Below are 142290 nucleotides of genomic sequence, written 5' to 3' on the forward strand. Positions count from 1 at the left end.
AGGGTAATGACTTTTTATGCTTGTAATATATGGGGGGTGTTTGATGTGGGACGATCTGTTTGCTCGCCGTGGCCCACTTTCATTGCCGCTGTCAGGGGAGTCGTGCTGTGCAGCGTCGCCCCCACACCCCCGCCCTCGTCCTCCAATTGATCTCATTCCTATTGGCAGTACCCTTTTGCCTTGGTGCCCCGGCGTGGGGGGGGTGGGGGGGGGGTGAAACACGAGACAGTAATGAGGTTTCGCAGACGTTGCACCATGTAGAATTTCTGATGATCATGTTCCATCCAGTCGATAACTAACAGAAGGTATTAAATCAGGGCCTCTCAGCGCCGCACTGGGTCGAGTGGCGTGATCACGTGACCCACTTCTTCAAAGTGGAGGTGTTTCTCCTCAAATCCACCGATGGGATTAGATTGTAATAATGTCATCTGTGAAGACCAAGACACCAGGATTTTAAAGTGCGCCCGGTTTTGTGTTTTGGTTTTCAAATTCACGTCGATGTTTCTGACAGAGACCGTTGCCATGGTTACCAACTGTGCATTTCATTTTATTATATACTCTTTTAGTTTTTTATTTTAAAATGATATCCCGAAAATACAGTATACATTTGATCTTTGTTCTATTTTTTATTAGCAAACTGTCATCTTTTAGTCATTTGTCTTCAAATAAAAGAGTTAATGTCGTTTTCTAAAGGCCCCAAAAAAATATTGATCAAAGCGGCGCATTTTGTTTGAAATGAAATTAGGAAAAAGTTGTTTCTTTTTCTTATATTCTGACTTGTCGACGATACAAGGCTCTGGAGTTGTTGTAATTATTTGGATCAGAGTCATGAACATTTCTACAAAGACATCATTAGTGCATCCGGATCTTCAGAAATGACGGTTTGTGCAACAATAGAAAGACGCGCCGCATCATGATGTTTTTTATCTTCCAGGTTTCCAGGATTCGACGTCTCTTCCATGAACCTTCTGGTTCTCCCTCTCGGGGCCCGGTGGCCATCCGAGCCACGCGGCCCACGACTGGTGGCCTTTTTCACAGGCAATGGTTCTGGAGAGCGTTGAGTGGAGTGTTCACTCATCCCCACTCTGCACGGAGTGGACTCACAGCCACTGCAGAGGGAGCGTTGCAGGATGACATCACCAGGCGGTCTGGTTCCGTGTGGGTCCCTCCGGTCTCACGTGGCGCTTTTCTTTTTGTGTGTGTCCTCTGCGTGTAACTAGCGTGTCTAACATGGTGAGGCCTGTGGGGGGGGGGGGTTTATAGAGCCCGGGCTCTCCAGGCGTGTAAATCCAGACTGCATGACATCATGACGGATGAGTTAATCATATCAAAGTTTCATTGGTTGCGTCACGTGGGCGTTAAAAACCTGGCGTGAGGGCGGCGCCGTGGGTCGGATCCGCTCGCGATGATAGTAAAGCGGCCCGGCTCAATTAGAAGCAGCCTGAAGATGAGGCGTTAAAGTGTAAAACACCGAGGTGAGCACAGTGAGACTATATTTAATACTACATTTAATAGTCCTCAAAGCCGGGCGGCCATTTCATCATCTGCACGCTGCTGCAGTTTGATAATAATAATAATAGTACTCTGCTGGAAATGTACGTTTGAAAGTTTTTGTTAACATGGTTAAATTGCTGTGAATATGATGATCTGTGTTTTTATGGGGTTAAAATGACTTGTGTTTTATTAACATTGGTCCAAACCCCCAGAAAAAAGGAACCAGGTGACTTCTTCTCTGCTGACACAAACTGCCATGAGACCAATTCACTCATTATTGGAAAGTCGATGTATTGCACTGCATTACATCACATAACAACAGAGGGGGGGGGGCGGGGGGGGGGGTGAGGTAATGAATGTTCTACTTCACACCCAGAATCCACATCATGTCCACCAGAATCCACATTCACACATCTGTCCATCGCTTTTATCTGTTATGGTTTGTCACAAAGTCAGAGACAGAAGAAGAAAAGACACATTTCACACCTCTTTGTTTCCTGCTGGTGACCCGATCCACTGAGGCCTCTATCCTTTATCTTCATGTGATCCACACTGAGGCCTCTATCCTTTATCTTCATGTGATCCACACTGAGGCCTCTATCCTTTATCTTCATGTGATCCACACTGAGGCCTCTATCCTTTATCTTCATGTGATCCACACTGAGGCCTCTATCCTTTATCTTCATGTCTGTCCGCAGGACACTTGGTTTCAATGTGTTTCCATTAAATATCAAATATTATATAGATATTACATTTCGGAGCAGAGCGTATTTATCTTACAGGGTTACTTTGACATGTTTCAGCGCTGCCTTCAAAACCAGATCAATAAAATTGATTTTAAACTGAATTATACGAAGTGTCGTGGAGGTTTAGTTTGTTCATAGCGCTTATGAACGTATGAATATGACGTTAACAAGGAAGGCCTCATTGTTCTTTTATTATTCACAACTCGTACCAGACACCACGTCCACTGGAGTCACCTGATGGACCTGCCCCCCCCCCCCCCCCTCAACTCGTCATCAACCGACCCTTCACAGCTCAGCGACGCGTCACTAACTCCGTGAGTCTGCTTCCTCTCACTCTGGCATCCCCCCCCCGTCCCGCCCCAGAACTGCTGAGCTCATCCCACGACGCTCTTGTTTCCAGTAAGTCCAGTAAGTGTGTTTCACTTTCTGTGTGTGTGTGTGTGTGTGTTGCCTGGGAGGTTGTTGAAGGAAAGACGAGCTTCAAACACAAGTTCTGCTGCCGTTTGCTGTTGTTTTTGAGGCCCCCCCCCCACTCCGTGTGCTCCTCTGTCCCCTTATTGATTGGCTCGTTGAAGGTCCGCAGCGAGGCCCTGGGCTCCACGCGGAGGATCCGGTCCCACAGATGAGGCCCGGGTGCACATGCCCATTTTTAGACTGCGTGCTGTGGAGCCACGACGACCCAACTAGGAGATGTTTACAGAAGCTCTCTGGTGCTGATTCAACGCAGACGTACGTCTGCCCCCCCCCCCCACCCCCCCACCGCACGACAACGGCACCAAACAACCGCGTTTGAAGACTGGAAAGATTTGTAAAGCACCGAGATGCTGAAAAGGGCTGAAATCGGACGTATTGGACTCAGACGTCGATGCTGAAGCTGAAATTCTATCACAGCGATTTTAAGGCCTCTACTTATTATGCAGAGACTTGTTTGACAGAGTTTTGGAGACTCGAGGTACTTCGTGGCTGAAGAGAACTCCAACCACAACACACACTCTGTCCATTAGAGGCCCATCACACGGGCCCATAAACAGTGACCGAGCCGAGTGTCGGATCCATTACACGACAGCAGAACCAGGCCAGAGTTTAAATCATCAATGTCACTCTCTGCCTCCAGCTGAGACGACGCATTCCTTTCTCTACATAGTTCCCTAATAGATTCATATGTTGTTGTCATGTTCAGGGTTTTGATTTCAAAGAAAACAGTTGATAAATCACCTTGAGACGGATTCTGATGATGAAAAGAAATAGAACTATAGAGGAAATGCAAGCAGGGCCCCAACAGTTGAGCCGGTTTCTGTGGGTCCTGGTGCCGGCTCACCAGCGGCGTGGAGCCAGTCCGGGTCACCGAGTCCCTGTCCGCGTGCACGACGGAATCCTCCCCCCCCCCCCCCCCCTCATCCCTCGGCCCCCGCTCTGCAGGAAACAAGTCCCCGAAGCCTCGTGCTCCTCCCCGGGCCTCAGACATGTGTAATTGGGTATAAAATACAGCTGTGTCGAAGGGCGCGGGGGGGGGTGGGGGGATGGAACCCCGGGGGGAGCCCGGGAGCTCGGGGGGGGGGGGGCCGTGGAGCCTTGAGCTGCCACTGCACGGAGACAATTAGGTCCAAATGAAAAATTGATTTCCACTCATACTGAATGGATGCTAAAAGAAAGCAGGTAATAAATAGCATCCAGCGAGCAGACGGGGGCCCCTCGTCAGGAGGCCCCTCGTCAGGAGGCCCCTCGTCAGGAGGCCCCTCGTTAGCTCGGCCCGCGCCGGCGTTATCGATCGCTCGCCGTGACGGAAGGCGGCTCTGAGCTGGACGTAGAATTCAAACAAACATGTCAGGAGGCCTCGGGTCGTTGCTCACACGCAACGTTGGAAAGGCTCCTGCTGGGGGGGGGGGAGCGGCACGTCGATGGAGGGAACTCGAGGCCGGCGTGGGCCGCCCGAAGCCACGCCTCCACTTGGCGAGACTCTGGACGCGTCGAGGGAAGCCACCGCGGGTCGAAGGTACAACAAGAAGCTGGATGTGTCCTTCAAAGGTTTCTCTTACTTCTGTCATATTTCCCATTAACGTTCTTTGGTGATTGAAGCCCTTTCACAATAAAAAGCTAGTGGAAAGATTTCTGGCATTTTCTTGGACCACCTTGGTGATGCCGGTTGGACACATTTGCAAACAGGAAGCTTCTCATCATGTAGACAGCGGTCCATCGGAGGGCTTCTCTGTGGGTTCCTTCTGAGGAATCCATCCTGGAGGACGAAGCGACGCAGAGGAGCCCCACAGCGTCTCTATTCTCGGAGGGCTTTGTGCACTTCCTACACCTCCGTGAATCAAGACGCGGCACAGAGGAGCTCCCAAATGCAGAGAGGGAGACAGAAAGGGACTAAAATGGACACGGTGGAGATAAAAGTGGAAAAAAAAACGAAAGGGAAAATTACAGAGGGAGAGACGATGAAACACCAAATTGGTGAATGTGTATTATAAGCAGCCTTTGAAAAAATACTGGCACAGCGAGTTTGTGGCAAAGCATCCAAAAAACCTGCTGAGGACCAGAGAGGCCTTCAGTAGACGGAAAAAGCTCCTCAACAAACTTATTTTAGGTCATTTCTACACGAGTGAAATCACGGAGACGAACAATAAGAGGAGCAGATGAACAAAGGAGAAAAGACAACAAAACAATGAAGAGATGAAAGATGAGACAAAAATCCCCAAAGTCTCACCTCGTAAAGACAACAAAGTACGTCTTGGTGTCTAATGAAATGCTTTTGTTTCTTTAATCTGCTCCGCAGTGCAACTCTTAATCCCTTTAAAAAGAGCCTTTCATCAGAAGCCTTTGAAGGTTTGTCCGTTTTGGAGTTTGTTTTTTTTCACGCGTTAATATTAGTGAAGCAAACTATTTTAAATATGTATCTGAGACAGGAAATAAAACCACGCCATCCCTTTTCTGTGTTTTTTTTTTTATCCGACACGCAGCATTAAAAATAAACAAAGAGCCGTTTGAGCCGAGCCAAGTGGGGACTTTGGGGGGGGGGGGGGGGGGGGGGGTCAGGAGGTCGCGTGGAGACGGCTCCGTCTCTCCAGCGTCGTCCTGTGGCTGCAGGAGGAGGACGGGGGGGGCGCGTTGATGCAGCTCAACATGGGGGGGGGGGGCATTGTGTGAATTAGAGGCACCTGACGGGGCGTTCAGGCCGTGTTTACAGCGCGGTAAATCACAGCGGCCATCTGCCTCCCAACATATTGCTTCACGGGTATTTAATGAAATACACATTTTATTAATCCACGGAGAAGGAATGTGGGTGTAGTCGGCTGCAGCTTTGACATCAACTTAACCCCCCCTCCCCCCCTCCGCCCCTCCGCACCCCCTCCCATCATTATTCACACTTTATGTGGCAAACACAACTGTTCCCGCCCCAAAGGGCCGAGCGTCCTCACACGCGGCCTCCGGATCGCCACATGCTGTTATTTGATTTCACGTGACGTGAAGGAGACTCGCCTGGAGCCTGGAGCCTGGAGCCTGAAAGGTGGAGCCTGGAGCCTGGAAGGTGGAGCCTGGAGCCTAGTGCCTGGAGCCTGGAACCTGGAAGGTGGAGCCTGGAGCCTAGAGCCTGGAGCCTGGAAGGTGGAGCCTGGAGCCTTGAAGGTGGAGCCTGGAGCCTGGATCCTGGAGCCTGGAACCTGGAAGGTGGAGCCTGGAGCCTGGAGCCTAGAGCCTGGAGCCTGGAGCCTGGAACCTGGAAGGTGGAGCCTGGAGCCTAGAGCCTGGAGCCTGGAGCCTGGAGCCTGGAGCCTGGAAGGTGGAGCCGGTTTAATTCAGCTTTACGACACCTGGGTGTGGGATCACAGGCACCGTGTAATATGCCTCTTTTCTGTCGGGGGGGGCGCCAGCAAATCAAAGCCTCCCCCACCCCCCCTGAAGCCTGTGGTGATCAATACGAGTCCACACGGAGCTCTGAGCTGCGAGGCACCAAGAAACAATATTTTTTTATGAGCAGATTTCACCTAAAATGAACATATTCTTGAGGAAATGCTCCCGATTTGGCGTCTTACAGTCGGCTTTGTTCCTACTTTTGACTCATGGATTGGATTGGATGGATCATCATTTGTTGTTATTGTGCGTCTAACATGTTAAATCCTATGTTGTGCCGTTAGTCATGTTTCTGTCATGCAGAGAGGCTTGTGACTGGTGTCCTGCTCTCTCTGGTGAACTCTGACCCACTTGGATCTCAAGGAAAGCTTCTGCTTTAGTTCTTCATCGTTCTGCTGATCAAAGAGAAACCCAAGAGCTGCTCATTCTGCTGGTGCTGGTCGCGCTTTGTGCTACTGAGGAGCATCATCTTATCTTATGGGTCATCTCACAGGAAGACGACTCCTGCAGGAACCTGCATGACAGATCACTGTGGATGGGGGGGAGGGTGTGCCCTGGGGCGGGGGGGGGGGGGGGCAGTTCCCAGCATTGACGTAGGAAGCCAGAAATGCCCCCCGGGGCTTTTTGACAGTGATACTGAGGATAGGATGACATGACTGACAGACTGAACCAAGGTGCATGGGGGGGGGCGGGGGCGGGGGGGGGGTTACATGCGCGTACAGCAGGACGTGTGAAGCCTTTCATTAGCTGCTTATCAGCGTGAGAAGATAAATACGCTGTTGGTCTGCGTGTTTGAGCGGGACGGCGTCCAGGCGGCGAGGATCCGGGAAAACGACGGAAACGCGCTGATTACAGCGGGCTGCCAAAGGCATCATGGGAAAAAATGCCACACGGGACAGTTGCGTCCCATTGTGTCGTGAAAGGGCAGCGTTAGACCTCCACCTTCATCGTCAGGCTCAGTAAGTTCAAGAGGTTGTGAACTTGAGTCAGATAAGCTGCATCCTGTGTGTGTGTGTGTGTGAGTGTGTGTGTGTGTGTGTGTGTGTGTGTGTGTGTGTGTGTGTGTGTGTGTGTGTGTGTGTCACAGGGAAGCCACGCCCCCCAGGCATGATTGAAATTCTCTAGTCAAATGGGATTAAGCTTTTTCTTCCAGGAGGCCTCCACAGACGTTGAGGACAATCTGATATTTTAGTAATCCATCGGGGAGACACGGAGGTGTGTCCCGCTTATGGGTGACATCATCGCACCGCCCTGCATGAACTGCATTTCAGTTCGACTCAGTATTTATTATCTTTTCCACGGCGGCTACACATGAAACCCAAACATCATGACGCAGGGGGGGGGGGGGGCTCGTAGTCAGGGGGTCTTCTCCTGAATGTTCATGCCTAACAGCATAACCAGAGGACGTGAGGTGAGAAAGATTGTTTCTGCAGGCAACTGAAGCGTCGTCATGATCCCCATCAGTTTGTACCTGTGAGGAACTGATTGGATGTTGGGGGGGTTGAGGGGGGGGGGGTCTAACCCTCTTGTCTTTGGTCTGATGTTTTATTTGGACTGCCTTGGTTTGGAGGGAACGTTGATGCGTGAAGCACGTCTGGAACGGAGGCTGCAGACACGCGGGCCTTCGCCCTGAGTCACGTGACTTGGTGGATTTTCGAGCTGAGACTCGCCCGGTGGGCGCTGTCCGCCTGCACCAATCAGCAGAGAGCTCAACGCTGCAGGGCGGGGCTTCTCAGAAGTTTCCGTCGGGATTCGGTATCGGTTGAAGACTAAACATGAGAACAGGAGAGAGGACTTCATGTGCCATTCAGTGTTCTTCAAAGCAAGCGGGTTTATCATTTGTTGAGGTGACTTAAACTTTGAAAACATTTTTCTATATTAATACTTTTTTCTTTTTTTGAGAAAGTTTGAACAATAAAACACAACCCCACAACTTTCCCAATTTTTGACCAGCAAGGGTCTTTATTCTCTCTTCTGTTGCTGTATAATACTCTTTTTTTACATTGGCTCTTCTCAAATACGAGTACATCATCTTTTGGGGATAAGGTGTAGATGTTCTGACCCAGTTTGTGAATCTGGGCCACTACATCTTTCAGTCGGAAACTGAACCACGACGTTGAACCTATGACCCACTTTCGTTTTAATGCATTTCTTTCTAGGTCTTGTGTTGATAAATTGTGGGTAGACGTGGAAAGCTGTTGGAAAGCTGCAGTAAAGCAAAGTTTCACTTTTACTAAATAGATAAAAATTCTTATTGTCATTCAGGTGCAAAATCTGTATTAGATCATTTAGACCCTCAAAAGACACGACATTTCAATAACACCCCGACTGCGTCAGTGATGACGCCCCCATGAGTGAAACACCTACAAACCCCAGGATGAGGTCAACATCTCATATTGGAAGAAAAGAATGAACGGCCCTTGTTGGCGTGACACAGTTTACAATCCACACGCTGCTGCAGGAGGCCGTACACGCATGCACATACATCAACCCCCATGCAAGCAGGACTACGTGCATCCATGGAGGGGGGGGGGGTGGAGGATGGCCGGGGGACGATGAGAAAGGCTGACAGCACCAGTGGAGCCGCCTGCAGCGCTCTGTACATGAATTAGCTCGACTCGCATGTCTGCACAGGAGAACCGGGTCGCACTATCAGAGGTGACAGGTTGATTTGTTTCATACAATCGAAATGTCCTAGTTTCTCTTAACCCCCGCCCCCCCCTCTCCCCTCTTACTCCCCCACACTACTATTGACTTGTCAATCACACATCAGTGCAATATGGATTCAATATCTCACAGTCATCACAGGAGCAGATCGATGAACACCTGCAGAGAGGAAATGTGTATGAAGCGCCGTAGGATGTGACCCCCCCCCATGCAGCCAATGCAAACACCATCCGCCCCACTCAACAGCATTTATCGCAAGCAAGTGGGACAAAGTGGGACAGGATTATTCAGACGCACATAAGTGAGTCTGCCCCGCGGCCCACAGCGATGCGCCGCTGCAGCTCTGCATGTCGCATCCTGCACCGTCTATTCGCTTCTTCTACTCGTCCTGTTTTTCTCACAACAACACCTCATTTAGAGTTGTCTCAGGGACAAGCAGGCACAGGCACACGGGGCCCACATCACTCCGCGGCTAATAACAGAAGCTGGAGTCAAGCCATGGGAAAAATGAATCTGTAACACTGAATTCCAGCCAGCCATGAAGTAGTCACTCCAATTCTCGCAAATGGCCTTTCTGGTCTGACGTGGTTTGCTCTGTTCTCTCACGTGCTGCAGCACAATGGGGATCTTACTTTGCAGAACAGTGGGATGTGATTGTGATCAGAGGGATTCGTTTAGAAAAACGTCCCGAGGAAAAGAGAATCATGAGAAAATCGATAAAGATTTGAAAATCTTGCTCCTTTCGACAAAAGGGTTTTTTTCTCTGAACAATGTGCAAATATAGCAAAGTTCAAATGTATTTTGGGATAATTGTTCCAAAGATCCTGATGATTAGAAGCTAAAACATGTGGACACAGGCAGCTTCCCAAAGTCCCACTGAACATGTGCTCAGGTGAACGCTTCCATTCACACTGGATTACTGAGCTTCAAGCTCTACATGAACACAAATCTGCAGATTTCTCATCACAGCATCGCTCCACTATTCACCGTCGGGTTGATTTCACATCATTTACCATCTTCACAAAATGTTCTTTCTGCCTTTTTTTTAAATTTGCAGTAAATTGCACAACACAATCTAAAAAGTTCAAAGACAACATCACAGACAAACTCTCACAACAGCATGGTAACAAGCTGTCAATCAAAGTAAGCCCCGCCCTTTATGGTCGGTTTGACTCTTATTGTTGGACCATCATTTACGAAACAAACATCATTCTATATTGACTTGAAACAAGAGACTGAGACCATGAATAAATCAAAGTGGACTCCTTTTCCCATAGACTCCTATGGGACTAGATGAGTCGCCCCCTGCTGGTCACCATAGAGAGTGCAGCTTCAAGTCATGAAGTTAAGTTTCTACGTCTACTGAAAAGTCTGTGAGCGTACTTTGACATCCTGGCATGAGATTAAGTACGTGAAGGTGGGTGTTAGCTGCAGGAGTGAGTCACCGCCGCGCTGAGCTCCATACTTGGTCTTAACGTAGTGATCCCTTGTGTGTTTGCCCTGGGGACACACACCTGTCACACTTCAGTTCCCAGGTGTCTGGATGTCATTGATTCTCTCTCTACGATGATGACATTGTTGTGCGTCTGCTGGATTCTCAGAATTACGATTTTGGCTTGACTACAGATTCTCAGAAGCCGACACGGTCTTTCTCAGAAGTAGACTTCCCTACTTGGGACACCAAGTAGCCAAATGTTTTCAACTGAAAGTGAAGTGAGATGGAAAATACTCAACTAATTCCACAGGAAGTGAAACACTTGCCGTTACGTTGGTTCTTTGCTTTGATGGACCATGTGGATCTTTTTTATTCAATAAAGAGAATAACTGGGACCATTGGACATTACTACTGAAGTGGTCTCTCATGAGATGTCATTCATTGAATCATACACACAGTTGGTCATGTACCTTTAGCGATGCAGACGAAGGGTGAAGATGGATCACGACGAGCTTCAGAGATCTGGTGAGATTCTCGTGACACAAAAACCTCAAGTGGATCTCACCTGGGTTTTTTGGGCTCTGTCATACCTTCACAGTATTATTATCAAACACAATAGTGTTCATTTTTTTTATTTTATTAACCCCGATTAATTTTATTGATGAAATAGTGCTGATGAGGTGATTAGTAAGTAAGTCCCAAAACTTACCCAACTAAAAGAAAGATTACATTTATTTTTCCACAAATAACATAAGGGACACATTTTGTTCTCTTGTTGTTAATGAGTGAACATTTGTAATAATTTGTGTGTGTGTGTGTGTGTGTGTGTGTGTGTAATTGGTCCATGCTGGCAGAGGCACCTGTAAGAGATCCATCTCCTCCACAGCCGGACGGGCCAAGCGCCTCAGCATCTCCCACACAGATGGACCTCACAGCAAGCGGGCTGTCCGTGCAAACCCCCCCCAAACCACCGCCCCCCCCCCCCCCCCCGCCTCTCACCAGCGGATGGTGCCTCACAGTCGTTCCACATTAATCCTAATAAAGGCCGGGCCTCACCCGGCGACGACGTTGAGCTGCTTGTCGTCGGGCGGAAGGCAGAGAGTTTTCTCTGGTGTTTGGTTTTGGGGACGAAGGAATCCGCCTCGCGTGCCAACAACGGCCTCCTCTTCTTTTTATAGAGCGCAGGGCTGCGACTTGTGATGGAGGTTTTGTGTCCGCCTGGAGAGGAAAATGACAGTTTATCTACACAAAGACCGTATTCAAAGCAATGTTGTATTTCTGAGATCAACCTGGCAGCTTTTTTTTATCATCCTAAATCTGTTACTTGAAGAAATCTACAGCTGCAGATCCCTCTCATTCAATCCAGACTTTTTCCATGGAGCCAATGGCATCGTACCAAGTGAGGTACTGATCCAAAGGGGCTGAGAGAACACACTGACTGAAACCATGCTAAGAGGACATAAGGTTGGAGGGAACAAGGAGGCGAGGGGGCATAAGGTTGGAGGGAACAAGGGGGCGAGGGGGCATAAGGTTGGAGGGAACAAGGTTGGCGAGAGGACATAAGGTTGGAGGGAACAAGGAGGCAAGGGGGCATAAGGTTGGAGGGAACAAGGGGGCGAGGGGGCATAAGGTTGGAGGGAACAAGGGGGCGAGGGGGCATAAGGTTGGAGGGAACAAGGGGGGAGAGGACATAAGGTTGGAGGCAACAAGGGGGCGAGGGGGCATAAGGTTGGAGGGAACAAGGTTGGCGAGAGGACATAAGGTTGGAGGGAACAAGGTTGGCGAGAGGACATAAGGTTGGAGGGAACAAGGAGGCGAGGGGGCATAAGGTTGGAGGGAACAAGGGGCGAGAGGACATAAGGTTGGAGGGAACAAGGGGGGAGAGGACATAAGGTTGGAGGGAACAAGGAGGCGAGGGGGCATAAGGTTGGAGGGAACAAGGTTGGCGAGAGGACATAAGGTTGGAGGGAACAAGGAGGCGAGGGGGCATAAGGTTGGAGGGAACAAGGGGCGAGAGGACATAAGGTTGGAGGGAACAAGGGGGGAGAGGACATAAGGTTGGAGGGAACCACTGAGAGAAAAAGCTGCTTGTCCTAAATGTGGTTCTTGTTTTTTTCCTCAGGTACGTAAACATCTTAATAAAACATAAGTGTTGGGCGAAGGCGGAGATGGAAACGTAATTAATGACCACATTCTTTAACACAACAACGACTTGACGCGTTTCAACAGCCCAGAACACGGAAGAGAGACGGAGCCTCTCACTGTGCAACATGCCATGAGTCAGCGTGCAGAGCTCCGCCCTCAGAGCGAGGTAAACTATGGGAACAGGACACCGAGACCAAGGGCACCCAATTAAAGACACATGCTGTACCAGTGAGGGAATGAATGAACGAGCAGCCTCCTGTTATGTAAGGCCAGCGCTGTGTCCTGCAAAACACCCAGTACGGGCCAGTGTAAGACCCCATAGGAGTGTGTGTGTGTGTGTGTGTGTGTGTGTGTGTCTCAGAGGTTCAGCATGATCGAATTAGCCAAAAGAACAGCAGCAAATCAAAGTAAGATGGGAAAGAGAAGCCTGTGGAACAAACAGAGCAAAAGAAGAGAGTGTGTCTCACGAGGGAGAGACGACAGAACGGAAAACAGACCAAAGGGAGCAGAGAGAGAGAGTGATGCAACCTGCTCCTCAAGAAGCTGGGCCCAAACTGGGCTCGGCCCGGGCCCGTCGGTGCTTATAGGTGCTGAACTGCCGCGTTGGAGCGGCGCCCGCTGGTGCCCGAGCTCGTGTTCGCTCTTAGTCAGATTTCTGAGAACAACAAACGTCTCGCTCTGTGATTCCAGGAAGACGCACGGCGTCTTCTGGGGATTCTGGTTTTGAGACGAACAACTCATTTAAACACCCTGCTCTCAGGAAGCTGCAAACTCTTTTCCATTTGAGCGAAATACTTCCCCCTTTTAAGGTTTTTGCATAGTTTAGCTTTGGCTGAAGGAGTACTTTGGTTGGAGAGAACAGTCAGAGCTGCACTGCATCGCTGTGCATGCGCGAGACAACTTGATTAAACGGACTTCCTGTAAGGGGAAGTCTGTAGTGCACTGCTTTTTACAAACTCAATCATCTTGTGAGGCAAACAAGATCAAACTGTGTTGGTGAGGAAGACTTCCCCCCAAAAAAGGGAACATTCACCATTTAGAAAGAAATCTCACATTTGATTTGTTATTCATACAAAGAGAGACTCCATGATGTACTCATTGAAATTGGATTGTGCAACTAAAATTACCACCTTGTGGTTGTATGTCTAAAAATCAGTGACCTTAAACCTTGACCTGCACATTTTAGTCACTTTGCATACCGAGTGGATGTTTTTCTTTATTAAAAACCAATAAAAAGGACGTCACTGATTGATGTGCGTGACTGGAGGGCTGGGATGTGGTTTTATGCACCGACATGGAGGGAAAAGACCTTCCATCAAACACCAGATTGAACCCAAATCAGCTCTCATGAGGAATCTCAGCGTCGTTACGGCACGTTTAGGGTCCGGATGTCGCCTCGAAGCTTCGGCCACTTCGTGCATTCCGATCACGTGTGTGTGTGTGTGTGTGTGAGTGTGTGTGTGTGTGTGTTGTGAGACGGCCCCCCTCCTCCATGTGAAGGTGGGTAGATCTGCGGCAGGTGTGAGAACAGCTTGAGGCGCGTGTCATTAGCCCGCCCCCGGTGTCACTCCGTCCTGTGCCGACCCAACCTGGCACCATCCATCCACCACATGCCACACACACACAAGTGTGTGTGTCTGCTGCAAAATTGTTTCTAATGCAGCCGAGCGCTGGCCTCCGCTTGTGACTGTTGAAGTGATTAAGGAGGAACCCCGGGCGGACTCCGTCTTGGCTCCACTTTGTTCTTATCTGACATTTAGCCGAGCTGCCCGCGATGACATCACGCACCGCGAGTCCTTTCAAAGCGTCGCTCCTGCTCGCTGACCTGCGGATTGTCTGCGAGGCCTCTGCTTTTCCACCGTCGCATGGCCGCATGGCCGCATGGCCGCATGGCCGCAGGTTTACGCTGAACAAACACGAATTATGCTTCCTCCTGCAGATTTGAGAGATTGTGAAAAGTGCAAGAAGCGCAGGAGGTGTTGAAGTGTGTCGTCTCCAAGCGTTTGACACTGTTGAACACGGGAGAGTCGACGTGAGCGCGGGGGGGGGGGGGGGGGCTTCGGCGTGGACAAAGTGACAGACTGCCCCGGTAAGCCTTTGGCGCTGTGATCACACTGCATTGTGGGTAACGCTGCGTGATACGACCACAGGAGGCAGAAAAAAAAAGGAATTTCCCACCGTGGGCTCAAGCCTTTTGGGGTGATTTAACAAGGTAAATGTTAAACTCAATACTAATTAACACGTATTGATGCTGATTAATGTGCATTAAAGGGGCCATAAATGTTTAATTATCGTTGCTGGCAGCAAATGGAAACCCCTCGGTGGTTTTACCTTGAACTCATTCATGTGCATTCATTAGCGAAGTAAAAAGTCGTGGGTGGGCCTGATAGCTCATCTTCAATTTATCTGCATGCGTTTTAGTGAAAAAGGAGATTCGTGTTTTAACTTTGAACACCTCAAACTCCCTGCTCTCCGCCACTCAAAGACCAGCCAGTTACAGCTGGTTTTATCAGACTTCTTATATTCTGGGACGCTCTGCTCGTCATCGCCCCGTTATCTTTGAGCGCTTATCGTGTTCAGGGCTGTGGAATCGGTCCAAGGAAAGGTCGCCAGGCCGCGTGTCTTTGCAGTTTGGGGGCAAAGCCGGGGGGGGGGAACATGCAAGCTGTGCTGGTCACCACATCCACCATCACCTTCAATCAGTTTCAATATGTTTCATGTTTAAAGGTCTATGGAAAACAAAAAGATTCAGTGACACATGTCAGTCACAACTAAGTTGTACATGTTAACACTTTGCATTCTCTATCACATGAAAAAAGACGCTCATCTGGTTGCTGATCCGAGTCGAGCCACACACACACACACACACACACACACACACACACAGACAGACACACACACACACACACAGACAGACACACACACACACACACAGGCCTGTGATCCCAGTTTTTTAAAGTCAGTTTGAGGAGTCACAAACAAACACAAGATGGTAACTCTTCTTGCAAAGAGACCAAACACGTGGACGGTGCACGATGACTATGCTACAACGTTAGAATTGACAAACCGGCCCACACACACACACACACACACAAGCCCAATATAGAGTCCATTACTTTGGAATGCCACACTGCTTTGCCTCCAAACACGAGATGCACTCGGACCCGGCCGGCGTGAGTCACGCACCGACCGCCATGATTGCCTAGTTACCCGTGTGGCTGCAGCGGCTGCACGTTGAAGGACACGGTGACTCACAGACGCACAAGATTACCCCCACATTAAAACCCACAGCTTGTGTAAATACGGCCCTATTATTCCCGCTGAGCTCTCTCATTCCCTGTTTGCTGTGGCGTGATTCATGCACATGTGACCAGTTGGAGAAGCCTGCGCCTGGGCGAAGGGGCGGTTTGGGGGGGGGGGGGTTTCCCCGCTGAAATGGACGGTCACATGCTCGAGGTCTCCTTTGATTTCTGTTAACAGTATCAGTGTGTTTGAGTGTGACGAGCCGGGGGCCGAATGATGCAACACGCAAATCCATTTCATCAGGACGGAGGCGTCTCCGAGACGTCTCCTCGAAGCGGCCTGACCGCTGCAGAGCATCGCCACTGCGCCGGGAAAGGGCGGCTCTTCGCTCTCGGAGCACAGCGCAGCCGTTGCTGCCGGTTGGCCTTTTCACGCTGCCATTTGCCAGGTTGGCAGGTGCCGCTGGCGTGACATGTGACGGCTCGTGCCGCGCGTGAAGCCGCTGCAATGCAACGGGGAGGAGGCCTTATCGCAGGCAAGAGCCCCAGAGTACCAGGCCTCTATCTGGACGGTGGGGTCAAAATCATTAAACTAAATAAAAACTACACATTGAAGCGCTCATCTAAAACTCCCCCCGAGGTCAGCGAGAAGAAAAATGTGTTTAATTTTTGGCCTCTATTTTCCACAGGAGTTGGTTTTATTCACAAAGCGTTCCTCGGGGGGGATCCGTCTTCCTCCAAAACCTCAGCAGTTTGCTCCAGCTTCTGCCTCCTCATATGCGTCTTCATGCCATTTTAGAGAAAAGAATAACAGTGGGGGGGGGGGGGGGGGTTTGTGTCGTAAATGGATTGGCCAAATGGTCTTAGAGGGCTTCCACTGCAAATAGCCATTATGAGATTGTAATGCGATTTGCACATGAATTTGAATATGCACGACCATGACGGACGCAAAGAGGATTTATTTGATTTCCTCTCCCCCCACTGGCCAGTGTTCTGCTCTCTGCACTTTGTTATGGAAATCCAGAGCACTCTGGTTTGGGCCGCGTCGCTGAGCGAGCTTCTCGTGACTCTGCCCCCCCCCCCCTTTGCTCTGGAGATACTTCCTCGTGGGCCGACTCAGGACCCTGAAGGCTCAAATGTTTCATCAACGTTGGTCGCTGGTTCTACGTCCTGCAGAACCGCCACATCGGCCCCTTCGCACCGTTTAGTCGGGTTTTTCCCACAAGCCTCTTTTCCTCTTGGCATCAGACCTCAGACGGACAGGATGTGGAATGCCGATGATGGGCTGGAGGACTCCTCTCGGAGTGGGGGAGGAAGGGGGGGGGGCGGACTGGATTCCAAGTCTGGGTTGCAGTGGGAAGGAGGGGGATCACGTTCCAGTTTGTTCGCATTAGGGCATGGCAGCCGCGCTTGGGATCTGAACTGGGGGGCGGGGGGAGGGGGGGGGCTGAGTCCTCTGGGGTCATTCACTCCCATCGTCACATTCCCAGTTGCTGGGTCCGGGCTGAGTGGGAGGAGGACGGGGGCGGGGAGTGAAATGAATAAATGAATGACTCACGGTGAGGAGGATCCATGTGGAGCATCAATGGATGAGATGAACTTAAACCTCCGAGGTCTGAATTCTGTGTTTCTGCAGACTGAAGGTGGGTTTTTTCATGCGCTGCTTTTCACTTCAGAAGTGCTTCCATCCCCGTCCATTTTACACAGTTCATTTATCTGATCAGCATTTAAACGCGCTGAAAGTATTGATTTTCTAGTTACGTGACAACCTTAACTCTTAACAGGTCAACAACAACAATCACCAACGTGCCCAAACGTTCAGATGAATGCAAAGTGACACATGTCACTGCGACCCGTCTTCCTCCCACCGCGTCCCCACGTCCCCTCGGCTCTGATGTGTGTTTCCACCACCCGCTTCTCCCATCAGCTGCATCTCTGTCTGCAGAGACGTACGTACGTACGGCCAGGAGTTTGTAACTTCCCCATCATTTGTTTCCATTCCAGCGGCCCCTGAGAGAAGGGGCCATCGGAGTCTCTGGCGGTGGCGTGATGGCGGCGTAGGGATCTAAGCGCACCTTCGTGTTTTCAGACACCTGATTCCCGTGAAGCGGTGAAGCAGCCGAACGCGGAGCCATTACGCACGTCGGGTTTCTTGTACATTACCGGGACCAATAGGCCGTGAACATATCTCATTGCGTCAAAAACTCCCCAGGTGAAGTTTAGTCATTTCAAACAGCTTTTCTTTTTTTTTTTTTTTTGGGATCTGCTTTGTGAGGCTGAGATTCTGATGATTCGACTCATTAACTCGAGGCGCGCTCTTGGAGGCCCGATGATGGAGTCGCCCGAACCAACCGGGAGCCCGTCCCGGAGGAGGAGAGGGGCACCGCCGCGCTGTTGCGGGTCAGAGGACAGGAGAATGCAGAAAAATGTCCACCACCAACAATGAGGAGAAAATGTGTGTTCACCTCCCCAGCCGTGACCTCAAATAACCCCCCCCCCCCCCTCCGTGATGATCACTGATAAGTCGCTGTTCTCATTTTGTACCATCAATCACATTCTGAGGCGTAAACGCATCGACTGATATCGCATATATCTCACTTTCTTATTCTAGCAAGGATCAGCGTTCAATATGTCTCTCTCTCTCTCTCTCTCTCTCTCTCTCTCTCCCTCTCCCTCCCTCTCTCTCTCTCTCTCTCTCTCTCTCCCGGATTCAACCGAGGTGATAAATCTCCACAGCGAAAGCGGAGCTTTGAAAAACTCACCTCAGCGCTCACTGATGATATCAGCTGTGCTCTCCTAAACTGAAATCAATACTTTATCTTTTACATTTTCTTTTTTTCACAGCTCCCACGTTTAGCGGATTCGATGGTGCTGAATCGATGCTTCTCCGTCGTGTTCCAAGATTTTTTTTTAGGAGGTTGTATTGATCAATTAATTAAAAACCTTCACAAGGGCGACACGCCTGCTAATGCCATCTTAGATATACCACGTCTTAAGGTTTCTACTTGTTGAAAGAACCTTCCAAAACATGCATTTGGGTGTGTTATACTCTGCGTATTTGCTTCTGTAGATTTCGCCCAAATTCCTCTAAAGTTACCATTAGATAATGTCTCCTTTGACCTTTTTGATGTTTTATACAGTAGCACATAGTAAAACTTTCTACATTCATTTCTTTCTGTATTCTGAAGGTTTTTATTGAAGGGTTTGTAGAACATCATATCACTAGAAGTGGGGAACGGTATTTTCAAGAAGCTTGGGTCACATGCAATAAAAATAAATGGAGTAATCAACCGTTTCACGGGGATATCTGATACCTGAGGTGTCATTAAATAACAAGAGGATCATCACAGATTTCACCGAACCTTTAGAACTCTGCGCTCGTCGGCTGGGGGGCATCGAACATGTGACCCGCCGCCTCCTCCCTGTTCTCTGTTTCCCTTTGGTCTCCCTGACGCATCGCCAACAGGAGCTCAGCATTCAGCATGTTTCTGCCCCGTGGACCTCAGCAGATCGACTCCCTTCACGGTTTAAAGGTCGAGGGAAAGTAGAGTAGAGGCCTCTGTTTTCCAGCCGTCGGCGCGTCATGAGACCAGAAGGATGCAGTAAATGCAGTAAATGTGATTACAGGTCGAGGAGATGGAATGCGTAGCTCTACATTGTTTTCTTTGCTCAGGTGAGCGGGGGCCACTTGCACCAAGCAGCTGGATCACAGATCTTCTGGATGGATTCGGTTCTAAAGCTTCTAAACACTCTAAAGTCAGACAAAACACTGGCAGGGGTCCATTGACCTCTGACCTCAACGCCACTGTTAGCTCTGCATGTACAGGTTTGTATTTTTTATATTTTACAATGTCATGGTATACACCCCCCCTCCCCCCCTTCTCCCTTCACCACCACTAAGGATCTTGATTGGATTACCATGTGAAGGTCAGGTCATTATGTTATGTTATGTTTTATGGCTTTATGTTAAATTATTCAGGTAAGAGATTGAACTGCTGTTACTCTCTGTGTTCATTATTTTTATGTTGATTTAAGCGCCAGATTCATCATCATAAAATGTCAAATATCGCCACAGAGTGTCACTGACACCTGTTTGAGTCCACGCCGCGTCGGTTCAACTCCGATGGCGACCCATCACAAGCATCTCTGGGCCAGCGATTGATTGCGGCTGCTCGAGGGCCCTCGTGGTTCGGCCTTTTTGTTTAAAGCATCCACAGGCTGCCCAAAAAGACGTCAGAGGCCTCCAGATGACGTCACGCGGTAATTAGCACATCAACGCATTTGCTGCGCCGCGTCGGTTTTTCCCGCAGCCGGGTGTGAAGCGCTGCCTGCGACGGGGGGGGGGGGGTCATTCGGATCGGCTGCTCATCCAGTCTCCCGCGCGGCGCTTTTGAAGAACCGATGGCACATTTAACCGAAACGCGTGGCGTTACGTCACCTTGAGGCCTCGAGGTACGCAGGCTCCTGCTCCGTTGGGTCGCTGCTTCACTTTTCCCCAGGGACGCAAGTGGTTAACACCCCCCCCCCCTCCCCCTAGTCCGAGAGGAACAGATGACGTGTTGCTCAGATGGGACGAGCAATGACTCATCTAATGTACGGTTGATGGATGTGGGAAAAATGACCTTCCTCTGTGGGCATGTCTGGAGGGAAGCTTTCTCGGTAACTCCAAGGGTTCATAGATGTTTTTGTGGTTGGACCAGCTGATCCTCCTATACCCGGGTTCATGGTCGGCCATCATTGTGTGCAGAGCATCAGTGATCTCATGGGGACTGTGTTCATAACAGAACATTCTGTGTCGTGTTTTAAGGGATTGGACGCAGTCGTTGCAAAGTCCCCCGTTGTCCATTTCAGTGACAGTTACATGAAATGTGGACAGAGGCCTCAGATATCTTTTTAACGCGTAGTTAACGTGGTGATTTCAAAGCTACTGAGTTGTTTCTGCACGCTCTGAGCATTGCATAAAAAAGGTGCAAGATGTGCGATTTGGAGCATTTAAATTCCCTCTCGAGGGCTCTGAGGGCGTCCTGAGAGCTCGTAACACATCCAGGGAACTCAAGCGGTCTGACAGGCCAATCACAGCAGGCTGGGCGCATGCCAACACGCCGTCAACGCTGGAGCTTACAGCCACTGCATCTGTGTGTCCTTCACAGCGCTTCAGTCTTTATTGGTTATGTGTTGAGTGTTGCTTTAGTCGTGGACACCACAAGGCTCTTGTTGTCATGCAACCATGTAAACACCCCGTGCAGTTGTTACTCATCGAGGGAAGGTAGCGAGAGTCTGCTCCCTCGTGTTCAGCTGCGAGCTCCTCTTGTTTAAAAAGAGGGCGGGTCTCGTTCAAAGCAGCATTCCTGTCGCATGTTGGTTCCCATTAACGCCGCACCAATCCATTGGCTTTGGCGGTTCTGATTCATCCGCAGTGCATCCGAACCCGAGGGCCGGAGGACGCGTGACGTGACGAAAACGATTGCATTAACGCCGCTTGTTTTCCCCTCCGCGGGCCGGTGGTCGTCGGGCCGCTCCACGCTGTCACATACTGTGCTTTCCTTCGCTCTGAATATCTTTGCATGTTGATTAGAGGCAAGTGACAGGCAGTTGGGGAGCCACACACTGAATATGTTACAAAAATCCACCCTGTCACGCATCCAAATGGCACAAAACAGGATTCGACGGTGAGATTAGTGCAAAGCAGCGACGCGACCACATGCTCAAAGCCCATTGTTATCTGGTTTCTATGTTTTCTGAACTATGAGGACTGAACTTGTTAGCCTACTATTGTTTGCAAATTAAGAACTGGCCGTTATCTGCTGTGCAAAGAATTTTAGGACAGCTAATTAAATGAGACTGACATTTTTTTTGGCATGTCTTCTAAATGCTGAATTTCAGTGAGTGAGTGTGTGTGTGTGTGTGTGTGTGTGTGTTTTGGAGGGTAAACTAATGGTTGTGTTTTCTCGGCTTGATCGCTGTGTTTTTCTGTGGTGACAATTTTACAAAAGGCGTCTGAGTGAAGGTTTTCTTGTATTTCAATCTAAAAAGAAGATGCACAAAAACATGAATAATTGGGAGAACTTGCACGGAACAATAAAAACATATTTTTGCAATATAAAATGACTTACACGGTGATGTGTTCTGAACTCTGCACAAATATATTCTACATACTCAGGTTCCTATTAATGAAAGAAACCCACCCTCAGGTGGACAAAGCTTGGCCCGTACGAACGTGAACCCACCAGCACACGGCTTCACCATTCATGCTCGTTGTTGTGTTGCCATGGAACCAGAGCAGCTTCCCACGTGCATCATCACCTGCTGCAGCGATTCCATACAGCCCCTTGGACTCCTTATCTGTACATCGGACCCAGAGCGACGTACTTCGGCGCCGACCACAAGTGAACCGCGGTTTGACTCCCAGGCACAAAGGTTTGGTTTCGGTGGTGACAGAACAAAAGGGTTTGAGCGGTTTGCAGGTGATTCGCGCAGCATTCTTGAGGTGACATTTCAAAGCACAAGCTCCCGGCTGTAAATAATGAATGTGAGTCAAGAGTAAACGTGAGCAACGTGCAACAACAGGAGAGCTTTCCCTCTGTGCTCCGTTGGTCCCGGGGGGGGGGGGGAAGGGAAGCTCCAAAATCAACGCAGAAAAAGTTCCCCCCCCCCCCCCTACGGTAGCTTCAAGAGTTTTGACTTTAGACCTTTTCTCAGACGGCATGTTGCGTGAGTAAAAGTGTGCGCATTGGTATAAAAACTCTATTCTCCTCCACGCTGCTCGTCAGGTCAGCGATGAATCATCGGCGCTTTTGGGAAGCACCACTCCTCCCGTCATTTACCGACCGCCCGGGTCACAAAAGAGACCCCCGTCCATGCGCTCACGGTCCCTGGACCCCTCACACTCCCTGACAGAATGCGTGATGCTGCTGAGTGCTGCAAAATGTGCCCACAGCCGAGACCTCAACAAAAGAGGCTCCGCTGTGGAGGCGCCCGACCGGCCCGATGGGTCCAACAATGGCGCTCTGTTCCAAACTCGTTGTTTGTCACATCGCCGGCCTTCGGCCCGTCAATGCCGCTGTTGTTCCGCTCGATTTCAACTTTATCCCACATGTTGTGCAACTGGATCTGCAGTTGGACTAGCGTGGTCTGCATGTCAGGTGTTGGCAACGCGTAATAGCGGCTCGGCATTTAGTCACAGCGTCTGCGACGAGGATCCAAAGGAGATGCCGTCCCACTAATTCAAGTGTTAGTCATATTAGCTGAAGGAGACTTAACTGCTCACTTAACAGAACAAAAGATGGATTACCCGTGGTTTAAAAACCCTGGAATAATAAACGATTGAGGTTTTATGAAATGAAGCTTTTCTGGTCCCAGCGCCATTGAGCCCGAAGCGGGGCACACGTTGAGGACATGAATCTCTTCACATCTCAACACGTAGGCCTATTACCCCTCATTAATATTCACGCTTCTTTGATCCGCAGGGTGATGGGACGTCGGGGACGCACCGATCACGGCAGCACACACAAAGGAGTGTTTATAACACTGGAGCTGGTGAAGGTGCATTGAGCTGTTGTATTAGAAAGTGTCCCCGTGCACCATGGGGGGGCCCCTCTTCATCTCGCCTTCATCTACAGGAAACAAGTAATCCGCCAGCGCGCTTTCGTGATCCTAATCGAGAACAGAGAACACGCTTTTGGTGCAAGAGAAGTAAGCTCTCTGTAGTAGGACGAGTGAGCTACAGGTGACTGAGATTAAAACGCACACACACACACACACACGCACACACGCACACACACACACATGCATATCATCTCATGCGGAAGCTAACATGTCCCCTGTGATACGCCTCGAGCTGCCGCCCCACAATAACCTGCACAGCTTTTTGAGAATAATCATCTTTATGGCAACTCTCTTATGACTAAATGGCTTATTAAGTGTCTCCACTGTCTTCGGGGGACGACCGTCCTCGTGGATCTGTGGACGGCCATGAAAGGAGGCTGATTCGTTTCATGGACTGCACAAATTGATCAGATCTTTAACGAACCCCCTGAGGACACCTTTTGATTTTACCCCCCTCCCCCCCCGAACCTCCATCCTCCCTCCCCACGCAGGGGCCACTCTGAGCTGCTTCTGGTCACCAAGAGAAGTGGGGTCCCTCAGTGTGTGCGCGTGTGTGTGTGTGCGCGTGCACGCGCGGCGAAGTGCCCCCGGAGGGGGGGGTCCTCGCAGTTGCAGGGGACCGAGGCGCTTCTCGTGCACTCACGCTCGAATCGGTCGACTTCCTCGTTTTGCTGCGCGAGGACTCCGCTTTATATACCGCCCTAAAAATAGCGCACGCGTGGCCCAATGGGAGCCGTGGACGCTCCTGAACGCGCACCAACCACAGCTGACAGGATGAGTCGGCCGCGGCTCGCCATTGGCCGGGGGGGGTGGTCTTTGTAGGCGGGCTGCGCGCTTCCGCGAGCCCATTGGCGGACATGCCGAAACGTAACGCAATCACAAGGAAAGGGGGGGGGGGGGGGAGGTCTGTTATTTTGAATCGGGGGAGGAGGAGGAGGAGAGGAGGGGGGGGGGGAGTTTTACAGTGCGGTGACGGAGTTCAGTGTTGTGCGCTCCTCGGTGCGTCACACGCTCCAAACCTTCGCTGGAAGCGCACGACTCCGCAGCGGCATCCATGCGAGCACCGAGCAGACTGCAGCCTCCCTCCGACGCACCGCGAGCTCCCGCGTCCCGTTTCTCCTCCTCCTCCTCCTCCTCTCTGCAGGCTGCATCTCAGGAGTGAAATGGATGTCATCCCCATGTGCAGCATCTTTCAGGAGCTCCAGATTGTGCACGACACCGGATACTTTTCCGCTTTACCGTCCCTGGAAGAGTACTGGCAGCAGGTAACGGGGCGCAGACGCACGCCAAAGAAAACGAAAGCTCGGCACGTCGTCCCGGTGCGACTGTTTTTACGCAGTAAAGCGCGAGGAATGTGCGGGATTTTGGAGAAAGTGTCCGGTGACAGCGGCGCGTGCGGACGTGCCAGACGTTGAAGTTGTTTTCGGAACTCCGTCAACAGTTCATTTTGTGCTAAAAGTCTTTTTAAGGGGAAGTGATTCAAGTTCCCTTAAATAACCAGTGAAATGCGCTCTTAATGTGACGCGACGCGACTTTTAGGTACCGATTAAGTCCCGGTTTGATTATTCCAACATTACTGTAATACTCCTACGGTGCATTTGAAGTGACTTTGAGGGTTTTTTAACCTCCTTGGGGATGTTTGTGTTTTGTCTCCGCGCATATTTCCACGTCGTGGAGGCGCGTAAAAATAAAAACACGCCGTGTTGCAGATCTGGCGACCGGATAGCGAGCCGTGCGTCGTTGCGCGTATCTCCCTCTCTCCCTCTCTCCCTCTCTCTCTCTCTCTCTATCCACCACTCCGTCTCGCGCATGAGAGTGACAGCCTTGACAGAAAAGACTGATTCGGCTGCAGGATGAGTTTCATCCCGGAAAAGAGGCCGGGGCCGCGGGTCTTTATTCGGTGGAAATGAAATGAGTTGAATTGGTTGCACGCGTTGAGGCTCTATCTCCCCGTGCATCAGATCTCTTCGGGCTCGGGGCCAGGTCCCCCCCCCCCCCGCCCCCCTCCAGGCATTTAAAGCTCGCCTGGGATTCATCCAGCTCTGCTGACGAGAGACATTTGCCTTGAATGTCTCTCGTCTCATTACCAAAATACTACCACAACATTCCAGGTTTGTTTGTGATGTGGAATATGACGCCACGCTTTTATGGATTATCACATTGCTGTTTGAACATTAGTGCTGATGCCTGTCCTGTCATTTCTATAAAATGTACCAGGGTCAGTAATTGTTAACTTAATTAGACTTTGGAACCATCCTCTACATTCATGGTGTTAATACGGCTCTCTGGCTTCCTTTAAAGAAAAAAAAATGAACCCACAATCCACGTGGGCTCTTGCAGTATTTAACCCTAACCCTAACCCGTGTGCGATGTTATTTCCAGCGATGCCTCCGAATGCATTATTTAATCCACATTACGTTGAATAATTGATACATTTAAAAGATCTACAAGCACTTCCCTAACCCAATGGAGGATGAGGGGGGGGGGGGGGGTACTGTAGCATATGTCAATTTCATGACCAAACCTCTAGCACACTTACCTACACAGCCATGCTTCGGGGGGGTATGTCCTCAGCAGGCTCCCGTAGAGCGTCCTCCATCCTCTGCACAGGACATGGGACGTGGCTTCCTGCAGGAAGGAAGCGGGGTCATCGCTGTTACCGCGTCACAGCGTTTCCCCCCCCCCCTGCTGCTGCTAAGAATAAACACAGTGTAGCAAACCAAATCTTTTTTGGGGGGGGTTATGATTTAGGGTCTTTCCTGTTTTGAAGAAAAGCGTTTTTTCTTAAGGGCCTCAGTGTTGTGGACCCGTGACCTCACTGCTATCTCATCTCCCCCCCCCCCCGCAGACATGCCTGGAGCTGGAGCGGTACCTCCAGAGCGAGCCCTACGTCTCGGCCACGGACATCAAGTTTGAGACCCAGGAGGACCTGTGGAGCAAGCTGATGCTGGCCTGCGGGGACAAGTCCAACGAGTCGGACCCAAAGATCCCGCGCATCAAGGAGGAGGAGGACAATCAGGACGGCCGGCACGTCGACGCCGGGGGCTTCAACTCCGACGCCAGCAGCGAGGCCTCGGACAGCTCCGAGGAGCTCTCCCCGGCCCTGGACTTCTCCTCCGGCTCGCTGACGGACATTCTGGAGGACGGCGGCGAAGACCTGGGCTCGGCCATCATCATCAGCACGCCGCCGTCCTCGCCCGAGCTCGGCAAGGAGGGCTCCGCGTGGAGCGCTATACAGACTGTCCTGCACTCGCCCGGCAAAATTAGGACTGGGGGCACAGAGCGGGCCGCGGAGAGGTCGGGGGGGCCCCCCGGCGGGGAGGCGTCGCCGGACGGCAGGAGGCGGGTGCACAGGTGTCAGTTCAACGGGTGCAGGAAGGTGTACACCAAGAGCTCGCACCTGAAAGCACACCAGCGCACGCACACAGGTAAAGACCAGCGCAAAGTCACCCTCGGGAGGGGGGGGGAGGGGGGGGCAGGGTACTGCTCCGACAGGTTTTTTCCTTTTTGTTTTGCAAAGTAAAACTTAATCAACTCGTCTTTAGAGTGAAAACTTGTGAAAGAGTTCTGACTCTCGGTGGGTGAAAGAAACCTTCTCACATACTTTGAATAGTTAGTCAGGAGGAATGCCCTCAACTGTGACCTAATTCTCACAGAGGAACGTGACTTCATGCATGGTGCGGGAGGGAGGGGGGGGGGGGGGGTTGTTGGCGGATGTCCTTTTTTGGCTAAGCAGGACTCAGAGGATGTGGATCCTGAAAACAAATCAACAGTTCTCAGATTTCACCATGGGAAACGGGCCCAGAAACAGAATGATGGGAATCTGACATTTGCGGCGTTTGCACGGGGTTCAAATGTGAGCCGTTCCCCCCCCCCCCTCCCCCCTCCCCGGGTCACCTTTGACCTCTGCCAGCCTGCTCACAGCTGAGCCGCCCATTAGCAGAGGAAGTCTCGTTCCCAGCGTCCCCAGCTGACCGCGTTGGCCACACAGTTAATGGCCTTCAGGGCCTTTAGGAACCAGCTCTGCGGCTTGGGCCCATTACGCGAGCCAAGGACCACGAGGAGGTCCGGTAGTCCGCTTCATCTGCTCAGCGCCCGTTCTCACTATCTCACTTTATGACTGAAACTAGCTGCTACAAGAAGGTTACTAGACAAAACCTGTAGAGCTGTCACTTCTCCGGTTTTAGCAGGTTTCTTTGTTGGGGGAACTGTGCAGAAATCTCAAAAAAAAAAAAAATGGCTTCCCTCTTGACAAACAATGCGCTTCCTCCTAAATGTTCCTCTCGGTGTCCCGCAGGTGAGAAGCCCTACAGGTGTTCATGGGAGGGCTGCGTGTGGCGCTTCGCACGCAGCGACGAGCTCACCAGACACTTCAGGAAGCACACCGGAGCCAAGCCATTCAAATGCAGCCACTGCGACAGGTGAGCGTTCACTGAGAGACGCTCGCCGTCTGGGGTGTTTTAAGATGGATTTGTGGAGATTACGAGCAGCTCGATAGCTTCACGGGTTTTTTTTGGGGGGGGGGGGTTTGATGTCATGTCTCCATTGATGGACTTTCAGAATATTTACTTCCAAACATCACACAATCTAACAAAGGAGCACCAGTCGTACAAATGAGTTCATCCGAGCGACGTGTTTGCTGTGTGTGGAGGGGAGAGGAGGGGGGGGGGGGGGGGTCAATGCAGGTCAATGCTAGCTGGTTAGATTTTTTTTTACAAGCTCGAAGTGGAACCTGTGCCAGCAAAAGCTCCAGAGATGTTGTGAGGAGAAAAAAGACCCTGAATCCATAGATTTTTGGTTCCTGAAGGGGGACCGTGACGGGTGGAAGATGATCTTCAGGCAGAGAACCCCTGATCCAGGAAGAGACTCCATGTAGAACGTTCTCCACAGTGACCTTTGAACTGTGATGAAACGATGCGGCTCTCACTCTGCTCTCCGTCTCTCCTTCTCAGGTGTTTCTCCCGTTCTGACCACCTGGCGCTGCACATGAAGAGGCACATCTGAGGTGGCCTCGGCGTGGAGGGACGATTCGGGTTGATTTGTCCCGGCCCGTGAGGAGGGGGTGGAGGAGGGGATGGGGGGGAGGAGGGGGGGGGGGGGGAGCGTAAACGGGGGCACCGCCGGCGCTCCGGTCGATGGAGAAAAGATGGAGCAGACGCAGGCTGTTATTTGCACCATGCTTAGTGCCTCCAACACCTCGCTGTGGAGATGGCTCTTGAAAGGCTTTTACGGATGATTGGGTGGGAGGGAGCGGGGGGGGGGGGTATATATATAAATAAATTTAAAAAACGGGGTAGAAATCCGGGCTGGAGTAGACGGAAAGAGACTCTTCTGTGTGGTGAACGCTTTTTTTACCTGGAGGATTATGGGACGCTCCTCCACTGACGATGTGTGTTTGCCTGTACGCATGGGGGAGGGGGGGGGGGGCGTGGAGTGGCGAGTGAATGACACGGATGGAGGGGGGGGGGGGGGGTGGAGTGGCGAGGGGTGAGATACCCGTGGTCTCACTGAGAATGAATGCAAACAACAACAGAGAAGGTTCCTGTCCGCGGCGTTGAGTCGATTCGACGTGGAGGGACATTTGGTGAGAGAGTGAGAGAGTGAGAGAGAGAGAGAGAGTGAGAGAGAGTGAGTGAGAGAGAGAGCGCCCCCTTTCTGCCCGGAGGCAAAACTGCAGCTTCCTCCTTCTCTTTTTTTTTTTTTTTCTTTCCGAAAACACGGGAGGTCGTTTAGTTTTAGTGCAGCTATTAAAAGTGCAATGTATTACGTAGCCTGTCTTAAAAGCATACACGCTATTAAGCTCATTTTGTTGTCCATTGTGTAAACTCTGTATCCTAAAAAAACAAAAATTACAAAAAAACAAAACAAAAAAAAACGGTTGTACACCAATCGGTTTTGTCATTATAACAGAAGTTGCATGGGATCTGGGGATGTGGTGCTCACCTGTTTGCTTATGGGACGGGAATAATTCCATTTGAGAGCAGCTACATTCATAATACTCAATATCATAGTTTATTTACATAAAACATAAGGCAGTCATTTTCTTTTTGTTATGCTCTTGATAAGTTGGGGAAACCACTGTTGCTTGGCGACTTTTCTTGATTGTGGGATTTTGTTTCTTCACTTTTGCTCTTCTCTTTTGTTCTATCTGTAAATGCACTGTTGACCTTACTGATGCCTTATGTAAGTGGCCTTGTCCTGTAAGATAGATCTCTCACACACACCTGGGGGGTGTTGAATTGCTTTATAAAGGCTCTGTTCCATAGCGGTCGCACCTTTGCTCTTCTGTCTGTGCAACCGATTCCTCCTGAATAACAACACAGAAAACGGCTAAAAATCAGATTCACCCCATTTTTAACATTTCCGCACATTCTCTGTTGAACTTATCATCAACATATATAGTATTATCAAGACTAAATCATTCTCCCGAAAAGACAACAAAAAAAAGGACCCAGGTCCGAGACAGAATCTTGGAGCACTCGGAAAAGCAACTCAAGTTTTGTAAAGTTACTACTGTGTAGTGCGTGTTTGGCGAGGATACTCGCTGTCAAAGGTACAGAGTCTTTGGAAAAATGTTCTCATGAAAACAAGTTGTGACAAACTACGATTTTAACTGCAAAGGAAATGTTTCCACGTTGCCATTTATGTGTCGAAAAGGAACGACGACTTTCTCTGTTTTGATGTGGTGTGTTTTTGGAGTCTCGCCCTCGGGGGGGGGGGGGGGGGGGAACAACCCGTGAACCGGCCCGACTGGTTCAGCTGAGCTGCAGGTCCGGAGGGTTTCTGTCCCCTTGAGGCGGGTGCAGACGTCCACCTTCACCATCTCCACCTTTTAACTTGAGTCCTTCGGACTTTGGAGAGTTTTTTAAAACCCACAACTTGGATGAACTCCGTTCTGCCCGTTTTTAGCCAGAGGAGCTTTCAAAGGATAACGTTTTATTTGAAATAGTAAAAGTTGACGTGGATCCTGTCGGCTTTGAAAGGTGGTCGTCAAACTCGTTGCCTTCTCAATAAGTGGTTGACCTGTACAGGTGGTCGGCATTAAAGGAAGTCCATACACTGAGAATATCAAGAACGCAAAGACGTGTACATTGTAAACTAAGAGAATTTTGTAAGGGAGCTTCTATTTTGAAAGGGTATGGGACCAAAAACGAGTGCAGTGTGTTGTTCTCGAAAAGGTGAAGCAGTGAAGACGAGAGGCTGAAGAACTATTGTAAAATGTCCACACTCCATTCTCCCTCATTGGCTTCTGTAACATCTTTTTTTAATTGGACAGTAAAGAAAGTGTACGTTTAAAAAGAAGAAGAAGAAGAAGAAGAAGAGGGCATCGTTTGCGTTAAACACCTGTGGCCTATCATCTTTCAAGAAAAAACAAGACAAAAAAAAAAAAAACTTTTCAGATGTGAATTGTTCTGAACACTTGAATTGTTATTATTTTGCATTCTGTTGCTCGCTAAGTGTTACATTATTATTATTTTTTTTTGCCATGTGATTTCTTTCTCAACTTTGTAAAGACCTGCGAAGACGCCCTATCGTTAGCCAGAGAATCTTTATCGGATAAACACGCAGATGAGAATACGAGGCTCTATTTTTGTTTGTTTTATGGCATAACAAGATTTTTTCATTTGAAATTGTTTTGTAAAATAGTTTCTGTATGAATGTATTTTTTATTGGAAAATCGATAAAAAGAATTTATTGTACTATCTACACGTGTTTTCCCTTCTGTCGCTGCAGCACCACGACACAATCAGCCAGGAAGGACCTTCAGTAGCCTCCTAAAGGAGGTCTGCTAGAGGTCAAAGGTCAGCCTCAGCTACAGATCTGACCTTCACTGACAGGAAGTCAACAGCTGAAAGAAACCTACCGCAAATTACACCGAAGTGACGCGTCGGTCCGTCTATTGGCGTCTGAGTCATTTCCCGAAGCAGCGGGACGCTCCGGATGGAACTATTTTCAGCGGTGGAACAATCCGGCGCTCGTGGATGGAGCAGAAATAGACCACGTACCGTGTGGTGAAGGAACGTGTGGCGTTAACGGCAGAGAGGAGAAAGATTCATCAGACTTTGGTTCACACACACAACTATTTGTTAGCTTTAGAAGAACATGAGATTAAATCATGACCTTGTACTGAAGTAATGTCTCATCGGGTCGAAATGGCCGTTTTGGCAACATTGCCTTATGGAAAAGTAGATGAAAGACTCGTAGATTTAATTGAAAAACAGTTATTTGCATATCAGGAAACAAAATGCACGTCAGACCGTAGAACTGAAAGCCAAAGCTATGAAGATAAATCCCAGCTTCCTTAAATAAAGTGATCCAAACCGCTCTGCTGAAGCATCTGGGATACTTACGATATGTAAAAATCCTGCAAATATCACAATATTCGGCTCATTCTTCTGGATATTTTATTCTTATCCCAGACTCGACAAAGGAGCCGTTTGCTGGGACGTGCATTGCGGGGACAATCTGTTCCTCCTGCTCCAGCCAAGAGAGGCAACTTCTCATCTTACTCTCCAGGAAATTTATGCAAATTAAGTTGTGCCGCAAACAAATCCCTGATAAGCGCTGCGCACACTACACAGACAAATGGCCTCTTCATCTGCGATTGCAGGCACAAAGTGCCTCGGCTTTGACGCCACGCTCCGTGCCCCAAAGCCCCGGAATAACTTAAGCACTCTGGATGTACTCATTGGTGTTTTAATTCAAATTGCCAGAACTAAAAACTGTGCTGTGCAATAAAAAAAAAGAAAGGAAATAAAGGAAGTGAATAAGAATGTGTGTTTGGGGGGGGGGGGGGGTTGATCACCAAGGATCTCACAGGCAGGGAGTTTTGAAGTATTGTGGAATTGGGGACAATCTGGAATTGTGCTGCGGCATTGTCAATTTAGCGTGGACACAATAAGGACATTTATATCAATTAAATATGCATGACCGTGACAGGCTCAAACCGGCCTTATTCCCCCCCCCCCCCTATAGCTATTAGACTCCCCACTGTGTTCCCAATTAGAATCAGGCAGCATGGTGCTCTGGCTTTACGCAACCAAGTGTAGAAGTGGATCATCTCCCATACGGAGAACTGGAATCTGGGGGCATTTTGGGATGTAAAACAAGTACAGACCCCTCCCTTTGTGATTTTACAGCAGCTACGTCTTCATAAGTCTTTACTCAAATGAGTTATTTAAACGCTGACAGCAACATGGACAACATTCTTTAAAGGTGCTCAATGCAGAATTCAAGGCAACATGCGATCACTTGAAAAGCTCCAGGAAGGTGTTTAGAAACCTTTGTTATTTGCGTGTGTTGCTGGTCGAATGTTTCCCTCTGGTGATTTTAACTCACTTTCCTTGAAACAACACACAGCTGAAGGGCTCTCCAGTACTTCTGTGAATCCACACCGACGCGGTGAGGAGTAGACATTACTAACTCGAGGACCATTTCATTTCTGAGAGTCACTTCATGCATCGCAGGCTGGGAATCACCAATTTGTGCGTTTACGAGTTCCGCTCCCCAGAACCTGTGATGTAAATACACACAATGAGCCTCCACTGGGATCCGTTTGAGTGACTTCAGCAGAGAGCACTCGGAGAAATGAATGAGGACATTCAAGGTTGACCAGGAGAACGAGATCTTCCCCCCAGCAAGGTTTCACCACATGCTCTACACCCCCCCCCCCCACGCAGCTCACATGTGCTCCTCTGCAGCCCCGGAGGGTGTTGCTTGTTAAACCAGAACGAGAGTGGAGGTCAGCGACCCCGCATGCGGAGGGTAGTCTGTCTGCGCCCGGTTCTGCAGGTGAATCCTGTCAATTTCACAGATTGCACCAGTAGAACCGCGGGCCTTTTGTTGGTCACCAGTGGTTCATAAGGGCCATTAGCTGATGTTCTCTAAACAAATGCAACAATCTTGAGATTATAATCAGCGTAAGTAAATATATAAAAACGCTCGTTAATCAAAAGGACACTTGATTAAAATCCGGCCTGAAGAACATTGTTGAAGGAAGAGAAGAAGAAGAAGAAGAAGGTTCAACAGGTTCAAACTGATATTTCGACTTGGTGAGCAATTCCTGATTCAGTCACTGAGAGGCACAAACGGAGTCTTCACCACTGAAGCTGCTCTTTGCTTCGCTTCATTGCTTCTCTTGGGGACTTCCCACCGAACGGAGCCTGAACCGAGAGACCACGGTTCTGAGCACCTACGAGCAGAGCTGCCAGATGGGCCGCTGCCCCAGACTTCTGCCCGGCAACAACGTCCAGCTCCTGTGAAAGAGAGAAGGAAACAGGCTGCTGTGGTGATGGCCTCTTGTTGCATAGTATAATGTAGTATAATGTAGTATTCTGTAGTATTCTGTAGTCCAAATACATAGATATACATACATAGGCAAACTCATGCAGGTGTGTGGTGGTCCGTCTCAGTTTACAGTGGGTTTTATGGTTATTTGATCCATTTTTATGTTTCACTTTGAAACAAATTAAAATTTGCATCTGAATGTGAAGTCACAGGAAAGTGATGTCGGTTAGAGAAACAAACCAGAATGTCTGATGGTTGAAATCCTCCATCCATTGGTTTCCTTTAACTTCTGCTTTTATCACTTAATAAAGAATCCAACACGTTGCACCGTGGAGCCCAATCCTCCATTTGGGATTCACTTTCCCTTCTGCCTCATAGACAGTGATGAAGGGGTCTGGGGGGGGGGGGGGGGGTGTCTGGGGGCTCCAGCCACGCCTGATGGATGGGCATTCCTCAGCCCTCCTCCCCCCCCCCCTCTGAACCCCCACTCACCCTCCCCTTCTAGGTGATGAACAAGCTCATTACTACGGCACACTCACAAAAGGAGGCCATTATCCCTTCACAGCGCACTTTGAACTCTGACAAAGGAATCCGACCCCCCCCCCTCCCCGTCTGGGGGCTGGTGGTTACGTAATGCGCTCATGGTCGCGGTAGAATACGCGGCTCACTGCCAAGTGCATCCCACGCTGGGATCCACTCCAAGATGCTGCCATGGATTCCAGCTCGCCGCTGACCCGAGGGCCGCCTCGGCTTCTCTCCGGCCTCCGCCAGCCTGGCGTCGAGGAGGCGTTTGGACATCGCCCGGGGGGGGGGGGGGGGGCTTCTGGGTATCATACCAACACTCCCAGCTGCCTCCCGACTGGTCAAATACCGAAGCTTCTGGTTTCCGCTTGTGGCGCTCAGGGCTTTTTCAGAAACACGTTTCCACTTCCCTTACGTGAGAAACCACTTGGTTTTGTTGAGGCGAAACACAGCTCCACTCACGGACCCAAGAGGAGGGGGGGGGGAGGAGACGTGGGCCGCGTTGTCCTGGGTGAGAGGCCTTGTGTTGACATGCAGTGACGTGAGTTTGCGTTGCTGTTACCGGGCAGGTTTCATCCGAAGGGCCGCGGTGGGAACTCGGATTTCATTGCCCTTCATATTTGTTTTGGGATATTTCAGTAAAAAGTCAAAAGTGTCAATTTGCCGGTGGCGCCCGAAGGAAAGGTCAGAGGGTCACGGGCCGGTTAGCATTCCTTCGGCACTGTTGACGAATAGTGTTTAGCACAACATTTAAAGATGTAAATGTGAAGATACTATCGGGCTGAAACAACAAGGCGGAAACAAACGTGTTTTTCTGGATTTTCCTCAACTCAAGAGTTGAGTGAGCTACTCGAACTGAAGGGGGACACGTCCTCCTCTCCGTAGGGACTAACTCCTCCACTTCCACCTTTGAATGTGAAGAAAATTGAAAACACAAACACCTTGTGAATCTGTATCAAGGTCACGGCAACTTTTCGCTCCTCTTTGACACAAAAAACCCCCCAAACAAATCCGCAAACCCCCCCTCAAACACCCCCCCTCCACAGCGCTACACGTGCACGAAGGGAAGAAGAAACTCACTCGCACTTCTTCCCCCTGAAGGTTTGCGGAGCCCTGTTTGAATTCACCTATCACCATGACAACCAGTCTCTCTTTACCGGCTGTACCCGTGGGAGGTTTTCGCCCAGCCTTTTCTAATTTCACACTGTGTGGATATCTCCATTCAGTAATTACAATCCCATCCATTCTCATTTTCCCTGTCCAGACAATGTGCCCTGAACACACACACACACACACAAAAACATATACCTCTTCACACACACAGTAACATCACACGTACACAAAGATGGAGCCCCTGTGTTCATGGACACACACAAGGCGCCGTGGGAGTGTGTGGTGGGGGGGGGGGTGAGAGAGAGAGAGAGAGATAGAGGGGGGAGAGACAGATGCGAACTGTCACGACTCTAAATTCACCGACGCACACAATCACACACGAGCACATCGCTCTCAAAATCCAATTACAAGACAACTTGCAGCCGGTAGAGTTGGGCTCATTGTTGAAAAGTTTAAATAATTGCAAAGTAAGAGGAACTCAAATCAACAAGATTCGTCCCGCAAATAAAGCCGCAGAGACCGGTGCCCCCCCCCGAACGACTCGTCTGCACCAACGACCCCGTCCAGCCCCACATCAGCACGCGGTGAGCGTTCCTCGTGGTAGCTTCAAGCTACGTAGCTTAGCGTCCGCTGCCATCCGGCGCTCCTCCACTGCAGGGGGACAGCAAACGTGAGGAGGACGTCCCCATCCAATCAGCTGACCAGTCGTCTGTTGACCCTGAGGGGGGGGGGGGCGGGCCGAGCTGCAGAATTAGCCTCTTAGCTGCACGTGAACTGCACGTGCTGTAATGCATGTTGATGGGTCCTTTTGTTGCCCAAAACCTGTTGGACTCACACATTGACAACAATTCAAACAAGTAGGGACAGAAACGTTTTACATGAAACAGAAAATAGCGAGAAAAGTTTTTTTAAAGTCTGATTTAAAGTTCATGTTTGCATCACTTGCAAACATTTGGAGGCCGAGGGACCTTCGGTGGGATCAGAACATTGAAATGTCATTATTTTCCATCAGTGGGTGCTGCAGGCCTTCGCTGTATGTGCTCATATCAGAATAGCTCCTCACCGCCCCATGACCTCCGCTGGTCACAGGTTCTCAGGACCACGGGGGCCCTGTGATGGGACAAAGCGCCGCATGTAAACACCGGCCCGGCTTAACCGCTGTTTACCACACAGCGCTGTCAGGTCGGCCGATATCAACACAGACAGCATGCAGGCTGACAGCTGGTAGCAATGGGGGAGGAAGGTCGGGTGGGGCGGGGCTCATCACGGGGGGGGTTAAAGCCGTGGGAGTTGGAAAGTGGTGGAATCTAGATGCTTGGTCCATAACACAAAATAAGAGCGGTAGATAGTGGATTTAAAATGTCCTGATGTAGTGATAATAACTACATCTCTGAAGACGAGTCAAAAGACGAACAAAAGGAAACTCAACCAAAAAAAAGACAACAAGTTACCACAGTGTTTAAAATAAAACTGCTGAGAAAATCTGATGGACAGACATGTGCTCCACTAAAACATGGCGTCCTTGAACCACTGTTCACATGCAGCTTTGCCTTAATGCAGTTACAACCTCCCGTCCCTTCTAATTCTTCCCGATCACACTCACTCACTCCTCATTATTAACACATACGCCCGACTGACAAAACACATACGGAGGAAACACGGATTGTTCGTGAATCTCATGCCGTTTGATCACAGAGCTATTCTGAGAGAACCTCCCGAGGTTTCCTACTCGGGGGGCGAGGTGCTCCGCAGTGGTGAGCTCCTCTCTCTCTCTCTCTCTCTCTCTCTCTCTCTCTCTCTCCCTCTCTCTCTCACTCCCTTTCACTTTTAAGGATTGAGATTTTGAAAAAGAATAATAAAACAACTGTCAGCTAATTGGCAGCGTTCCTACGGAGGAATAAAAAAATCTAGTGTGTAAGCACACACACACACACTCGCACTCACACACACACACACACACTCACACACACACACACACACACTCACACACACTCACACACACACACACTCACACACACTCACACACACACACACACTCACACACACACACACACTCGGGCTTTAAGGGCATTCTCCTGTAGTGGAACAATCCCTCGTCGTCTACTTTTATGCTTTCATTGTTCAGTTTTTCCCTCTTCTCTTCTTCCGTTGCACTAGAGATACTTGATTCCCAGTGAGGCTCCGTCTGAAGAAGTTCACTTGAAGCGACCTCCTCCTCCTCCTCCTCCTCCCAGACTGGAGGCCTTTGTTTTAAAAGTCATAGAGACCTGAGAGGTGAGGGCTGCTCACACGCAGGATATAAATCACGTAATTTTACACTTTTTAAACTGAATCATCACCACAGAAGACCCTGAAATGAGGCACAAAGCAGAAGAAACTTTTAATTTCAAAGCCTGAACAATGGTCAGAGATGACCTCTGAGCAGCAGAAACACAGCGTCTGGGACCTCAAAGCTCGGCATTCACGTGATGCTCTGAAATCAAATCAAGCCGAGCGAACAACAGGCAGCTGCAGCTCGGCGGGTCTGACGGTCGCTCGGTGTCACTGGAGGCCGCCTCTCCACCAACAACCTTCCATTCAGTGCCTCGACTCCACGTCAGGAAGCATGAAACAATGAGTTTGACACTTAAACGTCGGCTTCGTCTTCTCTATTTGTGGACTAATCGATTGTGAGGGAAAACATGTGTGACAACTAAAGCTACACGTCATTTCCATGAAAGAAGTGTTGGTTTGTATGTGATTGTCGTTATTACACCTGCAGTCACAGTCCTACACACACACACACACACGCCTGCTCATTCGTGCACAAATTGTACAAACAAACAAATCACTCACACACCGACGGCGGAGGAAAAAGAGGAAGCCCGTCGCCATTGTTGGAATGACGGGAGCCGGCGCGTGGCGGAGGACGCTGCTAATAACGCGCTCTCATCGGGCCTCATCAGGCTGTCAGCTGCTCCCTGGATGACGTGCAGACACTCAAAGCCATTTGGCACGTAGGGCTGAGATCCCACAGCACCGGCTTAATTGGATTTTGCAATGTGGTGTGTGTGTGTGTGTGCGTGCGTGTGTGTGTGTGTGTGTGTATGTGTGTGTGTGCGTGTGTGTGTGCGTGTGTGTGTGTGCGTGTGTGTGTGTGTGTGTGTGTGTGTGTGCGTGTGTGCGTTCCCATGCATTGGTAGTGTTCACATGTATGCATGTGCTCCTCGCCTCAAATGAAACATTTTGCCGTCAGGTGGGAACCTCTTGAATCTTTCCAGGAGAGGAGGAAAAAAAAAGCCTTGATGGAAACCAGCTGGTGAGTTGAGTGGAACCTTTTGGTTTCGAAGGAGGTTCTTCAGCTCAGGTCCTGGGGGGAACCTTTTTCTTCTCGGACCGCTGGGTGAAGCGCTCACTGCTCAGTATTTAGTGTGTGTCTACTGGACTCATTAGACCTCTCGTGGTGTCCCTGATTTACACTTTGACACTGAGGGAACATTATTATCAGTAATAAGAGTTATGGAACAAGAGCAGAAATGGGTTGGACAATATGTGCAGGCCTGCAGAAGAAGAACTGGTTAATAATTGCTCAAAGTGTTAAACATCCATTATAGTTTACCCATGAGAGCTCTCCTCAAACACACGACAGTAATGCGTGGTTCTTCAGTATTTCATAGCACCACTTGACAATCATCTTCTGGAGATAATGCCTTAGTGATGGTAAAACATTACTATTAATACAATTGCCTAACTCTTAGCGTATGGGGGTAATCCTTAGGTGTGAGGACACGTGATCTCGTCTTCTTCCCGTTTGCTGCTGTGATGCAATCCAGCACATTCTTTGCCAAAGTGCACTGATGAGAATAAAGTTGTTGTTGATTTAATCTGCAGAGAAAGCACTAGCAGGCAGGAAGAGGCAGGGATATGGATATAGATGGATGGAGGGATAAGGTAAAAAAGGGAGGGAGAGCGACTTTTCCTGACTTTCCCAGAAGCCATCTGTCTTTGTTTGAAGGCTCTGACTGCTGTCAGGCTGCTGTGATGGAGACACAAACAAACAGGAGGATCACAGCTCCTTATCTCAGCCCATTCCTCCTCCCTAACAAGGCAAACACCAGCAATCCTGTCCTATTGACTGTGTGTGTGTGTGTGTGTGCATGCATTGGGTGCAGGGGGGTGTTCTTTTTGCTGTGTGCAGTGATATTTGACCGGAAAGAGGTGCATATTTTACAAAAGTATGATGCAAATCCAGAGAAATGCAACCAGAGGCTCAGCAGGAGCCGATGTTGAAGTGGTCCAGCTCCTCAAAGACGGCTTGGATGCAGCAGAGACCAAAAAAAGGTCCACCATGAAACGAGAAGGGATCCATAGCAGGAGGTGGCACAAAAAAACAAATCAAAGGAATATTCAGATTCTAATAAACCAGTAGATGTTGTTACGTGATCACCGTGCAGACCAGTTAGGTGTCAGCCTGCTGCGAAATTAATCCTGTGTACACAACATGTCATATCGCATGTGATACAACATGTCATATCGCATGTGATACAACATGTCATATTACATGTGATGCAACATGTCATATCGCATGTGATGCAACATGTCATATCGCATGTGATACAACATGTCATATCATATGTGATACAACATGTCAAATCGCATGTGATACAACATGTCATATCATATGTGATGCAACATGTCATATCGCATGTGATACAACATGTCATATCATATGTGATACAACATGTCATATCGCATGTGATACAACATGTCATATCATATGTGATACAACATGTCATATCGCATGTGATACAACATGTCATATCATATGTGATACAACATGTCATATCGCATGTGATACAACATGTCATATCATATGTGATACAACATGTCATATCGCATGTGATACAACATGTCATATTACATGTGATGCAACATGTCCTATCGCATGTGATGCAACATGTCATATCGCATGTGATACAATATGACATATCGCATGTGATACAACATGTCATATCGCATGTGATACAACATGTCATATCATATGTGATACAACATGTCATATCGCATGTGATACAACATGTCATATTACATGTGATGCAACATGTCCTATCGCATGTGATGCAACATGTCATATCGCATGTGATACAATATGACATATCGCATGTGATACAACATGTCATATCGCATGTGATACAACATGTCATATCGCATGTGATACAATATGACATATCGCATGTGATACAACATGTCATATCGCATGTGATACAATATGACATATCGCATGTGATACAACATGTCATATCGCATGTGATACAACATGTCATATCGCATGTGATACAACATGTCATATCGCATGTGATACAATATGACATATCGCATGTGATACAACATGTCATATCGCATGTGATACAACATGTCATATCGCATGTGATACAACATGTCATATCGCATGTGATACAACATGTCATATCGCATGTGATACAACATGTCATATCGCATGTGATACAACATGTCATATCGCATGTGATACAACATGTCATATTGCATGTGATACAACATGTCATATCGCATGTCAAGAACGTTGGTTTGAGTTAAGTTGAGTTCATTGTCGGCCCTCGGTGTTACCATAGCAACCGCAAGCCCGGCTGAGGTTTGTCGAGGGCGATATCAAGTTGCACGCCCCCCCCAAAAACAGTTCGCCGCCACGTTCTCACGGCGCCGTTTACTCAGCAAAGAACAAAAACTGCTCCCATGTCAACGTGGCACGAGGCTCTCGGGTCCTCTGAGGTGGAAGCGAAGTGGCGGCCTTCACACCAACGGTGGCCATTGTGCGCCGCGGGCTTTGTTACGTGTGAGTGCGGCTCACCAGCGCCTGGGTTTGTGTGCAAAGTCAAATATAATGAGACCTCGCCGCTGCGACGGCATCATCTGCAATTCAAATGAGGCGCTCACTGATTAACGCAGCTCAGAGGTCTGCATGTAGTCGAGTAACGACTGAAACGCAATCAATGTTTTTATTTAGACCGAGTGGTACGCAGTCGCAGTGTCAGACAGATGGAACGCAGCAAACACACACACACACACACGTCGCTCCCGATGTGAGATAATTGGCGAGTTATGTGGAGGAAATGTCTTTTAGCTGCTGCACCTAATTAGGGAGCGAACAAGAACGTGGCCGCCAAACAGCAGCAGGCAAACCAAAGGTTCCCCGTGAAGCATCGTAGCTTCATTATAACGCGACGGCGAGGCGCTCAGACCCGCAACGTCCCGACAGCCAAAGGGCAGCGACGCAAACGCTCCGGTTCCCCCCCCACGGGGGGAAAGAACGCGTGAGGAAGCAACACGGGAAGGACGAGGAGATCAATGTGCTGGAGCCCGCTTCCAGTTATAATGAAGCACCGCGGGTCAAAGGTCACAGTGGGCATTGATCGCTAACAGCTGAAGATCATCAGAGAGCCTGTACTGCAGGATCAATGATACCCCCTCCCCCCCCCCACACACACACCCCTCCACATGTGTGTGGAATAGCTGCAGCTCCGAGATTGGATTTTACATGTTTATTGTCTGTCTTTTCTTTTAAAAGAGGATAAATATCTCAAAACGTTCTTTTTAATTATTATTTTGCTGAACTGAAAAACTTACATAAAAAATATGCTAACGCAAACGTTAGCACGTTGACACTGACACGGCGCACCTTGAATTCGGTCCTATTGTCTCTTCATTTAAAGAGAAGGAGGTACGTTTACCAACCTTTTTACTGTAAATACACCTGCCCTTAGTTATCAGGGGGGGGCGTGACAGTTTATTCCACTGATTAAAACAGGGAACAACGTTTACACTTTAAACCAAAAGTGATCATCAATCACAACGCGGCCCCCGTGTTCTGTGGAGAACGACCTCGAGGAATCCAACACATTGACACCAAAGTGCTTCCATCAATATTTTGTAGCAACAATGGAGCCAATTACTATAAGCATCCGACTCCTTCCCTCCGTGGGGATTTATCCATCCATCTGTCAGAAGGAGAAGTAGATTTCAGTCAGTTCTTCACACTGCCGCCTCGTCTCCAGTCAGAAGATTTAAACTCAAAAAGTGAGATTCCTTCATTTATACCATTTTAATGACAGATTTCTTAAGGAATGACTGCTTTCCTCTGAATGAAATCTGCCACATGCACCGTGTTTGGGCACAGATCAGGCCCCAGATGTGGATGGCATGTGACGGCTTTAATCAATTACAGCAGGCAGATGTCAAAACTGTGACCCCCCCCCCCCCCTACATCTAACGTGTATTTAACGGGATGAGGCCCATCGAGACGAGCACCGCGGAGCCTGCGCTCTGACAAACAGGGCCACAGATGCAGTGCATGGAGCCCACAAGCGTCGGTACGTGAACAGAGAGAGACGATCCAAAAAGCAGAGCCGGGGGGGGTAGACATGCAGAGCACAGCAACACACGTCAGTCACTGTTCCACGAGGGGGGGCCCAGGAGAGCAGCACGCGGCGCCGGCTGCGGGTGCGGCGGCGAGTTGCGTGAGTGTGTGACGGTGAGCTATGATGGAAGTGCATCAGTGAGACGGATCCGTCCTGGAAATGAAGATCAATTAGACAGAGAGATGCTGCTGGAGATGAACACGCTGTTGATGAAGAAGCTTGTGGGAGGTTTTTTTTTTTTTTCCTCCCCTCTCGGCCAGCTTAAAATTCCACGTCAAATGGCGCTGATATTGGCCTGTAATTACAACATCCGTCATTATTGATCATTGTCCCTTTAATAAACAGCTCTCAACATATTGAGGAATTTCCCGCGGATAAAACGGCAACAAAAGCCGACCGGTGTGATGAATGGATGAACTCTGGGATCTGAGAGCTCTGCAATCCACATTCAAATGGTTCTTTTTTTATTTCTTTTTTATCTAGGAAGAAGCGAGAGAGCAACGTCGGCTCAGCCTCCAGATTCCGCTTCAAGGATGCACTGCTTTTGTTTGCATTGTAACGCTGATGTGTGTGTGTGTGTGTATGTGTGTGTGTGGGTGTGTGTGTGTGTGTGTGTGTGTGTGTGTGTGTGTGTGTGTGTGTGTGTGTGTGAAACAGCTGCGGGGAAATGTCAATGTCATTCCATCAGGTATCAAGGCAAAACACAAAAGGATATGAATTCCTGCCTGAAAAACGAAAGTGTGTGTGTGTGTGTGTGTGTGTGTGTGTGTGTGTGTGTGTGCATGTGTGTGTGTGTCTGCACTCTTGTTTGGGAATACACAGAAAGGAATGTGTCTCTGGACACAGACTTGTCTTTGCCTTTGTTTCTGCTCTGTCAGTTATTATTGCGAGTCAAACAGATAAAGATCCCAATAACAGGAGCATGTGGTGCTTTCCAAACATCTCTGTTCAGCCCGACCCGTGACCTTACACTGGCTTGGTACTCCTACTGCTTGAATACGTCCAGAGAGTGTGTCATAATGTTTTACTGCTGATAAGAAATAGATCAATTGGGCGCTTTGGCAACGGTTTGAAGCAATCAGAGGCTCTCTGGCAATAAAAGATGTTCCTGCTGAGTCATTCTGATCCACTTTCCTTCACGTATTCATCTCTGAGTGTTACGTGTATCTGCTTTTGAAACATTTCCTTTCAAAATAATGTGATGAATGTCTTGTCCAGGGCCAGTCGAGGGGGGGCGGGAGGGGGGGGGGGGGGGGGAGCAGGTTCAGCAGGGTGCTCCAGTCGCCTCAGCAGGCCTCCAGGGGGGAGTGGCTGAACCAGAACCATATTCCGATCCCGGGAGGCACATTTTTGTAATTCTAGTTGAGTCATGTGACTCAACAGGATTCTGACTCTAGTCTCCTTTATTTTGAAAATAAATTATATTTGACTTATAGCTGCTTAAAGGTGGAACTTCCTGCTAATGTCTAAACGATGACAATGACATTTACAACATTCTGCCTTTTAGCAGGTGTGATGTTCGTATGCTAACTGCTAATTAGCAGTAAACCCCCAAGTAGGCTACAGTTGATTGGATTTAAATTTATTTTGCAGGAATTTGGTTATAAACCAAAATGTTGAACAAACCAGCATGTTGACCTCATTACGGCAGAAGATAAAAAGTGTGGAGTCTATCAAAATCAATAGGGTATACCATCTGGGAACCATGGAAATCATAATGTTTCTGTTGAGTCTGTTTAAGGCAGGAACAAAGTCCACTTTGGGCCTTAGTTTGTTTTCTGCATCATCATTCCACCATTAATCATCACAGTCCCAAAATGTGTTTTCACTGCACACGCTGCCAACAGTAACGAGTTAAAACAACCTCACGGGGGCAAAACCTGACGCAAAAAATGTGTAAATGTGGAGCCTGAGGATGAAAGTGATTCCAGGCTCGTCTTCTCCTGCAAACCTCCTGACCAAAACACCGGAGGACCTGATTAGAGAGAGAGAGGAGACATTGGCAAGAGGTTCCTCCTTGTGGACGTAATTGGCAATAAGCCATCAATTAGAGCAAGACATATATCCTGCAGCAGTCAGGCCAGTGAAAGTGGGGGGCAATGAGGGCACAGACAGAGGCAGACAGACGGGGGGGGGGGGGGGGGGTAAGGAGGCAGAGCCAACATCTCGCAGCACGTCTGATGATGCAGCTGTTTTATACAAAAAAAGGCTGCTGGAGGAAAACTGATAAGAATGTTTAAGAAACCGCCGTTTTTACAACAAAGTATTTCTATCCAATTATACGTCATATTGTAAAGTTTCATTTTCACCAATTAAAATATCGTGAAAATAAATAGTCTTTCTCAAAAAGTACTGAAACAAAAAAAAAGCTGCGTGCTGCCACGATGATGAATAATTTAACAGTAAGCCTCAGTATATGAAAAAGAAATCAAATAAAAGAAATCCAGCAGCAAAAAACCTACTGAGCTACATTGGAAACAATGGATTTTCAAGGGCACATTGAACACGGCATAAACATAAAAGATAAAAGACGAACCTGAATGAACTTTAACAACACTTTGTTTATTCAGTTCCAATTAATCGGGGTACCGATCTGCTGCCAGACCCCCATCAACTAACCCCCCCGCCCCTGGTCCTCCAGATACGCTGCACCTGAAACCAAATCACTTCCCCCATGCTGCAGTAATTTGGACTTCAGTCGGGCAAATTCTCTGATGAGGATTTGTCAAACGACCAATAACCAGGTGACAGTGGACCCGGTCGGGGGGGAAGGGGGGGGGGGGGGGGAGCGAATAATCTCACACGATGACTTGTAGTGGAACCAACCCTCCCACGAGTGGCAGGGTTCTTCCACTCTTCTGGGTCTTTGAATGGTTGGACCGTCGCGTGTTTCGAGTGTTTTCCTCTGTGTTCGAGAAGCCGAGGCAGCAGCTGCGCTGCAAACAGTAAATGGAAATAGAATGTTGCACAGTGTGAGTGGGCCAATAACGGCCTCATTATCCCCCCACAACAAATATATAAAAACATCACTTCAGCTCCCCGCTTGTTTGAGTTATTGTGCGTTGAGACGTGATCCTGAGCACCAGCCGTCATTCTGGTGTTCAGGCACACGCCACGATGGGGGTTCCTCCTTTTTAGAATGAGATGGTGCTTGAAGTAAAACGCCTCACAGGGAGTGTGCGTTTGTTCATGTGCATCTACGAAAAAGACCCAGGACTCTAAAAGTAAACGCTTTAAATGAAGCCCACGTGGTGTCAAAGACAGGACTTTGAACCAGTGCCTCTTTGGACACTGAGAAATAAACTGTTCTGCACCTGCCTCATTTGCAAGGAAGTCTAAAGACACCCAAACCACACACAGGGCAGGAAGAGAACCTCACGATGTACTTCTCTGAACCGGGTCGAGGGCTTCGTGGCCTGAACCCACCAAGAGAGAAGCCAAGACCTTCTGTGTGGAACGAGTGGAAGTTTGAACAAGTAGCAAAACTCACAAAAAACGGCCGACTGACTTCAACTTCAACTTAAAAACTTAAAAATCTTTAGCCCCAAGACCGGAACAGGGTTCTGGTGCCCTGTGGAGAAACTATGAGGAGGTGCCGTTGGTAAAACCTTGATGAAGTTTCCTCTCGGAGGCTCTTTATGTTCAAGTGCCTTCTTGAACATGAGCAACAGAACGTTGAGTTAGTTTGGGATAAGCTCGACTGATGATGAGCATCATCTGATTGTTCTTCAGATAGAAAACATGGAGCTGTCATGTCACCACCCTCTGAGGCGCCTGAACAAACAGGTGAAGGCCTCTGACATCAAAGCCACAGAGGAACATCTGATGTTTGCCAGTAATGAACAGAAGGAGATCTTTCTGGAAGAAAAAAAACAGGTTTCTCGATACACAACATGCAGATTCGACACGTTTTGGCTCTGGCAGGGATTTGCATTTGAGAGACGGTGCAGACGTCACCGCGCTCTTCGGGATGAGTGAAGGCACAGCTGCCCGCCGACGAAGCGGAGGCACTCCAGAACGTGAACGGGAATATTCAGAGCCGCTCGGTCTGAGGAACGTCTGCTGGCCACGCGCCAGCCAAGACGCCGGGTTTTTACACAAAACTGGACAGGCAGTTAAATGACTAAATAAAAGATTGGGGGAATTAATTGGATTGGCAGTACTTCAGTGGCAGAGTTTGTATTTAATCCACTTTTTGAGGATTTTTTGTTCAGCAAAAGTACATCGACCCCCTACATCAAACGCAGAGCTAATGCTCACAAGTAGCACTTTTCAGATTGTTCTGCACCGGCACAAACTAATAGAACTTTCTTCTGGAAATCCGCCACGTGGCTATTGCTTTTTGAAAGGCTTTTAGTTAGAGGCCTTCAATAAGGTCTGCGGTTAACACAAACTTCACTGAACACCCCCCCCGCCCTCCCCCCTGTACATTCGACATCACCTCTGGATTCTCGCTCAACGCCGCAATTTGGCCCCCTTCCAGCTGCTGTGATTCATCGGCGGGGCCCTGCGCCAAAAAGGCCCTTATCAGGACTGAATCTCCTGAGAAATCCATTGGCGGGGGGGGCGTGGACCGAGGCTCGGTGAGCTTCTGGGAGGACTCATTGGATCCGGGTGGCTAAGCACAACCGCCATGGTTGTGTTGGACATTCTTCAGCTAGTGGTGCATGTCACAGCGACCCGGCACTCGGGGAGACGGGATTAAAGGAAGAGAGAAGAAATGTCATCGGCGTAGGATGACACTAAGGTGGCGAGCTCACTGGGACGCGTGTCCAGTGGGTGTTGGATTGACGTTCAGGTCCAACCAGTGAAACCTGTGGGTCAAACTGGGACGTCACTGGGCAGCTTCCCAGTGAGAACGTCTGACTTGGAATAGGTTGTTTCTGAAAAGGTTCGTTGCTGAAATTAAACAAGGTCAAAGAAAACTGCTTTGTTTTATGCTGATCATCTTATGAGACTCAAACTCTTCATTGAAGCTGTCTAACGTTTCCTCTGACTGAAACAGTTAAAGACATTTAGGCAAAAATTCACCAGTTTTTCTAATGGCTACACAGCTACATTTAATTGGAATACAGTAGATTTCTTGTATATCCATTCTCAGACGGATGGGATGAACAGTGTTCATCCCTCCGGAGAAGCCTGTCATGTAATATATTTCCCTCGTGGCTATGAGTGTGCAGCGTTTTCTCACCTACATCACATCCAGCCAGACGCCACGGAGACTTATCTGGATTCAAAGGTGGTTTGGCAGCACAGCGAGCGCTTGTGGAGACACTCCAGGACATCCAAGAGGTTTAAAAAACATCTATATGGACTATTTCACCGCTAAAACTCCTCTCGGTTTTTCTGTTTCTTCTTCTGTCGGACCTCAGCCCTCCTGTCAACGCGTTAACTCTTGGACCCGATCCCTCTGATGTGCACAGCTCTAAAACCTGCCGAGCTCTTACCGTCACGAATACAACCAATCACAATTTTTTTTGTATCGCATGTCTGCCAACAGCGATCTGACTTGTGAGGCTTTCAAGGCAGCGTCTCTCGCTCTCGGGCCCTTTGGCAGAAAGATTCCACGCCGGCGGCCTGACGGATGGAGGCCGGTGTCACTCCTGGAGAGTGGAGGAGGTTCAATGCATTTTTCTTTTTTTCATGACATTTTCAACATAATACTCTGAGGACTGAGGACTCTTTCTTCATAACCTTTTTTAACAGTTTAACCAACTTTTTTTTTTCAATCAGGTATATTTACACTTTTATTCCCCATTTCATTTTTAACCAAATTTTTTCAAGACTGCTTTTTGACTTGTTTTCCAAACATTTTATGAACAAATATTTTTCCTTGACACTCTTTGACCAAATATTTATTTTCTGCAAAAGAATGTCGACGTGATATTTTTTTTATTTTTTTTTTAATTTTGATGTCTTTTTCAAAAACATTTTTCAGACTAATTTTTTTGGAACCAAACATTTTTCCTTGACACTCTTTGACCAAATATTTATTTTCTCCAAAAGAATGTCGACGTGATATTTTTCATTTTATTTTTTTAATTTTGAATTTTTTTCAAAAACATTTTTCAGACTAATTTTTTTGGAACCAAACATTTTTTGAACAGATATTTTTCCTTGACACTCTGACCAAATATTTATTTTCTCCAAAAGAATGTCGACGTGATATTTTTCATTTTATTTTTTTAATTTTGATGTCTTTTTCAAAAACATTTTTCAGACTAATTTTTTTGGAACCAAACATTTTTCCTTGACACTCTTTGACCAAATATTTATTTTCTCCAAAAGAATGTCGACGTGATATTTTTCATTTTATTTTTTTAATTTTGATGTCTTTTTCAAAAACATTTTTCAGACTCATTTTTTGGAACCAACATTTTTTTGAACAAATATTTTTCCTTGACACTCTTTAACCAAATATTTTCTTGGAACATTTTTTTCAAAAAGTTTTTGACTTTATTCCATGACCAAATATTTTTTGTCTTTTAGTTCAAAACTTTTTTCTCTGATGACTTTTTTTCACTCCTTCTGATATCATCCCTAAAAAGGGACTCAACACTAAATCCACTCTTCTGAGTCAGCTCAGCTCTCCAGTCAGGCCTGTCGGCTCTGAGGAAAGAACACGTGTGTCCATCACCAGTTTCACTCATACGTCCTCTGGGCTGCAGACGAGGACACGTGTGAACCTTCCGTCCTCGATGGAGTTCTTGCTTGTGAGGAAGAAACAAAGATGAACCCGTCCTTCCTCTTCCTTCCCTTCTGTCCTCACGCTGTCTTAAAGTGGACGTGTCTTTGTCTGATAGTGACAGAAGTTGATAGAGCCCCCCCACCTACCCCCCCTCCCACACTTGTTTACTCCTACAGTAAGACTGAGGTCTCCACAACCCGTCTCCTGACATTTCTTTCAATGTGTCTTTTTGCGTCTTTTTAAAATGTCGGCGGGGCGTTTATTTGCTATTTACATTTTTTTGTCAGATATAACCTCCTCCAACAGAGACCGTCGGCCGTAACCATGGGCAACCACTACCCAAACATTACGCGACGGCCCGTTTCGCAGAGCTGCATTTGCGGAGGGGGGGGGGTTGATCACCTTTAACGCTTTGGATGTCGTGCTTTGATTGACGGCATTTTTACGCTCTTTCAATGGCCAGGACATTTTGATGCCGCGTGTTTTTTCCCTGCTGCAAAGATTCCCAGTGCGTCTACGTGCTGCAAGACAGACCGCAGGCGTAAATGCTCCTCCTGCTACAGTGTATACTGAATGTGTGTGTGTGTGTGTGTGTGTGTGTGTTTGGCGTTGTCGGTAGAAATGGGTCACGCCTAATCAAGGGGAAAGACATCTCTATCAATGTCTGCTCTCGACATGATGATAACCTAAACAATGATCTCTTCTGACATCTTCTCATTCATTCATAATGCTGTCTTCTCCCTGATTAAAGGGGGGGGGGGGGCACATCTGATCCTGAGATAAATGAGGGAGCAGAAACGCAGAATCCCAAGTGCTCCATGGAGCCGTCTGAAGGCCTTTTACGTGTTTATTTGTGTGAGAATAAAAGCAAATGAAATGAAATTCAAAGGGTGCAAAAGAGCCGAGCAACAGCACGTCGATAACGGAGGTAACGCATGATTTATCAGGTGGGGGGGCATTTAAAAGAAGCCACAAAGTTCAGTGCAATCCGGGCGCTGGTGTCATTAATGTAGTGAGGAGATGAACTGAGACGTTGCTCCACTCAGAAGCCGTGGTTCTGATTGGCAGACTCCAGATCCGGTGCTTAGTGCTCCTCATCCTGTTTCCAAGCCCCGTAATGCTTCTTAATCTCTGTTGGAAAGATGTTAGCTTCACGGCTGATGAATAAAATGTTTTTTGAAATGAAGGGCTTTCCTTTCCAGTTGATGCTTATTAGGGTCAGAACCTCTTGGGATGTCATACTATCCAGTCTGTTTTTTTATGTCTGCGTTATCTTAGAATAACCCGCCTACGTTCAGCGAGTCCAGGCCACCTTGTTTCTACCATTTACGTATTCATAGGAGCAAAATCAAAGAGAAATCAGATTTATGTTGGATAACTTTTTAAAGTCATTTCTCCTGAACCACCATTTGGACCCAACACCGGGCCACAGATGATCTCATGGGACGACGGACATGAAGAGCCATCACGACGCCTTTTGAGTTAATCCATCAGGTGGGGGCTGAGGGCTCCGTCCTGATGGAGCACATCAGCACTTTTCCCTCCCCGGTCCTCACTTCCTGGATGTCGTGTGTCAGCAAACCAGCGAACCCCAACCCCCCCCAGATCTCATCTAACACCACCTCCCTCAACCCCCGCACAGCCCCCCAGGCGAGGCAGCGGCACTATTTTGGTCCAGCGGGCCCAATGCTTGAAATACTCGTTACACACCAACGCCAGCGTCAGTAGATGTATTCAAATGTATCCCCCCAACGTGTTATTTGTGAAGCGTCCTCAGCGAATGGCGTGGAAAGGAAAAAATTGGACAATTTTACTCCTTCAAAATAATGTTGGATTTGAAAGCGAATTGCGGCTCTTTCATCTCCGGAGGTAAATGTGCGCGTAGAAGCTAACCAGAGCGGTGGGAGCGCGAGACGGGGGGGGGGGGGGGGGGGGGCGCATGTGCGTCAGCGCATTTCATGGACGCGCTTGTTTGTGCGCACCAGAGACTTTGTGTGTCCTTTTTCTTATCGGTTCGCCAAATGTTTACTGATTTGAAGGCAGTTAATGACGGACATCTGGCTGCAGCACACATGCATCCCTCTGCCCCCCCCCCCCCCATACGCAGGCCTTTACAGTTGGTGGCTCATTGATTTAATCCTCCCTATGTGACCCGAAATAACACATAAAAAGGTTTCCATTACTTTAACAGGATCCATTGGAGCATGTATGTGTGATCCTATGCATTTCTATAGCTGCCATCCGGATGTCAGGTCGCCTTCATGCTTGTCGCTGTGCATTTGACTACATGTAGCTGAGCTCTTGTGTGCACCTGCTTGAATGTGTTACATTACTGCATGTGTGTGTGCGTGTGTGTGTGTGTGTGTGTGTGTGAAGCTAACAAGCAATGCAGCAGCTGACAAAAAAATGTTATTCAGATCATGCTTATCCCCGTCTGACTGCTAAAAGCAGACATTTATCTTCGGCTGAAAGTAGTAACACACACACACACACACACACACACACACACACGCGCACGCACAAACAGAGGATTTTACTCCCAGAAGCCCTTGTGGAATTGGATTCTGGACACTTGCAAGGTGTTGTTATTGTTCCTCTCTTATATTTTAAATATTTCATTCGGGCCCGAGGCCAGATGGTTGGTAGTGAAATGAAGAGAAGCTGATATTTTCGGGAGTCGCTCTGTTCTCCTCTGTTTGCTCCTGTTACTTCTGGGACCGCGCTCAAGGATTCCGAGTGTTTGTGCACCCTCCCCCCCCCCCCCCCCCCCGCCCCCCCATCCCATCAGTCTTGCTCTCACACGGCCGAGCTACAAGGACAAATGGATTCTAAATTTAAGCACAAAAAGAAACAAAGATGGAGCTCAAACTGTGGACTTATTTGGGTTTCATGTTCTAAAATGCAAACATCTGTACATGAAGAACCAAACACACAACCTGATGCAGGACATTGAGCCGTAATGTTGCTGTTTTTTTCTGCTAAGTTTAATGATGAAAGAAGTTGCTTCATGTTAAATATTTAAAGGAGAACAGTTTAATGAGTCAGAATCAGATTTTACAAAACAATACCTCTGGTTTGATGTCTTTTAACCATCTAACAGTGTAAGGTTAATGCTACATGGTGCAGTTTTCTTTTATTATCCAAAATGTTGCTTAATTAATGCTGGTTTGATCTTTTAAACCCAATAATCCCTTTAAATCTCCCTTGGGGCTCATTTGCTTCCAAGTTATACATGAAACAGAAAGTATCTGTGAGGCTGTATGAGGCTCAGATGGAGCCTGACTGCAGGCGGTTAGTAGGAATAAAGCCCGTTTCCACCGTGCAAAGTGACGAGAGGCCACACACACACACACACACACACACACGCGCGCCATCCGCTGCTATCTATTCATAACGGAGAGGTCACATGGAGGCGCCTGGTCAAGGTTGAGGAAACTCCTCCCCCCCCCCCCCCCCCCTGCATTCAAGCACCGAGCGGAACAGGACAAAACAAAAGATTCAGGTTGTAAACAGACTGGGGAGGGCTTTCTGTGTGTGTGTGTGTGTGTGTGTGTGTGTGTGAATGAATGAAAGCATGCACGTAGAAACACACCGTGTGTCCTCCTGTGTGCTCATGCGGGGGCGGGGGGGTAAATTATTGATTCTTATTACAGAAACGGAGACAGCGTGACACTGTTCATGTTCAAGCTGCAGTAGACGAGATGTTCTGCATCTACTCTGTTATGTTTAATTTAAATGTTTTACATCATTGAGAGTAAAACGCAGCCTTCATTAAGTATAAAACCAAACCAGCCGAATGCCGCCTGGTGTTTGCTAACCGTGGACTTTTTGCCTTTTTATTATTCCCAATCCAACTAAATGGTGTGTCTGTGTGTGCGTGTGTGTGCGTGTGCGTGTGTGTGTGTGTGTGTGTGAGGTCAACGTGTCAAAGAATCTGCATCTTAGAAATGCATTTCACAAACAAAGTTATGGGCCTTTTCTTCCCATAATGCAGTCTGGCGAGGGAACGAGGGGCACTTTAAGTGGGCGCAGATTGACGTTTCCAAATGCCCCCCCCCCCCGACATGATTACATCACAACCTGAGAGCGCCGGCCGGCTGCAGCCTTCACAACTATTTCAGAGACGCTGGTGCCCTCGTATCCTTTTGGCAGAAAAACACGTTACATAAAATAGAAAAATGCTTCTTTTTTTTCATACATTTGACCTTTTACCACAGGAAGCAAATTTGGTTTGACAAGAAAAACAATTCTAAAAGGAGAGTGATCGTTGGTTGTATTGGCCGACCACGGGGCCTTAGGTGGATGGACCCAAGAACGCAGTGATCCAGGTGGAAGGTTCTTGATGGGGACGGATCCGATGGTTTCTTATAGGAGGCACTGGGGAGGTTTCTCCTCTTTTCGTGTCCTTGCTGCTCGTTACGCTGACGCTTTCTGCCATGTTTGAGGTTGTGGCAAAAAAAAGGCCTCAACCTTCCTGTAACATTGTTAACGTTGAATTACGGCGCTTGGAGGAAACCAATCATCCGTTCACTGCTTCCTGCTGGCGTCCCCCCCCCAGCGGTCCAGCGCCGTCCGACCTTCTGTGCCATCATGGACCACCATTTGTCCCCGTGTTCCACTTTCACGGCGGGTTTGGTGACATCACCGCTGACCCCGAGGTCATTTTCCTCCGGCGTGGACGTCCTGCAGGGTGGTCACGTGACTTCCTGGATGAGAAGGTCCTGCAGAGCTCTCTCCTCCTTCAGTGCGTCCAGCCCGATCTCCCTCACCCACTCTGTCACTGTCCACGCTTTGTTCACGCAATGAGGAGAGGGTAATCACATACCCCCCCCCTCCGACCCCCCCCAGTATATTTGAATCAGCGCTGCCTGCCATTGACTCCTTTCTCATTTCCACTTTTCCATTACCTTGTTGAAAAAAAACCTGTTAAACTGAATCCGTCAAACCGCTTTTGGATTTAAATAAAATACAAAAAAAGCAACATTATTTATTTCATCCCGGCAGCAGAAAAAGAAACAGAATACTTTGTGCTGTCAAACGTTCTCTTCCCTGTTTCAGATGTGATGTGAATCCCATGTTCAACACTTTAAAGAACAAACACGTCGTACCTTCAGCCAAAGGACCAGCGACGGAGGCCCAAGTCAAGTCCTGTGGTTCATCTGGTTGATTGATGTTGATTGATGTGAAATGAGAGAAGACCTCATCTCCTTGTAAACCATGTTAATGTTGAGAACACAATAATGCAACCCCCCCCCCCCACCTGATGAAGCTGTCGCTGGTCGCCTTAATGGCCTTCGGGGGAGTTTCACGGATGAGCTCATATGGCTCTCGTGGGGGGGGGGGGACGCATCTAACGATACGCAGTCAACAATAAACTGGAGCCAATTACCAGCCTTGTTTCCCCCCCTGGGGGGGGGGGGGGGCGCCTCGACCCGGGCGCTCAGAAGGGGGCAGAATGGTGGGCGATGTGTACGTGTCGGCCTGAGGAGGGAGGGGGGCGGGGGCAGCGGGTGTGTGCAGCGTGCACAGAGCAGCCAATCAAACGTCTCTTGGGGGGGGGCGAGGGGGGAGTGGGGGGGACAAGAATCAAGGCCCTTTTTCTTTTATTCTTCTATTTCCATAAGAAACTATCTGTCTATTAACTATTGAGAGGCCGGTCCGCCGAGCAGCAGACTGTTGCCATGGAAACCAGCAATAAAGGAGTCTGGGAGAGTGAGTGCTGTGGGGGCGGGGGCCGGGTGGGGGGGGTGCAAACGAGGTTTCGCTCAAGGTCACGTTTGCGCTGACCCCCGCGGCCTTGTTTACAATATATATGACCCATTTATGTCTCCATACACTGTGGCGGCTGACCTTGGCGTTTACGAGGAAAACGCCATCACACAAGCGGCCTGATTCATGTGACACGCCGGCTAAACAACGGCACTGTTAAACCCCCCCCGCCCCCCCCCCCCGCCCCTCGACACCTGACGCCTCGCTAGCCCGGTGCTCGCTAAGAAATATTAGCCCTGAGCTCAAGGCGTCGTCCTGACAGGTGGATTTAGTTACCTGCTGGGATCGATGCGCCGGTTATGAGACGCAGCGCCTCCTCCGATGTCGCTGACATTTTCCAAAATGACATTATAGATTTTTTTTGAGGGGGGGGGGGGGGATCTCAAGCGCCGTCACGAAAAAGATTTTTGTATGTAAAAACTGTAAAACGGCGCAGATCATCAGCCGGCGTTCTGTGACCCGTCCTCTCGATGAATCCAATCTTTTCCTCCATTTTTTTCCGCCCTTCAGTCACAGCAGGGTTTGGGTCTCTTTTTGTTGTTGTTGTTGTGGTGAGGAACCACTTCCTGTGACCCGCGGTGAGGAAGCCGGAGATGAATAGTAGCCAGTAGCTCCAGATGTTGAGACAGCGGTAAACATCAGCGCTGCCTTTTGTTGCGGCGGCGGCGGCGCCCTGCAGAGGTTTCTGTGGGATGGCGGTTAGCTCAGCCTCGGGCCAGGTGACAGCTCGTCAACGTGACTGACAAGTGTGCGAGAAAAGTGTGGGACGAGCGACGGGAAGAAGTCGGCAGCCTGAGACGTTTCTCGCTGCTGGGGGAGGAGGGACTTTGGTTATTTTTGACTTAATTAAAAGATCAACCTTTGCGCCTGGGAGGAGTAGGCGTCAGTAAGCAAACACACATCTCTTACTCATTAAAACATGCTCCTCAGCCCTCTCTCCTTTTGTGCCTCTCAGTGTTCAGAGTGCTGCTGATGTACAAAGTTGTAGAGAATTCTTTTGATGAGATGAATTTCAGAAAAAGTAAGTGATGTGCTTCAGGATTTTGTCCGTGAAACTCAAGCTGAAAAAGAGCTGTTTTCCATAAATGCACCGTGTGAGATTTAAATGTCCTGTGACCCTGTTTTGTTGCTTTAGAAGGTCTTTGCTTCTTTCAGTCACATATTGGTCTTTAAGGTGATGCTTTCGTTCGTCCTGAGGCCGTTTTCTGATCCACCTCACACTTAAAGATATTATTAGAATAATAAGCACGAATAAACACGACTATCTTTCTGCTGCTGAGCACAAAACTCCTGAGACGTCGCCTGTCAATCAGGCGGCGTGGGCGGTGCTGTGACGTCCACACCCTCCCAGGTGACTCACATCTATTCTGAGGAGCACAAAGGACGTCCATACGTCCACCATCGGTCCGACCTCGTTGACCCACTTTTCGACCCCTTTTTATTATTATTATCAATTATGGTGGTCAGGTTGGTTTCTATGGTGCTGTGTAAGAGGAATATTATGCCCATCAAAGCTGTTGTTTGCTTGGTGGGGGGGGGGGGGGGAGGTCACACCTGCCTGTTGAGACACGTTAACATTTAGTTTAATCTTACGATCCGTGAGCCAATGAGACAGCGTAGGCTAAGGCACACAGGCTAACCAAGTAGCGTTAGCACAGAGGCTAATCCAGCAGCACCAATCAGAGCCAGTGAATGAAAGCGGATTGGCAGCCGTTTGGCTAACGAGCCCCCGGCCGATCATCTGAAGTCCCTCAGAGATGTAGACAGAGAGAAAGCCCTTAACCGTGAGTAGCTCTGGAGGGAGTTCCCCAGTGTGCAGCTCCTCTCAGGGATTCCCCACAACCCCCCCCCCCCCCAAACATTTAGTTTGAAGTCAAGAGCCAATTACCAGGAGTGAGCATTGGAGGAGGATGGTGGTGAGAGTGTGTGCACTGAGTCCCAGACACACAAGTTCATGCACAAAAACACTTTCCCTCCAATGTGAGAATCCATAAAGGAGTATTTCTCCCACTGTGACTGAGTTCAGTGATGAAACCGCTGGAGGAAAAACAGACTGCGGCCGCCTCGCGGAATGCGCTGAAGTGTTCTTCACGTTTTCCTGAAGCCTTTTAAAAGCTCTTCTTCCCTCAGAGGCTCGGATTCTGTCTCCTTCGTCTCCGTCACCTCCTCCCACTCGCTTCCCTTTCCACGCGCTTTGCTTTACTTCCAAAAAGGGTTCCTACCGTCCACTTTTCACCCTTATATCTCAATTGCATTAACAGTTTGACACCCATTGCCCCCCCCCCTCCCCCCCACTGAGGTTGCAGCGAAGCATCGGTCCCAGCTGCACGGGAGCGAGCCTGAGTGCATCTCGCCGTTGCCATGGCGACCCTCACGCAGCAGGAGGATATATGTTGTGTTTACTCAGGGGGGGGGGGGGGGGGCGTTGTGGTGATTAAAAGGAGAAGTCTGATGAACGCACGGGACCGGCAGCGCAGGAAAACGCCTCGTTTGGAAACTCAGGAGCCGGATTCCCAGCCCGAGAGAGACGTGGCGCCCGGGTGTCATTTTGTATGAATAATTCCTTTTATTTGATTATGCACTTTCAAAAGTTGGGCTCTTTTGATCAACACGGTGTCAGGCGGCTCACAGGTGCGTCTGCGTCCTCGCCGCCGCCGTGTTCCAGGGAGGACGCCGCGTTTGAAGTGTCGCGATTCCAAAACGCTTTAAATTCCCTTCGGGGGAAACAAACATGAAAGTTATCGTTGAGCATTTCTGAAACACAGAGGATGTGATCTTCTGAAAGTAGATGGAACAGACAGCCGGGGTCACGAGGCCTCCGTGGTCTGAAGGTTGGCTTTCACGTGCTTCTAGTCATCACGTGTCCTCATCTGATCTTCATGTTCTGCCATATGATCCAACCCCTCGTGAAATGACCCGATCAAACGCTCCTTAGTCATAATAAGACCTAAAAAAAAACCCAACAAAATGTTGCTATGTGAATTTCTGCTTCTTTAAGATCTCTAAACCAACATCTTTGTGCGTGTCACACACTAATTAGCAAACATCAAGCACCCGTGTGTGTGAGTGAGCCTCAGAAGGTCTGCATGAGTCAAACCGTGTGTCTCTGCTGAGTCTTCTCCTGACGGAGACGTGCGAGTGGACTCATCAGTCAGAGAGCGCGCTGACGATAAGCTACTCAGCAATCAGGGCCTCTTAACAAGTGTTCATTGGAAGCTAATGGGCTTCAGGCTCATGACCGTGCAACCATTAGCAGGTAATTTCTAATTAATTAGCTTTTCATACTCACACAATTAGAGAAATATGAGGCCATTAAGGAATAACCGATCGGTCATTAGTGTCAAGTATGCAAATAAATGTTTACTCATTAGAGGGAAATCCATCAAAGGAAAATGTCGTCGGGAGTTTCTGTCCAACTTGGCAGGTTGAAATAAAAGATTTGATTGCTGTCGAGCCCCCGACTGAAAGAAGATAAACAAACACAGATCAAATCCAGGATTCCATTTCTCAGCTCTTTTGCCTCCTGATTCCTTAGTTGATTTTTCCAAAAGAAGATTCATTCATCTTCAAAGATAATTACCAACTCGACTGACTTTAATCTGTTTTTAATCTTCTAGTATTTCTGTGTTTTCGGGTGCGTCTCGTTTTGTGCCCCCCCCCCCCCCCCCCAGAATTCTGATATCTCATCTCACGGCGCGGCTCTCTGCGTACATTTAACAAAAAGATTCTTTCATTGGGCACAAACGGAGACAAACCGTGGAGTGAGGAAGGAGTGAAAAGCACCGTGAAGGAGTGAAAGCACCATGAAGGAGTGAAGGAGTGAAAGCACAGTGAAGGAGTGAAGGAGTGAAAGCACAGTGAAGGAGTGAAGGAGTGAAAGCACAGTGAAGGAGTTAAAAGCACCATTAAAGAGTGAAAGCACAGTGAAGGAGTGAAAGCACCATGAAGGAGTGAAAGCACCGTGAAGGAGTGAAGGAGTGAAAGCACAGTGAAGGAGTGAAAGCACCATGAAGGAGTGAAAGCACCGTGAAGGAGTGAAAGCATCATGAAGGAGTGAAAGCACCATGAAGGAGTGAAAGCACAGTGAAGGAGTGAAAGCACCATGAAGGAGTGAAAGCACCATGAAGGAGTGAAAGCACAGTGAAGGAGTGAAGGAGTGAAAGCACAGTGAAGGAGTGAAAGCACCATGAAGGAGTGAAGGAGTTGAAGGAGTGAAAGCATCATGAAGGAGTGAAATCACCATGAAGGAGTGAAAGCACAGTGAAGGAGTGAAAGCACCATGAAGGAGTGAAAGCACCATGAAGGAGTGAAAGCACCATGAAGGAGTGAAGGAGTGAAAGCACAGTGAAGGAGTGAAAGCACCATGAAGGAGTGAAAGCATCATGAAGGAGTGAAAGCACCATGAAGGAGTGAAAGCACAGTGAAGGAGTGAAGGAGTGAAAGCACCATGAAGGAGTGAAAGCACCATGAAGGAGTGAAAGCATCATGAAGGAGTGAAAGCATCATGAAGGAGTGAAAGCACCATGAAGGAGTGAAAGCACCATGAAGGAGTGAAAGCACAGTGAAGGAGTGAAGGAGTGAAAGCACAGTGAAGGAGTGAAGGAGTGAAAGCACAGTGAAGGAGTGAAAGCACCATGAAGGAGTGAAAGCATCATGAAGGAGTGAAAGCACCATGAAGGAGTGAAAGCACCATGAAGGAGTGAAATCACAGTGAAGGAGTGAAGGAGTGAAAGCACAGTGAAGGAGTGAAGGAGTGAAAGCACCATGAAGGAGTGAAAGCACAGTGAAGGAGTGAAAGCACCATGAAGGAGTGAAAGCATCATGAAGGAGTGAAAGCATCATGAAGGAGTGAAAGCACCATGAAGGAGTGAAAGCACCATGAAGGAGTGAAAGCACAGTGAAGGAGTGAAGGAGTGAAAGCACAGTGAAGGAGTGAAGGAGTGAAAGCACCATGAAGGAGTGAAAGCACCATGAAGGAGTGAAAGCATCATGAAGGAGTGAAAGCACCATGAAGGAGTGAAAGCACCATGAAGGAGTGAAAGCACAGTGAAGGAGTGAAGGAGTGAAAGCACAGTGAAGGAGTGAAGGAGTGAAAGCACCATGAAGGAGTGAAAGCACCATGAAGGAGTGAAAGCATCATGAAGGAGTGAAAGCACCATGAAGGAGTGAAAGCACCATGAAGGAGTGAAATCACAGTGAAGGAGTGAAGGAGTGAAAGCACAGTGAAGGAGTGAAGGAGTGAAAGCACCATGAAGGAGTGAAAGCACAGTGAAGGAGTGAAAGCACCATGAAGGAGTGAAAGCACCATGAAGGAGTGAAAGCACAGTGAAGGAGTGAAGGAGTGAAAGCACAGTGAAGGAGTGAAGGAGTGAAAGCACCATGAAGGAGTGAAAGCACCATGAAGGAGTGAAAGCATCATGAAGGAGTGAAAGCACCATGAAGGAGTGAAAGCACCATGAAGGAGTGAAAGCACAGTGAAGGAGTGAAGGAGTGAAAGCACAGTGAAGGAGTGAAGGAGTGAAAGCTCCATGAAGGAGTGAAAGCACCATGAAGGAGTGAAAGCATCATGAAGGAGTGAAAGCACCATGAAGGAGTGAAAGCACCATGAAGGAGTGAAATCACAGTGAAGGAGTGAAGGAGTGAAAGCACAGTGAAGGAGTGAAGGAGTGAAAGCACCATGAAGGAGTGAAAGCACAGTGAAGGAGTGAAAGCACCATGAAGGAGTGAAAGCACCATGAAGGAGTGAAAGCATCATGAAGGAGTGAAAGCACCATGAAGGATCTCCTTCTTTAGTGAACCTTTTTATTTCCATGTAGCCGTATTGTATGTTGAACATTGTGGCCTCTGGGTCTCTGAAGTGAAGCCGGTGCTGAAGTACATTAAACTTTATTATTTCTCACCATCAGGTTTTTTCTACATCTCCCTTTTTATTATTATTATTCCCTCAGTAAACACTGCAATCATGAGTTTATGGTTTTACGTCTTTGATGCAGCATGATGTTCATTTAGTACATTGTGGTCCATTAAGAGTCAAACAGACCATCCAGCAGGGGATCCAATAGGGCGGGGCTTACTGTGATTGACAGGATGCAACCATGGCGTTATTCAGTTTGGGAGTGACTTGTGTAACAACTTCTTCTGTGTTTTTATTTGAAGAAACTACATCTTTACTGCCAACTTTTTCAAAAGAGCAGCCTCCACAAAGTAAAGTGAGGCATCGTGTATCGTGTCTGGAGCTCAAGTTGAGCAGCAACCGTGTGGAGGTCACTGAAATGTCAAATAATTGACAATGAGAGTTTGGTCTCAAGGCGAAGCTCCGCTTACAAACGGTTTTACAACATGCTCCTCATGCTCCTCATGGTCTTCATGGTCTTCATGCTCTTCATGACAGCAGTGTGATCACACCATATGATCTCTGACAAAGTGACGAGAGTGAAACAATAGAAGTGATTGAGGGGGTCACACCTTCAGCGGGTGGAGCCTTGAAGGCCGGCGCCGCCCTTCAAATCGACGCCGCCTGCAAATAAAACAAACATTTTCCCTCCCGTTGGAGAAAAGAAAGATTCTCTTGTACCACTGATGCAAATAAAAACCAAATGAACGAATGTTCTTCTTCATCAAAGCAATATGTAAATGAGGTGACTCTCGGGGTCGGGTTCCTCGAGGACCGAGGCGCTGTTTATTTATTTCTTTGTTTCATCACCGTTCTCCTCGAAACAAACGCCCCTCACTTCTGTCGTGGAAGAGAAGCGGGTGAAGAAATTTATGCCTTTAATTAAGAGAGTTGGCTGTCCTCGGAGGCAAGTTGCTCGTGTGTGTGAGTGTGTGCGTGTGTGTGTGTGTTCATCTGTGGTCTTGGGGGATTTTCTTTAGGAAGAAGGAAACGGCAGATCGAGAAGGAAAAATGTTGTAAGCCGCCTTGGAAATGTTGCTTCTCGTGAGTGACGATCGCAATCCAGCGAAATGAAGTGAGAGCCAAACTCCAGAGGAGAGATATGGGGGGGGGGGGGGGGGGTGGAAACGAGGAAGGACGATAAGAGGGAGACGCATGCAAAGACAGGACCTTAATGAGAGGGACACAGATTCACTTCAGAAACCTGCAGACAAAAAAACTACCTTTACTTTGAGATGGTTGAGACTGAATTAGGAAGCTTAAATATTGACATAAATGGTTGCTATAGGCTTGTTAAACTGAATTAAATATAAAGTATATAAAGGCGTAATGATTCACCCTTTAATAGTTCAAAGTGATTCATGTGTTAACTCCAAAAAAAATAAGTGCGACTGTTAATAAAACCTCACAAGCTGAGAAATACACAAAGAGTCTAAAAACCAATCCAAAAGCAGAGATTTGAATAATTGACTAAGTGTCCCTTTGATGTGTTGTGTGTTCTATCTGACATCGATGCACCAGATGAAGGTAAAGTAAGAAGAAACAGCTGTTTGAACTGAAGCGTCCTATTATCTTTTATGGATGTGCTTTATTAAGTTATTCCATCACGACGCTTCATCTACTGCCACAAACGCAGAGAGACGTTATTGTATCGTTACATTTCGTTTTCTTTAGTATTTGTACATTTTATGCAGCTGTTTATCTCCGCATGCGACGTCTTGAGCACTTTATACCTTTGGTTGTTAAAATGAGCGAAGCTCTGTGGAGAGATGATGATGTCATCGGGAGTGATCTCATCGCCGGCGTCTCTCCGTGGAGGCTGTGTGTGTGTGTGTGTGTGTGTGTGTGTGTGCGTGTGTGTGTGTGTGTGTGTGTGTGTGTGTGTGTGTGTGTGTGTGTGTGTGTGTGTGTGTGTGTGTGTGTGTGTGCGTGTGTGTGTGTGTTCATGTGTCAGACTCACTGGGTGATTCCTGGGTTGGGGGAGGTTTTTGTGTAAGAGGAGGGGGTTGCCCTCGCTCTTTTCTCTCCCTTTTACCCCCCCCCCCCCCCCCCCACACACACACACACTGAGCTTTTGTGGTTGACTTTGATCCGACATCAAAAAGTCCTGCTTCACTGGGAGCGGCGTAGAGCGCGTGAGAGTTGTACAGTAGGTGCTCACAGCAGGTAAGGTGTGTGTGTGGGGAGGGGGGCGAGGGGGGGTGGGGGGGCGCATGGTTATTTCCAGCTTTAGGATTTAATAATGGGATTCTTGTGAAAGTGAATGATTAGTGAATTAAAGATAATGCAGTGGACAAAGGAAGAGAATTCAGCACATCATGTTTTGTGTCAGGAGGTCGGGGGGGGGGGGGGGACGCACTGGGCCTGTGGAGGGGGGGGGCCCACTCAAGGGACACACGTTATTGAAGGGACGGACAGAACGTAAAACACAATGAAAGTTCCTCGTGTGGCCTTTAAAGAGACACCAGACGAAACACCAGTGTCTCCACGTCGGCGGATCGGAGGATTAACGAGGAGCAGAATCCTCCGGTGTGGAGGTGAATTACTGGGGGGGGGGGGGGGGGCAAGGGGGGGGGGGTCGTGGTGACAAATGAGTTGTGCGTTTCACAGCCTCTTGCATTACAGTAATGAAACATGCTGAGGAAAAACGGTGGCGAGACGGTAAATTCGTTTTAAGAGCAAATGATTGATCGTTTTATTATCGTCCCATAATTTAACGATGGAAATCTACAGCACCTGAGGGAGGTGTGTGTGTGTGTGTGTGTGTGTGTGTGTGTGTTCCAGGGCCCACAAGGAGAGAATTATCCTCAAACAAAAGAATGGTCTGACGGAAGAAAAGCCATCATTTGGTGATTTTATTGATTGGACCCAGCAGAAAAAGCGGTGATGGGATTTAATTTGAACTACGTGATGTTTCTGTAGACACAGCAACCAGGGAACAAAACTTCATTGCTTAGCTGTTTTAAGCCATGAAACAATTATGATTTTATTGTTTTTACACAACGTAATGAGACCTGCAATCTACGCACAGTCGATTTTGTGCAAACAACAAGGAAATACACAGGAATAATCCTTTTTATGTTTCAGCTGCGGGTCTTTGTTTATGAGCTCATTTTGTCGTGACAACAGAGACTTCTTTCTTCTCCTTTCTTCTTCTCTCCATCAGTGCAGGACGACGCGGTCCAGAAATCAAGGACGTCCCTCAGAACCCTTCTTCAGCCGAATCAAATCAACAGAGAAACACGAGACTCTTCAAGCCGGGGCTCAGCACCCAGCTTTCATCACTGCGCTCAGATGATCAATAGACGTGATTAGGAGCATCGGGGCTTCAGCCAACGTCTGGTTTTTTGAACACAAACACACAAACGACTCGTTCAGTCTCTGCTAAGGGAGCGCTCTGAGTGATGGACACCTTTAATAAACAGCAGCGTTAAATGTCGGTTACCGTGGTAACCAATAGAACTGATGAGGACCACGAGGGAGGGACGCCACGCCGCCGAGGCCGACCGAGAGATCAATTAAGGTTTGGTAAAAGTTAATTTACTGTTGTAACTTGATTGCGAGTTTAAATCTGAATTTTTAACAGATTCAGTTCAAATCCAAGATTGGTTTTATTAGTGGTGCAACAATTTGCCCTGAAATCAAGAAATCAGTTGGCACCTTTGCACTTTAATGTGTTTTTTTAATTGATCTGCGTCTACGAGAGACACAAAGTGGCTACAAAACGGGATTTAATGTGTCATGTGATCATGTGATCATGAGCACAATCACATACTTTGACTGGTGGTATTAAATATTAACCGTTTCGTCCGTTTTTTCTTGTTCATGCACCAACGTGGTGTGTGTGTGTGTGTGTGTGTGTGTGATTAGAATACTAAATGAGGTCCACACACACCTGACCTCCCTACAGCTGAGCTGTGTGTACACTCTTATGTTTGTGTTATGTGAGGAGGGACATTTATATTCTTTATGGATAAATGAAGAAACATTTTCACTCTTCTCTCACTTCTTTATTCCAAAGCGTTCTTGCTTTTGGAATAAACCCATTTAAAAGTAAAAATCTCAAGGCGTATTATAGGTGTGAGTTCTGCTTTCATTGTGCTGCTGTCTGTCAATTGTGTTTAAGCAGGAAGCTAAAATCACCTGTTGCATACAATAACTGGAGGGGGGGGGGGTACTAATTGGTTTGTGGATGAGACGGCGATCAAACGAGGCCTTCACACCTCCATCCCGCTCAGTGAAAGCTCGGCGGGCGCCACTACACGCGTGTTCATGTCGGCGTGTCTGTTTCTGCGTCGTTTGCTCGTGTTATTTTTGAGGCAATTATTTTGTTTTTTTGGGGCCGCGTCAGTCAATCCGGCATTATCTCCTCTGACACAAAGCACATTGAGATAAGTCGTCTAATGGCACGGAGACAACCAGACAAACTTCACCCCCCCTCCCCCCTCCCTGTGTGTGTGTGTGTGTGTTTGCTCAGTTTCCTCTTTTCTCTCAGCAGATATGATGCCTCTGGGGAATTGAATTCAATTATCTACAAAATTACAGAGGAAAACAAAATTCACATTGTGTGGATTTCATGGAAAAGTCATTATTTGCGTCTCTCTGGAGTTTAGACAAAGAAGCTGAGATGTTGCTGCCGCCTGCAGAGACGGGAAGGAGATGTCGGAAAAATGGGGCTCGCACATGTGGATCCCCCCCCCCCCCTGGTTTCTGCCTGTCATGTGATCATTGTTTTACTACATTTGAGACAAATGTCTATCGATTGGTGCAGAAAAGGAGCCGCTGTTCTCCATCTCTTGGGATTCTACATCGAGTCCTTTCTGAAGTGGCTCCGGTGTTGCCGACTCCTCAGAAAGGAGAGTAGCTATTGGCTGTCCCAAAAGTGGCTAGAAGTCGCTAGATGACGTCATCACCTAATTTGCATACCCGTTTACGCTGTACATGAGAGGAATTGTGGTAGCTCAGCGATTACCAGTATAGCCTCAGCCTTGTTTGCAGTCACGATTCCCATTCTTTTCAGTATTTTTGTGCGTACAGTTTAGACTGCGACATTTCAAGCTAGCAGCTAAATGTCTAGCTTAAACCGAAGCGCACACACTGGCGTCAACGAGGTAAGTCAAAGGCTGTGCTTGGTGAGTAAAGGGAGTATATTTTTTGGGTTAGTGATTAGACAAAGAACATTTTACCATTTACATTGGCGCATGCGCGGTTCATTTGCCGTCTCGACGTGGAGCGGTAAACGTCTCCTGCACTGACTGCAGTGGAAGGGATCGCTGGTTCACGACAGCACCCGCTGCTCGCTGAGAAGAAGCGTCGGAACGATACCTTCTTTTCACGTCGCCAATAACGTCAGCGAAAGTCGTTTGTCGCTTGTCGCTTTTTGAAAAATGTGTCGCTGGAGGGGTCTGAAAAGTCGCTAAATATAGCGACAAAGTCGCTAAGATGGCAACGCTGAGAGGCCCACGCAGAGAACATGAACCCGGAGGGAGAACCAGACGAGGTCGGACTCTCTCTTTGTGAGAAACACGCTCTCCAGAGGCCTCGGCTCTGTTCGGACAAACAGTGAAGCGCGTCTTGCACTCCACCGCTGTGAGAGGACCAGAGAGGAGGCAGATTACCCACAATGCCTCAGAGCTCATCGAGGTGCACCCACAGCCGGCGTGATGCTTCCTCCACGTACTCGTTTGTGAGTTTTTCTCCGCTACCGTCGCACACTCGGTCGGGGCGCCGCGCACGGTTCGTGCACTGAGTCTCTTTTTTGCGCTGCAGCGCTCCGCCATCTGTTTCCCAACTGGCTCCCGGGGTCGACATGTGTTCAAGTGTCACATGCTGTCGCTCCCGCAGTCACGATGTCTCCCGGCTGTGCAGAGGAAGCGGCGTGGGAGCTACGCCGATGGCTGGATGAGTTGCTCTGAGACATCAGAAGGAAGTGACACCTGTTTGAGTGCTTTGCTGGTGTGGAAGAACGTCGGTTGTGTTACTTTTGTTGCATTCAGGAGGCCACGTGTTTCTAGATGTTTTGATGGTGCGGCGTGCAGCTGGAAGCGTGGGAGCACAGTGCGGAGCGGCGCCCTCACACCCACTAAACGTGCACTAAAGCAAGCCAAACGCCCCGTTTTAACTTTTATATTTTACCTGCTGGTCCCTGTTCACCCAGCGATAGCATCCATGCTAACCGCATTTAGCCAAATGGAAACGCGCTGTCGATAATAATAATCCCCGCTTTCAACTGGATTCAAAAGTCTAAAACCAAGTCATGTGAGCAAGTTGTGGGGTGTGTGTTTCATGGCGTGTCACGCAGAGGTCAGCTCTTCTGGAAGTGTTTTTTTTGCGGCGGTGCCCCCCCCCCCACCCCCCCCCCCCCCTCTGAGCCAAATCACTACGATCTAAAGCTGGTCCAACTATACTATCCAGTTAAACAAAATACGCCCGGCAATTTTCATCTCTTCTTCTTATTGAGTGCATAATATTATTTAATGGATCCAATTACTTTTATTGCATGCTTATTGAAATCGTACGTTGACGGGTGTAATTGTTGCTTTTGTGGGAGTCAGACTTTGTGGTTCATGAACGACTGCTTTGCTTCCGCAAGATGAACAGACTGAGAGAGAAGCAAAGGATTCCTCTCCTTCATCCATGTGAAAAAAACCTGGCATCCGTCAGGATGAGCCGACTGGTTTCGTTTAACGCCATCACTTCCTAATAAGACGTTTAGTGGAGTTTAGTTGCCAGCTTATTAGCCGTAAATACACCCAGCTAAAGTTACCCCTGAAGGTAACACGTTAGTTTAATACGCTCATTTTAGAGCATTCACTTATTGGCTCAGTTTTATAGAGGTGTTCTTAATAAATAGGAATACAGGAAGAGGAAAATGAGCAAACAATTAGGCCTCAGACAACCTGTTGGGAACAAGCCATCAAGTCACAGTGCAGTAATTAACTATGGAGTCATACATTTTATTTATATTAATGCTTTTAAGTATTTATAAAGCACTGTTAAATGATTTAATGACATTCATTTGGACACAAGTAACCATCTCGACCGTATGCAGAGGCAGCTTCATCGAGAGCAACGCATCACATCCCTTTATGACGCACAACGTCAGAGGAAGAAACACACACACACACACTGATGCAGGTGACACACATGAAGGAAACAGAACTGTGTGTGTGTGTGTGAGTGTGTGTGTTTGAGGGCGCGTTGCCTCCTGGGAAACCCCCCCCCACTCAGCAGTAATGAGCTGTGCAGGCACCTTTTTGCTTATAGGCCCATAAACAATGTACTTATTAAGATGGACGTCACCGCGGGCAACCAGGGCTAATTCAGATATACACATGTGCGCAGAGTGGGTGCTTTCGGGGGAATGTGTTTATGTGCGTGTGTTTGTTTGTTTGTGCGTTTGTGTGCAAAAGGGGCGGGACCTGAATCCACCAGGCCCAGAGACCAGGATGACGGACAGAGACGGATTTGGGGCCGTATTTGGTGTGAAGAGACAGAAAGTGGAGAAAAAGAGACGGACAAACACTGAGACAGAAAGAGAAAGACAGACAGAGGGGGGGGGGGGATTAAAATAGAGAAGGGAGTGAGTCAGATGTGGAAAGAGAGACAGAAGGAAAGACTGAGTCACAAAGATAAAGAGAAAAGTGAGGCATATTCAGACGGAGCCAAACGGAGGGAAAGAAAAGTAACACAAGGACAGAGAGAGACTGGCAAATAGTGAAGGAATTAAAAGGGGGGGGGGAGGTTTGAATCTGAGGAAATGGACGTGTTTGAGTGACATGTCAGGACAAAGGTGGGGGGGGGGGATTTGGAGAGGAAGTAAAAAGAAAGAGAAAAAGAATCTTGTGGAGCAGCACAGGAAACCAGAGACAAAAGGAGAGGGAGATACGAGAAATGCCAACGAGGGAGACATCCTAAAAAGAGACGTGATGTGTGTGCGTGATGTGTGTGCGTGTGCGCGTGCACGAAACCGGACTTTAATAAATAACAACACAGATCAAGGCCGCCACAAATGCACGAGTGTGCAAAAAGTCTCAACATCTTTCTCTCTTCTCCTCGAGGCAGAGCTGCACTGAAGAAATGTGTGTGTGTGTGTGTGTGTGTGTGTGTGTGTGTGTGTGTGTGTGTGTGTGTGTGTGTGTGTGTGTGTGTGTGCGTGTGTGTGTTCTAGTCGGATTGGTGGAATGAGATTTCTCTTTTTAACCACTGAGGTGTCACAGCGGGGTAATTTGCGCCTGCTGGGTGAGATAGTGCGCGCGCCAGATGGTGACGACTCGACGGAGAAGGACAGGAGTGCGCGTGCGTGCGGAGAGAGATGTGATCACCGGTTTTTCAGAGAAAGAAGAGCAAGTGCACATCTTCAAAGTGCTCGTTCCTCCACACACCGACGCGCGCGCTAAAGAGGCGCACGCACGCACACGTGGACACTCGCGAGTCAAAACACATCAAATAAATACCAGTTCTCCCAGTGCACTTAGTTTTTTCTGTCACAAGCCCACCAGTGACTCGTCGGTCACGTGCACGCGGTGCTTCTGCAAACAGCCGCGGGCGGTGCCGCGCCGCGTCCGCCTACTTGCACAAACAGAACTCGATATGTAAACACGTGCACTCATGCAAACGACGCGCGGGCCACCCGCACGCGGCCTCACGGAAGCGAGATAAAGAAAGAACGCACGCGCCTCGAGTGCGTGAGACCGTCGCGTGGAGAAGCCTCCGTGAGTGAGAGGACAGACCTTGCTCTCTCAAGTTGCCGAGCTTGTTTCCATGGAAACCTGAGAGGCAAGGTGTTAAAAGTGCTCTGTGTTCACCTGTTACCTGCGCGCGCGCACTGCAGAGGGAGAGGAAGTGCAACAAGTCACACAATAAGCAACTTAAAGCAAAAGGTGGAAGTAAGTCTTCAAACGTAAAAACCCGGATGAGAGGTTTTAAAACGCCAAAGTTTCCTTAAATACGTTCTGCAGAGCATTTCAGAGATTTTTATTTTGAGGTCCTCCAACTTAAATCAGCTGTACCTTGTGTTTGTGTGGGAGTCAATGATGAGTCCTCACACACACACACACACACACACACACACAGATGTGTGTTTGCTCTTTGTCTGCTGTAACGCTGTAATATTCATCCTTTGTGGACAAACCTCACGTCTTCTCCTGACCTTCTCCTGGTCTACCTCCAGGTTAAATTAGGTGCTGAGATGGACTCTGGAGGACGGTGCTCAGTGAAGCACCTTCAGCCCTCTTTCCCTTTTTTATTCCAGGTGAGTGAGCGCCGGGGGGGAGATAAGGCCGTCAGCGTCCCCCTCCAGACTGAAGCACAGGCAGCACATCTCAAACAGCACCGACTGGCCAGCAGCGATAGCCATGAGACGAAGCGGAGGGGGGGGGGGGGGGGGGGGGCACATCAGAAAAGCTGGCATACTTTCACAGGAGTCGAGGCCCATCTGAGTCGGGAGGAAAGTAATTGTTTTGCGTCCACACGAGATTCAGAGGAGAAAACAGATGATTGATGGGAGCGAGTGGCGAGCGATGGTGAATCTGAATGAGAGATTTCACTCTTCAGTTCCAACATTAACAGACATTTGTGCCCCCCCCCCCCACGCTCCCCCCTCCCCCTCCGCTGCCCACGCGCCGCCTTCCTACCGAGACAAAAGCGACATAAAGATGAAGTCGTCCAGACGTGTCCTCCCTCTCAAGAGGATGTTCTCGCCTCACAAGATGTGCTCACTTTTCATAAAAACGCTTCCTTCACAAAATTGTCCTAATTTTCCTAAAATGTCGCCACTTTGTTAACTCTTTAAAAAACCAACATGTCCTCACCTTCACTGTCCAGGTTTGACTGAATCCGCTCCGCAGGAGGCTCGTCACACGTGTCGTCCCCCCCTCCCCCCCACACACACACACAAACACAGGCCCCTGGAGGCTCATGGGAAGCAGGTGGCTGCTGGATGCCCCCCCCCCCCCCCCCCCCATAAGAAACAGTTGAACAGGGGCTTCTTTAAGACTGGGCAGTATTATTTTGGATTCTCCAGATGGAACACCTCGCAGAGAGAACTTCCTCCTGGGAGTTTTTGGAGGGCAAAAGGTCAACGCTGAATTCCATCAGAGCTTTAAAACATCTGCTTTTTCTGACGGATTTGCAGTTTTCTCAAATTACAACCACAGCTGGTTCGGTCTTTTCTTTGAGTCAACCACTTGGGCCGGTAACCACTCGTCATTTCACCATTTTCTGTCTTGTTATTTAAACAGTGGGTAGAATCTGCTCCCAGCGTTTGGACCCACGGGACGTGCTGTCAGTGGAAGTCACAGCTGGAGACTCAAAACGTCTCTCAACACAACTGTAAGCGAATGTCAACACCTTTACAACATCTTAAAGGGTCAGTACGCCAATCAACACAAAGTAAAGTGACCTTTAGTTGTGCTGTCCTGACTGGCTCCCTGTGGGCCTGTGATCTGCGGGTGGGCGTGGCCTCGGGAAGGGGGCGTGGTCTCTCGGAGGGCGTGGCCCTTTTTAAATGGGTCAAAGGCTTTGGCCCGAGAAACCTCTAAAAGAAGGAAGGGTCCTCACGTGACACCATTCAGATCTTGCAAGCGCTGCTACAAGCGGCCGTATTCATAGAGGCAGATACACGTGGGCGGTTAGCGCCACCTCCTGGCTGCAATAGGAACCGTCACCAGTAGAAGCCAACAGGGAACACGATTTCACTCTGCTGGTCCCTACAGCACACCCACCAAGTGTGAGGAAGAAGCAAACGGAGGGTTCTCAAGACGTGCAAGGGACACACACACACACACACACAGGCAGACACACACACACACACACAGGCAGACACACACACAGACGGAGATTCCTTCTTTTGCGGTTCCATTTATGCAGACGGTCTCTGTGAACACGTGATCCTCTGCACGGACTGACCCGAGAAACAACACAATGAGGTTGTAGCACTGCACATGACCTCCACACACACACACACACACACACACACACTCTCTCTCTACAGAGCGATTGCAAATGAAGCCTCTGTGTATTTTGGCTCTTTAACCTCTCACCACTCTTTTTTTTCTTCATTGCCCCAGTGGGGGACCCCCCCCACGAGGGTTTACATCATCGTGCCCCCTCCTGCGCTCCCACTCCATCTTCATGTGTTTGTACTTTTAACAGCTCTCCCGGCGCCACTTCATTGTTCTCTGGCATGTTTTCTGATCACTTCTTCCACAATCTGAGAGACGGGGCCATTAAAACGCTTCCACTGGGGAGAGTCTGGGAGAAACCGAGGAAGAGGAGGAGGAGGAGGAGGACGTCCTCCTGCGTTTATTGCTGTGCTGTGGGATAATTAGTTCTTTTGAAGGAGCAGGGTGAAGGTAGTGGACCTCCTTTGTCCCCTGTCCCTGCAGAGTGGCAGACTGATGCGTCCCCATTGCCCACTTACACCTATCAGAAAAGTACTATGGAGCACAAAGGGAACCAATGGGGGGGGGGGGGGGGGGGGGGTGTTGGAGGTGTGTGTGTGTGCGTTCATGTGGTTGAGGAAAAAACTGTGGGTTTTGAATTTGGAAGCCATTTTTTGGGGGGGGTTGTTGAGCACCAGCACCAGACTGTTTGGTCTTCCAAGGAGTTGCACAGAGGCAGAATTATTGCGTATGACAGCGATAACGAAGCGCCGCATATTGGGATTATTCTGCCTGTGAAGTCTTGGCACCCAGCCTATTAAATATGCATGAATGTTTGAAATGAATTTTGGAGGATTTTTCCCCCCACCTCTTCATTGTCAAACTATATAATCATATTCCTGTCTATTAAAATTCGGATGAATAATTTAAATGTATGACAGCAGCCGGGCTCTGAAAGAGAAGCTTTCTGTTCAGCAGCTGGCAGACAAGGTGGCTTTTGATGAGCGATGCTAAATTGACATTGTTGTGGTGGAGAGAAGAGAAGAAAAAAAAACAATAAAAGGAAAAACAAAATATCACCCCCGTGAAATTTTGACGCCTGCAACTTCAAACGCGTGACACGGGAACACAGATATGAAATATTCAGCAAGGTTACGGCGCGTCTGCAGCAGGTGGACGCCATGCGGCAAACACACGGCGCTCGTTCCACGCGCCTCGATTCCGGTCGACGACTTTATCGGCCGTTCAAAATGTCGGCCTCGTTCCAAAAAACCCCCCAGAAAAACAATCCTCGGGTTGGAAGCTCAAACGCACTCAATCGCACCAAAGCAGGTTGAATTAAACCGGGCCAAGTAACCGTGGCGATGTATTCTTTGAAGCTAGAGTCAGGCTAAGAGCCAGGCTAAGTTTAACCCTGCAGCCCTACAGTTATTCCGTTGTTTTCTGAATGTGTGCTGATTTATTTTCATACCTCGAAAAAAAAACATGACATGAGTGCACCCTGACAGGCCACTGGTCGCCGGGTAGGAACAGGGGGCGACGTAGTGACCCACCGGGTGGAGACCAGCTCCTTCTGTAGATAACTGATGCCTTTGTTCCTCTCTCTGCTGAAGCTTCATTGGTTGCTCAGGTCCCAGTTTGAAAAGCTGTGCCTCTACTAATACTGTTAATTTGTTATTATATTCATTTTTATATATTAGATTTATATGTTAGATTTTATTAACACGTCGAAAGGTAATTTTTCGATTGAGATTAAAAACCACATTCCCAAACCCACCCACCCAAGACTATTCCGCTTCTTTAAGCTAAATCGGCTATTTAAAAGCCCCCTTGGGTCAGTTGATAACTGTTTAACAGGTAAACTAGTCATTAAACAAACTCTCATGTACACAGAAATGGGAAGTATTTCTATTACTTGTATTTGCGTATTTCAATTACTTTTGAGTAATTTGTCATTTGTATTTGACAGGGCCGATAAAAAAATCTAAATCAATCAAGAGTGGAGTAATTTTGTATTTAAAATACATTCTCCACACAATAAAGAACAGAGTTCAGTCTTTGGATCTCCGAAGTTCAACAGATAATGATTTTATCTGGCTGTCACAAATAAAAAAGGTTTAAAACTGAATGTGTGTATCTTAAGAACTAAGATGCAACATAAAGGAAAAAAAAAACCTGAAATGTCAAATTATGACAGATGTGTCCCGAGTGCTGTCTGTCATTTAGTTTCATGCAGGAAGTGTCATGTTGCTCACACACTGCACACATCCAGAGGGGCAAACCAATAGATGGACATAAGGGACACTTAGAGACCACAGAAACCTGAGTCTTCTCTCACATCGAAGGGGACAAAATTCAAAATGTTGATCATGCTGTTTGGGGAAGGAAGCAGACAAAGTTGTCAATGAATATTTTTTTTCAAAAGAGCTTCATAATCGGATGTTCGTTCCATGATTCTTTGGACTACAACTTACTTCACATTAAAACATTACGTATTTAATGCATAGTTACAATGAAAAGCATGAACATGTTTAAATGTGTTGGAAATAGTAAAAAAAAAAAAATATTGCTTGTTTAAGGACTTCCATTAAAGGAAAAAAAACGAATTATTACATAGACATAACTTCATTGACATTTTCTGAAGCAGCAAGATAAAATAAAGGTGAAACGCATTTGATAAATGGCTCTCCAGACTTTTCCTCTGAGAGCAGATGGGGACGATATGCCAACAGACTGAATCGTATATACACACAGATATGGGGAATGAAACCAGCTGGATGTGCACACACACAGATGCAGAGATAGAGCGCCTATGTGTGCAGGAGGGAGTCTGAGGAGCCGGCAGAGGGCAAGCTTGAAAGCAAATGCAGAAATTGGAGATATAGCTGTGGGTGGAGGGCAGACTAACTTTGAACATTCATTGCAGTGAAGTTATTATCCGTCCTCTCTGGAGGTCACAGTCGAAGCTGCTGGGAAGGCTCTATAACAAAGGAAAGAAACTCCAACATAACGAACTCACAGAGCCTGATATGTGCCCTCACTTATTCCCCAGACTTCAGAGACTATTTCCTTTATACTCTTGTCCACCAGAAGTTGCGCGCATTAAGCAGGTTTTTTTAACACAAGAAAAAGGCCTAAAAAATAGACAATACTCTTATTTTTCTGTTGTTAGTAGATCTACTGACAATGGGAAAAAAAACTGAAAAGTATACCAGTGTGATTTTCTGTTTCGTATTGTGTCTTAAAGCTGCATCCTCTCTACTATCCACCAGGGGGCGTCTACTGGTTGTGTAGAAGTCTGTGAAAAAATGGCTCAGTGGTGGCTGGTCCAAGGGGGGCAAATCATTTTTGTTTATATGAAAAATACATCTTACAAATAGTCATTATTTGTGTTTTGAAACATGGATATTATAACGGATAATATTTGTAAAATAAGATCTGTGCAAAATATATGCTTTTCCTTGCTTTTGTTTGCATGTATCAGCTGTTTGGTCTAAGACGGAGTTAGCCAATCACTGATAAAGTTAATGAGTGACAATAGAATTTCAGCGCCATGAAATACCTTGAGATTTGGGGCAGCCATTCGCCGCCCTACGGGCCCTATGGGTCCGTTCTCTCCTCAAAGAGCCGTTTGGGAAACAACTGGGCCCAGATCAGCCGGACCGGCGTGAAAGGGAAGCCGGACATCTAAGTAAGATGTACTTAGTATGCTAAATGTTTAAATAAATGTTAAAAATTTAACTGCAAAGTATTAATGCGTGTTTGATATCCTTTTTCGGGATTGAATCACACAGTTCACTGAAACTGATGTTTGAGGTCAACAACGAGCTGCAAGAAGCCAGTGTGCATATCTTAATATCGTAATTTTGACTTTTTAATTCATCATTTTGATTTTCCCAAGTCCTAATTTCAACTTTCTAACCCGTTGTAGCCAGACTGACATGAAATATACATCAAGCTAATTAACATCTGTGACACTCAGATAAAATATTTTTCGGAAATACTGAACTAAAGCTATTTGATTTGTAGAAAATGGGTTTTGGGAATTTTAAATACAAAATGACTTGACTCTTGATTGACTTATATTTATTTCATCACCTTGTCAAATGGAAATTACTCATAAGTAACTGAAATATGTGAACAAAATTTAAAAAATACTGCCCATATCTGTGGACAGGGGCGTACTCTAAAAAGTACTTTAATGTTACAGTTTGATGGTGAAAAAAATAAAAAAATAGAAATCTAATCTAATCTAATATGTCACGATGATGTCACTAACCATCACATCACGACAAAGACGACAAAAAAAACTAATATACCCAGTGGATCTACCACTCGGCCGGAAGGCCTTCCTGTTTTGGGAAGGACCCTTTGGGTCTCATGTTATATATATATCATATATTAAAGAGAGAGAGAGTCGCCATCAGAGCTTAAAAATAGACCGAAAGGGTCCTTTCCAAAGCAGGAAGGCCTTCCGGCCGAGTGGTAGATCCACTGGGTTTTTAGATTTCCAGGCCCAGAGGTATTCTGGAGGAAACTGGAGGAATCGGATTAGGATTATAGAATCTATAATTTTTTGCGGTTTTTTGTTTTGCCGATGTGTGTGTGTGTGTGTGTGTGTGCGTGTGTGTGCGTGCGTGTGTGTGTGAAACTGGAGGAATCCGATTAGGATTATAGAATCTATAAATAGAATCAATTTTTTGCGGTTTATTTTTTTGCCTTTGTGTGTGTGTGTGTGTGTGTGTGTATGTGTGTGTGTGTGTGTATTTTATCCGGGGCTGTGATATTCTTCATTTTGAGAAAAAAAACCTTAACCCCAGTTTTCAAAAGCCTTTTAAACTTTATTTTTGCATATTGAATGTTGCATATTGCACCGAGTGCAATGAGGGAATGAAGCAAATCAAGGCAATGACAAAAGCACGGGGGAATATTCTCCTTTTTTAGCAGGATTAATAGGGGAAGGTTGAAAAAGCATCCTCCTGGAAACACGCGGCACTCCGTGACACATCCACGCTTGACACATGACCTTTTTTCACAAAATATTTGATGATCCTTCTTCGTCGCAAGACTGTCTTGTGACAAGGATCGTTGGACGCAGAAGGCGTCCCACCCTCCCCTACCTGTTTGTCAGGTTGTTCAGACAAACAGCCTGACGAACAGACGTCCGTTCGGAACCTTCCGAACAGCCACCTGCGTCCAACGATCCTTCTTCGTCGCAAGACTGTCTTGTGACAAGGATCGTTGGACACAGAAGGCGTCCCACCCTCCCCCACCTGTTCGTCAGGTTGTTCAAACGAACAGCCTGAAGAACAGACGTCTGTTCGGAACCTTCCAAACAGACGTATGTTCGTCAGGTTGTTCAAACGAACAGCCTGAAGAACAGACGTCTGTTCGGAAACTTCCGAACAGCCTTCTGCGTCCAACGATCCTTCTTCGCCGCAAGACAACCTTGCGTCCGTAGATCCGCCCGTTGCGGACCATGGGATTGCGGCGAGGTCGGTCTGCCAATGCTCCAGTCGAAGCATTGGGAGAGCGGCCTCGCCGCACCCCAATTGAGGTCAATTTAATGTTCGAAACGGCCTCCTATTTCTAAGCTCTGATGTCGACTCTCTGTGATGTCACATGATCACATGTTGTTATTGAGGTGATGTCACAGTGAGGAACATCACCTCAATAACAACATGTGATCATGTGACATCACAGAAAGTAGCCATCATGTGATCATGTGACATCACAGAGAGTCTGATGGCGACTCTCTGTGATGTCACATGATCACATGTTGTTATTTAGGTGTTGTCCCTCACTGCGACATCGCCTCAATAACAACATGTGATCATGTGACATCACAGAAAGTAGCCATCAGAGCTTAGATATAGACCCAAAGGATCCTTACCAAAGCAGGAAGGCATTCCGGCCGAGTGGTAGATCCACTGGGTTTTTAGATTTCCAGGCCCAGAGGTATTCTGGAGGAAACTGGAGGAATCGGATTAGGATTATAGAATCTATAATTTTTTGCGTTTTTTTGTTTTGCCGATGTGTGTGTGTGTGTGTGTGTGTGCGTGTGTGTGCGTGCGTGTGTGTGTGAAACTGGAGGAATCCGATTAGGATTATAGAATCTATAAATAGAATCAATTTTTTGCGGTTTATTTTTTTGCCTTTGTGTGTGTGTGTGTGTGTGTGTGTATGTGTGTGTGTGTGTGTATTTTATCCGGGGCTGTGATATTCTTCATTTTGAGAAAAAAAACCTTAACCCCAGTTTTCAAAAGCCTTTTAAACTTTATTTTTGCATATTGAATGTTGCATATTGCACCGAGTGCAATGAGGGAATGAAGGAAATCAAGGCAATGACAAAAGCACGAGGGAATATTCTCCTTTTTTAGCAGGATTAATAGGGGAAGGTTGAAAAAGCATCCTCCTGGAAACACGCGGCACTCCGTGACACATCCACGCTTGACACATGACCTTTTTTCACAAAATATTTGATGATCCTTCTTCGTCGCAAGACTGTCTTGTGACAAGGATCGTTGGACGCAGAAGGCGTCCCACCCTCCCCCACCTGTTCGTCAGGTTGTTCAGACAAACAGCCTGACGAACAGACGTCCGTTCGGAACCTTCCGAACAGCCACCTGCGTCCAACGATCCTTCTTCGTCGCAAGACTGTCTTGTGACAAGGATCGTTGGACACAGAAGGCGTCCCACCCTCCCCCACCTGTTCGTCAGGTTGTTCAAACGAACAGCCTGAAGAACAGACGTCTGTTCGGAACCTTCCAAACAGACGTCTGTTCGTCAGGTTGTTCAAACGAACAGCCTGAAGAACAGACGTCTGTTCGGAAACTTCCGAACAGCCTTCTGCGTCCAACGATCCTTCTTCGCCGCAAGACAACCTTGCGTCCGTAGATCCGCCCGTTGCGGACCATGGGATTGCGGCGAGGTCGGTCTGCCAATGCTCCAGTCGAAGCATTGGGAGAGCGGCCTCGCCGCACCCCAATTGAGGTCAATTTAATGTTCGAAACGGCCTCCTATTTCTAAGCTCTGATGTCGACTCTCTGTGATGTCACATGATCACATGTTGTTATTGAGGTGATGTCACAGTGAGGAACATCACCTCAATAACAACATGTGATCATGTGACATCACAGAAAGTAGCCATCATGTGATCATGTGACATCACAGAGAGTCTGATGGCGACTCTCTGTGATGTCACATGATCACATGTTGTTATTTAGGTGTTGTTCCTCACTGCGACATCGCCTCAATAACAACATGTGATCATGTGACATCACAGAAAGTAGCCAACAGAGCTTAGATATAGACCCAAAGGATCCTTACCAAAGCAGGAAGGCATTCCGGCCGAGTGGTAGATCCACTGGGTTTTTAGATTTCCAGGCCCAGAGGTATTCTGGAGGAAACTGGAGGAATCGGATTAGGATTATAGAATCTATATTTTTTTGCGTTTTTTTGTTTTGCCGATGTGTGTGTGTGTGTGTGTGTGTGTGTGTGTGCGTGTGTGTGCGTGCGTGTGTGTGTGAAACTGGAGGAATCCGATTAGGATTATAGAATCTATAAATAGAATCAATTTTTTGCGGTTTATTTTTTTGCCTTTGTGTGTGTGTGTGTGTGTGTGTATGTGTGTGTGTGTGTGTATTTTATCCGGGGCTGTGATATTCTTCATTTTGAGAAAAAAAACCTTAACCCCAGTTTTCAAAAGCCTTTTAAACTTTATTTTTGCATATTGAATGTTGCATATTGCACCGAGTGCAATGAGGGAATGAAGCAAATCAAGGCAATGACAAAAGCACGAGGGAATATTCTCCTTTTTTAGCAGGATTAATAGGGGAAGGTTGAAAAAGCATCCTCCTGGAAACACGCGGCACTCCGTGACACATCCACGCTTGACACATGACCTTTTTTAAACAAAATATTTGATGATCCTTCTTCGTCGCAAGACTGTCTTGTGACAAGGATCGTTGGACGCAGAAGGCGTCCCACCCTCCCCCACCTGTTCGTCAGGTTGTTCAGACAAACAGCCTGACGAACAGACGTCCGTTCGGAACCTTCCGAACAGCCACCTGCGTCCAACGATCCTTCTTCGTCGCAAGACTGTCTTGTGACAAGGATCGTTGGACACAGAAGGCGTCCCACCCTCCCCCACCTGTTCGTCAGGTTGTTCAAACGAACAGCCAGAAGAACAGACGTCTGTTCGGAACCTTCCAAACAGACGTCTGTTCGTCAGGTTGTTCAAACGAACAGCCTGAAGAACAGACGTCTGTTCGGAAACTTCCGAACAGCCTTCTGCGTCCAACGATCCTTCTTCGCCGCAAGACAACCTTGCGTCCGTAGATCCGCCCGTTGCGGACCATGGGATTGCGGCGAGGTCGGTCTGCCAATGCTCCAGTCGAAGCATTGGGAGAGCGGCCTCGCCGCACCCCAATTGAGGTCAATTTAATGTTCGAAACGGCCTCCTATTTCTAAGCTCTGATGTCGACTCTCTGTGATGTCACATGATCACATGTTGTTATTGAGGTGATGTCACAGTGAGGAACATCACCTCAATAACAACATGTGATCATGTGACATCACAGAAAGTAGCCATCATGTGATCATGTGACATCACAGAGAGTCTGATGGCGACTCTCTGTGATGTCACATGATCACATGTTGTTATTTAGGTGTTGTTCCTCACTGCGACATCGCCTCAATAACAACATGTGATCATGTGACATCACAGAAAGTAGCCATCAGAGCTTAGATATAGACCCAAAGGATCCTTACCAAAGCAGGAAGGCATTCCGGCCGAGTGGTAGATCCACTGGGTTTTTAGATTTCCAGGCCCAGAGGTATTCTGGAGGAAACTGGAGGAATCGGATTAGGATTATAGAATCTATAATTTTTTGCGGTTTTTTGTTTTGCCGATGTGTGTGTGTGTGTGTGTGTGTGTGTGTGTGCGTGTGTGTGCGTGCGTGTGTGTGTGAAACTGGAGGAATCCGATTAGGATTATAGAATCTATAAATAGAATCAATTTTTTGCGGTTTATTTTTTTGCCTTTGTGTGTGTGTGTGTGTGTGTGTGTGTGTATGTGTATTTTATCCGGGGCTGTGATATTCTTCATTTTGAGAAAAAAAACCTTAACCCCAGTTTTCAAAAGCCTTTTAAACTTTATTTTTGCATATTGAATGTTGCATATTGCACCGAGTGCAATGAGGGAATGAAGGAAATCAAGGCAATGACAAAAGCACGAGGGAATATTCTCCTTTTTTAGCAGGATTAATAGGGGAAGGTTGAAAAAGCATCCTCCTGGAAACACGCGGCACTCCGTGACACATCCACGCTTGACACATGACCTTTTTTCACAAAATATTTGATGATCCTTCTTCGTCGCAAGACTGTCTTGTGACAAGGATCGTTGGACGCAGAAGGCGTCCCACCCTCCCCCACCTGTTCGTCAGGTTGTTCAGACAAACAGCCTGACGAACAGACGTCCGTTCGGATCCTTCCGAACAGCCATCTGCGTCCAACGATCCTTCTTCGTCGCAAGACTGTCTTGTGACAAGGATCGTTGGACACAGAAGGCGTCCCACCCTCCCCCACCTGTTCGTCAGGTTGTTCAAACGAACAGCCTGAAGAACAGACGTCTGTTCGGAACCTTCCAAACAGACGTCTGTTCGTCAGGTTGTTCAAACGAACAGCCTGAAGAACAGACGTCTGTTCGGAAACTTCCGAACAGCCTTCTGCGTCCAACGATCCTTCTTCGCCGCAAGACAACCTTGCGTCCGTAGATCCGCCCGTTGCGGACCATGGGATTGCGGCGAGGTCGCTCTGCCAATGCTCGAGTCGAAGCATTGGCAGAGCGGCCTCGCCGCACCCCAATTGAGGTCAATTTAATGTTCGAAACGGCCTCCTATTTCTAAGCTCTGATGTCGACTCTCTGTGATGTCACATGATCACATGTTGTTATTGAGGTGATGTCACAGTGAGGAACATCACCTCAATAACAACATGTGATCATGTGACATCACAGAAAGTAGCCATCATGTGATCATGTGACATCACAGAGAGTCTGATGGCGACTCTCTGTGATGTCACATGATCACATGTTGTTATTTAGGTGATGTTCCTCACTGCGACATCACCTCAATAACAACATGTGATCATGTGACATCACAGAAAGTAGCCATCAGAGCTTACATATAGACGCAAAGGATCCTTACCAAAGCAGGAAGGCATTCCGGCCGAGTGGTAGATCCACTGGGTTTTTAGATTTCCAGGCCCAGAGGTATTCTGGAGGAAACTGGAGGAATCGGATTAGGATTATAGAATCTATAATTTTTTGCGGTTTTTTGTTTTGCCGATGTGTGTGTGTGTGTGTGAGTGTGTGTGTGCGTGTGTGTGCGTGCGTGGGTGTGTGAAACTGGAGGAATCCGATTAGGATTATAGAATCTATAAATAGAATCAATTTTTTGCGGTTTATTTTTTTGCCTTTGTGTGTGTGTGTGTGTGTGTGTGTATGTGTGTGTGTGTGTGTATTTTATCCGGGGCTGTGATATTCTTCATTTTGAGAAAAAAAACCTTAACCCCAGTTTTCAAAAGCCTTTTAAACTTTATTTTTGCATATTGAATGTTGCATATTGCACCGAGTGCAATGAGGGAATGAAGCAAATCAAGGCAATGACAAAAGCACGAGGGAATATTCTCCTTTTTTAGCAGGATTAATAGGGGAAGGTTGAAAAAGCATCCTCCTGGAAACACGCGGCACTCCGTGACACATCCACGCTTGACACATGACCTTTTTTCACAAAATATTTGATGATCCTTCTTCGTCGCAAGACTGTCTTGTGACAAGGATCGTTGGACGCAAAAGGCGTCCCACCCTCCCCCACCTGTTCGTCAGGTTGTTCAGACAAACAGCCTGACGAACAGACGTCCGTTCGGAACCTTCCGAACAGCCACCTGCGTCCAACGATCCTTCTTCGTCGCAAGACTGTCTTGTGACAAGGATCGTTGGACACAGAAGGCGTCCCACCCTCCCCCACCTGTTCGTCAGGTTGTTCAAACGAACAGCCTGAAGAACAGACGTCTGTTCGGAACCTTCCAAACAGACGTCTGTTCGTCAGGTTGTTCAAACGAACAGCCTGAAGAACAGACGTCTGTTCGGAAACTTCCGAACAGCCTTCTGCGTCCAACGATCCTTCTTCGCCGCAAGACAACCTTGCGTCCGTAGATCCGCCCGTTGCGGACCATGGGATTGCGGCGAGGTCGGTCTGCCAATGCTCCAGTCGAAGCATTGGGAGAGCGGCCTCGCCGCACCCCAATTGAGGTCAATTTAATGTTCGAAACGGCCTCCTATTTCTAAGCTCTGATGTCGACTCTCTGTGATGTCACATGATCACATGTTGTTATTGAGGTGATGTCACAGTGAGGAACATCACCTCAATAACAACATGTGATCATGTGACATCACAGAAAGTAGCCATCATGTGATCATGTGACATCACAGAGAGTCTGATGGCGACTCTCTGTGATGTCACATGATCACATGTTGTTATTTAGGTGATGTTCCTCACTGCGACATCACCTCAATAACAACATGTGATCATGTGACATCACAGAGAGTCTGATGGCGACTCTCTGTGATGTCACATGATCACATGTTGTTATTTAGGTGATGTTCCTCACTGCGACATCACCTCAATAACAACATGTGATCATGTGACATCACAGAAAGTAGCCATCAGAGCTTAGATATAGACCCAAAGGATCCTTACCAAAGCAGGAAGGCATTCCGGCCGAGTGGTAGATCCACTGGGTTTTTAGATTTCCAGGCCCAGAGGTATTCTGGAGGAAACTGGAGGAATCGGATTAGGATTATAGAATCTATAATTTTTTGCGGTTTTTTGTTTTGCCGATGTGTGTGTGTGTGTGTGTGTGTGTGTGCGTGTGTGTGCGTGCGTGTGTGTGTGAAACTGGAGGAATCCGATTAGGATTATAGAATCTATAAATAGAATCAATTTTTTGCGGTTTATTTTTTTGCCTTTGTGTGTGTGTGTGTGTGTATGTGTGTGTGTGTGTGTGTATTTTATCCGGGGCTGTGATATTCTTCATTTTGAGAAAAAAAACCTTAACCCCAGTTTTCAAAAGCATTTTAAACTTTATTTTTGCATATTGAATGTTGCATATTGCACCGAGTGCAATGAGGGAATGAAGGAAATCAAGGCAATGACAAAAGCACGAGGGAATATTCTCCTTTTTTAGCAGGATTAATAGGGGAAGGTTGAAAAAGCATCCTCCTGGAAACACGCGGCACTCCGTGACACATCCACGCTTGACACATGACCTTTTTTCACAAAATATTTGATGATCCTTCTTCGTCGCAAGACTGTCTTGTGACAAGGATCGTTGGACGCAGAAGGCGTCCCACCCTCCCCTACCTGTTTGTCAGGTTGTTCAGACAAACAGCCTGACGAACAGACGTCCGTTCGGAACCTTCCGAACAGCCACCTGCGTCCAACGATCCTTCTTCGTCGCAAGACTGTCTTGTGACAAGGATCGTTGGACACAGAAGGCGTCCCACCCTCCCCCACCTGTTCGTCAGGTTGTTCAAACGAACAGCCTGAAGAACAGACGTCTGTTCGGAACCTTCCAAACAGACGTATGTTCGTCAGGTTGTTCAAACGAACAGCCTGAAGAACAGACGTCTGTTCGGAAACTTCCGAACAGCCTTCTGCGTCCAACGATCCTTCTTCGCCGCAAGACAACCTTGCGTCCGTAGATCCGCCCGTTGCGGACCATGGGATTGCGGCGAGGTCGGTCTGCCAATGCTCCAGTCGAAGCATTGGGAGAGCGGCCTCGCCGCACCCCAATTGAGGTCAATTTAATGTTCGAAACGGCCTCCTATTTCTAAGCTCTGATGTCGACTCTCTGTGATGTCACATGATCACATGTTGTTATTGAGGTGATGTCACAGTGAGGAACATCACCTCAATAACAACATGTGATCATGTGACATCACAGAAAGTAGCCATCATGTGATCATGTGACATCACAGAGAGTCTGATGGCGACTCTCTGTGATGTCACATGATCACATGTTGTTATTTAGGTGATGTTCCTCACTGCGACATCACCTCAATAACAACATGTGATCATGTGACATCACAGAGAGTCTGATGGCGACTCTCTGTGATGTCACATGATCACATGTTGTTATTTAGGTGATGTTCCTCACTGCGACATCACCTCAATAACAACATGTGATCATGTGACATCACAGAAAGTAGCCATCAGAGCTTACATATAGACGCAAAGGATCCTTACCAAAGCAGGAAGGCATTCCGGCCGAGTGGTAGATCCACTGGGTTTTTAGATTTCCAGGCCCAGAGGTATTCTGGAGGAAACTGGAGGAATCGGATTAGGATTATAGAATCTATAATTTTTTGCGGTTTTTTGTTTTGCCGATGTGTGTGTGTGTGTGTGAGTGTGTGTGTGCGTGTGTGTGCGTGCGTGGGTGTGTGAAACTGGAGGAATCCGATTAGGATTATAGAATCTATAAATAGAATCAATTTTTTGCGGTTTATTTTTTTGCCTTTGTGTGTGTGTGTGTGTGTGTGTGTATGTGTGTGTGTGTGTGTATTTTATCCGGGGCTGTGATATTCTTCATTTTGAGAAAAAAAACCTTAACCCCAGTTTTCAAAAGCCTTTTAAACTTTATTTTTGCATATTGAATGTTGCATATTGCACCGAGTGCAATGAGGGAATGAAGCAAATCAAGGCAATGACAAAAGCACGAGGGAATATTCTCCTTTTTTAGCAGGATTAATAGGGGAAGGTTGAAAAAGCATCCTCCTGGAAACACGCGGCACTCCGTGACACATCCACGCTTGACACATGACCTTTTTTCACAAAATATTTGATGATCCTTCTTCGTCGCAAGACTGTCTTGTGACAAGGATCGTTGGACGCAAAAGGCGTCCCACCCTCCCCCACCTGTTCGTCAGGTTGTTCAGACAAACAGCCTGACGAACAGACGTCCGTTCGGAACCTTCCGAACAGCCACCTGCGTCCAACGATCCTTCTTCGTCGCAAGACTGTCTTGTGACAAGGATCGTTGGACACAGAAGGCGTCCCACCCTCCCCCACCTGTTCGTCAGGTTGTTCAAACGAACAGCCTGAAGAACAGACGTCTGTTCGGAACCTTCCAAACAGACGTCTGTTCGTCAGGTTGTTCAAACGAACAGCCTGAAGAACAGACGTCTGTTCGGAAACTTCCGAACAGCCTTCTGCGTCCAACGATCCTTCTTCGCCGCAAGACAACCTTGCGTCCGTAGATCCGCCCGTTGCGGACCATGGGATTGCGGCGAGGTCGGTCTGCCAATGCTCCAGTCGAAGCATTGGGAGAGCGGCCTCGCCGCACCCCAATTGAGGTCAATTTAATGTTCGAAACGGCCTCCTATTTCTAAGCTCTGATGTCGACTCTCTGTGATGTCACATGATCACATGTTGTTATTGAGGTGATGTCACAGTGAGGAACATCACCTCAATAACAACATGTGATCATGTGACATCACAGAAAGTAGCCATCATGTGATCATGTGACATCACAGAGAGTCTGATGGCGACTCTCTGTGATGTCACATGATCACATGTTGTTATTTAGGTGATGTTCCTCACTGCGACATCACCTCAATAACAACATGTGATCATGTGACATCACAGAAAGTAGCCATCAGAGCTTAGATATAGACCCAAAGGATCCTTACCAAAGCAGGAAGGCATTCCGGCCGAGTGGTAGATCCACTGGGTTTTTAGATTTCCAGGCCCAGAGGTATTCTGGAGGAAACTGGAGGAATCGGATTAGGATTATAGAATCTATAATTTTTTGCGGTTTTTTGTTTTGCCGATCAGTGTGTGTGTGTGTGTGTGTGTGTGTGCGTGTGTGTGCGTGCGTGCGTGTGTGTGTGAAACTGGAGGAATCCGATTAGGATTATAGAATCTATAAATAGAATCAATTTTTTGCGGTTTATTTTTTTGCCTTTGTGTGTGTGTGTGTGTGTGTGTGTATGTGTGTGTGTGTGTGTATTTTATCCGGGGCTGTGATATTCTTCATTTTGAGAAAAAAAACCTTAACCCCAGTTTTCAAAAGCCTTTTAAACTTTATTTTTGCATATTGAATGTTGCATATTGCACCGAGTGCAATGAGGGAATGAAGGAAATCAAGGCAATGACAAAAGCACGAGGGAATATTCTCCTTTTTTAGCAGGATTAATAGGGGAAGGTTGAAAAAGCATCCTCCTGGAAACACGCGGCACTCCGTGACACATCCACGCTTGACACATGACCTTTTTTCACCAAATATTTGATGATCCTTCTTCGTTGCAAGACTGTCTTGTGACAAGGATCGTTGGACGCAGAAGGCGTAGTCACATGAACGCGCCTCCTCCTCCTCATGCAGAGTGCATGTACCGTTAAACGAGTCTTCATGACCATGTGTCCGTCCCTACATGTTGTTTCTAACTTTATTGATGATCTGGGAAAACACAGCGACCTGCAAGTAGCGCAGCGTCTTCAATAAAGTGACGTACGTCTTAATGCGAGGCTTCAGAAATGAACACTAAGGGATTCTGTATTTGTTCAATATTTTGATAACCGACCGCTCCCCATCATTATAAAAGCGATGCGCCCCCCCAATGAAGTAGTAAACCATGGGGAGACACTGCAGTCTAATCAATGGGAACAACGTGTGTGTCCTCGTGTCCTTTAGCCGTCACTGGAACATGTTTTTTTCTTTCTTTGTTTAAGTCATCAGCATTCGGGTCGATACGTGTGTCCCTCATATATATACTTACTATATGACTACTAAATCACACCACTTTTGTTTAAAATCAATCCGATTCCATTTTACTATATTTTACTATACTAGTAGTAGTACTATACTGTATGTGTATATATGTCGATATACATGTATATAGTCATTGATATACAGTATATATACATGTATATCTACATATATACACATATAGTAGTATAAATGCTGTCTTTAAATCAGATACAAGCCGGGTAACACTCTGTATCCTCTTGATCCTAGTTCGTGTTGACCTCATCTATAACCATGTATATTTCCATCAAATTTGACTCTTTTGAGAATAGTAAAGGTGAAATCAGTAAGAATGGCATGTTATAAAATTAAAAACAATGTCTATAATGTCAGCAGACGTGTCTGTGTCCAATCAAATGAGGGCCCAAAGTGGGTGAGACCTTTTCTCTTTGGGTGAATCATTCTTTTATGGCTGCCAAGCTGTATGGGACAATGCCACAAATCGGTGAGACAAAAGTAACTTTTTAACTTGTTTATGAAGTATCATCATTAAAAAATAATGTTTTTGTGTGCATGAGTATGTAAAATAAGTATATTTGATAAAGTATTTTTCTGTTGTTTGGAGATCCGAAGACTGAACTTGTGAACTGCTATTTAAATTGTTGAAAATGTGTTTTGGGCATTTTAAATACAATTTACTTGACTCTTGATTTTATGAATGTGATTTCACGATGATGTCACTAACCATCCCATCACGACAAAGACCACCCTTTTGGGGATCTAATCTGTCACGGCTATTGGCATCCTCGTTGCTAAGTGACAACCAGGGACGTCTCGTGTTGTTGTGGTCAAGGGAATGTTCCTAACTGCGACGTCATGTGACGTCACAGAGCGTCGCCATCAGATCTTAGATATAGACCTACTGTGGCCACCAGGATTCAGGGTGCGGTCCACCGCACTCACTTGCTCCTGCGCAGAGGAGTATTTCGGGAGCCGGAGGACCTTCCGACGGAGAGGACTTCGGTCTTCTCCGGCAGAAGGGACCTCTCGGACACGTCCGCCAGAAGGTCCACTTCGCCGGACGGTCCTCCGGTTCCGGGATAACCTCCTGCGCCCCAGACTGCGGGCACTTGACCGCAGTCATCGGAGCATAGGGGTGCGGTTTATGATCCCCGCAAGAGGTTTCTTGTGGGTCACCCTCAACCAATCAAATCAATTACTAAGTCAATCTGCTACGTGTAGAAGGCAGATGGGTCAAGCAACGAAGTACATATACTTCTACTTAAGTAAAGTAACGAAGTACAAATAACTTTACTGTACTTAAGTAGAAAATTAGGTATCTTTACTTTACTTGAGTATTTATTTTTCAGACGACTTCTTACTTCTACTCCTTAGATTTTCGCGTAAATATCTGTGCTTTCTACTTCTTACATTTAAAAAATCGCCTCGTTACTCCTATTTCATTTCGGAGGGTTTTCCGGTTTGTCACCGATCAAAAACACACAAAATACTATCCGGATAAATCGCGCCGTCGGCATTGCGTGGATTTGATTGTGGTTGGATGAGAAGTGTAAACATTTACCATCCAGACACCTTATTGGTTTATCACATGACGCAAATCAGAGTGACGCAAATCAGAGTGACGCTGGGTGCGTAAAGTGGTGAAGGATCTTCTTCAGGAGGCAGGTCGGTGGTCCTAAGTTGATCTCAGGTGGTATTTAGCAGAGGTGTGGACTCGAGTCATGTGACTTGGACTCGAGTCAGACTCGAGTCATGGATTTGATGAATTGAGATTCGACTCGACAAAACGTACAAAGACTTGCAACTCGACTTGGACTTTAACATCGATGACTCGTGACTTGACTTGGACTCGAGCCTTTTGACTCGAGAAGACTTGCTACTTCCCATGAAAACTGGGGGAAACATTTTCACACCACCGCGCCGCTCTGTTTATCTGCATCTGTCAGAAAAATGTGCGCCACCTGTATGCAGAGAGCGCGCGCTGCCTGCACGACATCCAATCACTGCAGTCCATTTGACCGTATCAACGAGACAGCTCGTTCATGGTTACAAAAATCGGGATTTTTGAACCCGGATTCAGACTCCGATGGAAATCCTCGCCAACATTATGTCAACGTCCGTTTTAAAGTAGTGTAATGAGCTGAGTTAAAGTTATTAGTTAATCAGTTATGCAGATGTTGCATGTGTTCAGAGGTATTCTGGAGGAAACTGGAGGAATCAGATTAGGATTATAGAATCTATAAATAGAATCAATTTTTTGCGGTTTATTGTTTTGCCGATGTGTGTGTGTGCGTGTGTGTGCGTGCGTGTGTGTGTGCGTCACCTGTCATGTTGCAGTAGACCAGCTGTTTACATTTGGGTGGATCTATTTGTTTATTACAGTGACTTATTTTTCCCCATAGCATTTTTTTGACCTAATATATTTGGATTTTTTTCTTCACAATATTTTTTGACTTTTTTCAACCATACATATTTTGACTTTTTTATCAAATATATTTTTTCGACCAAATGTTTTTTTTTACTTTTTATTTGCATGACATTTTTAGTCTAGTTTTTTGACTTACGATATTTTTTATTACTTTTTTATCCAAATATTTTGACCTAGCATTTTTTGACTTTGCTGTCCATGACATTTTTCAACATGTCAAAAGGGACATCTTTGTAGAGATGTGATGGTTAGTGACATCATCGTGACATCACAGAGAGTCTCATCAGAGCTTGGAAATAGCCCAAAGCAGGAAAATTCAACTGCAAAAAAATCCTCCAGATCATCTCCGTTGGAAGGACTTGTAGCACCTGATACTCTGATGGCGACTCTCTGTGATGTCACATGATCACATTTTTGTTATTGAGGTGATGTTCCTGACTGCGACATCACCTCAATAACAACATGTGATCATGTGACATCACAGAGAGTGGCGATTTTAGACTTTAGAAATAGACCCAAAGGATCTTGAAGGTTGGAAGACTGTCTTGTGACAAGGATCGTTGGACGCAGAAGGCGTAGTCACATGAACGCGCCTCCTCCTCCTCCTCCTCATGCAGAGTGCATGTACCGTTAAACGAGTCTTCATGACCATGTGTCCGTCCCTACATGTTGTTTCTAACTTTATTGATGATCTGGGAAAACACAGCGACCTGCAAGTAGCGCAGCGTCTTCAATAAAGTGACGTACGTCTTAATGCGAGGCTTCAGAAATGAACACTAAGGGATTCTGTATTTGTTCAATATTTTGATAACCGACCGCTCCCCATCATTATAAAAGCGATGCGCCCCCCCAATGAAGTAGTAAACCATGGGGAGACACTGCAGTCTAATCAATGGGAACAACGTGTGTGTCCTCGTGTCATTTAGCCGTCACTGGAACATGTTTTTTTCTTTGTTTAAGTCATCAGCATTCGGGTCGATACGTGTGTCCCTCATATATATACTTACTATATGACTACTAAATCACACCACTTTTGTTTAAAATCAATCCGATTCCATTTTACTACTACTATACTAGTAGTAGTACTATACTGTATGTGTATATATGTCGATATACATGTATATAGTCATTGATATATATATATACATGTATATCTACATATATACACATATAGTAGTATAAATGCTGTCTTTAAATCAGATACAAGCCGGGTAACACTCTGTATCCTCTTGATCCTAGTTCGTGTTGACCTCATCTATAACCATGTATATTTCCATCAAATTTGACTCTTTTGAGAATAGTAAAGGTGAAATCAGTAAGAATGGCATGTTATAAAATTAAAAACAATGTGTATAATGTCAGCAGACGTGTCTGTGTCCAATCAAATGAGGGCCCAAAGTGGGTGAGACCTTTTCTCTTTGGGTGAATCATTCTTTTATGGCTGCCAAGCTGTATAGGACAATGCCACAAATCGGTGAGACAAAAGTAACTTTTTAACTTGTTTATGAAGTATCATCATTAAAAAATAATGTTTTTGTGTGCATGAGTATGTAAAATAAGTATATTTGATAAAGTATTTTTCTGTTGTTTGGAGATCCGAAGACTGAACTTGTGAACTGCTATTTAAATTGTTGAAAATGTGTTTTGGGCATTTTAAATACAATTTACTTGACTCTTGATTTTATGAATGTGATTTCACGATGATGTCACTAACCATCCCATCACGACAAAGACCACCCTTTTGGGGATCTAATCTGTCACGGCTATTGGCATCCTCGTTGCTAAGTGACAACCAGGGACGTCTCGTGTTGTTGTGGTCAAGGGAATGTTCCTAACTGCGACGTCATGTGACGTCACAGAGCGTCGCCATCAGATCTTAGATATAGACCTACTGTGGCCACCAGGATTCAGGGTGCGGTCCACCGCACTCACTTGCTCCTGCGCAGAGGAGTATTTCGGGAGCCGGAGGACCTTCCGACGGAGAGGACTTCGGTCTTCTCCGGCAGAAGGGACCTCTCGGACACGTCCGCCAGAAGGTCCACTTCGCCGGACGGTCCTCCGGTTCCGGGATAACCTCCTGCGCCCCAGACTGCGGGCACTTGACCGCAGTCATCGGAGCATAGGGGTGCGGTTTATGATCCCCGCAAGAGGTTTCTTGTGGGTCACCCTCAACCAATCAAATCAATTACTAAGTCAATCTGCTACGTGTAGAAGGCAGATGGGTCAAGCAACGAAGTACATATACTTCTACTTAAGTAAAGTAACGAAGTACAAATAACTTTACTGTACTTAAGTAGAAAATTAGGTATCTTTACTTTACTTGAGTATTTATTTTTCAGACGACTTCTTACTTCTACTCCTTAGATTTTCGCGTAAATATCTGTGCTTTCTACTTCTTACATTTAAAAAATCGCCTCGTTACTCCTATTTCATTTCGGAGGGTTTTCCGGTTTGTCACCGATCAAAAACACACAAAATACTATCCGGATAAATCGCGCCGTCGGCATTGCGTGGATTTGATTGTGGTTGGATGAGAAGTGTAAACATTTACCATCCAGACACCTTATTGGTTTATCACATGACGCAAATCAGAGTGACGCAAATCAGAGTGACGCAAATCAGAGTGACGCTGGGTGCGTAAAGTGGTGAAGGATCTTCTTCAGGAGGCAGGTCGGTGGTCCTAAGTTGATCTCAGGTGGTATTTAGCAGAGGTGTGGACTCGAGTCATGTGACTTGGACTCGAGTCAGACTCGAGTCATGGATTTGATGAATTGAGATTCGACTCGACAAAACGTTCAAAGACTTGCAACTCGACTTGGACTTTAACATCGATGACTCGTGACTTGACTTGGACTCGAGCCTTTTGACTCGAGAAGACTTGCTACTTCCCATGAAAACTGGGGGAAACATTTTCACACCACCGCGCCGCTCTGTTTATCTGCATCTGTCAGAAAAATGTGCGCCACCTGTATGCAGAGAGCGCGCGCTGCCTGCACGACATCCAATCACTGCAGTCCATTTGACCGTATCAACGAGACAGCTCGTTCATGGTTACAAAAATCGGGATTTTTGAACCCGGATTCAGACTCCGATGGAAATCCTCGCCAACATTATGTCAACGTCCGTTTTAAAGTAGTGTAATGAGCTGAGTTAAAGTTATTAGTTAATCAGTTATGCAGATGTTGCATGTGTTCACGTTATGCTCCGTTACCAGCTGTAGTTACGCGAGACAACCCGAGTTTTGGGGGGCCGTGTATGCGGAAGTGTTCGTTCGGCGTGGTGACGGCCAAGTGACCGAAGTTGAGTTGTTTTATATAAATAAATGCAGCGGAGTTGCAAGCCAGTCATCGCTTCCTTATTGACGCTGCAGCATTGGGGTGAGCGTTACAGTACTATAACACAGTCACAGTCCATCCACCATTACCCTTCCCTTCGTAGTCTATGTCTGTGAGGCAGCGCACCATCACCCAGGGTTCCCCGTCCCCACTATAATAAAAGGACTCGAAATGACTCGAAACTTAAATGGCACGACTTGTGACTCGACTTGAGATTTGTTGGCTGTGACTTGTGACTCTACTTGAGACTTGCTTCGTCATTGACTCGACTTGGCTCGGAACTCGAAGTCAATGACTTGAGACTTGCCAAACAGTGACTTCCCACCTCTGGTATCTAGTTACATGAACGCGCCTCCTCCTCCTCCTCCTCATGCAGAGAGCATGTACCGTTAAACGAGTCTTCATGACCATGTGTCCCTACATGTTGTTTCTAACTTTATTGATGATCTGGGAAAACACAGCGACCTGCAAGTAGCGCAGCGTCTTCAATAAAGTGACGTACGTCTTAATGCGAGGCTTCAGAAATGAACACCCCCCCCCCCCGTGTGTGTCCTCTGTCATTTAGCCGTCACTGGAACATGTTTTTTTCCTTTGTTTAAGTCATCAGCATGCGGGTCGATACGTGTGAGTATTAATGCTACACTTTATTTATGTTTACATCTACTTTGATTTTCACTACTACTATACATACAAAGAGTTATTTGACATTATTTTCAAATATTACAAACATTAGGGACGAGGACATACACTGTATAATGGTACATGTTATTCTGGGTGCATGGTGAAGAAACTACACACTCAGTGTGTGTGGAACATACCGGGAAAAAGAAGTGGCAGAAAACTGGATTTCGCTTCAACTCCAGTTTCCGTTGTGCTTTCACACGTTTGAGACTATAAGAATCTTTTCCTGCACCAAGGAGCCCCCACAGGAGAGAATCTTTTCAGCCTTCCCTTGAGTCCTGGATCTGGATCTCCATCTTTACTAGTTTAATAGGCACATGGGGCATTGTCTTCTTGGGACATACTGTGGGTTTGCGTGTCCGGGTCTTGAAGTAAAGGGAGTACGTGGGGGGAGAAGTCCGTCTGCACCCGACGCGCCCTGACGGCTCCTCTGGCGTCTTCCATCGATAAGTGTGCAACAAATGTCAAAACCAGCGAGATCAAAGAGACTTTCAGCCTATTGATTCCGCCTCAGATCAGAGAGAGGTCTTCAAATTAAGTGCAAGGTTTTGAAGTAAACGCTGTTTTGCCACAGAGTTTCATTTATTTTCAGCTCCATTGCCCTAATTGGCCCCAGAGTAGGAGGGTGGATTGGAAAAAAGAGAGGGGGGGGGGGGGGGGGCATAGACGCATAGACCCAGGGCCAGCTATCCTTCTGAGACGTGCACGCTCTGCGGGGAGAAACGTGCATTTACATCGGTGCCAAAAGAGCAAAGACGTGTCAGATCTGCGAGTGGTCGAGCAGAGAGCCCCCTGGGACACTCGATGTTTCACGTGCACAGTGTCTCCTCCCGTTCATGCACCTGCACGAGGACACGTCGCCAGAGGCACCCGGTTGCTGTTTCAATGGCTTTTTAATCTTTATTTTTGGATTGCTGTTATCAAAATCACAGCACATTTCCCTGACCGAAACGCAAGAATTCCCATAACCCCCCCCCCCCCCCCCCCCCCTTCTTGGACCCCCTCCCCCGCTCACATTTATCTGGCTGTCTTAAGGGAGGATGCGTGGGCTTACCCCCCCGGGGATGGACCGCGCTTAAAGTATACGGCCCATGATAATTTATTGATCAAATAGCCAACCTTTATTTGCCCTTTGTGAGGGGAGTGATGAAGGGGGCCGGGGTGGAGGGGGGGTGGCTGGTCATTTTACGCCCAATACCTTTACGACCAAATGTCGGCACGTTAGCGCGCTGACGATTTTTGTTTTGTGTGTAGGATTTGTCGGTTTGATTTAAGGGCCTCCATGGTGGGGGTCCATTCTCTGACCGCAGTGCTGTATTTTCAGACCTTCGTGGATTGCTTTGCGGAGAAAGAACATCAGTCTCACTTCCTGAGTAGAAGCCGCGCGCGTCGGACACCACATTTGCGTTGGAGGATTTGTCATTTTGCGCCCCATGTAACACACGCCTTGTTCTTAGCTCAACCGCCATGTATTTATTACTTTATTCAAATTGGGGCTTCAGGAGCAGGAGGGTGTAGCGTTGGTTCAACCTTATTTAGGCTTCTGTAATCCTTCAGTTCACCTTAAAGTCACCATGACAGGAGGAATAACTATTTTAAAGTTGTCAGCTAATTTGTTCACACATCACTAAACTCGAATGTAACCATAAGTGTCAGAATATGTTAACGCTTTTATAACACCCCCCCCCCCAAAAAAAAGGAGAAACTTTTTATTTTTCTTCCTCCTGTGAAGGAGGAGTTTGTGTGTCTTTTATTTCCCACCATGTTAAACTATGTGTGGTTCCACCTGAAGATGTGAAATCAGAACATTGCAGTGAGACGTCTCCCCACCAGTGGAAGTCCTTAAACGGCTCTAAATTCATATAAATATTCTACCCAAGAAAACCCTGATTTTGGTGATTGCTTTGAGGAATTCGTTTAGACAGTTTATGCTCTGCTGGAGTAGTATACAACCATAAAAAACGGGATTCATGCAGCTGAGCTTTGCTCAAACTTTGCAAATCACATTTAAAATCCTTGTTGAAACCCCGAAGGTTTCCAGCAACAAGCCAACACCAGTCTGAGATGTGAGGCAACAAGAGTGAGATGATGCAAGAGACCTCTAACATGATCCATTTGATCTGTCAGTGCAGCCACACAATAATAGGGTCTTGGGTTTGAATACTCCGTGCATGAGGCTGAATTACAACCTGGGATGAGTCTGCCCCAGGGCCCCCCAGAAAACATACGTCTACTGCATAGCAATTGGTTGGTGGGACTTTGATTACTTGTAACAGAGGAAGCGTGACAAATGACGGCCTAAAGGTGGGTGCTGCTTTACGTTGTAATCCACAAGGGAGGGTTTCAAAGAACGTCCCCCGTGCCGAGATCTAGTTACAAGACCAAGATTATTTCACAGGGCTTTACTTACAAGATGCATATTTCGAAATTGATTTGGACTTAATCACTTCACCGCAAAGTAACCGTGGAGCAGGGGCAGAACCACCTGAATGGAGGAGACAACGACGGCTCAGCAGTTTATTTTTCTCCCCTTGACCTTCTAAGATTAATCCAGATTTGATCAAGCGGTGTATATATTAATTAAATATGCAATGTGTGCATCTCATGTAGGGTTGGGAAATTGTCATACATGTGTTTTGTTTCATCTTAATCAATGTAGAGGAAATGACAATGAAGTAAAAGAATGCAGGACAGGATGAGAAAAGTTGTCTTAAACCAGCACATACTTTAGAACTTGTAGCATGTCAATGCAGATTATGAATTCATTTAGAAAAAGAAAAATATATTGAAACTAGCAATGACCAACTATTAGGATAAAATCAGCTGTAGACTTCTCTCAGTAGAACAAACACACAAAAACACCTTTGAAAGTGAGATTATTTGCACGCTCTGTCGCACAGTAAAATCAATTTGCAATGTCCCAACAATTATAAGAAGTTGCTTAGTCACAGCAGTCAGAAAAAATAATCACTTGATTAAAAAAGTTACTGACTGAAGTACATTTGTTAATTGCTCTGCTAAACACGATCTAACAGCGACATCTGCTGGAAAGCAACGTGAGTTACAACTGTAAGTGAAGATGAGACATTGTGATGAATGAATTAACGTGACACTGTTGATTGCAAACGAAAGTGTGATATTCATTTGTGTTAGATATGTGTTATAACCCGTCCTAATATAGCTGCCCTTCAAAAACTTCCCGTGGTTTGGTAATATTTGTGATGTTACCGAGAGCCAATCATGTCTGTTCTTCTTTCCCCCTCGACCAATTAAAAACAGGCATGTTTGTGGGTGGAAGTTCCATCCGTCGAAAGTTGTCTCAGCGAATATCTCTAGAGCTCCAATGCGAAGGGATGGGTTTAAGTAGAGGGGGAAGTGTTTATCAGATCTGCGATCTGCGCAGGCGCGGCGGCCATTTTTTCAATGCGTGCAGCTGAATGTGTCAAAGTGTCCCACACACGGCACGAGAGGACACACGGGATGCACATCCCATAATGAGGCGGCATTATTGACACCATTTGTTTAAAGCCCGCTAGCCCCTTTAGCCTCGGAGTGCCGATACTGAAGAAAACATCAGTGGCGAAGCCATGTTGCGACGGACGAAGGTGGTGCTCCAGAAGCTCCTACGTTTAGGGTGAGTTAACGTCAGCTAACGTCAGCTAACGAGTTGCTCGTCAATGAAATAACGTTAGAACTTTTTTTTTTATCACAAAGTGTCTTTGCCGGTGTGACTGGATTCATTAAGAAGCGTTGACCATTGTGGAAAACGTGACCGTGTTATTTTAACTGATGCAACACAACCTGATGCAACCTTACCGTTACGTTAACCTTAACGTTAACTAACGTTACGGTTTTGCTGACGTCACTTGGTTGTTTACGGTAAGCCAAGTGTCTGCTTAGTTATCCACCTTGAGTTAGTCAACTAACTAGCATGTCAGGACTTCTTCTGATTTGAAAGATGAAAAGCCAATCTATAAATTTCAGTCACTACTTTTCATCTTTTTAATTAAAGAATTGTATTAACATATAACTTCTGATTAAAATGCTTTGTTCTCAACATGAAGCACTTGTCCTCCTGTGTTCTTCCTCCAGCTTCAACAGACCGCAGCAAGCTTGGAGGCTGCAGAGCTCTCTGGTCAACGAGAAGGCTTGTCAGTACCAACCGGGGCAGAGAATCCATGGGTTTACTGTCAAAGAGGTAATGCCCCCCCCCCCAAAGTAACAACATCCAAGCCTCATTAATCCTCTTAAAAAGATGCATCATGAAGGAAGTGGCTTTTCTCTCAAGGTGGTCGGGGTCCCCGACCTGTTCATCACAGCGGTGAAGCTGACCCACGACCGGACCGGAGCGCAGTACCTCCACGCTGCCAGAGACGACTCCAACAACCTCTTCAGGTCGCTCCATCTTCTCAGAGACCAGCTCAGCACATCGGGACAAGAAAAGAAAAAAAACAACCCAATGCCTCTTTTTCTTGTTTCAGTGTGCAGTTCAGAACGACCCCCCGGGACAACACGGGGGTCCCACACATCCTGGAGCACACGGTGCTTTGTGGATCTGAGAGGTATCCCTGCAGAGACCCTTTCTTCAAGATGCTGGACAGGTCGCTGTCCACCTTCATGAATGCTTTCACAGGTAAACCAAAGAAATGGGGGGGGGGGGGCTTGTACAGGAATGTCCTGAATCCTCAAAGGTTTACTGTTTGTTTGCTTGGTGGTGAACAGCCAACGACTACACCATGTATCCGTTCTCAACCCAAAACGGGAAGGACTTCCAGAACCTTCTGTCCGTCTACTTGGACGCAGTTTTCTTCCCTATTTTACGAGAGCAGGACTTCTGGTGAGTTCTCTTATTACATGTTTCAATGCTGAAATGGCTCAATCATATCTTCTACGTACCCAAAAGTTAAATTCTGGCCTACGTGTAACGCCGAGCTGTGAGGTCTGACTCTGAATGTGTTGATTCCTCAGTCAAGAAGGCTGGAGGCTGGAGCACGAAAACCCGACAGATCCCGACTCCCCTCTGATGTTCAAAGGAGTGGTGTTCAATGAAATGAAGGGCGCTTTTGTAAGTCATGCCATTGATATTTTGCATGAATTCATAATTCTGATCTGTACAGGTTATTTTATTTGTATTTTTTTTTTCATGCAGACAATTTAGATTCTTTCACTTTGTAAAATCCAAACGGTTTTTAAACCTTTTAATTCACAAATATGTTTGTATTGTTGTATAATATAATATTTCATGAAATATTCTTTTATAAGGAATAACGAAGCTGCACAAGGAAAGCAAGAACAAGCATAGATCAGCACATTTGACTCATCTGCTCAGACCTCAGTCTGAGAAATGTCATTATTTAACTACGGAGCGCTTAGAACCAGCAGAGCACTAAATGTAGTTAGAATTTCTAGAAGCTCTGTTTCAGGACAGCGCCACACAGCACTCTGAGGTTTAGAAATGTCGCTGACACAATATATTTGCGCAAATATAAGTATACGTTTGGGAAAAAAGGAACCCGGATATTAACCTCTGGCCCCCTGGGCTCCCACGACCTTTGGGTGCAGCTCAAGGTCAAAACAACCCAAAGGTGTTTCCATTGTTGACGATGCTTTGCTCGTGTGTGTTCTTACAGTCAGACAACGAGCGCGTGTACGCACAGCACCTCCAGAACAAGCTGTACCCGGAACACACCTACTCCGTGGTGGCGGGGGGGGAGCCCCTGGCCATCCCCGACCTCACCTGGGAGCAGCTGAAGGAGTTCCACGCCACGCACTACCACCCCAGCAACGCCCGGTAGAGCCACGCACAGCCTCAGAAAGAGCACCACGCACACACAGCAGGACGTAAGTCGGTCCTGACCGAGTCCTCCGTGCGCTCCTCAGGTTCTTCACCTACGGGGATTTGCCGTTGGAGCAGCACCTGCAGCAGATCCAAGAGGAGGCTCTGTCCAAGTTCGATCGCGTCACCACAGACACCGAAGTCCCGCCCCAGTCTCGCTGGAGCAGCCCGGTGAGTTGGTGACGCCGATCGGTTCAAAGCCACTTCAGATCATGGTGGATTCAATTATCTTGTGCATGACTTCAGAAACAGGAAGTGCTCTGACTGAGTCTCCTTGGTTTCCCAGAGAGAAGCCCATGTGACTTGCAGCCCTGATGCTTTGGCTCCAGATCAGGCCCGGCAACACCGACTGTGTGTGAGCTACCTGCTGGGAGAGTAAGATCTCCTCATTGGTGGCTGTGTATGAGACGCTGAAGCCACATGACGTACTGCATCCAGCTGTTCTTCTACAGGAGACGGTTCTTTATAACAAGTGTTAGTCGGTAACATCTGATTTCCTCTCCTGCAGCATCACTGACACGTTTGAAGGATTCACTCTCAACCTGCTGTCATCACTGATGATCTCTGGACCAAACTCTCCCTTTTACAAGGCGCTCATTGAACCCGAGTTAGGAAGCGACTATTCTTCTGTCGTAGGGTGGGTGCACTTTGAGACCTGCAACGTTCTTCTGGGGGATTTAAACCATCGTTTTTCATTTTTAGTGTAGATGTCCAATCAGTGTTATTGGTAAATGGACTCGTCTGAAGCCATTCATGCTCGTAGGGCCTACATGGACCAGCATGCATTGCAAATGAGCTTCTGACGCCTGGAGGCATTTGTTGAAAAAGTTGGGCTTATTCTGCCTAGAAGGTTTGGTTCTGCTGTTCCCTCACCTTCATGCAACGTGGTGCAGGTACGACGGCAGCACCAGAGAGGCCTCGTTCCAGGTGGGCCTGCAGGGGATGGCTGAGGAGGACGCGGAGAAGGTGAAACAAATCATCAGCCAAACCATCGACGACATCGTAGAGTAAGTACCGCGGGTCGGGTTCTTCTCATTTGACTAATCCAACGTGGTTTTATTTCTCTCGGATGTTGATGCTGGTCCGAGTCTGTAGTAACTCTCACAGCCTTCATAATGTAACACCACCTAGTTTGTTTATACTTCCTTCCAGATGTTTTAATCTATTCTTGCACCTGGCTCACAGAACCGGCTTCCAGGAGGAAAGAATTGACGCGCTGCTCCATGAGATCGAGATCGGGATGAAACACCAGTCTGCGAACTTCGGCCTGTCTCTGGCCTCGGTGAGTCCCCCCCCCCGCCCCCCCGCCTTTGAGAATAAATCAAGCAGCTGTTTATTTATTTTTGTTTTAGTTCATAGCGTCCTCGTGGAACCACGGCGGCGACCCGGTGGAGCTGCTGCAGATCAACGACAGCGTGGACAAGTTCAGAGAAGCTCTGAAGGAAAACCCTCGCTTCCTGCAGGACAAAGTGAAGTTCTACTTCAAGGTGGATCCGCTTGGAGAGATTCACGTGGACCGAATATCTCTTCCTTTCCATAATGAACATGTACAGACTGTAACTAGCTCAGGACCTTTTAATGTGATCAAGGCTTATCTGCCCCCCCCCCCGCAGGAGAACACCCACAGACTGACCCTGTCGATGAGCCCAGACGAGGCCTACTTGGAGAAGCAGGCCAAGGCTGAGGAGGAGAAGCTCCAGAAGAAGATCAACGCTCTGTCTGAATGTGACAGGAAGGAGATTTACGACAAAGGTACCAACAATAATATTTGATGTTTTATTCACTTAAGCACTAAAAAGTTAAAGAAATGACAAACTGTTCCTTCCTGAAAGGCCTGGAGCTGCTGGCTGCTCAGAGTCGCCCCCCCGACGCCTCCTCGCTGCCTTCCCTCAGAGTGTCCGACATCGCGCCCACCGCCCCCGTCACCCCGGTCCAGATCGGCGCCGCAGGTCCCCGCGCCGCCGTCCACTTCCTCGCCGCCTCCTCTGCACAGTGTCGGTAGCGTGCTGCTTGTGTCGTCCTCACAGGGGGGGTCCCGGTTCAGTTCTGTGAGCAGCCCACCAACGGCTTGGTTTACTTCCGGGCTTTCTGCAGCCTCAACACGCTGCCGGAGGACGTCAAGCTTTACGTCCCGCTCTTCTGCAACGTCGTCACCAAGTGAGTCCCAGCTGCTGCCTAAACACACGCTGACCGTGTGTGTGTGTGTGTGTGTGTGTGTTCTGCTGCTTCCCAGCATGCAAAGCGCCCTCTTACAGTGAGTGTGTGTGTTTAGGATGGGCAGTGGCACCCAGGACTACAAGCAACAGGCGCAGCAGATGGAGCGGAGGACGGGGGGCATGTCGGTCTCTCCCCGGGTCGTCACTGACTCCGCCCACCTGGACGCGTACGAGCAGGTGGGTCCTTCGTGGTCCGAGCCCGGCTCAGTGTGGATCTGGGAGCAGGAAGTGATTTTTGTGCGACGCGTGTCCCTCAGGGGGTCCTCCTGTTCTCCTCCTGCCTGGAGAGGAACCTCCCTCACATGTTCCGCCTGTGGAGCGACATTTTCAACAGGTGCGTCCTGCAGCTCGCCGCGCGGCTCCAGACGGCGCGGCGCGATACTGACGCGGTCCGTCCTCTTCCTCTAGCCCCCACTTTAAGGACGAGGAGCGGATGAGGGCGCTGGTGAAGATGTCGGCGCAGGAGTTGGCCAACGGCATCTCCTACTCGGGTCACATGTACGCCATGACCCGGGCAGGAAGACACCTGACTCCAGCAGCAGAACTCCACGAGGCTTTTGATGGGATGGAACAGGTACCGAGCAGTGAATGTGATTCAAAATGAGCTGTCACAGATTCTAATGTTCTCTACTTGTGCTCTTTATTTGTTGTCGTTTTGGTCCGTGAAACAGCTGCTTTGTGTTTTTTCTTATTTGATCCTCAGGTGAAGTTCATGAAGTCGATCGCTGAGACGTCCGACCTCAGCAGAGTCATCCGAATGTTACCGAGAATCAAGAAGCACCTTCTCAACCCTGCAAACATGAGGTGGGTTCACACTAAAGTTCTACACATCTGTTGCTGCAATGTTAGAACAAATGGAGTTGTGGGTATTTTTTTTAGTTGGTAACCTGCACTTTAAATGACTTCCTCCCAGGTGTGCGATCAACGCGACTCCCCAGAACATGTCGGACGCCTCGGTGCAGCTGGAGAGTTTCATGAAGGAAGTTGCCGTGAACAGCAAAGTCCGTCGAGCCGTCAGGACCAACATCGTCGAGGTGAGCAGACACTGGACCTCCGATCGAAGCAGAACACGCCCCTTGTAACACGCTCTGTGCGTTGTGTTGCCTCCCCCTCAGAGGCCGATCGGCTCCGATGACTCCGGCATGAGGAGGAGACTCGTGGTGGTGAGTGGACTCCTGTCTCCTCCGTCTCCTCCAACCAGAGAAACCCGCCGTCTGTAAGTGCCGTTTGCTTCCAGGATGAGAACTTCAAGCCGTGTCAGATGAAGACCATCTTCCAGCTGCCCTTCCCGGTGAACTTTGTGAGCGAGGCGGTCCGCGCGGTGCCGTCCTCCCACGAGGACTCCGCCAGGTACCCGGCTCCGCCCCCTCCGTTCAGGTGTAGCGCTGGTGGCGTCCGCGGTCTGACGCTCTTTCTCTGTCTGTCAGCCTGCGCATTTTGGCGAGGATGATGACGTCGAAATTTCTCCACGGAGAGATCCGGGAGAAGGGAGGAGCCTACGGGGGCGGGGCCAGGATGAGTGACGGGCTCTTTTCCTTCTACTCGTACAGGTGAACTATTGCTCCATTAATGCCATCTCTGATTTTAAATGCGGCGCTTAGTGGACACTGACGTCTCCTGCGTCTCTCAGGGACCCCTCCCCGGTGCAGACCCTGTCCGTGTTCCGCAGGGCTGTGGACTGGGCCAAGTCGGGACAGTTCAGCCAGCAGGACATCGACGAAGCCAAAATGTCCGTCTTCTCCTCGGTCGACTCACCCGTGTCCCCCGCCAACAAAGGTGAGACGCCCGCTGTCCCACCTTTCCACATCAAAGTGTGGAACATTTATTCGGCTTTTACACCTTTTCAGAATGCGATTTTAAGTCCAGTTTCTGCTTGAAACTGCATCAGGGTTTGAAGTGATTCCAAACGAGGTTAAATGTCTGACCCTGAGCCGTCTTTGTGTCCCAGGAGTTGACGGCTTCGTCTCCGGCGTCACAGACGAGGCGCGTCAGGAGCACAGAGAGCGGCTCTTCGGCGCCTCCCACAGGAGCCTCGTGGAAGTGGCCGAACGGTAGCGCCTCTCATTCATGACTTTGAGCGCTTCGGGACGCAAAGGGAGTGACGCGTTGTAACCTGAAGTGTTGCTTCCTGCAGGTACCTCGGCGCCGGCCAGAGGACGTGTGGCGTTGCCGTCCTGGGTCCAGGGAGCGAGACGATTAAGAAAGATCCGTCGTGGATCTTAAAGTGATGTGATTGGCAGCCGTTTTATAATTCAATATAAAGTGTTTTACATCTTATTAAGAGAGTTGCCTTTAGCCACATCTTTAATATCCCTAAAGGAAACTCTCTCAATAGGATTATTACCTTTACATGTTGTAATTTCTTATCATGAATTGTTGTACATATAAATGGAATCATTACCACATTACAGAATAATATTTGAAAAACCTTAACTGAGTCGGTTCTTTTTTTTAAAGTTTCCTGACAGTGATTCAAATTGTGAAGTTTTAAATTGTGAATTTGCAGTATATTATGCGTCATGTGAAAAGAGATTATTTGGAGAAAGACAATATTTAAATGCTTATATTACTCCAACTGTATGTACACTGTTGCTAAATTATGCTTAAAGTGCTTTACGTAATATCCATTGACACTTGACATTTCACTACTTTGACTTTTTATTGCACACTTTCTTTGTGACATAATGTACTGATTTAATCTTCAGACCCTTTTCCCGATCAATAGAACAAACACATGTTTAAAACTAACTGTCCACACAATAAATGCTTTGTTACTCGGACGCACACTTGACAGGACGTGAGTGGACAGCAGGACCCGACTCACAACACCACGGAAAAGATAACACACACACACAGACACACACAACTGGACCAGCTCACCATTTTACAATCAAGTTGGTGGAACCTCTTTGGACCAGCGACACATTGTGAGTATATGAGTACACACACACACACACACACACGTATGCATATATTAATATTCTCTTTCTAAAAGCAGCTTCAGGGGGCGAGTTGATTAAAAGGAAATCCTAAAACGTCACTTTGCTCGGCCTGGAGGCGTTAGACCCACCAGGAGGTTAAAGGTCAATTCTACACAGCTACAGGAATAAAGCTTCAATACCTATTCAGTACATAAGGAGTGCTTAGATTTATATATATATATATATATTTTTGAGTGTGTATATAATAACTGATCTGGAGAATACATATCGGCTGTGATGGCTTATTGAGGAACTCTATTTTGATTGCCCCCCCCCCACCCCCTCCCTTCAAATTCAACAACCAAAACTCCAAAATTCTGCATCATCACCTAAAAAATAGAAGATGCCTTCTGAAAGCACCACGACTTCAACACACGTTACAGCTTGTTTCTCTTTTAAATGACCACCGTCTGTCTTTGATCTCCAAAGACCCCCCACCCCCTCAGACCCCCCCTCAGATGGTGTCGCCCTCCTTGGCTCGCACGCGGGCCACGTGTTCCAGCTGGCCGGAGTCGGACACGTCGTAGCTGGTCTTGTACTTGGCCAGGATCTTCATCAGGGGGCGGAGCTTGAGCCACCACTGCTCCTTGGGGATCCTGTGGCTGAGGAGACCAAAGGGCGTCGTTGGACTCTTTTATGTGGGTTCGTTTTGGTGTCGTTTTGGGGTCGTTTTGGTGTCGTTACTCACACGAAGTCGGTCTCGTCCCGCAGTTTGGACACGGGCTGAAAGACCAGAGCCCTGCGGCGCATCCCCAGCAGGCAGGCCGTGTCCTCCGAGTTGGTGAAGACCCGCCCTGCGAGGGAAGAGCACCCGCCCGCCGTTAGCGCCGTCCGCAGGCTGCATACCCCCCCCCCCCCCCCCCCCCCCTCACCCAGCGGCGTCTCCTCACCTCCTTTGTAGGACTCCTTGAGCGTCTTGGTGACCCACTGGATGGCTTTGGCAGCAACTTTGGTGCCAAAGTTTCTGTCGAATGGTGAAGGAGCCCCTCCCTGCATGGGAATCAAGTTCTATTTTTACCAAAAAACACAGTGAAAAGCTATTTAATTTGCATTTTTAACGATCACAGCGGTGAGACCTGCTGCATGTGGCCGAGGATGTTCTTCCTACAGTCGAAGACCCCTCGGCCCTCCTCCGTGTACAGCTGGTAGATGAAGTCCGTGGTGAAGTTCTCGTTGGAGTTCTCATTCCTGAAGACACGAGTCAAACGTCTCGGCTACTTGTGCAAATCACGCAGCCGAGAAATGTGAAAGAAAAAGCAGAGCTCACCTGAGCACCAAACCTCTCTGGATGCTCGTCTTCATCTTCTGCGTCAGATGCTCCACGTTGGCCTGAGGACACACAGTGAGGCGTCACAGCAGCCCCCCCCCACCCCCCCCCCTCCCTGCAGAGCGGCGTTCACACCACCAGGGGGCACCAGCACTACGCTTTCTACCCTGCTGGTGCAGAAAGGTCTATTTGGGGGGTGGTGGTGGGGGGCTTTCTCTTTTTCAGTTTTAACTGCTTTAGAATCATATTTTACACATCTGAGCCTTTTTGACCACAAATTTAATTAAAATAATATATATTTATATCTTCTGTCACCACCTGACTGCGTTACTTTTATTCTTATAAAAAGCACATCAAACAGGAACCAGAACAAAGGTTGAAGAACGCATGTTTTTTTTTTCCTGACCTGCAGGTCCCGGATGTTGAACGGCTCCTCGTAGATGTAGACGGTGTCGGCGCCGGCGGCCAGCCCCCCCACGGTGGCCAGGTAGCCGCAGTAGCCCCCCATGGTCTCGATGATGAAGACGCGGCGCTTGGTGCCGCTGGCCGACTGCTTGATGCGATCGCACGTCTGTAGTTCAGCAGATGATGAAAATCACAAGTGTCCATAGAAATGAACTTCTCAGATGGGGGGGGGGGGGGTTCTAGATGTTCTTCCCTATTTTGAACTGAACACTGAATAAAATCAACAATACGCCGTTACCTTCAGGCTTCAAACATCCTCTCCATAAACACGCCTCTCACTGCGGGTTCTCAGGCCTCTAGCCGTGTCCCTCTGACCCCGTGACCTCTGACCCCTTACCTCCACGATGGCGTTGAGGGCCGTGTCGGCGCCGATGCTGAGGTCGGTGCCGCACACGTTGTTACTAATGGTGGCGGGCAGCATGCACATCGGGATGCAAAAGTCCTGGTAGTCGGCCCGGGCCTCGTACAGCTGCAGCAGGGACTCAAAGGCCTGGTGGTGGGGGCCGTGATATCAGACCGTGAGACTGCGTGTCTGACCTCTGTGTGACCTCTGTGTGACCTCGCACTGGCTGCTTCATGGTGCTCAGCGGCTCCCTTTGCTTGAGCCCTCGGCTGGTTTCTAACTGAAGATGATTCTGGTAGATGAACATGTAGATCATCTAGTTTTTACGCAACAGTGTGTGTGTGTGTGTGTGTGTGTGTTTGTTTGAATAGACAACAGTTCAACCCTCTCTCTTCAACACGTACATACATGTGTATATACACATATACACATGTATGTACGTGTGTTTACTGGACACCGCCGACGTTAAAGGACTCAAGTAAAGGTCCTTTGAATTTAACACCATGAAAATGCAGCTCTGCAACGTGTGTGCGTGCGTGTGTGTTTGTGCATATGTATGTGTGCATGTATGTGTGTGTGTGTGTGTCTGTCTGTTTGTGTGCATATGTGTGTGCGCGCTGCAGGCCGGCTCTCTCCAGGTGACGGGGGCTTTGGCTTCTCATTGGCTGAGAAGAGATGAGGTATGGTGGTATCTGGGTGGGGGGGGTTTCACCCTGGCTGTTGACGTGTAAAGATAAAGGCCTCCTGGGGCCAGAGGGAGAGGCGTCCGGGGGGGGGGGGGGAGGGCAATGCTTCCTTTTATGCACAAGAATGCAAAGAGGGGGCGGGGCCTGGTGTTAAAATAATAGCCTGTAATATCAGACCTGCTGACTGAACCGCATGCAGACTCACTTTGACGAACACATGCCACAACACACGTGACGTCATGCCGAGCACTTACCTGACCCCCAACAACAACAACAACGACAACAACAACCACAACAAGCAGAATCAGGAGGTCCACTGAATAAGGTCAATAAGGTCAAAGGATGACACGATGTCGAAGTTGTGGCACGATTTATCATCTCAACAATAAGTAACAATTCAAATGTGTGTGTTTGTGTTATATTTGTTAAGTTGGAGAGTGATATTAAGGTGAAGCTTGATGTCCACTGATTAACTAAATGATCCTGGTCGACTCCACGTTAAACTAAATAAAAAAACACCACAAACCACCGCTTTCTTTTAATGTGGAAGCAGAGATTCTGCAGAGAAGATGACCTTCAGGGGACCTCCGGCTGTCACCTACTGGTGACACTTACGTCAGTAATGGCGTTCAGAGCCGTGTCTGAGCCAATGCTGAGGTCTGAGCCGGGGATGTTGTTGGAGACGGTGGCGGGGACCATGACCATGGGCACGCACAGCTCGTCATAGCGGTCGCGCGCCGCGGCGAGCTCCAGCAGTCCCACGTAGGCCTGCAGCGGTGAGAGCCAGCAGCTCATTGGTGGGCGGGGGGGGACGCACAGGCGAACATGAAGGTGGGGGTGAAGCTAACTTAGCGTAGCGACATCTTTGATATTCGGTCTATCCTACCCGGTATGAACACATAAAAATCTTGAGGGTCACATGGGGGGGGGGGGGGACTCGCGGCGGTTGGAGCTTAGAGGTGGGGGGGGCCTGTTGGTGACAGGCGGACCTCAAAGGGTCAAATCTAGCAGGAGGACGAGAGACAGGCAGGACAGGGAAAGCGGCAGTGGGAGTAGGGTGGTGATGCTGGGAGGAGTTAGGCAGGGGGAGGAGTCAGTGGGAGGGAGGAGTGTGATGGCAGGGGGAGGAGCCAATGGGAGAGAGCCAGGCCGAACAGGACGATGAGACACACAGAGGACGTTTGTAGCTCCACACTCACAGAGACAGGGAGGGAGACAGCGTCCACTTCATGACCAAGCTGCTTCTTTAAGACAGTTTAGCATCTTATTCCAAATGATGAGGTCATGGCTTTGCAGCCTGGCCATGAAGCAATGACCATATATGGACGGACAAGGTGGAGGCTCACTTAAATGTCTCGACTGAATTGTGGAAATGTGCTGATGCAGAAATGGAGATGTTGTAAAGTTCAAATGTGAAATCAGCAACGTTAAACAACATGTGATGCATTTAAAAAGACAATATCTTAACAATAAGAAATATTACTTTCATAGAATTCTGGATATTTAACCGTCTTTTGGTCATAATGGCAAAAAAAAACACACCTCAAACCCTCCGATGACCATCAGAGCGTTGATGTTGTGGATCCTAATCTGCTCAGCAATGTCCTCCAGATGTTTGCCTGGAAGAGTTCTAACACATCAAAAGGAAATGATTTGTTAAGATGTTGGTTTTATTTTGGGGTCACGAGAAAACGTTTTAATGTTGTTAGGCTTCAGTTGCACTGACTCTTGTAGTTACACAAAGTAGAGCATTAAGAATCAAGCCTCAGTTCATTAACTGATTTTTAAAAGATAGATATGAGGAGTATACATGTGAGTCAAAGAAGCACATCTACACAACTATGTGGTGACATAGTATGTGGTATTTTTGTGACTCACCGCTTGGTCCCCAGCAGGGAGCCTCCTTGGCCGGTCCAGCCCCCGACGTCGCCCCACTTGATCTCCTTGATCTGATTTAAAGGAGCAATCAATTCAAGTCTATATTTCGGACCACTGAAGCGTGGACACCATTGGCGTCATCCCCCCCCCCCCCCCGTACCTGTCCCTTGTAGAAGCCCTCGAAGCCGTCGCTGACGGCGAACATCTTGTGGCCTTCGGTGATTCCCACTCTGACGGCAGCGCGCACGGCGGCGTTCATCCCCGCCGCCGGGGCGCCAACGTTCAGCACGGCGACGTTGAAGGAGCTCTGTGGGCCGCGGGGGGGGGGGGGGGGGGAAAGGGGGGGTGAAAGGTCGGTCACAAAAGAAACGTTGTCGCACATGTCACAGTTGAAGGAGGCGGGAATCATCGCGGCAGTTAGAGGCGATTTTTCCCACTGGTGGCGTTGAGTGGCAGCAGGACGAAGGACTACCTGGCATGCAAGAAGCCACATGCCGCTCAAGAGGCGCAGCCAAGCGGCAGCTTCCTCGGCAGACGGACGCCGGTCAATGCAAACTTTCGGCAACTTTCCAGGGTTTTCTGGCCATTCAAAGCGAAGTCATTGTTTCAGAGGCACGAGGTCAAAGGGCACGCGCTGCCCCGCACACTCGTCCACAGAGTCCACGTTGCTATTCAGTGTGCTGCCAATGAACGACTCAGGCCTCATAAACCCTTTGCCAAACCCCGCCCCTCAAAGTCAGACTGGCCAATCAGAGAGTAGCTTCAAGCACTGACTTCACAGGCGGGTTCCATAGATGCTAAAGGTCTTAAGATGTGATACATTTCACAAAATGCCTGAAATGTATCACATCTGATAGTATTTACATAGGAGTGCAGTTATTCTCTTGTTATATTCATCAGCCATTTCTTCCATAATAAAAGCTGCATCTGCATTCACAACTAAACCGGGAGCCCAAACAGTTTGATTGCCCAACCTGCAGATCCTCAGACTGCATTCAAGACTTTTAATCTCAGGGAGGGGGGGGGGGGCGGAGCCTGTGCATTCGGAACGGAAGTTATGAATAAGCAAAGACACTGAAAGAGCTTCTCCAGGTTCACGTGAAGCACATCCCCTGGTGATGCAACATCTGTGCACATCTGCAACGGCTTCTTCTTCGAAGCGGCGCCGAGGAGGAACAAGCAGACGGACGGCGTGCCGGGCGATGGGCGCCGTCGCTTTGTGGCGCCGCGACAACATCGAAACAGATGTTGATTTGTCTCAAAATGGCCTCCGAGATGTTTAGTCATCCTGAGACTAGATGCCATGCAAAAAGGCCTTTTTTTACCTCAGCATTGAGGAATTGGAATAAGAAGCAACAACCCCCCCCCCCCCCTCAGACAGCCACAGAAAGACAGACTGTTAGTGTCACAAAAAGACTGCAGCCCCCACAAGGCACCTGACCAGGAAGTACCTTTAAGCTACCAGTCTCAGAGCCGCTGGTGGGGGGGTCACATTGGAAGAGTTACACTGGTGAGAATCTGCAATCATCAATGCGTGTTATCTTATCATTTTATTTGATCATTTCATGAAGCACTTACGTTGGGGAGCTCGGAGTCGGCTTTGCGGTAGGAGAGCAGGCGGTAGGTGGTCAGATTGTTTTCAAAGCTACTGCAGATCACACACGAGGGAAACGAAACGAGTTAGATGCAGGAAACACACACGCATGTGAGTTCTGTGGAGGAGTCACATGACATGGTGCTTCTTCATCAGGGAGGAGGCGTGAAGAAAGGGACCTCCAACATCTTCACGAGAACCGATCCCATGTTCAATCACTTCAGAAGTACCTTCCACGCAGCCTCACTGCCTCCTCGAACTTCTTCTCGTCCATGGCCTTCTGGACCTCCTGAGTCTGATGACAACACACGCGAGAGCTGCTTCAACACACACGCCGTCAGCTGCTGAGAACCACACACACACGCACACACACTCACCATCTGAACACACTCCATCAGTGGAAGCCGGACCGCCTGGTTCCCCACCAGCGACACGACGCAGGCCGGCGTGGTGGCAGAGGCCTCCAGCAACGCCAGCACCGCCTCCACGCCCATACGGCTGGCCTGCAAGGGGTCAGAGGTCAGCCGGAAGGTCGGCGGCGATATGTTTGCAGTGTAAATAACCGTGTTTGGCGTCACGTGAGTGATGAGGTGCATTCTGGACGCACCAGGATCCGGTCGAAGGCGGAGGGCGTCCCGCCTCGCTGCACGTGGCCCAGGATGGTGACCCGGGTGTCAAAGCCCAGGCAGCGAACCACCAGCTGGGGGGGAGGGGGGGGGATAAGCCCTCAATGACTCATATATAAATGTCCCATTTGTTGTACCATGAACTTAGAATAGAGCTGAAGGAGAGTCTGCGGGTCCCTGCTTACTTCCTTGATGTTATCAGGAGTTATGGCCTTGTTGTGGGAGTCGATGGCTCCTTCAGCTACGATGATGATGTTCAGCCTTTTCTTGTCGGCGCGGTTCTAGAGGGACGAGGAAGAAGTAGGCTTATTAAACCACACAGAGGTATCAAAAAGCCAGAGAAGAGGAGAAGACTCCGAAACGATGCAAACGCACATGTAACATACGTGTAACATACGTGTAACATACGTGTAACATACGGGTAATAACGTGTCGTTACCTCGGACAGCTTCTGACACATGACGTCCTCCCAGCCGTCCTCAGGAGGCATCTCTGGGATAAAAACCCAGTCGGCTCCACAAGCCAAGGCACTGACCATGGCCAGGTATCTGCACACGGACACACGCACACGGACACACGCACACGGACACACAGACACGCACACATCACGGTCACTGCTTTGAAATATCTCGTCGTGTTTATGTGATTTCTTAAAGTCAAAAGTGTGCTGAATGAAATGAGGTTCTGGGTGGATTTGATGCTCAGAATGGACCAGACCAAACTCTTTGATACCGGGTTTAACTTGCGTGTTCTTGCACACGTCTTGCACACGTGTTCCGATGTGTTGGGTGTGTCTCGGTGAGCCTACCCGCAGTGTCGGCCCATGACCTCCAGCACGAAGGTCCTCTGGTGGCTGCAGAGAGGCCGAGCGTTAGAAACACAGAGAGGAGCAACGCGTCGGCCATGTGTCTGGGGGGGGGGGGCGCTCGTTTCGCTCACCTCTGTGCGGTGGTCATGATGGCGTCCACCACCTCGATGATGCGGTGCAGGGCCGAGTCGGTGCCGATGGTCATGTCGGTGCCACAGAAGTCGTTGTCGATGGAGCCGACCATGCCCACGATGTGGAGCTCCGAGTTGCTCCGGGCCGCCTCCTCATCGATGAGGCCTGGAGGAAGGAGGGGGGGGGGGGTTCATTTCCCTCCTCTACGCGCCCGAGCCACCCGATGGCGTGCGTGCGGCGGCTCACCTTGTGCGAGGAGCTCGTCCAGCAGGCCGCTCCACTCCTCCCGGAAGAGGTTGGCGCCGGTCAGGCTGCCGTCGCCGCCGATCACGCACAGGTTGTTGATGCCGCGCTGCACCAGGTTGCGCGCGGCCCTCAGGCGGCCCTCGCGGCCGCGGAACTCCTTGCAGCGGGCGCTGCCGATGACCGTGCCGCCCTGAAGGGGGCGAGGGGGGGAACGCACGTCGCAGCGGGAGGTCAGGAGGGTTACAACAATGCGTATCTGCGGGAGGAGTCTCCTTCCCCCAACGTTTAGCACCAGCTGGTCCCTGCCCAACACTAGTGGGCGGGACTAGAGCGCGTCAATCACAAAGACCGGCCCGTTGGAGCTCACCACTTGCAGCATGCTGGAGACGCTTTCCCACGTGGCCTCTTTGATGTTGTCTCCTCCGTCCACCATGCCCTGGTACCCCTGAGAGGAGCAGAGACGGACAGTGATTAATGATCATAATAAAGCAAAACATCTAAATGAGAGCAACTGAAAAGTAAGAATGAATGAATGAATGAATGAATAATGTAAATACTGAATTCGAGTCAAATCAAATGAAGGAGAATATCTAACAGGTTATTGATGGAACATCAAGATGGTGATCGATGGTGAACTCTGTGCTGCTCATCTTTGTGTCATCAAACACACTCTGAACCCAAGGTCCACAGGCCACACAAACAGACCCCCCCCCCCCCCCCCCCCCCCGGGGAGCAGCAAGAAGACAACCACAGAAGAAGAAGACTCGTCCGGAGTCTCGTCTCACCTCGTAGATGAAGTAGACCTTCGCCTCCACGTAGATCCCCATCCGGACGACGGCCCGGACCGCCGCGTTCATGCCTGTCACCGGGGGAGGGGGGGGGGGGGAGAGAAAAGTGCCCTTGAGTTTTTAGTGGATTTTTAAGTGTGGGAGCGAGTCTGCGATCAGCTGGTCATTGATCACTAAAGCAGACGGAGCCTGGTATTGATTCCACAGGACGGTTGTTGGTGCAACAGGGTGGAGAACCGAGGGAGGGGGGGATGGAGGAAACTCATACGAATGCACCAACTATTTCCATCCCAAGGGAGGGGGGCCCTTTCCAGAAAAAAACAAAGTAAGCAAGCCTTGCTGATGGGAAAAGCCTGCGTTGCTTAGCGACCAGGTCAGAGCTGATTGGTCGAGGGGAATCCGTGACAACGCAAACAAAATGTTTAATGAGTTCAGCAAGAAAGGAACGAGGTGAATTCACTGAGGGACGAATAATGTGAACTCCTCTTCTCACAGTGTGTGTGTGTGTGTGCGTGTGTGTGTTTGTGTGTGTGTGTGTGTGTTTGTGTGCGTGTGTGTGTGTGTGTGTGTGTGTGTGTGTGTGTGTGTGTGTGTTTGTGTGCGTGTGTGTGTTTGTGTGCGTGTGTGTGTGTGTGTGTGTGTGCGTGTGTGTGTTTGTGTGTGTTTGTGTGTGTGCGTGTGTGTGCGTGTGTTTGTGTGTGCTTGTGTGTGTGTGTGTGTGTTTGTGTGCGTGTGTGTGTGTGTGTGTGTGTGTGTGTGTGTGTGTGTGTGTGTGTGTTTGTGTGCGTGTGTGTGTGTGTGTGTTTGTGTGCGTGTGTGTGTGTGTGTGTGTGTGTGTGTGTGTGTGTGTGTGTGTGTGTGTTTGTGTGCGTGTCATGTTGCAGCTGAGCCTTTGGAAAAATAATGTTTCCCTCCAGCATGGCTAGAATATCCAAAGAGACACACATGAAGAGACACACATATAGAGACACATGAAGAGACACACAAACAATAAAAATAACCTCTTTGTTTTGAGGCATAAACTCAAACTCCAAGCTCAGAGCCGGCGCTTGTGAAGGAGAATCAGACACTGGTGACAAGAGAATGATGCTACAAGAGATCATGTGACATGAGAACATGCTACATGAGAACGTGCTACATGAGATCATGTGACATGAGAACATGCTACATGAGAACATGCTACATGAGCACGTGCTACATGAGATCATGTGACATGAGAACATGCTACATGAAAACGTGCTACATAGCTCCCTGCATTGTGGCCCTCTGCAGGTTTTGAGGGGTGGCAGCAGACATTAGACGCTGTCACACCGTGATGTAGAAGCCTCCGTGGCGGTACAGTAACAGGTTTTAACTCTACATTTTGCTTTCATAGTATTCACAGGCCTAATGTGTGAAGCTATTCATGTGTGAGGAGTATTTTCCTGTTGATGCAAAGTCAAAGTCCCATTAATAAAAACATACACAGTAAATCCATAATCACGTTGTTGTCTTTTAATAACTTTGCTTAGTCACACTGACATTGTGCGACTGCTCTTCCTGTTTGTGGAGTTCAGAGCTGTGAGCACGTGATCTGCAAACAGGTGAGAAACCTATTTACTATTTCATTACAATAAGTCTTCCTGCCATCTCGGGCCATGAGAACATGAGGTCACGTGCTGCAGCCTGTAGGGACGCGATGTTACGTAACAGCCTCCTCCTTCTCCCCCCCCCACCTGGGGAATTCTGACGTGACCACACACGATCCGAGCGATGTGATGACGCTGAGTCGTAAAACGTGCGGGTTCACTCGCGTTCTTTCCCCGTGACGGGACGCGTGAGGTTACCGGCAGACACACCGGAAGTTCACGTGCACTGCCGTCGAAATAAAAGCGTCCCTGAGCCGGGTTCGCCGCGAGAGTTTTAGTGTGAAAGGCTCAGCCGGGAGAAGGCTGGTCTGCTGCGGGCAGCTTGACGTCGGTCCTCCGGTGAATCATCCTCGGTGACGTAAGACGGTTTCTACGCGTCTGCTGCAATAACGGATCATCGGATCGTTGTGACTTATTCTAACTCTCTAAAACTAGCACGTAGTCAAAGAAATGAGATGCTATTCAACGGGGAAGCTCAAAAATACTCGCTGTCCTTAGATGCAAAATAAATATACAATTTTATTTTAAGGTCACTAAAGACCAGCTGAGCTGATTGCGGGAATACCGCAGAAAAATCATCAATCACACGGGGGGGGGGGGGGGTAGATTACGAGTCCTGATGCACTGGCATCGTGCACACGCACATATGCATGCACGCACGAACACACGCCGTGCACGTGACTGCAATGGTGCAGGGTTGCAGGGTGATGGGAGAAACAGCAGCAGAAGATGCCTCTTTAATGATCCCGTCCCACTTGTTGATGTCAGCGCTGCTTTTCCAAACGAATCGAACGCACCCAACACAACGGGGATCATACTTAGCAGACCAACTATAAATATTATATACATATATAATATATATACATATTGATACATCTTAGAGCATCCATGTGAGAAAAGGAAAAGAAAAGAGAGAGAGAGAGAGAGAGAGAGGGAGAGAGGGAGAGACATCCTTGAGGCCACACTTCCATTATTGGATTGACGCACTTCCGCGATCTCCTCAAACGGAACCCGGTCTGATCGGAGCTCCATGACTCCACCAGACATAAAGGTCACACGTACGTTGCAACGCGCGCTAACTCGGATCCGGCGAACACGCCAGCGGCGCGTCACCGCGGCGCGTCCCCGTCAGCGTCCGATGATGGGACTCTTTACCTTGGGCATCTCCGCCGCTCGTCAGCACCGCGATGGACTTCCCGGCGCCGGACAGGTTCTCGAAGAACTTCCGAGTGTCCTGCCGCTTCGGTGCCGCCGCCATGTTGTCTGTCGCTATCCTTTCCCCCCCTCCCGGATCCCCCTTTCCCCACTTTAGGCCACAGAATATGAATAAACTAAAGTGTGCCGGTGGTTGTCGTAGCGCAGCGCAGCGGGACACTGGCGCTGTGCGCGGGCAGCGCGCAGGAGTAGCACCGCAGTGGTTACCGCCCCTCTGCGCTCACACGCACACGCACGCACTCACGCACGCACTCCCGCACGCACCTACACCCCATCGATCACAGATCACCGAGGTCCTGCGATGCGTCACTCGTTGTTGTTTCAAAATACAATCTGGAGGCCCAACTGGCTCAGAGAACTAATGATGGATTAATGGGTCATTGTGTAATAATAGGGTAATAATCCCAAAAGCCTTTGTGCTAATCCGAGAACATTTTACTCACACAACAAATAGAGGAAACACAGGATCAACGTTTTTTGTTTTTCAGAAGTTTTCAAAAAAAATATTTTCTTTTTTTTTTGCTCCCAGTTTTCGGATTGGAAATAAAATCAGAGTGAGAGCTCTTCTCTTTCTTCTTCGCTTTGGTTGGTTCTCACGACCTGAGCGGATGAGTGACAGAGAGCTGTCCCCCTATGAGCGGATGAATGTCCATCTGTGAGCAGAGGATTGTCCCTCTGTGAGCGGATGAATGTCCATGTCAGCAGAGGATTGTCCCTCTGTGAGCGAATGAATGTCCATGTGAGCGGATGAATGTCCATGTGAGCGAGTGAATGTCCATGTGAGCGGATGAATGTCCCTCTGTGAGCGAATGAATGTCCATGTGAACGGATGAATGTCCCTCTGTGAGCGAATGAATGTCCATGTGAGCGAGTGAATGTCCATGTGAGCGGATGAATGTCCCTCTGTGAGCGAATGAATGTCCATGTGAACGGATGAATGTCCCTCTGTGAGCGGATGAATGTCCATGTCAGCAGAGGATTGTCCCTCTGTGAGCGGATGAATGTCCATGTGAACGGAGGATTGTCCTTCTGTGATTGGATGAATGTCTACAGCTGTGAGAGGGGACATGTCCTCACAAGACAACACCTGACAGAGACACGTGTCTCTATGTTTTAAAAGCATTACAAAGACGTTCTATTTGCATGAGAATTCTTTTTTTGGCTCCAGGAGCTCGACATGAATTCGCGACCTTTCAATAAGTTCATGACCTTGAGCGATCGCGTTGAAGCTTTTATCTCAACGACTCTCGCTCTCTGTTCACGTCACGTCACGTCGCACCTGTCGCAACGTCTCACATTTCGTCGCAGCTCCTTCGGGACAAAGAGGTTTGTTTGAGAGAAAGTTTTTTATAAAAAAGGTATTTCTTTTTTTAAAAGAAGCTGGTGTGATTAGATTGGAAAGGTCACGCAGGGGACGTCACGTACTGATCACTTCAATGTGTGTCAATGGGTCAATATGTGTGTGTGTATATGTGTGTGTGTGCGTGCTCGCTCCGAAATACCAACTTGACATTTGAAAAAGTGATTTCTGAATACGAACGTGTCCTCCACACTGTTACATTGAATCCACACGTTGCGCTGTGAACGTTTGGTCGTCTTTGAAGCTCGTCAACGTGAAATCTGAGAAGGAGATTTGATTCATAAAGTCATAAAGTAAGAATCTCAACCTGACTTTTGTTAACATCTAATCCGGGGTCAAGCTCCAATATGCGGAATCCTACACTTCCCATAATGCAACTCGGCGACACGTCTTCACCGCTCCCTCCCTGGTGGAACAATTCAGATATATTAGTAGATAGTTCATTTTATATTTAGAACCCCACGTTGTGTTCTGGCCCTTCATCCTCACAACATGATGAGTTTGGTGCACTTTCATACGTATGACGTCATACGTATGATGTAATCAAACGGGAATAAAAAGAGAAAAATGTATTTCTATAAATGCTCCTGCTGCTCTATGAGGTCGTCACACACGGCTCTGTGGGTCGAGCACTGCTTACATAACTGAGTGTGAGTAGTGCACATAAAAATAAAAAAAATCAATGGAGGGAGGAGAAATAAATGGACAAAAGGCGGCCCGGCTCAATAAAAATAATTTATTTACAGCAGCATGAATCATAAATTAACGCAGCATTGGCAAAAGCATCATTGGAGTCGACGGCTTGCATAAAGTGGTGTGAACGTCAGGACTTTTGCATAAAAACACCCGCGAGACATCGAACACGAGCCCCCGGGGCGGCCAGGGTGAAATAAAAGCACCGCCACCGGTGACCTTTGACCTCTGGGGAGGAACCTCCTGCACTCTGCTGGGGAATGACATCAATCATAATAATCCTAATAATAATAAAGTATCCTTCTAAAAAGGAGAAATCATTCACATTCACTGATTTGTCTCATTTAAAGATGAAAAAGAACCTGTTGCACTCTGGCGCCTCCTGGTGGTGAAACACAGAAGTGAGCTGGACATTTCCTTAATTAGGAAATACAATCCAACAAATTCAATATTAATCAGCTCTGTGAAGCCATTCCAGTGTTTAGTTCTTACATCCCTTCTGTTTAGTCTCAAACATTCAAACTGTTTAACCCCATGTGACATGTTGAAGTGTCCCTGATTATAATGAAATGTAAGTCGCTTTGGATAAAAGCGTCAGCTGAATGACACGTGAAGTGAATTATGGGAGGTGCACATCTGTGATAACCTGATAACTGCTCAGCTCCTCCCCGACATTATTATTACATATTGGGAAATGTAATTACTGTAATTAGTATTATTGTAACTTCAGCTTGTGCTCATCAAGGGAAAAGAAATCTAAAGCCAGGTAGTGGGGGGGTCGAGGGGGGGGGGGGGGTTACAGTGACAGTATGACGACTTAAACAGACCTAAGGCATTTTGCGTCCCCTTCAGCATCTTAAGGTACTTCAATTTATATAAATATATACGTCTAGTACTCCGTGACGTACTGTATCGAAAGCTGAAAGAGACAAAAGATAAAAACAAACAACTTATAAGAAGAAAAAAGAACAGAATCCACTTTGAAGTCAGTTCTTTCCACACGGTTACAGCGAGGAGCCACATGCACCATTCACCATGCTGTTTGTGCCCCCCCCCCTCACAGGAAGCTCTCTGAATCCTCCGCGCTGCACCTTTAACAGATTCCCCCTGCAGACAGAACGGCTCCTCAGTCGCTTCACTTCTTAAAAGCACCTTTTAATGAAGCTTTGTTTTTTGGGTTCAGAGGCAGAAATCCTCTGATTGGTCTCACGAGGCGGAGAAGAAGACTTAAAACTTCCGAATCACACGTTTAACGATGTTCCTTTTAATGCGATACGTGGGATTTATTTGTTCTCTTTACTGGGATACTTGGACAGCAGTGGTCACAAAATGTAAATCAACAAAACATATAAAGTAATTAAGCTTAAAGAGCTGCAGCATTAATCTGATGAACAAATCGATAATAATAATAATGATTTTACCTTGGTACTTTAGGTATATCTTGATAAATATTTTTATCAAATCTAGAGCAACTATTGAGTGACTTTTATTAAGAAAGCCAAATTAAATGACCCTCTCTGTCATTGCCTTTCGTTTTTTAAGCTCCGCCCACTGAGGTTTCATTCAACCAATCAAATATTTCCGCTCCCAGTCGTTGGAATAAAACTCAGACATAGAGGAATCTAAGTATGTACACAATCTACACACACCTTCATTCAAAGAGTCATCAAACAGGGAAACAGGTCCCTTGTAACTACAGCACTTGAAATATATTAATTTTAAAAATGACATCAGAATGTACCGTTGAGAGATTTTCTTAAACATAAAGATATTCTTGATTATTTTCGCTTTGTACAAAGAATCTCTAAAAACTTCTTCAAAACTATAAATACCTGTAAAATATTTCATCCCAAACGTTCTCATTTGACGTTTCCAGTCAGGTTTCCAAAATGGAACCGTAAAAGATGAAATCCAGGAGGTTTCATTTCTCCAGTGTTTTGGATTCACACAGACACACACGGTTGTGTAGCCTTCACGCACACACACACACACACACACACACGGTGGTCTCCTCGCTGCTCTCACAGCCGGGGTCAGCAGAAATTCTGTCAAAGCGACAAAAGAGAAACGCATTATTCCCACAATCCACTGGGAACGAAACCGAAGCTGCGTCGTGATGAGCTTCCCCCGACGTGTGTGAAGTGGGAGAAGATCTTTTAACCTACAGAACTGGCTTCGCCCTCTTGCGTCATCATGTCCATCCCCGCCAGCTGGTCCAGGATCAGGCCGCCGTCCCTCCCCTGCGTCACAACAAAGGACCACAGCATGAACTTTTCCCTTTGCTGAAAAACTAATATTTTTTACTGTACTTATTTATATTCCTTTCCCGTACAGATTTACTTTTTTCAGTGTTTTTTGGCCCAACATATATCATCCTTTTTCAAAAATGTTTTTTATAGAATATTTGTTAACATTTTATTCCATGACATTTTTCGCGACCCAACATTTTTTTTTTTTGTGAACTCTTCAAATTGTTTTCGGATTTTATTTGAGCTATTCTATGGAAGCCCATTTCCGCCACAAACAAAAAAAAGAAGGGTTAGAAAGTCTAAATTATGACTTAAGAAAGTCGAAATTATGACTTAAGAAAGTCGAAATTATGACTTAAAAAGTCGAAATTATGACTTAAGATATGCGCATGCGCAGCTTCCGTGACGCGGTCACAACGTCGCTGGTTTTGCAATGTATACGCTATCCTTTGTGATGTTGATTCATACACGGAAATTAATACTGTTAGTAATCAGGGATGTGTTTTCTGTATTCCTCAAAGGGGGATGACGTTACAGCAACATCAACATAGCTACTGGTTTTTGAACCTACTGGTTTGGCTACGCGTGCGTGTTTGTTTTGCCCCGACAGGCAGGTGTTGTCTGCCTCGGTCACCTGATCTGTCACACATTCGCAAACATATTGCTGAAAATGTTCAAAATGCATCCCATATCCAATGCAGCGATTACGATTGTATAAGTGAGCACTACATCACTGCCACGTATAAAGAAATACAGAACATACAAGAACATACATTTATTAAAAGATCGCCGCAACCTGGATTCGACCCATGCAGTCGAGCAAAGCAGAAACACTTTATAAGACAGCGGCGCTACGCCGTCGGTCAACCGAGCTGTCCGGTGCGGCTGCTGATTTCAATACGTCTTATTAAGTTGCACATCGTCAGTGGCAAGAAAACCTTTTGGTTCAGGGTGAGCCAAGACAACTGGTTTGGTGGGCGTATCATGGAACACATGCAAACATGTGTATCGATACTTTTTTCGCGAGGCTGCAGCCTGGAACCACCGAAACATTTGGACATAAGAGGATTTTATGTTCAGACGGTCATACAGTGACGTGCATCACAGACATTTAAGAAAGTAATTCAAGAAAATATATATTAATGAAAGATCGCCACAACCTGGATTCGAACCATGTCGAGCAAAATAACAACATATCCAGGACGGATGCCTTACGCCATCGGCTACTGGAGCTTAGAGGCTGTTTTTTGTACTTGTCAAATAATTGCACATAGTCAGTGGCTAGAAAAACGTTTGACCTTTGGAAGCTGCGCATGCGCATATCTTAAGTCATAATTTTGACTTTTTAAGTCATAATTTCGACTTTCTTAAGTCATAATTTCGATTCAGCATTTTCTGACCCAAAATATTTCAACTTAAAAAAAAACAACATTTTTGACCTAATATCTTTTGACTTTTTAATAAACCTTTTGCAATGTCAAATTTTTGGACTTTTCTTTTTCAAAACATTTTTCTAGATATTTTTTTTTTTTAATTCAACCTAATCTTGACTTTTTTTAAAAACATTTGAGATAATATGCTTTTTTTTCAAAACATATTTTGCCGTTAATTTTGACCAAACATATTTCAACTTTTTTTTTTTAACATTTTGGACCAAATATCTATTGACTTTTTTTAAAACATTTTTTTATTCAACATTGTTGGACTTTCTTTTTTCGAAACATTTTTCTAGGTAATACAGTGTTTGACTTTTTTAGACTTTTCTTTCTAAAAATATTTGACCTAATACTTTTTGACTTACTTTTTTTAAAATGTGAACTCTTCAAATTATTTTTGTATTTTATTGGAACTATTCAGCATTATCTGACCCAATATATTTCAACTTAAAAAAAAAAAACATTTTTGACCTAATATCCTTTGACTTTTTAATAAACCTTTTTCGATGTCAAATTTTTGGACTTTTCTTTTTCAAACCATTTTTCTAGATAAGTGTTTTTTTTGAAAAAAATTCAACCTAATCTTTACTTTTTTTAAAACATTTGAGATAATATACTTTTTTTCCAAAACATATTTTGCCCTTAATTTTGACCCAACGAATTTCAACTTTTTTAAAAAAACATTTTGGACCAAATATCTTTTGACTTTTTAAAAACATTTTTTATTCAACATTTTTGGACTTTCTTTATTCAAACAAAATTTTCTAGGTAATACAGTGTTTGACTTTTTTTTCTAAAAATATTTGACCTAATACTTTTTGACTTACTTTTTTTAAAATGTGAACTCTTCAAATTATTTTTGTATTTTATTGGAACTATTCAGCATTATCTGACCCAATATATTTCAACTTAAAAAAAAAAAACATTTTTGACCTAATATCCTTTGACTTTTTAATAAACCTTTTTCGATGTCAAATTTTTGGACTTTTCTTTTTCAAACCATTTTTCTAGATAAGTGTTTTTTTTGAAAAAAATTCAACCTAATCTTTACTTTTTTTTAAAACATTTGAGATAATATACTTTTTTTCCAAAACATATTTTGCCCTTAATTTTGACCCAACGAATTTCAACTTTTTTAAAAAAACATTTTGGACCAAATATCTTTTGACTTTTTAAAAACATTTTTTATTCAACATTTTTGGACTTTCTTTATTCAAACAAAATTTTCTAGGTAATACAGTGTTTGACTTTTTTTTCTAAAAATATTTGACCTAATACTTTTTGACTTACTTTTTTTAAAATGTGAACTCTTCAAATTATTTTTGTATTTTATTGGAACTATTCAGCATTATCTGACCCAATATATTTCAACTTAAAAAAAAAAAACATTTTTGACCTAATATCCTTTGACTTTTTAATAAACCTTTTTCGATGTCAAATTTTTGGACTTTTCTTTTTTAAACCATTTTTCTAGATAAGTGTTTTTTTGAAAAAAATTCAACCTAATCTTTACTTTTTTTTAAAACATTTGAGATAATATACTTTTTTTCCAAAACATATTTTGCCCTTAATTTTGACCCAACGAATTTCAACTTTTTTTAAAAAACATTTGGGACCAAATATCTTTTGACTTTTTAAAAACATTTTTTATTCAACATTTTTGGACTTTCTTTATTCAAACAAAATTTTCTAGGTAATACAGTGTTTGACTTTTTTTTCTAAAAATATTTGACCTAATACTTTTTGACTTACTTTTTTTAAAATGTGAACTCTTCAAATTATTTTTGTATTTTATTGGAGCTATTCAGCATTTTCTCACCCAATATATTTTAACTTAAAAAAACAAACATTTTTGACCTAATATCTTTTGACTTTTTTAAAACATTTTTTTATTCAACATTTTTGGACTTTCTTTTTTTCGAAACATTTTTCTAGATAATACAGTGTTTGACTTTTTTAGACTATTCGTTGTAAAAAAAAATTGACTTAATACTTTTTGACTGAGGTCCTCCCCCCCCCCCCCCCCCCCACCCACCTGCTCTGTGCTCATCTGTCCCGACATGTGGCTCAAGCTGTTGACCATGACTCCCAGGTTCACGCTGTTGTTGTTGTTGTACATCCCTCCATTGGCCTGTGTGGAGTACTGAGACTGGGCCTGTTGGGGGAACCCGCTGGAAGGAGGAGAACCGGGTCAGAGACGCACACCAAAGAGCAGGAGAAACATGGCGGTGGAGATGAGGTGCCGTCACCTGTTGACGTTGGCGGGTTGGGGCCAGCCGCCGCTCCCCTGGTAGGCCGGCGCCGCCCTCAGGTTGGGGCCCTGGGTCTGCGCTTGGCCCTGGTTCTGCTGCAGAATGGGGCCCTGACCTGGACCCATCCTGGGGGACAGCAGGGGGCTCTGAGGGCTCGCGGAGCCGCACGGGAAACCCGCCGCCGGGTCCTGGTGCATCTGCTGCTGCTGGCTCATCCCTGCAGATCGAAGAGGACGACACGGCCATCAGCAGCATGGAGCGGTCTGACCGGGGGGGGGCTAAGCAGGCACCCATGTCAACCTCACAGCCTCACGTTTACCTGCTGCTTCACTAGATCCTTCACACTATCCAGGATTATTATGACTCACACGGACAGAGCACGGATTGATGAGCAACCCGACGAAAAGAAGCTCTTTGTCGAACCGTTTGTAAAAAACCCTTAGAACCCTTTTCTATCCAATCAGCTGCAGAGAGGACCGCCTCATCCAATCAGCTGCAGAGAGGACCGCCTCATCCAATCAGCTGCAGAGAGGACCGCCTCATCCAATCAGCTGCAGAGAGGACCGCCTCATCCAATCAGCTGCAGAGAGGACTGCCTCATCCAATCGGCTGCAGAGAGGACAGAACTTACACGAGTGCACCTGAGTGCCGGGGTCATGTACCTGAGCTGCTGAACTGGTAGGCGCCGTGCTGCAAGGGGGGGCTCATCACCCCGTACTGCCCGCCCACACTTCCCATCAGGTGATGGCCGGGGGAGAGGGGGGAGGAGAAGGGGCTGGAGGAGCCGGGGTGAGGGGGCGGAGGAGGGGAGGGCAGGCCGGTACCGTAGCTGGAGCCCGGGTAGGGGAACTGCTGCGGGTTGCCCTGCGGTAACCGCGGGTTGGTGCCGCCCATGGGCATCAGCGTGGGGGCGGAGCCCCCGCTGGGCGCGTTGATGCCCTGTGTGCGTATCATCATGGCGCGCTGCTGGTGCACGTGCTGCTGCTGGCGTTGGCGGAGATGGTTGCTGAGGTACTCGCGCTGACGCTGGGCCAGCATCTGAGCGTTGAGGGTTCCCTGCAGGGAGGAAAAGAGGGAGGAGCTATTTAAGCCAATCAAGTTCTTTCTTTCATATATATATATATATATATATTTATAGACTGACCTGGTTTGGTATGTTAGCCCTTAGAGGTAGATTCATATTGGACACTCCACTCATCTGGTTCACCATCGGGTGGCGGTTCTACAGGGGAGGGAGGGGAGGGAGATCAGCATCAATTTATACAGAAGCTGTTTCTCCTGAAGTCTCCACCAGGGGGCAGTCTAAACACAGTGAGAAGGCAGTTCCTTCTGGTGTATTATTACATACACTCACCGGCCACTTTATTAGGTACCCCATGCTAGTAACGGGTTGGACCCCCTTTTGCCTTCAGAACTGCCTCAATTCTTCGTGGCATAGATTCAACAAGGTGCTGGAAGCATTCCTCAGGGAGTTTGGTCCATATTGACATGATGGCATCACACAGTTGCCGCAGATTTGTCGGCTGCACATCCATGATGCGAATCTCCCGTTCCACCACATCCCAAAGATGCTCTATTGGATTGAGATCTGGTGATTGTGGAGGCCATTTGAGTACAGCGAACTCATTGTCATGTTCAAGAAACCAGTCTGAGATGATTCCAGCTTTATGACATGGCGCATTATCCTGCTGAAAGTAGCCATCAGAAGTTGGGTACATTGTGGTCATAAAGGGATGGACATGGTCAGCAACAATACTCAGGTAGGCTGTGGCGTTGCAACGATGCTCAATTGGTACCAAGGGGCCCAAAGAGTGCCAAGAAAATATTCCCCACACCATGACACCACCACCACCAGCCTGAACCGTTGATACAAGGCAGGATGGATCCATGCTTTCATGTTGTAGACGCCAAATTCTGACCCTACCATCCGAATGTCGCAGCAGAAATCGAGACTCATCAGACCAGGCAACGTTTTTCCAATCTTCTATTGTCCAATTTCGATGAGCTTGTGCAAATTGTAGCCTCAGTTTCCTGTTCTTAGCTGAAAGGAGTGGCACCCAGTGTGGTCTTCTGCTGCTGTAGCCCATCTGCCTCAAAGTTGGACGTACTGTGCGTTCAGAGATGCTCTTATGCCCACCTTGGTTGTAACGGATGGTTATTTGAGTCACTGTTGCCCTTCTATCAGCTCGAACCAGTCTGGCCATTCTCCTCTGACCTCTGGCATCAACAAGGCATTTCCGCCCACAGAACTGCCGCTCACTGGATGTTTTTTCTTTTTCGGACCATTCTCTGTAAACCCTAGAGATGGTTGTGCGTGAAAATCCCAGTAGATTAGCAGTTTCTGAAATACTCAGACCAGCCCTTCTGGCACCAACAATCATGCCACGTTCAAAGTCACTCAAATCACCTTTCTTCCCCATACTGATGCTCGCTTTGAACTGCAGGAGATTGTCTTGACAATGTCTACATGCCTAAATGCACTGAGTTGCCGCCATGTGATTGGCTGCTTAGAAATTAAGTGTTAACGAGCAGTTGGACAGGTGTACCTAATAAAGTGGCCGGTGAGTGTATATTACAATCAACCCCGTTAAGATGAACTGTTGATAATTGAGGGATTCCTTGGAACATGTGACAATGAAACATGTGACAATGAAACATGTGACAATGACATGAACAGATAAAGTTTAAGAACCTTTATGGAGAATCACAAAGAGGAACATTATGGGAAATGGGGTCAGTCACAAAGGGTGCAGTCTGTGCATGCAATCATATTTATGAGTGAGCGAGTGAGTGAGTGAGTCACATGTCACGCGTGTCTCAGCAGCGGGTTGCTGACGGAGCAGAAAGCTGCAGCACATTTGTTCTAAAGAAGGAAACCCGTTCTTTAAGGGAACGTACCAGCTGGGCCTGGAGCCGGTGCTGCAGCTGCAGCCTCAGGTTGTTGGGCTGAGGCGGCCCCCCTGGACCGGGGCCCCCCGGCCGGGTCCCAACCGGCCTGGGCCCCGCGCCCCCCGCCATCCTCATCATGGGGGGGTAGCCGCCGGGCGCCATCCTCTGGGGCCCCATGTGGCTGCTCACAGACGGGCCGTGGAAGCCGCCGTCGGGGGGCGCCGACCCGTAACCCGGGGGGGCGCCGTAGTGTTGACTGTACAGAAAATGCTTCATGGAGGCCGCCGGGTCCGAGGAGCCGAGGTACTGGTCCTGGTCCGGCACGGGGCCCTGCTGGGTGGGGGAGGGGAATCAGTTGGTGAAGTGTAAAAATACATATACATTTTATTCTGGCGAGGACGGCCTCTCATTGGCTCCCGGCCTCACCTGACCAGCCAGAGTCGGGATGCCCAGCATCTTGTCGATCTCCTCCAGACCCTCGTAGTCCTTCAACACCGAGCACAGCTGGCGCAGCAGGGCGCCCTCGTCCGGGGGGCCCTCGGGCCCCTGGCCGCAGCACCGCATCCCGTCCTCCTGGGGGGCGCCGTACGCCGGCCTGGGAGGACGGCATCTCAAACGTTATGGTCACGTCACGCCCCCCCCCCCCACACACACGCACGCACACGGAGCCGAGCGCCGGGTCGAAATGCTGCAGCACCTGCTGTGGTTCCCGTAGTGGTCCACGGACATCATGCGGTGGGTCCAGGGCGCGGTCTGATTGGGCGGAGCCTGTTGCTGAGCGTAGGCGGCGGCGTTTGACATCTCCATCTCGGACCCTGGAAGGGAAACATGGGGGGGTCAGCTTTGAAGGGAGTCGGCTCGCGGCTTTCGTTTCCCCGCCTCCTCACCGCTGCTCATCATCTGCACGCCGGCCGCGCCTCTGGACCCGGGGGGGCCTCTGCTGTGCACGTTGGGGGCCATCCGACTCGGCCCCACCCCTTGGCCCATCATTGGCCCCCCGCCGGGCCCCATGGGCCCCTGGGGACCCCAGCCCTGCTGCATGGATCCTCGCATACTCAGCATGCCTGTTTGGGTAAGGACAGATTTTCATTATGATACGGAACCATAAAACAAATGGGCGGAGCATCAATGAACACATGACCCCTCCTGACCTGCGTTGGCCATCCCGGCCTGGTTGGCCATGCCAGCGTTGTTTCCCATCATGCCTTGCTGCATTAAGGAGTAGGGCCCGTTGTTCCTGTGCTGGGGGGGGAACGGCCTGCTGCCGTTGGGGCCCACGCCGCCGTCCAGGGAGGCCATCCTCACCGGAGCAGGGCCTCGACCCGGCTGGCCCGGCCTGGCGCTGTTAAAGCCTGCGATGAGGAACACGAAAAAAACATAATCAGTTCATTCTGTTCACCTGCTCGTCACACTCACCTGTCCCCCCTACTCACTCACTCACACCCCGGGTGACGTACCTGCGGCGCCGCTGGGAGGAAAGGCTCTGTGATGGTTGGGGGGGCTTCCGCCGCCGTCCGTCATCTGCAGGATGTCGCTGATGATGCTCTGTTTGTCCACGGCGGAGGACGCCGGCCGGCCAGCGAACAGCTGCTGCTGGGCGCCGCTCTGCAGGTCCTCCAGCAGGTCCTCCAGCTCGATGGCCTGAGAGCAGCACATGGGGGGGGGGCGGTGGAGGGGGGGGGGGCTTATTCAGGACTTCAATCACACGTTAAAGGTTTCAGTTGCTTCTACTATAACTATTTATGTAAGTTAGTCTTTGTTCTGTTTGTTTCATAAGACTGAAACTCCCCTCAGTATTACAGTGTAATTCAACCCAACACACACACACACACACACACACACACACACACGCACACACACACACACACACAGTGTGAGAGTTTCCTGCGGCTGTTTGGCTGATGAATAGAGGAGGAGCTAAAAATAAACTGGCACCGGCACTAATGAGGTCATGTGTGATGTACAGTAAGACACAGTCATTGCTCTGTGCAACACACACACACACACACACACACACACACACACACACTTTTCACTAAGTTTTTGGTGAATAGGTCAAAGAACCATTCAGAAATACTGATATCTGTAATCAAAGAGCAGTTAAACAAAGTTTCCAAAAGTTTCAGTAGTTTTTTTAGAGCTGCCACTCGATCTCTCTCCACCCGGGTGAATAATAAAGGACGCTTGTTCTCCCGAGACAAATCCATCTGTCCTCTGAATGGCTGCCCCCCCCCCCACACGCGTGTAAAAACACTCCCAACAGACTTTTCCACACACACACACACACACACACACGCTTTGTCTCACGTCCGCCTGGTGGACTGAGACAGCGGCGAATGTCACTGACCTGCGCGGCTGCGTCGAAGTCGCCCCCCTGCGGCTCCGCCTTGACGGCGGGCAGTGGGGGGGGGGCGTCGCCGGGCTCCGTCTTGACGGCTTTGTCCGGGACGCCGTTGTCGTCCCTGTCCAGCAGATAGCGCAGCAGCGCGTTGTCCTTCTTCTTGGGGCTCCCCGGCTCCTGCTTCACGAAGAGCTCGCCCAGGGCGGCCATGTTGTCCCCCGAGGACGACTCGGGACCCGCGGCGTCCTTCCCGGTGGCCTCCGCCGTCAGCTTGGCCAACTCCACGGGCGAGGCGCCGTTCTGCAGCAGCTTGTGGAGGATCTTGTTCTTCTCCTTGAGCGAGGTGGGGTGGCCGTCGTGCCCCGAGGCGCCGCCGCCGCCGCCCCCCCCCGGCTGGTCCTTGCAGGTCTGCTCGTCCCCCGGCGATGGGGACGGGCAGGGGTCGGGGGACTCCGACTTCGTGGTGAGGAGCTGCAGCAGCTTGGTGTGGCCCTTTGTGTTCAGAAGGCAATTGGGGGCGTCGCCCATTTCCCCGGCGCCACCCGTCTCCTGATCGCCGTCCCGGTTCGGGGACACCGGGCCCGGCTGCTGCGCAAAGGTTCCCAACAGGTCGGCCTCCAGGCTGGAGTTGTTGTCTCCGTCGGGCCCCTCGGGGACTCCCCGGGGGACCCTGTGGCCCTGGCTGAGGGCCTGCAGAGCGCTCAGCGAGCTGAACGCGTGGCTGGTTCCCGCGCTGCTGCACACGGACGTGGGCGAGTGGAGTCCGGCTGCGGGAGAGAAAGGGCCGGAGGCGTGCTGCATGCGGGGGCTGTTGCAGCCGCTGCTGCTGCTGGCCGCCATGCCGGGGCTGTGGCGATGGCGAGGCGAGAGCATGGCGCTCAGGGCCCCCGATGTGACGCTGGGGCTCCCTTGGGCCGAGGGGCTGGCCAGCCTGAGCGCCTGGGGTGTGGGCGCCCGACCCGAGACGCTCACGAAACCGTGGTGCGTGCTGCCGGTGACGCTGGCCTCGGGGGAAGGGGAGGGGCCGCTCGCGCCGGTCGGTGTCATCGGCTTGGCCGGACTCTGAGCGCCCGGCATGTCTGCGCTCGCGTTCTCCCTGTGAGCAAGACAAAACAGGTGGACCAATCAGACCTGCATGTTGTCTCAAAGCTGCATTCTGTGCAGTGACCAGCAGGGGGCGACTCCTCTGCTCCCATAGACGTCTATGAGGAAATGACTCTTATTCTCTCTTGATTTATTCCCCCAGTAAACATTGTAAACACGAGTTTATGGTCTCATTCTGTAAATCCAAGTCTTCTTCAATACAACATGGCGTTTATGGTCCTTTTGAGGCAAATAGACCACACACCCGGGGATGCTTTAGGGCGGGGCTTACTGTGATTGACAGAGCCTTACATGGAATTATTGAGTTTGTAATAAGTAACGTCAGGAGGTTTTTCATTCGCTTGGGATTGGGTAGAAACCCCCCCCCCCCCACTCAAGTTGTGTGACTCATACAGTAGAGAAGAGAGCAGGACGGGCTTCTCACACACGTGTGAAAGTTAAAAAAAAAGAAAGTAGGTTGCCATTGATGCCCCAAAGCAACCGGGTAACAGCTGTGGCATTGTTTCCGGAAGGCTGTCCTTCCCCCAGGAGGGGGGGAGGGGGAGGGGGACAGGGTGTGGGGGGGCTTCTGTGTGCCGGACTGACTGGTAGTTCTTCTGTCAGCTTGTTTCTATACGTAAGGCGGCGGTTGTGAAGAAGAGGCTCTTTGTCCCCGATGCGCTTTGTCCAAATCAAGAGAGGAAACGCCGAGAGGGGACAACGTGACGTAATGATCTAAATGACACGTCACGTGATGACAACAGGCCGATATGTGTTCATGTGTTCATGTAGGAACAGACCTCTGCAGGATGTGCAGGGACATGTAGAGCTGCGGTTCGCTGGTGGCCGGCGAGCGGATCAGTTTGCTCTTGGTGTGAGCCGACACCGCCGTGCCGTCGGCCAGGGAGAACCTGTACAGGGGGCTGAGAGCCTGGCCGCTCCTCAACACTGCAGAGACGAGTGGGGGGGGGGGGGGGGTCCACACTTTAACACAGTAAGATGTACTCATTCAAGAATGTACAGGTGCAACGAGCAAACAGCTGATCATAGACGCAGTGAGAAGTTGAATGTTCTTGAGGGGGGGGGGGGGCTCAAACCCGTCCCACTCACCGTCCTGCTGGTGCTTCTTAGCGAAGGACATCTCCCCTTCATTCTGCAGGTGAAACCTCTTGATGCAGCGCCGCACCAGGTCCTCCCAGCCCGGCTTCATGGAGGCCCGCAGCTGACTGGTGTCCAGCGACGTGATCTTACCTGTAGGGGGGGGGGGGAAGAGGGTGTTCACCCGTCGTTAGGCGCTGCTGGAGCTGGTGGCAGGGTGGAGCCTCCCAGGTCGCGGCCCTACCTTGAAGGTCCTGGCGCGTGGTGAAGCTCTCGTAGGCGGGCATCACGGGCCTCTCTCTGACGGGGGCCCTTCTCGCCACGCAGATCAGACACGACTGGAAATCTGCAGGGTTTGGAACAAGCATCCCTCACTCAGACCTTTCTCCAGCGTGATGGGACCAACATGGGAGACTAAGGGGGGGGGGGGGGGTGCAGCGGGTTCAATCCCTCGACCACATGGAGGCGTTGGAACACTGACACCTCGATCCCAATCAAACTCAGGCTGAGCCTCAATCTGTCCAGCAGACCACCCCCCCCCCCCTCCTCCTTGTCAGGGGGGAGATTAGCACCATATCTGGTTGTCAGACATCTAAAATTAGCGTGCTGGGCGGACTCTATTTTTTTTTGGTGCGATAAGATGAGATGGGAAGCTGACAAAGTGCCACGTGCTAATTAAGAAAAGCAGAGAGGAGAAGTGATGGAAGGAGGACAGGACACCAGAGACTTAGAGGGGGGGGGGGGAGAAAATGACAGGAAGTGGAGATGGGAGGACGCGGAAAGGAGAGAAAAAAGGCCGTTTGAGCGACTTGGAATCGCATCCAAACATGAATGTGTACCAACTGAAGCTAACTGGACGATTAGGTTTCCTCTGAGATGCACATCCTTCGTGATGATGTCATCCATCCGGGCAGTACTTTAAACCTCTCTGTCGCTCCTTGTGCTTTGAATTCTTGCTAATGTGGTACACAGAAACCCACGTCCTGTGCAGTTCACTCGGTTCTACATCATAATCAGTATAATTAGTACACAGCCTGGGAAGCAGATGGGGCGATAACAAAAGAGCGAGAGAGAGAAAATAAGCAACAGGACGAGTAAAGAGGAGAAGAAGAATCCACATGACGGAGAAAGAGAGACATTGAGTTGAAAAAGAAAGCAGGAAGCCGTATTTAAATAAATACGAGAGACGGACCTTCGGCCTCCTCCCGGATGGACTTGGGCTCCGACACGGCGAAGCACTGCATGGTCTCGTACTGGTGCTGGTCCGAGGCCCGCGGGTCCACCAGCATGCGGCAGGTGAAGGTGTGGCTGCTCCTGTTGGACGAGTCGCCGCCGCGATGACTGACTGCAGGAGAAAAAGACATTGAAAAAAAGAGGGGGGGGGGTCAATTTAATTAAAAATAACTAAACAAGACGGAGGGAGACAGGAAGTGTCTTCATGCGTGGCGCCGGAGAGTGAGAGGGCGCCGTACCCCCCCGATCAGCTGACCGGGTTGTTGTTTGCGTGGGTCGGTGGGCGGAGCCTGGAGGCCGCCCCCCCCCCCCCCCCCCCCCCCCACGCGGTTCTCACCGAGGCTCTTGGGCAGCAGGTTCTTGGAGAACTCGGCGTGGTCCCCTTTGTGCAGCACGTTGTACACGCTGGTGCTCATCAGCTCCTCCTGCTGGCAGCGCAGGTACTGGCTGACGTTCTCCGAGACGAACACGATGCTGCCCTCCATGTTGACCACGAAGAAGAAGCCGTCCAGGGCCTGGGGGGGGGGGGAAGACAGAGGAGGTAAAAGGAAAGCCGAGGGGAGATTAAGTGTTAATTAAAGTCAGTCTGAACCCTCAACCCAAAGCTAATTAGAATAGATTAATAGAAATGAACGTGGAATTATCTGCTGTAAATACATTAAACACAACTCAAACTTTCCCCGTCACGTTTTATTTCTAGAGGTATATTCTTATGTTTGCCACCACGGGACCCAACAGAACAGGCAGCAGCACGCAGCATGGCATCAGGATACGGCCTGTGATTGGTCCTTGAGCCAACGCGTCCACTGCAGCCTCCTGGTCTGAGATAAATAGAGTAGAATGGCTCGTGGACAGCAGGAGATGCATCTCCAAGCAGACACCTCGGCCAGCGCACTGGATGCTGAAAGCTATTTATAGTCTGTGTGTGTGTGTGTGTGTGTGTTCAGCCCCTACTTCGCTAATCTGGCTTTTCAGCGAGGTATTTATACCTCATGCATGGGTCGCATGCTGTACGTCACCACACACACACACACACACACACACACACACACACACACACGTGGGCCTGGTGACACTCTTCCGTGTCCCTGTGGTCTTTGGACTGACACTTGGCTGAACCCACCTCCAGCATCATGGGCCCGAGGGCGTCCTTATCGATGACCCCTGGTCCTGAGGAGGAGACGTCGGCTTTCTGCACCTCCTCAGCATCAGCCACTGGAGCTTTTTCTGAAGAAAAAAATAACAGACTTGAGAAGATGGAGGTTTAAACGGTTGAAATGTTTGGGGTTTAAATGAAATTGAATCTCTCTGTAGGAAGAGAATATAAAGTGCAAGTAAAACACAAAAAGAGGCCATGAGCTATTAGTGTCTCAAACTTTTTCACTAATTAAAAAGGGAATCCACTCATGTGACGAAGCACCGTCAGACCCAGAGGTTTGAGTGGCAGGTTTGGCACACACACACACACACACAAGAGGCCGGTTTGTACCACCGGACCGTTAAGCCTCCCGTGGCCCCATCAGGCCACATAGCTGACATTCCTGTTGTGGGACCTCACACCCCGTCACTGCAGCGCCAGCAGCAGCCCCCGGCAGGGTGGGGGCCTGCAGCATCAATGAATGCGATGGACGCAGCGGCGCCGTGGACCCTTGATGTGGCAGATTTGGGCCTCTATGTTCACAGCTGCAACGGCTTCATAACAAGGGAGACGGAGGCTCACTCTTTACTTTGTACCCTCGTGCATCCCAGAGACGCATCGAAGGCCGCGGGTCGCGAGGGCGTTGTCATGGCGATGTCACCCCGTCGGCTTGTGCGCCAACGCCTTCGAGGTGCAAAGTAAGGACGCCGTTAAAAAAGGGGCCCTGGTATTGACCCGTCAATCACAGAAGCCCCGCCCACGCACACACACACACACACACACACACTGAAGTCGAAACACAAGGACGCAGAGCACCGTTGGAAATGGTCGGTGTGCGTTTGTGACCTTTCTGCTGCACAAACAGAAAGCCGCTGATGCTTTTCATCTATTATTTATCTCGTTGCCGCTGGCTCGGCTCGCATCGCCGCCGTTACTCCGCTGGGACGCGGGTTCGCCGCCGACTCGCTTTCTGCGCCGCGTCCGTGGCGAGGGGCACAGCTGTGTGACTTGTGCGTCATCTGCGCCAGCGCGTGTGCTTATTCAGCTGTTGTTTTCAGACGCAAACACGCGGACACCAACTGGCTGACCGCTGGGACACAGGGGGGGGGGCGATGGAGAGACGGGAGGAAATGTGATGAGGAAAGGAGAGAAGGAAAATGCATGAGGAAAAGAGGAGATGTAAGGAAAGGAGACGTCAAAGGTGATGTGAGATGGTTACAGGAAAAGGAAAGAGGAAGGAACTGGAAAGGAAAGGACACGGATGGTTGATGAGGGACCAAAAATGGACCGGGGAAGGACAAGAAGTGAGGGGAGAAAACTACAGGAATACAGAAAAAGAAAGAGAGGAAAGCTTGATGGAGAAAGGAAAGGAAAAGTCATATCAAGGAGGATAAAGATACCAGAAGAGAGAAGAAAAAGACCCGAGGAAAGAAGATGACAAGAGAACAGGAAAGACCAAAGATGGAAAAGGAAGACAGGAAAGGAGCAATATTGATGAGGACGGATCAATGAGAAAGAGGACAGAGGAGAGACTCTGCTTCCATAGACCCCCCCGAGGCCTCCTCACCCTGCTCCTTGATCTGGCGGATCTGCTTCACCGTCTCCTGGAGGATGGCGCACTTGTCCGGCTTGACGTTCAGGTCGTCCATGTCGTTGATGTTGGCGAAGATCAGCTCGGCGAGCTCCTCGATGTACTTGTTCTCCTGCTCCCGGTTCCTCCGCTCGGTGCTCCTCTTGGGGCTGTGAGGGGGGGGGGGGGGGGGGGTGGGGATGAGGTCAATTAGCCCCCTCTTTGTTTTTCTATAGAACTTCATGCGTCAAGCTGAAAAACAAACAGGTTATATAAGCCCAATGTATTAGTGCTCCAGCAGTCCTCACCTGGGCCCCAGCAGGAGGTCCGACGGGCCGTCCTTCCTCTTCAGAGACTCTGCCCCTCTGGGGGGCTCCGGGGTGTTCCCCCCCCCGCTACTCATCTTCAGCAAATATCAGCACCTGCAGGGGGAGGATGTGATGAGTCGGTCACTGTTTGCTACTCATCGCCGCGCTAAGAAAAAAGAGGAGGAACTGTGAACGTCTCCTCTTTGCCGATGATGCGCCCGCGGGCCGATGTGTGTGGGGGGGGGGGGGGGGCGGCCCGGTGGGAAACCAGCCGGTGAAGATAATTACCCTGAGTCAGAAACAGCTAATTCACCGATTGTTCCTCCACAAACATTGGTGCCAGTTGGGAGGCGTTTCTCTCCTCAGGAACATCGCAGGAGGAGAAGTGCGGCCAGGTGGAAAAAACCCAGTCGCACCATATGGTCGCTGTACCGGCCCGCGGGAGGAGGCCGCTGTCAGCTGATAGGAGGCGAGTGGGGAAAAGTAAAGACAACAACCTTTGGACGCGTCCCCCCCCCCCCCCCGAGGGACACCGCAGCGATGGTTGTCTTCCACTCCGCATGTTGGTTTTAGCTTCCGGTTCATCCGGTTCTTTGTCAATCAATCAATTTGCACAGTTGTTTGTGTTGATGACGAGTACGTCGAACTTTTCAACCCCCCCCCCCCCCTCATCAAGTAACCCGAGTTGCACATGTTGGTTTAACTGGTATGTAAATTGGTGTATTTTGGGCTGCAGGTTGGGCAGTCTGCAGTCCTCATGGTAACAAGTGGTGCCAGAGGCCAAGAATTTAGCTGCCAATATCTGAAAATGGTTGCTAACGGCAACCTGGCAACCTGTCCAGCTGATCCCGCGATTGGCTGAGAGCGTTCGGAGGTTCGGGGGAAATTGTTCAATAATACATTTTCTTTCCATCAAATCCCTTTTTCACAGAAGGTTACACGCTAAAGAAGAAGACTCAAAACGTAACAATGAGACAAATAAGACAACACAACAAAAAGTGAATCATATTGATATTGATCTGGGGTCAGTTTGAATTGGTAGATCGACGTTTAGAAGAAGGCCGATGATCCTCTAACGAGATCCCAAAGTGAAACAGCACAGCTCACACGGGGATGGGGGAGAGGCTGGTCCTTTAAGGCCGCTCGTCACCTGACTGTTACATAACAACCGCTCTGTGGGGCTGACACCCAGCAGATGAAGGCGGGAGGGGGGAGGAAAAACAACAGGGAGGGAGAGAGAGAGAGAGAAACAATGGATCCAAAGAGGTCAAGTGGAAGGGAAACGTAAAGAAGGAGAGGAAAGAATGAGATGAACACGTAGAGGCATCGGGTCGGGAAGAGCGAAGTGTGCATTAAGCCAAGAGGGTTTGGATGGGGGAGGGAGGGAGGAGGGGGGAGAGAAAAATGGGAAGGATAATAAGTCCCGAGGAAGACGGCCTAATTACAGTAGGGGAGGACTTTAATGTTCATGGCTGTCCTCAGTCTGCTGTTAGCCAGGCTAGCAGCGTTAGCATAGTTAGCTAACCACTTTGGTTCACGAGGAAACAAATGACCATATATTGAAGATTAAAGAAAAAAAATGAATCCTCTGATTCAACCGCTGCTCAACATTTATTATTTCAGGGAAAAACCCCAAAGATGTGTTGGAAGACCGGCTGATGGATCGTATGGAGTTCGGACTAAAAGCAGGAGAACAAATAATCTCCTCAGAACTGGATTTAACAGAAAAAGTTCAGAAACATTGAACCAGACACACGAGATGACGTCATGATGGGGAGGCCAACTGGGTGACCTCACAAGCCTGGGTGAATGTCTGAGTCCGTCTCTCACTCACACACACACACACACACACACACACACACGATGAACAACAGCGATGTGGCCTGTTCAGCACTAATGTGATCAGAGAGCTCCACAAAGTGCAGCCATTTAAAAACAATTTGAGACGGGGCCACAGGGTCCAACCGGCCATTCAGGACAACCAGGCGGGATCGATGGGGCCGACTCTGGTTTCCAATAGCAACCGTCGGTAATCAGTTTTTATGGGTTGGGGGGGGGGGGGGGGGGGACACGTCAACAGGTGTGTTTTTTGTTTTAAGGAATAATGACATCATAGATGAAAGGTGCATAAGTCCATATGTACAATACTCAGTAACGTTGGGTAGGAAAAGGACGTCATGCAGGGTTCTGTCCTCCGATCATTAGCTTACAAACATTCAAAAGAGGCTCCGTATCAGACTAACTGCCTTTCAGCAACACATCTCTCTCTCTCTAGCTTCCTGGTATGCTACAGGTAACAAAAGCACTGGGGGGGGGTGTCGTATTACAGCCAGGGGGGGGGGGTATGGAAATAAAGGTGTAGGAGTAAGTGGGAGTTTGATGAGTGGCACACAGAGCGCCGGGTGGAAGGAGGACGCAGAGCGGCGTGAAGGAAGAGAAGCTTGTTGTCACAGAGGCCAAGCGCTACGAGACCCTTAACAGCAGCCGCTGACCTTTGACCTGTGTGTATGACGAGGGTCTGCTGCGCTCGGGCCTGGTTCTGCTCCTCCAGAGCATCTCCTCAGCCTTCATGTTACCTCTGTGTGTCGAGCCTTTGGATTCCAATAATTCAAACATCCAGACCATAAAAGAGTTTCTAACGCGAGCAGAGTAATCCCAAAACACGGCATTCCTGTCTGACGTCATCAGTTGACTTCTAGGTCAAGTCTTCCCTAATTAGCATATTGCCGTTTGGTGAGGTCACAGCGACCTTTTGACCGGATTCCAATCAGTGGAATCCGAATGGACCTGAAGACATTCCAGCGAGGCATCACAACGCGACGCCAGGAGCACCAAAGAGCCCGGAGATCCGCGTCGTCACGACAACCAGGCGCTCATCACCGCCTCCACCTGCCGGCCCGCGTTTTGTCTTATTTTTGATCAAACTGCCAGAATGGAGCGCAAACGCCCACCCTCACCCCACCCTCACCCCACCCGTCCCTACACTCAACGTTTTAATGATGCTTGTCTTTTTTTTTAAATCTCGAGGTTAATTCCGTCAGGAGGCACAGTGTTACGGCCCCATGCGTGTAACCACAGCACATTCCATCACATGGCGTTTAGCGGACGCTTTTATCAAAGCGACTTACAATAAGTGCATTTAAACCCTGAGGAAACAGAAACAAGAAAGTGCCATTTCAGCAAATAAGCCGATGTACAACTTGTTATAGATAAGATCCATTATAAGTCCAGTTTAAGGTCTACAGTGTGTTAGTGTTTAGTGTCAAGATGTGAAGGCTCTCTGTGGTTCTGATGTCATCACAGAGCTCCTTCCACCATTTAGGAGCAGGACAGCAAAGAGTGGAGATCTAGTCCAGTGAGGGAGGAACAAGCAGCTTGATGTTGGGATGGAGGCTTTCACCAGGTCCTGGATGGAGACTGGACCCCATCCATCCACAGCATGCTACGTGGGCACCAGTGCTTTGAGCTGGATGCGGGCAGCCACTGGTAACCAGTGAGGGGCGCGTTCGATGCGTTCGATGGGGTCACGTGATGACGCCGTTCACTACGGAGTCGGCCACAGGGAGCAGGACGAGAGGAGCCGCGATTCAGAAGAACCAGACAGAGACTCACTGAGCTTCATGTCAGAAGAACGATCGATCATGGGCCGCAATCAATAACACCCAACGAGCCGGCCTGGATGCTAACTCGATTAAGAGCACACACACACACACACACTTCCCCATGTGTGCACATCGAGGCCAGCACTCTATTCTGTGAGAGACAGAGAGAGACACAGAGACAGAGCCCCTGACCCCCCCCCCACCATGAAGTGGTGAAGCTTCTCCGATGAGGGGGGGAGGGGGGGTTCAGCTTTTTACTTTTATATTTTATAACAGCATAAGCTCACTGCTGAAGTGGACCGGTTTAAGAACTGAAACCTACGTTTACACTTCATTTGTTTGCTGATATTTAGCAAATTAAACTTTACTCCCAAACCACCTGATACACACACACACACACACACACACACACAAAACGAAACCAACCCCCCCCCCCCCCCCCCCCCCTCCGGAGTGCCACATAGTTCACGCCGGTCTGCCGAGGTCAAACTCCACTTTAGGCTCCGCCCATCAACTTTATCTTGCGTGAAAGAGTGAAAATTAGCATACAGTCACAGCTGAGTGGATGCGAGACGGAACATTCTGGATCCTCGTCACCAGGCAACGGAGCGAGGATCACTAAAACAACAACAACAACAACAACAAGAAGGAAGCAGAGACAGCAGTTGTTGGGTGAGACCTCGGTGACGGAGCAGGCCCGTGCTGACTGAGCGCTCTGAGTGTGTGTGTGTGTGTGTGTGTGTGACATTGCTAACCACTCCCCCTTCAAAACACACACAGTCAAAACCGCATAATACATGAGCGCTCAAAGTCCACGTTCCGAGTGCTGCGAGCATCACGATTCATTTTGTTAATAGATAAATAGACTTGAGATGGTTCTGTGGTTTCAGAGCTTCATGGAGATCCACAGGGAGCAGAGAGGTGGTCTCTTACCTGAGATCCTGAGAAACCCGTCCATGACCAGCGCCGAGCCGGCCCACCGTCCCATGCCGGCCGGCTCTCCAGCACGCACACACACACACACACACACACACACAGTCAGCACAGCACACGCCACTCAAGCACGCACACACTGGCGTTGCATTTCCCCTATTCTCTGGTTGTGTGCGTGTTTCATCTGCGCCTAATGACAGCTGACACACTAAATGCCACAAATCCTCCCTCTCTCTCTCCCCCCTCTCTCTCTCTCTCTGTGTCATGCAGACACACATACTCCTCCCACCACCACACACTCGCACACACTCCTCCTCCCTATTAGCCAATGTGCACAGAAAGAAAACCTCCCCCTGACTCTGAATGATTTACACGACCTTCTGTTCTTAAACGCTCGACTCCTTGTACACATTTTGTTATTGCAAAAGAGCGCCATATATTTATTATTGATTACTCTCCGATACTAATAGGTCTGTGACCTCAGCATGAAGCCCCTTTCTCTCCAGAAACCCTCCTGATCACGTTACTTAGACTTATTGCAGACTCAAGAATCGTGGGTTGTATTTTTGGAAGGCTCTGTCAATCACAGCAAGCCCCGCCCTAAAGAATCCCCTCCCCTATTGGTCTGCATGACTCTAAACGGACCACAATGCACTGGATAAACACCGTGATGTGTAGAAAACTAGAGATTGAGATTGAATACATGTTAGTCATTTCCTCATAGACGTCCATAGATGGGACCAGAGGAGTCGCCCCCTGCTGGTCACTACAGAGGATGCAGCTTCAACACCAGAGGCATCGGCAGGAGATCACCTGTCATTAAATCATTTATTTACTAATAACATCAAAACACATTCAGGTGGTTTCACAGAGAAACGAGATTACAGAGAGAGAGAGAGGAGGCCATTACTTTAGGCGCATAATAAGCACTGCACTTGCTGTGTGGATAATGAGCTTTGCACTAAGTGAGAAAACACAAGTGAAAGTGTGAGAGAGAGAGAGAGAGAGAGAGAGAGAATGAAGGGTCATTTAAAAAAAATGACAAAGCCTGGAAGCGCTGGTGAAAGCAGCTGTGCTTCACAAGCACACACACACACACACACACACACACACACACACACACACACACACTGACCCACTTCAGCCAATTGTCATTATTGGCAAACCAGCCACCCTCCCCCCCTGGTCTCTATGAATACAGCACAAGTCAACGTTTTACAGATGACACACACACACACACACACACACACACACAAAGACAAACACACACACACACACACACACACGTTCCCTGTCACCAGTTCCAAAGCTTCCTTTGATCTTCCCTCATATTAACATTCAACAGGTGGATCCGGTGTCATCGAACACGTTTAA

General features: G+C 48.2%; 5 protein-coding genes across 10 annotated transcripts in view; 3 read left to right on the forward strand and 2 right to left on the reverse strand.

Moving 5' to 3' along the window:
* Nucleotides 1-24134: 24134 nt before the first annotated feature.
* On the forward strand, nt 24135-28250 carry LOC119209901 (Krueppel-like factor 6). The gene is made up of 4 exons (XM_037459528.2): nt 24135-24448; nt 26032-26611; nt 27481-27604; nt 28136-28250. The coding sequence occupies exons 1-4, from the start codon at nt 24347-24349 to the stop codon at nt 28185-28187; spliced, it is 858 nt and encodes a 285-aa protein (XP_037315425.2). The 5' UTR covers nt 24135-24346; the 3' UTR covers nt 28188-28250.
* An 11074-nt stretch (nt 28251-39324) lies between these two features.
* Nucleotides 39325-88711, forward strand: LOC134105258 (dynein heavy chain-like). The gene is made up of 3 exons (XM_062557825.1): nt 39325-39425; nt 39539-40664; nt 88535-88711. Exons 1-3 carry the CDS (start codon nt 39325-39327, stop codon nt 88709-88711), a joined length of 1404 nt encoding a protein of 467 aa, XP_062413809.1.
* Nucleotides 88712-97426: 8715 nt separating this feature from the next.
* pitrm1 (pitrilysin metallopeptidase 1) lies at nt 97427-104507 on the forward strand. Its single transcript, XM_037459155.2, has 27 exons — nt 97427-97656; nt 98115-98220; nt 98311-98417; nt 98504-98655; nt 98745-98859; nt 98991-99087; nt 99653-99813; nt 99903-100029; nt 100145-100233; nt 100367-100495; nt 100752-100865; nt 101044-101140; nt 101211-101345; nt 101472-101610; nt 101691-101807; nt 101886-102015; nt 102131-102251; nt 102332-102408; nt 102483-102648; nt 102778-102878; nt 102988-103108; nt 103190-103237; nt 103312-103424; nt 103502-103624; nt 103705-103850; nt 104023-104125; nt 104209-104507. The coding sequence occupies exons 1-27, from the start codon at nt 97610-97612 to the stop codon at nt 104300-104302; spliced, it is 3075 nt and encodes a 1024-aa protein (XP_037315052.2). The 5' UTR covers nt 97427-97609; the 3' UTR covers nt 104303-104507.
* A 205-nt stretch (nt 104508-104712) lies between these two features.
* LOC119209679 (ATP-dependent 6-phosphofructokinase, platelet type-like) lies at nt 104713-116970 on the reverse strand. 3 transcript variants are annotated; one of them, XM_062557739.1, is made up of 23 exons: nt 116672-116970; nt 113886-113959; nt 113468-113545; nt 113101-113290; nt 112854-113019; nt 112723-112767; nt 112354-112462; nt 112100-112195; nt 111896-111988; nt 111666-111791; nt 111519-111583; nt 111273-111342; nt 109855-110001; nt 109695-109765; nt 109359-109446; nt 108432-108584; nt 107125-107277; nt 106729-106893; nt 106323-106384; nt 106132-106243; nt 105946-106045; nt 105744-105849; nt 104713-105657 (listed from the first exon to the last, which is right to left on the reverse strand). In XM_062557739.1, exons 1-23 carry the CDS (start codon nt 116772-116774, stop codon nt 105510-105512), a joined length of 2520 nt encoding a protein of 839 aa, XP_062413723.1. In that variant the 5' UTR covers nt 116775-116970; the 3' UTR covers nt 104713-105509. The 3 variants fall into 3 exon arrangements, with proteins under 3 accessions (XP_062413723.1, XP_037315054.1, XP_037315053.1); XM_037459157.2 differs by lacking the exon at nt 108432-108584; XM_037459156.2 differs by lacking the exon at nt 107125-107277 and having other exon boundaries at nt 116672-116967.
* Nucleotides 116971-118812: 1842 nt separating this feature from the next.
* LOC119209677 (nuclear receptor coactivator 2-like) overlaps nt 118813-142290 on the reverse strand; it is a 30463-nt gene continuing 6985 nt past the window's right edge. Inside the window, exons 1-22 of one of the 4 annotated variants that reach the window (XM_037459154.2) lie at nt 140917-141653; nt 136382-136495; nt 136071-136243; nt 134489-134592; nt 133703-133880; nt 133325-133477; nt 132377-132478; nt 132145-132285; nt 131835-131982; nt 129958-131047; nt 129068-129251; nt 128762-128962; nt 128498-128674; nt 128308-128425; nt 128037-128205; nt 127620-127943; nt 125866-125943; nt 125546-125777; nt 124719-124938; nt 124505-124640; nt 120950-121024; nt 118813-120829 (exon numbers count right to left, since the gene is read on the reverse strand). In XM_037459154.2, the coding sequence (XP_037315051.2) occupies nt 120818-120829; nt 120950-121024; nt 124505-124640; nt 124719-124938; nt 125546-125777; nt 125866-125943; nt 127620-127943; nt 128037-128205; nt 128308-128425; nt 128498-128674; nt 128762-128962; nt 129068-129251; nt 129958-131047; nt 131835-131982; nt 132145-132285; nt 132377-132478; nt 133325-133477; nt 133703-133880; nt 134489-134592; nt 136071-136243; nt 136382-136476 (4110 nt within the window). In that variant the 5' untranslated portion in view covers nt 136477-136495; nt 140917-141653 and the 3' untranslated portion in view covers nt 118813-120817. Of the gene's footprint in view, nt 120830-120949; nt 121025-124504; nt 124641-124718; nt 124939-125383; nt 125778-125865; nt 125944-127619; nt 127944-128036; nt 128206-128307; nt 128426-128497; nt 128675-128761; nt 128963-129067; nt 129252-129957; nt 131048-131834; nt 131983-132144; nt 132286-132376; nt 132479-133324; nt 133478-133702; nt 133881-134488; nt 134593-136070; nt 136244-136381; nt 136496-140916; nt 141654-142290 lie in introns of those variants that run through there. The other 3 variants (XM_037459151.2, XM_037459153.2, XM_037459152.2) reach the window with 3 other exon arrangements.

Source organism: Pungitius pungitius, chromosome 15, assembly GCF_949316345.1.
Source record: "Pungitius pungitius chromosome 15, fPunPun2.1, whole genome shotgun sequence".
In the NCBI taxonomy this organism is placed as follows: domain Eukaryota; kingdom Metazoa; phylum Chordata; class Actinopteri; order Perciformes; family Gasterosteidae; genus Pungitius; species Pungitius pungitius.

What these genes read in the sequence shown, in the direction of transcription:
- LOC119209901 (XM_037459528.2), top strand. Translation starts at nt 24,347, where the DNA reads ATGGATGTCATCCCCATGTGCAGCATCTTTCAGGAGCTCCAGATTGTG. An exon ending in TGGAAGAGTACTGGCAGCAG is followed by an intron (nt 24,449 to 26,031) that starts GTAACGGGGCGC and finishes CCCCCCCCGCAG; the next exon opens with ACATGCCTGGAGCTGGAGCG. An exon ending in ACACCAGCGCACGCACACAG is followed by an intron (nt 26,612 to 27,480) that starts GTAAAGACCAGC and finishes GGTGTCCCGCAG; the next exon opens with GTGAGAAGCCCTACAGGTGT.
- LOC134105258 (XM_062557825.1), top strand. Translation starts at nt 39,325, where the DNA reads ATGCAAATCCAGAGAAATGCAACCAGAGGCTCAGCAGGAGCCGATGTT. An exon ending in GCAGCAGAGACCAAAAAAAG is followed by an intron (nt 39,426 to 39,538) that starts GTCCACCATGAA and finishes ATCACCGTGCAG; the next exon opens with ACCAGTTAGGTGTCAGCCTG. An exon ending in TCATATCGCATGTCAAGAAC is followed by an intron (nt 40,665 to 88,534) that starts GTTGGTTTGAGT and finishes GCTCCTGCGCAG; the next exon opens with AGGAGTATTTCGGGAGCCGG.
- pitrm1 (XM_037459155.2), top strand. Translation starts at nt 97,610, where the DNA reads ATGTTGCGACGGACGAAGGTGGTGCTCCAGAAGCTCCTACGTTTAGG. An exon ending in TCGGCCTGTCTCTGGCCTCG is followed by an intron (nt 101,141 to 101,210) that starts GTGAGTCCCCCC and finishes TTTTTGTTTTAG; the next exon opens with TTCATAGCGTCCTCGTGGAA. An exon ending in CGTGTCCCCCGCCAACAAAG is followed by an intron (nt 103,851 to 104,022) that starts GTGAGACGCCCG and finishes TTTGTGTCCCAG; the next exon opens with GAGTTGACGGCTTCGTCTCC.
- LOC119209679 (XM_062557739.1), bottom strand. Translation starts at nt 116,774, where the DNA reads ATGGCGGCGGCACCGAAGCGGCAGGACACTCGGAAGTTCTTCGAGAAC. An exon ending in CCCTCAACGCCATCGTGGAG is followed by an intron (nt 106,894 to 107,124) that starts GTAAGGGGTCAG and finishes GCTGAACTACAG; the next exon opens with ACGTGCGATCGCATCAAGCA. An exon ending in CAAGGAGTCCTACAAAGGAG is followed by an intron (nt 105,850 to 105,945) that starts GTGAGGAGACGC and finishes CTTCCCTCGCAG; the next exon opens with GGCGGGTCTTCACCAACTCG.